Raw genomic sequence first — 116,769 nt, 5'->3', positions numbered from 1 at the left:
TCATTATCTTTTCCCTTTCAGTTATATTTAACCAAGCATCATTGGGAACACTAACTTCTACTAGGGTTGCTTCTTTCTCTTTCTTGTACCATATCACTATGTCAGGTTTTATAGCTCCGTTTTCTAGGTATGTAAGGAATTGCATAGTCATAGTGGATAGTGTATGACTTATTTCCAACTGTAAACATGTTCCCAGGACTTTCTGCTGCATTCGATATTCATCTTTTTCCAGATTGTTTGGTAGAGATATTTACACACTCCATTTTGTCACGTTGTATAGTAGCCATCCCCTAGCAGAACCTTATAGTTGGATGCCAAGTGGTTCACACTCTCTACTTCTGTGTGGCAGAAATTGTACTTGCTGTCATTACTGAGATCACTCATTTTTTAAAAAGATTTTGATAGTTTTGAAATCACCTCTGCTCTCCTGGGTATGGCTTCTTTGCAAGGGTTTCTCGATTGTGAAAAACATTACCATGAGACTACTTTCCTACACATTACAACTTTAAATCCAATATCAACAAGTATTTGCCATGAACTGTCCCATAATTAATTAAATATTAATTTATTGTATTGATCAATTTCTGCTGACAATCGTTCCGTCCTATTAACCTTTATCCTCAAATGATTCTTGGCCTTCATAAGTGTTGACCTTCATAAGTGTTGACCTAACAGCTAAAAAAGGGTGGTAATTCTATTCAGTGTTTATTTTTATTTAGATACATGTGAAATATGGCAATTCAACACAACAGGAAAACTTATGGATATATTACATTTTATCAGTGAAAAATATTAGTGTATACCAAAGATTACAGAAAAATAAATGAGTAGAATTTTAATAAAAAATAAAATTAATTTACTATTTAAAGACAATGCACACTGATTCACAAGACTGTATGGTGTCTTCATATTAGAAGAATGGAGATATTTTCTATGACGTGCTGGTTTGAAGTGAGGCATTTCAGTCTTCTAAAATGGGCACTGTTGATGCTGTTATATATCCAGTGAACTCAGGTACCCACAAGGTACCCCCCCCCAAAGACAGGAACTTTGAAAGGAACTTTCTGATGCTCTTGTCTATTTCTTATTCAAGAGCTTTAAAACTTCTCCACAAACTTTGGTCTTTCAAAGTATATTTTATGTCTCTGTATAATTGTTAATGCACAAATATATTTTGTTCATTTTGCTTTCATTTCCAAAATTTTGTTGCTGAGTTAGAACTTGTTAATTGGTGACCCATTCATAACATTCATGTTTGCACGCATCTTTTTCATTTGTGAATTGAACTACATGCATATTAAGTGCTAGCGTTGTTCTGAGCACTTTTCAAAAATATTACTATTGCCAAAATACACGAACTGTAGCCAGGAGTGGCATTACAACTCTTTTTGATCTCCAGTTTCTGCTCCGCGGACGGGATGATAATGATTAGTAAGATATGGATCCATTTGATTAATGATTATCTTCCTCTCAAATAATTTGAAAGCTCTCCCTCCCGTTTCTTTATGTGAAGAATAAGTTTCTTGTCTCTTTGACCATGTCTAATTATTCAGCAAATTGGACAACAGAAACCGAAAGTTAAAAAAGAACAGACAATCTTAAAAAAGTCTGTTAACTCTGAATGGTCAATTACTTTTATTAAATTTTTTGGTGTAAACTTATGTTTTTCACTGTTAAGTAAGTATATCCAAAAGTTATTCTGTTATCGTATTTTGAACTACCACATTTCGCATGTATCTCAATAAAAATAAGCACCTTCCATTCTAATATTTGGAGTTATCTTTTCTTACTTCAAACATATTTTGCTACATAAATTCATTGTAAACTTGTTCCGCAAGCTAAGCATATGCTCTTAATATAAGCTCTTTTGTGACTTTTAGTATTATATAGAGTGCTAGTTGTTGAGGTAGTTATGTCCCTTGTATATCTCAGAAGTAGAGAAGAGTTATTGCCTTTAGTTTTTATTGATTTTCCTGTAATGGCGTTTCATAAATAAAGCATGCGATGAATCAGCTCTTGTCTTATCCATTCATTATCGCAACCATCTTATCCGATACCACTCCACCCCCATAACATAACGTGGTGTCAGAATTAGGATTATAAAGACACACTTATACCAAAAACGAAACCAATTAGAATAATAAATTAGCCGTGAAATTTGTTTTTCTCTACAAAGATTAAAAAAAAAAAAAACATGTGCATAACCGCTTAAGCGCTAAGGTAAGATAATTATTTTTATACTAAAACAATCTCAAGTTCCTCCACCAATAATAGATTGATCTAACACAATCATTCATAAACCAATAGACAGATTTATTTAGGAAGTTAGGCTCCATTTTGAAGATCCCATGTTCAATGTTGACGATAATGCCAAGTTTAGATATCCTTTGTTATGGACTGGTGATGAGGGACAAGAAACAAGTGACATATTTAATTTTTGGCATGAAGAAGAAAGGGCTATTGGAAGATACATTAAATACTTTAGACAGTATACAAACCCAAGGTCAAATTTTTGTGCGGCAAATCACGAACAGCTGCAGTGCAAAAAACTTCAGACGTACGGGAAACAGTTTCGACAAATAGCCAAATAGTATGAATACTACCAAATGGTGGAAGACACCTTTATAGTCAATTTCTTCATAGTCAGTATTTATCTAAAGTCAGCACAGAAATTCTTAATTAATGATCTGACTATAGCAAAAGTGCTATGCATAGTAGAGAAAGGAGGTGACTTTCAAGCAAGTTGAAGCTATATGCATCCCAAGAGAAAAGAGCAGTATGCGTGTAATTCAGGTTAAGAAGAATAAAAAGCCAACACAGTGTGGATATTGCGGCAATTAACATCTTCAAGGAGAGTGCCCAACAAAAGGAAAATAGTGCATGATATGCAACAACAAAAGAAAATTTATTATTCTTGAGCGAAACTGGCATTGGACTGACTATTTCCCTAGATGAGTTTATAATTAAAGGTGCGTGAGCCTTTCCTAGTCTCACACAATAACATGTTCACATTTCAAGCTATATTACTTGTCATATACATACGCGCACACAAACATACGCGCACACGTCCACACACGTACATATATTCACGTTCGCGTACATACACTCACATTCACATGTATATACACACACGCTAACATGCGCACACGTACGTACACAAGGACGACGTCACTTCCCCTTTCAAAGGAAATCCACACATGCGCAAAAGATCAGCGGAAACACCTATAAAAGAAAGAGCAACAAGCGGCTTCTTCCTTTTTTAGGACCAGCTCTCGGGTTGAGAGGTTCAACAAACCGCCGCCTCCCAAAAGGGAGGCACGTACCTCACACCACTTGCTACTATGTGAGGCAAAAAGCTAACAGACTGAGTAATGGCATAAGTAATGGAGAAATCATGACAGAACCTTCCCTCATCATCTGTCTTGTTTGAGTGGGCTAACTATTCCACATTGTGAACACTGAAGTCTCCATAGAGACTAAAGCTGCCTTTAGGACTAACAGCAACCACTATAAAAGAGTAATAAAGAACACAAGAGAGTTGTATGTTCAGTCCGTCAAGTCCAAAGTAACTGAGCACGGCTTGGTTCCCACCAGTTTTGGCAAATAACAAACAGGGTTCTGAACAGAAGTGTGTGCTCTATTCCAACCATCATCAATTGACCTGAGGTAATCTTATCAGCATCAGACAAAGCCAAACTCTTTGCCAAGGACTTTGCAGCTAATTCTACGCTATGCAATGAAGGCCGTCAACCTCCTGTATTTCCTCCTGTATCAGAAAACACAATATGCAACATACAAATATCTTTGTGTGTTGTTGCCAAGCTAATCAAAAACCTTGATTCCAATAAAGCAAATGGTCCTGACAGCATTCCAATTATGGTGCTGAAGAAGCTTCAACCAGAACTAGTTCCCATACTTACAAAGCTGTTTAAGCATTGTCTTAAGAAGAATTGCTTCCTAACACCCTGGAAAACCTTATCAGTATGCCTCGTATTTAAAAATTCAGGTGATCAGTCATCTCCCTCTCAGTACAGACCAATAAGTCTCCTGTGCGTCATAAGGAAGTTGCTGGAATCTGTGTTAAATAGAGAAGTAGTCAACCACCTCAGCAAAAATAACCTCCTCAGTGACATGTAATATGGCTTCCATTCTGCTAGACTTACAGCAGATGTGCTTACGGTTACATCGCATAGGATTAGTGAATCTTTTGAAGGAGGTTTCCTTTCTAGGGCAATTGCTCTTTACATATCAAAGGCCTTTGATAGAGTATGGCATAAAGGTCTACTGCATAAGATCTCCAGCTTCTCAATTATTAAATCATTTCTCTCTGATAGGTTCATAAGAGTAGTGGTTGATGGGCAGAAATCAGAAGCTCACAATATTAATGCTGAAGTCCCTCAAGGGTCCATCCTGAGCTCAACTCTCTTCCTGATCTACATCAATGATCTCCAAAATCACGTCCTAAGATCATTCATAGACATTCATCTTGATGGCACTACTATCTATGGCAACACTTCAAAGGGCGTAAATGACCAAGTTCTCTCTGATTCTCTCTCCTCTGATCTTGAGCACTTGATGCAACAGGGGAAAGAGGTGGTTGCTTAGTTTTAATGCATCTAAAACCAAGCTTCCATCTTTACATCATCAATGCTCTGATTCTCGTCTGGCATTAATTGAAATGATAGGCTCTCATCTTGGGGAGGCTCCATGTTTTAACAAGCTTCTGGGTCTGACCTTTACTTCTGATCTGAAATGGAACACATACATTAAATCCGTTGCCAAGGTCGCTGGAAAAACGGTGAAATCCTTCTACCGCTCCAGTAGATATCTCACTGCTGATGCAATTTTCTATAAGAGCCAAGTACATCCGAAGATGGAGTACTGTTGCCACACTTGGGCAGGAGCTGCTAGAAGCACCTTATCCTGCCTTGACAGAGTTCAAAATAGACTTTGTAGCCTTGTGAGAGATGCTCTTTTCTCTTCCTTGTAACCTATTTCTCCACAGAAGAGACATTGAAGCCTGTCTCTGCTTTATCGTTATTTTCATGGCAAGTGCTCATCTGAGCTCCAATCTATAGTCCCCCACCGGCTTGACTTTCACAAAAAACACTTGTCTAACTGAAACCATTATCAATAATTTCCCTCACTCTTTATCTGTGCCTTTTTTTTTTTTTTTTTTACATGGCGTTCACCACTTATCAAGGCGCAATGGCCACTCAGGGATAAGGGTTATTGTGTGTACAGTAATCAAAGGGATAGTGTAGCAATAGTATTGGAGAATTGGTAAGGTGTCATTACTTAGGGGGGGCGGTTCATCAGGAATTTGTTTGTGTTGGACTTGAAGACATCCAAGTTGAAGTCGGGAGGGAAACAGGCAAGCGGAACAGAGTTTCACAGGCGTGCAGTTCTAAGAAAGAAGCTTTGTTCATGGTATCTACGTTTTGATTTAGGCACAGATAGGGAATGGGGAAAATTATTGACGGTGGTTTCAGCTAGTCGGGTGTTTTTTGAGAAAGATTGGCGAGGGGGAACCAGAGAATGGAGCGCAGACGAGCACCTGCCATGGAAATAACGATAGAACAATGACAGGCTCGCTACGTCTCTTCTGTGGGAAAGAGGTTGCAGGGTAGAGAAAAGGGCATCCCCCACCAAGCCATGGAGTCTATTTTGTACTCCGTCAAGGGAGGATAGGCTGTTTTTTGCAGCCCCCGCCCAGATGTGGCAGCAGTACTCCATCGTTGGACGTACTTGGCTCTTATATAGATAGAGAATTGCATCATTAGTGAGATATCTTCTGGAGCGGTAGAAGGATCCCACCATTTTCCCAGCGACCTTGGCCACAGGATTGATGTATGTGTTCCATTTAAGATCAGGTGTAAAGGTCAAACCCAGGAGCTTATCAAATCCTGGGACCTCCCTTAGATGAGAGCCATCCATTTCAATTGATGCCAGATGGGGATCAGAGTGTTTATGATGTAGAGATAGGAGCTTGGTCTTAAATGCATTAAAGGTAACCAGCTCCCTCTTTCCCCACTGTACCACACGCTCAAGATCAGAGGAGAGAGAATCAGAGAGAACATCATCATTTACGGCCTTTGATGTGTTGCCATAGATGGTCGTGTCATCAGCAGAGATGTCAAGGAAAGATTTTAGTATGTGTTTTGGGAGATCATTAATGTAGATCAGGAAGAGAGTTGGGCTCAGTATGGACCCCTGAGGGACTCCAGCATTAATACTGTGGGCCTCTGATTTTTGCCCATCAACCACTACTCTTATGAGCCTATCAGATAGAAATGATTTAATGATAGAGAAAACATTTCCAGCTATACCGTAGCTGGAAATCTTGTGTAGTAGGCCTTTATGCCAAACCTTATCGAAGGCCTTTGATATGTCGAGAGCAATTGCCCTAGAAATTAAGCCTTTGTCGAGAGATTCGCTAATCCTATGAGATATAACCGTTAGCACATCTGCTGTAGATCTAGCAGAGCGGAAACCATATTCCATGAACAAAGTTTCTTTCTTAGAACTGCACGCCTGTGGAACTATTTTCTATTTCCCTGCTTTCCAGCTGACTACAATATGATTGTCTTCAAGTCCAACATGAACAAATTCTTGATGATTCGTCCCTTAAGTAATCCAATTTATCAAATTTACACTACTAACGATTACTATGATATTGTCTCATACTGTATTAACCCTTATCCTCGAGTGGCCTCCAGGCCTTGATAAGTGGTGACTTCTTTATATATATATATATAAAAAAAAAATGTTTACCGCCCCCAGATTGAAGATAAAAAACAAGCAAGTAAAAAAAATGACACAGTTACAGAATCCACATAGCAACACAAAATGAAAGTATTATTCCTATTTACAATGTCTCCCCACGGGACAGAGTTAGACACCAGGGTCGTTTTTTAACGTGGAGAAAAGGTACAAAAATAAAAATTGTCTCAGCCGTGAAGGATTTCTCCTTCACCGAAAGAGAACAAGAAATGGAAGTGCAGCAGTAGTATCTGTTCTTCAGATGCTGCAGTGCTGCACTGCAGCACTGCAGCATCTGAAGAACAGATACTACACTTTGATCGTTGTAATGACATAGCATTGAATTAGTAAATCAGAATTAACCTAGATATAACCAGGTTTGGGGAACACATAACGATGTGAATGCCTTTTTAAGGGCTATTTGCCTGAAGCAATTATGAGCAAATCGGATCTTTCGGTTGGGTCGATGGAAATTGAAGACCGCATGGATCAAAAAAAGAGGAGGTTATGTCATTTGATGCTACACCGGTCATCAAATATTACGTGAGCTAAATTTCCCGAAGTTAGAATTTTAGGACCTCTATGGTATACCAGTATCTGAAAAAGTTCGATTATTGTAATTTTGAATTTATTGAGATTAATTTAAGAACAAATAAATAAATAAAAAAATACGAAAGTAAATATATGTTCTTTTTAAAACGGTGTCAGACCCAGGTGGCCTCTGTCAGACTCTGTTATTTCAGCAAAACATTGTTATTTTGAAAGAAATCCCATATGGATACGCCGGGACAACATTCAAACACAACTTTTATTTCAAACTTTAAGCACGACATTTTTACAATTTAAAGACTTCGCGGTCGGAAGGTCAAAGAAAAGTGTTTTGCTGACAATAGTATCCAAGCAAAGACCATTTGATCCTAATCCGTTTAAAAACTACAAACAATAATGATTTAATAATTGAAAAATAATGATCTTTTAGTACTCTGCATTTATATTTGAGTTTAACATGAAAGTACGTGCGGTTTTGTTTTTACTTTCTGAAGAAATGAAAATAACAAATATAACTAAATAATTTTATTCTTTTTAGAGAAAAAAGTGATATTTTGAAAATATAACAATATAAACGTGATAAGTGCGTTAAAATTGAATGCTTAGTTTCTTACAGATCTGGGCATGAAGCACTATTATATAAATATTTGTTTGCGACAAAATAAGATCTGTTGTCTTGCGTTGGACATTTCTAAATTTTAAGCTCGCTCCGTTGTTGAAAAAGTTTACTTTTTTGTTTTGCTTTCAAATAGATATTGTTCTTTAAAAATCTTTCTGGAAAAAAAAAAAAAAGGAAAAGATAGCAAGTTCAATTTTTGTGTATTCTATTCAAAATTTATTGCTTGACTTGGAGTTTCACCTTGGATATCGTTTTAATTAAGAAAAATAAATAAATAAACAGAAAAAGAAAAGAAAAATTTAATTGAAAATAATTATTTCTTACGAGAATTCTCCAAATTCTGGTATGGATTCGCTGAAGCGAGCGCTAGAATATCGAGAAAACTATCTTAAAAAGCGTCGCATTCAGTATGCAGCTGAAAAAATGGCCAAGTTGAGTCAACAAAGCGGAGAACAACTGAAAATGCATCCAGAAAATCATTCGGTTAGTTGTTTTGATTTACGGCACATCGATCTTTGATAGATAAATTAGTATTTATTTATTTATTTTCGTAAAAACTTTAGCGATTGTACACTATACTGAATAAGAAAATAGGAGACACAAAAAACAAAAACAAACAAACAAAAAAAAACACACGCACAAACAATTGGCACTTGTACATTTGAACATTTTTTTTTTTTTTTTTTTTTTACAAAGGCATCACCACATTATCAAGGCCCAGAGGCCACTCAAGGATAAGGGTTAAAGAGTGTACAGTAGAAGTTGGTCAATATAGTAATCATTAGTAATGAAAATTTGGTAAATTTAATAACTTATATGGAACGGCTCATCAAGAACTTATTTACCTTAGACTTGAACACAACCATATTGTAGTCAGCCGGAAAGCAGGAAAACGGAAGACAATTCCACAGGCGTGCAGTTCTAAGAAAGAAGCTTTGTTCATGGAATCTATGTTTAGGTTTAGGCACAGATAAAGAGTGGGGGAAATTATTGATAGTGTTTACAGCTAGACGAGTGTTTCTTGTGAAAGTTTGACGAGGGGGGACCATAGATTGAAGCTCAGTTGAACACTTTCCATGAAAATAACGATACATCAGAGACAAACTCTTTTTTTTTTCCGGTAAATTATTTTCATTTTAGGAGGGTTTCGTCAGCATAAAGGAAGAGACCCCACCCCTATTCCCATGTTAAGAACTGCTTTCTAAATATACCGGAATATGTTAAAACGCACGAGTGCCAAACAATTAGATCGCAAATAACTGTTACCAACCACAGGAAAGTTTACTTTTCTGTAGGCATTACCAAATGAATGTGAAAAAAAAAAAAAAATATGCAGGATTCCATGACGTCAGATTTGTGTTAACTATACGAACTATGGAAAAGCAAAAGCGACTTAATGATTTTTTAAAACCTTTGTTTATTTTCTTCAAACTGCAATTAATAATTAATCTTTGTTATAATTTTGTTAGGTTTTAAGATTTACACAGTTTAATGATTAATATTATAAACATTTGTATATTAAATATCAAATACGGATTTACGAGTGTTTATTTTGGGTTACTATCGGCTTCCATATTTTGTTCGGTAAAAAGAGACAAACAAAATATGAGGGGGTCATACCAAATGCTTAATATTTGTGCAATAATATTTTCCAATCGGTTTTAATTTGGCAATAAAATAGCTGACAAGAGCCATGTTTATATTAAAACTTAATATTTAAAAAAAAATTAAACAATTGTTGTAACGGAACATTTTTTTTTTTTACATGGAGGTCACCATTTATCAAGGCCCAGAAGCCACTCGGGGATAAAGGTTATTGCGTGTACAGTAATCACTGAGATAATATCGTAGTAATCATTAGTATTGGATATTTGATAGGGTGTCTTACTTAGAGAGCGGTTTATCAGGAATTTGTTTATGTTGGACTTGAAGACATCCCAGTTGTAGTCAGGTGGGAAACAGGCAAATGGAAGAGAGTTCCACAGTCGTGCACTTCTAAGAAAGAAGCTCTGCTCATGGAATCTACGTTTGGATTTAAGCACAGATAAAGAGTGGGGAAAATTAAAGACAGTAGTTTCAGCTAGAAGGGTGTTTTTCGTGAAAGATTGGCGAGGGGGGGACCAGAGATTGGAGCTCAGACGAGCACTTGCCATGGAAATAACGATAAAACAAAGACAGGCTCACAACGTCTCTTCTGATGGAGAGAGGCTGCAGGGAAGAGGAAAGGGCATCTCCCACTAAGCCACGAAGTCTATTTTGTACTCTGTCAAGGCAGGATAGGCTGCTTTTAGCAGCTCCTGTTCAGATGTGACAGCAGTACTCCATCCTTGGACATACTTGGCTTTTATACAGATAGTGAATTGCATCAGTAGTAAGATATCTTCTGGAGTGATAGAAGGATCCCACCATTTTCCCAGCGTCCTTGGCAACAGACCTGATGTACGTGTTCCATTTCAGATCAGGAGTAAAGGTCAAACCCAGAAGCTTGTCAAGACAAGAGCCATCCATTTCAATTGATGCCAGACGGGGATCAGAGCATTGATGATGTAAAGATAGAAGCTTGGTTTTGGATGCATTAAAAGTAACATTTTGAAATAATGAAATTTTAATCTTTTAAAATTAATTAATTTTTAGGAAGTTTCTTTTTCTTGGCAATTCAACTGATTATAGTATAGGAATCCGAAAAAACGCTATTTAAAAAAAAGCATAATATTAAATTTATATAATTTTTTTAATTGCAATTTCAAGCTAAGTTTTTGTTCAATACGTGTATTTAATTTTTTTAAAAATAAATGTTTTACTTATTTGAACTCTTATGTTTCATAATAAATAGAAAATTCGATAATATAATAATAAATATATTTTGTCCAAATTTCGAAAAAATAATATGGGGGGGGGGACATGCACTAAAAAATATATTTTCCCTCGTATATTTCATGGAAAATGCATTTTATATGTAATTTCATTCTAAAATAGAAAAGTATTGAAAATTTCACGAAAATCTGACCATTAATTGATTTTTTGCTAGATCTATTAAACACGAGTATGTTTTCACGTTCGAAATGCTTACTACATAAAGCGCCAATTATGTAAACACGATTTTCGTCTCGCAATTTCATTATTATCGTACGATGAAAAAAATGTTTCCAAAATTATTACTAGTTTATTTTGCCCTTCTTTTAAATGGTACAAAAGTTATATTGATAATATTAATTTATAATAAAGTTACATCGTTTTACATAGAGGGGAGGGGGTAATTCTGTGGTGACTTTTGGAGGTGCCCGACTGTAAGATTTATTAACTTTGCGGTGCTTATGCATTTTTGATACCGCACAAAATTCAAGTTTCACGATTTTTTTTATTCAATTATAAAGTGGAAGCACAGAATAGTTACAAAACACCCACCTCTCCACATGTTAAGAATGGCTTTCAAAATAACATTATTTCAGCACAGTACCAAAAATACATAAGTACCATTTATATTTACTCTCTATCGCCCCCATAACAGCGGAGTTACTATCTTTCAAAGCATATCTGAGAAAATTGACCAAGTCCTATCTGCTTATCCTTCAGCTAACATTCACGTATGTGGTGACTTCAATGTTCACAACGTCGAATGGTTGACCCACTCTAACAAGACCGATGATGAGGGGAGGTTCTGTCATGATTTCTCCATTGCCTATGACCTCACTCAGATTGTTCAGGAACCCACTCGTGTGCCTGACAATGACGGCCAGTATGCGAGCCTACTAGACCTTTTTCTCACAACTTGCCCTGAACTATGTTCAGTTTCTGTTCTGTCGCCTCTTGGATCTTCCGACCACTCTGTTGTATGAAATGTAATAAGTCCCCAGACGTTCCTCTCCATCGTACAGTATATCGATACACTAAGGCTGACTGGGATAGCTTCCGTACATTTATATCTGATCTACCTCTGCATTCAATGTTTAAAAAGGATGTGTCCTCTATAGTATTAGACCTGACAGAATGGTTAGTTGTAGGTATTGACCGTTTCATACCCTCGAAAAAGTTTCAGCAAAAACCTAACAGCCAGCCATGGTTCTCTCCAGAATGTGCTGCTGCTATTGCGCACAGAAATCACTTTTTCCACTGTTTCCAACGTAATAGATGTATGAAAACTAAAGCCGCTTTCAGGACTGCCAGCAACCATTGTAAGAAAGTAATAAAGAATGCAAGAGAGTTGTATGCTCAGTCTGTCAAGTCCAAAGTAGCTGAGCAGCGGCTTGGTTCCCACCAGTTCTGGCAAATAGCAAACAGAATCCTGAACAGAAGCGTGTGCTCCATCCCAACTATTATCAATGGACCTGAGGTAATCTCGTCAGCATCAGACAAAGCCAAACTCTTTGTCAAGAACTTTGCAGCTAATTCTACCCTTTGCGATCAAGGCTGCCAACCCCCAATATTTCCTCCTGTATCAGAAAACACGCTATGTGATATGCATATATCTGTACGTGATGTTGCCAAGCTAATCAAAAACCTTGATTCCAGTAAAGCAACTGGCCCTGACGGTATTCCAATTATAGTACTCAAAAAACTTCAACCTGAACTAGCGCCCATTCTTACAAAACTGTTTAAACGTTGTCTTAAGGAGAATAGTTTCCCATCACCCTGGAAAATTTCATCAGTATGCCCTGTATTTAAGAATTAAGGTGATTGCTCATCCCCTTCTCAGTACAGACCAATAAGTCTCCTGTGCATCATGAGTAAGTTGCTGGAATCTGTGTTAAATACAGAAGTAATCAACCATCTCAACAAAAATAACCTTCTTAGTGACACTCAATATGGTTTCCGTTCTGCTAGATCTACAGCAGATGTGCTTACAGTTATATCTCATAGGATTAGCAAATCTCTCGATGGAGGCAACCGTTCTAGGGCAATTGCTCTTGACATATCAAAGGCCTTTGATAGGGTATGGCATAAAGGTTTACTTCATAAGATCTCTAGCTATGGTATTGCTGGAAATGTCTTCTCAATTATTAAATCATTTCTTTCTGATAGGTTCATAAGAGTAGTAGTTGAGGGGCAAAAATCAGAAGCTCACAGTATTAATGCCGGTGTCCCTCAGGGATCCATCCTGGGCCCAACTCTTTTCCTGATCTATATTAATGATCTTCCAAATCAGATCCTTACATCATTTGTAGACATCTATGCTGACGACACTACCATTTATGGTAGCACATCTAAGACAGTAAACGACCAAGTTCTCTCCAATTCTCTCTCCTCTGATCTTGAGCACGTAGTACAATGGGGTAAGGAGTGGCTGGTTACTTTTAATGCATCTAAAACCAAGCTTCTCTCTTTACATCATCAACATTCTGATCCACATCTGGCATCAATTGAAATGAATGGCTCTCGTCTTCAGGAGGCCTCAAGTTTTGACAAGCTTCTTGGCTTCACCATTACTCCTGATCTTAAATGGAACACGTACATCAAATCTGTTGCCAAGGCCGCTGGAAAAATGGTGGGATCTTTCTATCGATCCGGTAGATATCTCACTGCTGATGCTATTCTCTATCTATACAAGAGCCAGGTACGTCCAATGGTTGGAATACTGTTGCCACATCTGGGCAGGAGCTGCTAGAAAGGACTTGGCCTGCCTTGATAGAGTTCAAAATAGACTTCGTAGCCTCGTAGGAGATGTCCTTTTCTCTTCCTTGCAACGTCTATCTCACAGAAGAGATGTTGCGAGTTTGTCTCTGATGTATCGTTATTTTCATGGAAAGTGTTCGACTGAGCTTCAATCTATGGTCCTCCCTCGCCAAACTTTCACAAGAAACACTCGTCTAGCTGTAAACACTATCAATAATTCCCCCCACTCTTTATCTGTGCCTAAACCTAAACGTAGATTCCATGAACAAAGCTTCTTTCTTAGAACTGCACGCCTGTGGAATTGTCTTCCGTTTTCCTGCTTTCCGGCTGACTACAATATGGTTGTGTTCAAGTCTAACGTAAATAAGTTCTTGATGAGCCGTTCCATATAAGTTATCAAATTTACCAAATTTTCATTACTAATGATTACTATATTGTCCAATTTCTACTGTACCCAAAATTTTACTCTTGGCCTTGATAATGTGGTGATGCCTATGTAAAAAAAAAAAAAAAAAAAAAGTACCCAAAATTTTACTTTGTACTGTTCAATCTTTTTAATTTAAGATTATAAAATAAAACGCATTTAATCATTTTAAACTTCATTCTGCATTATTTTTTTTATTTGTTAAATAGTTACAGGCAAAATGAATGCCGATGCTCAAAATGTATAAACATTTTGACCCTTCCCTTTACTTAACAATTCACCAAAAATCAGAAAATTAACCAATTTTAATGAAATTTTCAGTATTTATCAAATAATGATCGCAGAATATAATGAACTAATTATTTTAATTTAAATCTGAATGGAAATGTATTTTGTTTAAACAAAAAATACCTTTACTAAAGTTATGGTTTTCAGTAGTAAATAAAAAAACGCAAGAATTTATTTTTGCTTTTTTTATATAAATAAAGCATCGTAATTTGTAACAATAATAAAAAAAAAATAATAATTTTTACAGGAACATTACGAAAAAGCCCCTAAAATCCGTATTAATGAATTCGATATAACTCGAAGAAAAATGAATTTCTCGAACTACCGATATTACCATTGAATTAAGTATTGCTTATTTAATATTTTCACACAAAAAAATTATGATAGCAAAAATATTTCTACTTTTTTTTTTTAAATTACAGATTTCGCATAATTTTTATATGCAAGATTTTAATGATTTCCTTGCTCGCAAGAGTGTGAAACTTTCAGCGTAACATAATTTTTATATAATCTCAAACAATAATTTAAAAAAATTAATTTAAAAACAGGAACATAAGAAATAATTAGATTAAAAAAATGATAAAAATTGATACAAACGTTCAAAATAGGAATGCATGGATGCACGTCTGAAAAGAAAAAAAACAAAGAAATCTGACACCTCTACCTCCTTTTACTATCATGACTTCATTTTGAAACAGCGTTTCAATTGGATGAAATTTTGGGCTTCCTTGTTTAGAAAATGTTAGTTTGTTGCGTTTTTGGTGAACGGTAAATTACTTGCTTTTTGAGAGCTAATTAAGTTATTTTTGCACAAACAAGGTGTTTTTTTTTTTTATTATTATTCAATTCAATATCTTAGGACTGTACTAAATTATCTTTGAATACCCAGAAAACTGATATTTATCTTTTAAAGGATTTTTACAATGAATTTATTTAACTTCAAAATTTAGCTGAATTGGTTAGCTCGCTGTGAAAACATTTTTCATAACTTTTTTTTTCACGTGTACAAATATTTTTTTCCTTTAGGAAATTAACTTTAGTCTCTAATTTTTCAAATACAATGAAAAAGTAGTCGGAAACCTTAAAAAAAATTATGATAAATCCGCTTTCAAAACTTAGTTCCCCTGTTTTTGCCCACCCATTTTTACCCGTACCTATTAATAATTTAAATTAAATTTTAATCACATCCTTACATTTAAAATTATAGCGTGAGTAAATTTTACCCATTTAAAGTCTGTGAAACATTTCTAATATACTCGTAAACAAACTTCTGTTTACATTAAATCAATATACAGGTGTCGAACGTAAAGAGTCCCTTCTAATGATTACAGGGTTTGAGAGTATTTGTACAACTAAACAGCAAATCTGCCGTCACTTTTACTTAGCCAAACAAGGTTGATTTTCAACATAGCCACCAAATTTGATGGAATTTGATCGCAAATTTCAGGCTTTAAAAGAATGTGTGTGTGTGTGGGATGGGGGTGATAGTGAAACTAAACCCAAATTCGAACGTGATTGTCAATCTGATTAATTTCTTTTTCTAATCCAGATATTCGTGGCTAAGTAAATTTTCAGTGCCTGTTAAGATATGCTCGTGTTATATTGATTAATTGGACTATTATTCTCATCTTGAGTGTTATTAGCACGACGTTTTGATCACTGCAACCTGCGACCTTCCTCGGGTGTTGCGAACATACTTCTCTTCCTACTAAGGAAAAAGAGGATTGGTTCTGCATTACAAGAATTCGAACTGTTTGAGGGCAGGTCCGTGTCGCAGTGACCGAAATGTTGTGCTAATGATACCCAAGATGAGAATAATAGTGCGATTAATCAACATAACGCAAGCATTCACATCTCGTCTAAAAAATCAGAATTGCATTGTTAAAATGTAGCCGATAAAGCGATTTGTTTTAAAATATATTGTTTTTAACAAAAATAATATTACGTATTTAATTATCATGTCGGAAATAGTAATACATCCAAAAATTACGAAAATTAATCAAGTAGAATTGCTATTGTTTTTAGTAAGGAAAAAAAAGGCAAATGTGTATTTCAGAGTCGTAAATTATTTGACAGACAAAAATTTATAAAAATTATTTATTTTTATATGAAACACATTATTAGACCCTAAGGCTGAAATGAAACTCGAAAAAAATGTAATTTTTATTATTTTTTCAACATTTTTATTAGACTAAATATGCAACAATCGAGGCTGCCAACTTGTTTTGAAATTTTGGCCTTTCTAAGGATTGCCAGATTGGCCTATTTGAGGCCAAATTTGGCCTTTTTATGCTCTTTCATGGATCATGGTTTCACGCAAGAGCGTAAAAAAGGCCAAATTATGTCCCCTGCATGTAGACTACTACCATCTACTTTATAACGTCTAACGAAAATGTGATTTTACCCAATATTCCGTAAAAATGACTTAACTATAAATAACTTTTGACTCTATGATTTTTGGTAATTTTGGCATATTATCTTTTAAAGGATTTTTACAATGAATTTATTTAACTTCAAAATTTAGCTGAATTAGTTAACTCGTCGTGAAAACATTTTTCATAACTTTTTTTTTTCATGTGCACAAATATTTTTTTCCTTTAGGAAATTAACTATATTCGGCATGACAATTTAGTACATAATATTGTTTTTGCTTAAAACGACATATTTAAAAAAAAAAGAAAACGATCTGTCGACTGTATCTGAACAAGCATCAAATTGTTCATAGGTTCATGACAATTATTTGTTGTCTAATTATTTTTCGATACATTTTAAACAATAACCACAGGAAAAAACTGTATAGGAACAAGATAAGTGTGAGAAATTAATCTTACAAACTCAATACTCCCTTTCTGAGACAAAAATAATTCTACAATTACAAAACCATACCTTTAAACTCAAATTTTATTCAGTTATAACATCAAAGAAAGGTTATTAGTCCGGGTACAGTCCTCGCAAAATGGTGGGTCGGTTTTGCCTCCCAAATTGGGAGCCAGTAGTTAACTCCTTTTGTTAGAGTTGTAGTGTGGTTTTCCTTTGAAAAGGTCCATGATAATTCATGGTGTTCTCGGCAACAGTTCTGGTGCCTTTAATTAGCAATAAATCGAGTCCCTTGGAACTCTAATTGAATTGAAAAGTTCAAACATTTAGGTGATATAAACATGATGAAAATGTTCAAAAGATGCCATCCTCTAATTGGGATATCTTCGGCACAAAGTAAAGGTGTCTCTGCTTGTAGAGATTTCAAGTCCTTTAAACATGAAGAAATTGTTGCGGCTCCATTCTCGATAAGGCATTCTTCTCGGAGCCGACTTTGATGAGTCTCGCTCTTGCCGGAGGGTTTTGTAGACTGAAAAACGAAATGGATGTTTACAAAAAAGGCGCCAAGTAATTATCTTGGCCCATACAAATTAACAAATCACAGGCTGCCTACAAGAATTGTGCGTAGGCGGCTTAAAACATAACAATGGCATTGTAACTGGAATTTCTCACATAAGTTACTTTTCTATCTAACTGGTTAAGTTCTTTTGTCTTTTAACCTATTTTAAAGTGTTTTTTTTTTTTTTAGTTTAGCATACAGCTAATGTCAAAATGAAAACGAGAAAAAATATGGCTGCTATGAGACAATAACGCGAATCTCGATCATTGCACAAGATACTGGTAATGAAAATATACAATCCTGATGAACATTACATTTTCACATAAGTTATTAGTTGAGTCTTTCAATTTTTGAGTGTTTATTGAGACTCCACTTGATCATCTAATGTCAGCCATGTCTTTTTTTTTTTTTTTTTTTTTTGCATTCTAACTTAAGAGTTTAAACTGTGTATTTACGTAAACACACTTTAAAATAAGCTAAAACACACACACACAAATTATCCATATAAGTAAAAGAATAACTTATCTCACCTTTGGTAGCATTTATACCAATAGATATTTCCCCAAAACATGTGGCCTTGATGGAGAGGAGACTAAAACTTGCTGCTATGGTTGCAAATGATCTGAAATAGCACCAAGGGGAGACTTGATTCCAAATATTTCTCATATGTTATATCTCCCCTCTTTTATAAATACGGTATGATTATGAATATCTCCGTATCAAATAATCCTTACACTGAAATTTATTTTATGTATGAAAACCAAAGAGGGGAGATATAACATATGAGAAATATTTGGAATCAAGTCTCCTATTGCTGTTATTTCAGATCCTTTGAAACCATAGGAGCAAGTTTTAGTCTCCTCTCCATCAAGGCCAGAGGTTTTTGGGGAAATATCAGACATTTTGTAATTCATATGCAAAACTATGAAAACAAATGACTATGATCGAAACATTTTATGACTATAAAAAAGTGCCAAAAATAGGCTCTGGATGATGGCTGATCCCCTTAATATGCAGCCTTAAAGGAAAATGTCACATAGCACACTACACAATTCAGGTCATTACCTTTCGAAATGAGCTTCCATTTGTTAAATTCTGATCAATAGTAGCTGAGATTTCGAACTTATAAAATTGCCAAAAAAGGTTTTGTGTGTGTGTGTGTGTGTATATATATTATATATATATATATATATATATTCGAACGTAGCAAAATTGAACATTGAAATGCTCATATCTTTGGTTCTATGGGACAAAACCATGAAAATTTGTAGGCTTTTGGAAGATTATAATTCTATGATTAAAATTTTATGACAATTGGTAAAAACCTATATTTTCAAATCAATAAAATATGCCCAAATTTGCTTACATTTGTATATATAGTGTACTGGCAGCCAACAGTTTTGCTGTTTTGGTTGTCTCTCCTGTGGCCTTGCTAGGCCAGTAATATATATATATATTTTTTTTACCCTTTTATTGATTTATTAGTCTTTTGTTCGATTTCTAAGTGGTTATCAAAGGCCCTAAAGAAATATTTAAAATTTTAAGGGAAACAAGCAAGTAGTTTGTTTTTATTGAAAACTAGCATTTCAGCCCAGTGTTGCCCAGGTGTTTGGAGGTGTATATTGAGCAAAAAAAAAAAAAAAAAAGCGGTCAATTTTTTTAAATTTGACCCCTATTATGACCCCATAAGATTTATTGTTTTGGGCTCAAATCAAGTTATTAAGTTAGATCCATGTCCAAGGAAGCTATATCTAAAATTTCAAGTTTAGACCAAAAATTGTCGGAGGAGTTTGGTAGAGTTCTTAAAGGTCAAATCGTTGAACTTTGACTCTTTAACAGCCAAATTTCTGGCCGAAAACGGATTACAAAGATTTTCCCAATCTCAGTACCGTGTATATCAAATTTGGAGTTTGTAGACTAAAAATTTACAGTTATTGCGTAGGAAAATGTACACACACACAGACAGACACACAGACACGTTCACTTGTATAGATATACTAGCATGGGTGCCCGTCGTTGCCCGGGTGTTTGAAGGTGTATGCTGGGCAAAAAAAAAAAAAAAACGGTCAATCTTTTTTAACTTTGACCCCTTAACAGTTATTGTTTTGGGCTCAAATCAAGTTATTTAGTTAGATCCATGTCCAAGGAACCTATATCTAAAATTTTAAGTGTTTAGACCCAAAATTGTCGGAGTTTGGTAGAGTTCCTAAAGGTGAACTTTGACCCCTTAACAGCCAAATTTCTGGCCGAAAACAGATTACAAAGATTTTCCCAAATCTCAGTACCCTGTATATCAAATTTCGAGTCTGTAGACTGAGAATTGACAGAGTTATTGCATAGGAAAATGTACACAGACACACACACAGATACATTCACTTTTATATATATAATAGATAGATTTAAAATATTTTCCCAGCTTTCCTAAATTCTAATTGGCTATGTTAGCACAATCTGAGTTAATAAAAGTAATAATAATTATAATTATTATTATTATTTCAGTTGGTTTTTGTCTAAATTTTGGATTAATGATGCTTAGCATTTTAATTTTATATCCTTTTTTTTTTTCTTAGAACAAACACTACTTTTTAACAATATTTCCATATGTCCCTCTCTTCCCCACAAACTTTTTTGGCAGAAATAATAAATTTGAAACATTCTTTTCACACAAAAAAAAAAAAAAAAAAAGTTGGACATTTAGGAAATTGATACCCTACCTCTAAATTCCACAATTTACACTTTTTTTTTTCATGTTAATCTCATCAATTACAAACTTAACTTTCAGATTAAAAAAAAAAAATTTATGACTTTTATTGTCCGAGATCAGTTTTCAATTATAGCTTTTTACTAAATTGGACACATATTTTATGACCATCACCGAGAAAAATATTGCGACTCTCTCTCGCAACCGGCGTTTATTCTTGTCTAAAAAAAGGGGTTAGAAAGGGAACTTTCTTAACCCCCTTCCACCCACCTCTCTTTCATCTACATCGTCTCACTTGAAAGAAATTAAAAGTAAATGTGCCGAGAGACAATGTCGCGCTTTTAAGTTTGTTTTTGTTTTTGTTCACAATGCCAGTGCTACAGTTTTATCTTATTACTTTTTTTTTAGTCTAGACATTTAATTTCTTTACTTCACTAGACGGACGTTTAGAAAATTGACCCCCACCTCTTCAGGTTAATCTCATCGATTACAAACTTAACTTTCAGATTAAAAAAAAATAATTGAAAAAAATAGTTTTCATCGGAGATCAGTTTTCAATTATAACATTCAACTAAATTGAACAAATACTTTACAGTAAAGTTTGATTTGTTGAATTGTCAGATGTTTTTACTCGTAACCCAAAAAAACATGTTTTTTTTGTTTTTTTTATACAATTAAACTTTGTATTCAATTTCGTTTAAATTGAATATTTTTGGAAATTTTTTTCCCAATGCAAAAATAGGACATTACTGTGATATCCATTTAGAGCATACTCCAAAACCTGTAAAAGTTGTCATCAAGTTAGAAAGTAAAAATTTACCTTACCCCCTCATTTTTTTTTTTTTTTTTTTTTTTTTTTTTTTTTTTTAGACGGGGATAAACACCTGTCATGTGAGAATCACAATATTTTTCTTGGTAATAGTCAGAAAGTATGTGGTCAATTTAATAGAATATTATAATTGAAAATTGATTCCTAACGATAAGTCATAAAAAATATTTTTTCAAATTTATTTTTTAATCCGAAAGTTAAGTTTGTAATCAATGAGATTAATGTGAAAAAAGGAAAAAAAAAAGTGTAAATTGTGGAATTTAGAGGTGGGGGTTAATTTTTTAAACGTCTGCCAAAGAAACAACATGTTTTGGTGCTATTTTTGTGATAGTATTTTCATGTTAATTTCAAGTTTTACGGTATCTTGTCTTTACTAAATTGTTAGGTGAAAGTACAGAATAGTTACAAAACATCCTCTCTTTTCCATGTTAAGAACGGGTTTTGTAAATAACGTTATTATTTCAGCATGATACCTTCTTTGCAAAAGTACCAAAATTTTAAGAGAATATAATGAATTTAAAAGGGCGGTTTCCAACAAGAAGTTAAAAACAATTATCATAGTTGAGGCCAAAATTTTGCTTAGTTGTTCAAGTTGGTAGTCATTTTAATTTTTAGATAAGAAAAATAACCCAAGTTGTTTGCTTTTTCGGCACAAGATCTATTGTGACTATAGGTAAAGTTTTATTTTAAGAAATAGGGTGGGGGGATAAATATATTTTTTTAAATGTAAAGTACAAAACTTTTGGGGGGGAACGAGATTAAAAACCGATGCACAGAACCAAAACTATATCTCAGTCAGTAGGGGAAAAAGCCATCTCAACAATGGCCTAAATCAGAGATTGGCAACTCATTCAACCCTGCTGGCCAGTTTGCAGGTAGGACGAAGGTCATTAATGAAAAATAGGGAAAATTTCATATGCAGACCTCTGTCAACCTAAATGTTTAAAACCATGATTAAAATAAACATTGAGTAATCAGAAAAATAAAAGAAAATCTAAAATTAAAAGATGCTTAACAAAAACTAGTTTTCCTCAATGAACGTCAAAATATTTAAAAATGAAAAACACTCAACCAAAGTGAAATGGATGAAATTATGATGTGTATGTTTGAAAGTGTTATTGAAAATTGTACCACAAACAAAACGAAACACATCTACACATAGATATGAGTAGAAATAGCTGCAAGCATATACACTTACAGACGTACACAAGCGGTAACATCCACACATTAATGAGGCATAAAATAGAAAGCTGAAATTGTCCTTGCCTAATGTCTGTCACTGCTTAGTCAGTTAAATTGGCTCTCAGTTTGTGTTTTATATTTATTTTTGTATATTTTATGCATAAATGGACTTGATTGAGTTTTAAAGGTCATAGTATTAAAATTTTGCTGGTTGGATCAGAGAAATATAGGCTTTCTGTCGAATTTCAAAGCCTTATCTTGGAAATCAGGCTCATTGGCCAGTCAAAATGTCTTCGCAGGCTGTAGTTGTTGACCCTTCGTCTAGACACTGGTGATTTTGGTGGGGCTTTAAATAATTGACTTTCAAACTAAAATATCTGGCTAAACTTTTATTTATCCCTTTTTCTCTCATCCTTACCACTTTCCCATGTTTTTCTTGGCCTTTCCTTTCCCACCTGGCTATATCAACTGTTCTACAGCTACTAACACAAGCACTCTCATCCATTCTTTCGATTTGGGTAAACCAACAAAGTCTCCTGTACTGTTCAGGTTTAATCTTCCTCTGAGGTCATCAGATCTAAGCTTGTCTTTGAGACTCGCATTACATATCCATTGTAAGATTCTTGTATCATTTTTCTCCATGCAAAACATATCCTCCACTCTCACTGGCCAGATTTCACTTCCATACATCATCACAATGTATACACATGACTGATAGACTTACCCTTTTTTTATATGTACTAACGAGTCATCGCTTATCAAGGCCCATAGATCACTTAAGGATAATGGTTAATGAATGTAAGGAGGATGATGAAACAGTGTGATGATTGATAACAATGGCTGAAACTGGTCCAAATCTTTCTCTCTCTCTCTCTCTCTATATATATATATATATATATATATATGTATCTATAAAAGTGAACGTGTCTGTGTGCGTGTGTACATTTCCCTACGCAATAATTCTGTCAATTTTCAGTCTACAGACTCGAAATTTGATATACAGGGTACTGAGATTTTGGAAAATCTTTGTAATCCGTTTACGGCCAGAAATTTGGCTGTTAAGGGGTCAAAGTTCAACGATTTGACCTTTGAGAACTCTACCAAACTCCTCCAACAATTTTAGGTCTAAACACTTGAAATTTTAGATATAGGTTCCTTGGACATGGATCTAACTTAATAACTTGATTTGAGCCCCAAACAATAAATGTTAAGAGGTCATAATAGGAGTCAAAGTTAAAAAAAATTTGACCTCTGCAGTCTCTACCAAATTACTCAGACAATTTCTGGTCTAAGTATTTGAAATTTCACATAAAGGGTATTCAGAGATAGGTCAAGCTTTTTCATCGATTTGGGTCGAAAATTTTTAGTTACCAATATATAAATGTATGTATGTTTGCATGTCTGCCTAAAACTTTCGACTGAGGCGACGCATTTTTACAAGATCAGTATCATTTTGAAGTTCGACCTTTCAGACGACAAATATCGAAAAATTGGGTAAAATCATTAATATCTTCACCTTCAACTGGGACCTTTTCTACAGTGGAAGAGTGGGGGGTCATTTTTTCCGATATTTTCGAAAGTCATCCTCTCCTTTTGATTGTCTAGCCTTAATTTAAACCTTTGTCACTTCCGGTTTGGGAGTGGTTGTAACAACAAAAACATCAGATTTTTTTCCGTTCTTTTCCTCCTTTGCGGTGCGGGTTGTAGCCTGCCTTTTTCATATCATTTTTTTTTTCTTTTTTTGCTCAACATACACCTCCAAATATCCGGGCAACGCCGGGCTGAAATGCTAGTATCTATATATCTATAAAAGTGAACGTGTCTGTGTATATATCTGTGTACATTTCCCTATGCAATAACTCTGTCAATTTTAAGTCTACAGACTCAAAATTCGATATACAGGGTACTGAAAATTGGGAAAATCTTTGTAACCCGTTTTCAGCCAGAAATTTGGCTGTTAACTGATCAAAGTTCAACGATTTGACCTTTGAGAACTCTACCAAACTCCTCCAACAATTTTGGGTCTAAACACTTGAAATTTTAGATATAGGTTCCTTGGACATGGATCTAACTTAATAACTTGATTTGATCCCAAAACAATAACTGTTAAGAGGTCATAATAGGGGTCAACGTTAAAAAAGCCTATCCTGCCTTGACAGAGTACAAAATAGACTTTGTGGCTTAGTGGGGGATGTCCTTTTCTCTTCCCTGCAACCTCTCTCCCACAGAAGAGACGTTGTGAGCCTATCTTTGTTTTATCGTTATTTCCATGGCAGGTGCACGTCTGAGCTCCAATCTCTGGTCCCTCCTCGCCAATCTTTTACGAAATCTAGCTGAAACCACTGTCAAAAACTTTCTCTACTCTTTATCTATGCCTAAATCAAAACGTAGATTCCATGAACAAAGCTTCTTTCTTAGAACTGCACGCCTGTGGAACTATTCTCCATCTGCCTGCTTTCCACCTGACTTCAACGTAAACAAATTCCTGATGAACCGCCCTCTTAAGCAGACACTTTATTAAATCTCCACACTAACACTAACGTACTGTACATGCAATAGCCCTTATCCCTGAGTGGCTTACTGGCCTTGATAAGTGGTGACCACTTTGTAAAAAAAAAAAAAAAAAAAAAAAAAAAAAAAATTCCTGTTTTTTTTTTTTGTTTTTTTTTGCTCAATATACACCTCCAAACACCTGGGCAACGCCAGGCTGTAATGCTAGTATATATAAAGTGACATTGTGTATGCAGAATGGTCTCTACCAAACTACTCTGTCAATTTTTGGTCTACAGACTTGAAACTTGATTTATTAGGGATTCAGACTTATGGAACAAATTCAATTTGATTTTTAGCCAGTAAAAATAGCTACTAAAGGGTCAAAATTGAAAAATTGAAACTTGACAGATATGAGTCAACTTAAAGTGCTCCTCTATGCATGCACAAATATACATTTAGTCAGTTCATTTGTAAAGTTTAGTTCAGATAGTAGCGAGTAATGCTGGAGTGCTAAACATTCTAGGTTTGATTCTAGCTGGTATCACAAAAATCGCTTTTTTAAGCTTTTGAAATCACTACTATATATTGGGTACAATATAATAATCAATAGAGAATTGGCTCTACAATAATAAATACGAAATTTGCATAAATTAACATATCATAGTTAAGTGTATTTTACAACTGGGCAATGCTGGTTGGCATACTAGTTATATAAGAGGATAGCTCAACAAGGATTTGTTAACATTATACTTGAAAACAGCCATGTTATAGCTAGCTGGGAAGCATTCCCATGATATTGTGTTCCACAAATGGATAGTTCTTAGAAAGAAACTCCACTTATGGAAGCTTCGTTTAGTTTTAGGTGCACAGAGGAAGGAAGGAAATTTATTTACAGTTGTTGTAGCTAGACAAGTTTTTGTTGTAAATATTTTACAGGGGGAAAGCATAGACTGGAGCTCAGTCAAGCATCTACCATAAAAATAACAATAGAGTAGAGAAAGACTAGCAACCTCTCTTCTGTGAGAAAGATACTGAAGTGTATGTGACTTACTAGATTTTGTAGTTGGTTATTGTATCCTGTCAAAGCTGGGAAGGGTGCTCGGAGCACCTTCCCTTTTGTGACAATAATACTTCATTCATTTAGGACGTATTTGTCTCTTATACATGTAGAGAATTGTGTCAGGAGTGAGATATCTTCTGTGGCAGTAGAATGATCCAACTCTTTTTCCGCAACCTTAACAAGAAATTGGACGCAAGTTTGGCGTGAAGGTCTGTCCCAGGAGTTTATCAAAGCAGGGCCTCCTTCAAGGAGAGAGAACCATTCATTTCTATTGAGGCAAAATGGAGATGTGAACATTAGTGATGAAAAGAGAGTTTATTTGGTTTTAGATGTATTGAAAGTAACCAACCACCTATTTCTCCATTGTACAATATGCTCTAGGTCGGGAGAGAGAGAGAGATCTTGATTTTTTTTTTTATTTCATTTTACTTCTATTGAAGTTCTCAGCAATCAATGAGCCCTCTTCTAGAGGAAAACACTTGATCTCCATATGAGAAACATAGAAATTCGAATATTCCATCATTAAAATTACCCTTTACCTATCAAACATCGAGTTAGTAAAGAAGTTGAGAACATAGTTTTCCTATCCTCAATTGACCATTTAAATATATTATAGCATGTCTTTCTTGTGGTCTCTTCGTATTACTGGATTCCAGGACAAGAATTCATCTAGTCTGGTGGAGTATCCAACTTCATGCTGTTACTTTAGGTAGCATAATTTTGAGAAGGTGCCTTATTCCTTGAAAAAGCCAGTGTTGGCTAGCTATACTGAGGCAATCTTATTTGGGCCGCGACTACTCTGTAATTTTGAATATTTAGTCAGGTTTTACTTGTTGGGAAAAGTATGATTATGCTACGTTGTCCTAGCAAACCCTTGTACAGAGAGACCTTAAACACTTAAGGATAGTGTCTAGTAGGTATTAATGTGCTTTGAAGTGTTCTCATAGGTGTTTGTGTTATCCGCATAAATGTCAATGAATGAATTTGGAATGTATGAGAAATCATTGATCAGGAAGAAGGTTGGGCTTAGAATATATCCCTGAGGTACGCTGGCATATTCATATTATATGCTTCTGATTTCTGCCCATCAAAAATTATTACTTTTATAAACTTATCACAGAGAAATGATTTGATGGTTGATTTTTTTTTTTTCTTTTCAATCTTTTTTCTTACGAATAATTTATTAAAATTAAATCTTAATTTTAATTTTCCTAGGATAGCATTAGGTCTGTTTTGAAGTTCAGTTTTGTTAATGAAAATTTGTTGAGCATAGTGCATTGGAAAAGTTGATTTATGGTGGAAATGCTCTTCTGATTGAGAATATATACATATATATATATGTGTGTGTGAGAAATATATTTAATCAATAAATATATTTTGATAAAGCTGATATTTTTCTGGATAGCGCAAAAAATTATTTTTTTGAACAGAAAAACCGCTAACACACAGCAAATATGAGTTCATTAACATTTTTATGAAAATAAAATCTATTATATTTAAATAGAGAACTAATTCAAATGAAATAAATTGATAAGTACTAATAAATACCTGGAAAGTAATATTGTGCTACATAGTTCAATACAAATAATAAAATCACATTGTAAGAGACAATCATGAATTTATATTCCTTCAGTATAATGGTTTAATTGTGTTCTAAACAGAAAAACATTAATTTCAAACACACTCCTGTCTTATCAAAGAACCTACTGTTGATTTTATATGTCGGGCTCTTATGCTTGTGTGGTGATAAAACTTCTCAAATGTACTTGGGCTGTATAACGCTGTTAACTTTGGTCAAAATCAGACTGTTCCTTCTTTAATCAGATTTTTTGGATTACCGATTTTCAATACTTATCAGAGACATTCCAATACAAAGCCTATCTAAAAACACTTGTAACATGGCCATTACATTTTAACCACGTCGTTACATATCAAACCTCTTGGACCCGCACGTTTTCTGGTATAAGCAAAAAATAAAAGAAATAAAAATCTGACTCAGTATTTTTTTTAAGTGCAAATGAAATGCATTTCTTGTGGTTCTTCCAAAATAACGCATTTCATTATCTTTCAAAAGTCTTTTTGCACACGTTTCACAATGCTCTGCTGTATAATGTGTGTTTTTTTTAAAAGTCTCCTTCCTCGCCATCTCACACCGGCACTCACCCTTGACTTCACATGTCCATCTTTTCTGGCACGCAACTTGCTTTTTCTGATCAACCACATGCTGTCCTTTTTTCTTTTTCTTTCCTTCCCATGATGTGAGCATGTACACACTTGCTTAATTTGCATATGTGTTAAAACAGCTGCTGCTGTTAATATTTTTTACTAGTCAGCTATCCTACTGCTGCTGCTGATTTTTTTTTTTTTTTTTCACAAGCGCGCCATATATGCTATGTTACACACTCCCAGACACATAGCATACATTTATGTGAAATTTTCAAAAAAATTGGCCCTGTCATTTTGAAGTCTATAGGGAATAAATTTGCACAGGCAAAGTGTCTTTTGTATATGAGTAATTATGGAGATTTAGTTAGGTGAAAGCCTATTGAAAATCCTTTGTTTCTATTGATCATAAACTTTGTACTAATGTCATTACTGTATTTTAAAAGATAGCTGAACAATTTTTTTTCTTTTTTCAAGGAAAATGCTGAAACTAAAAAAGTTCTTGTTATTGCTAACCATCGACAAGTACTCACGAATAACTTGTCCTCTCTCTGGAAGAAGAAACAGTTATGTGATGCAGGCATCAGCAATGGGTTAGCAACTGTCAAGGTAACTTGTTTTATTTTCTGATGGAGACATTTATATAATGACCTTCACAAACTTTGCCACCTTAGGCGACCAGATTTAGAGTTGATCCTCCCTGAAAACAACATTTAGAGTAGCAATACCACACCATTTTTTTCTTTAGATTGAATAAACTCAAATGAAGCTTTATTGAAATGAGCATAAAAAAAAACAAATCAATAATATCTCTAGTTTTTTAAAATTGGCCCATTAGAACTGGAGTTATGACCATTCAAAGTATCAAAAAATGTATGGTTCATTGAACATTTTGCCTAAAGTCAGTCCTATTCAAATGCATATAAGCTTGTGGCTGAAAATGGTAGGAAATTTGCACAATTTACAGACTAACCCATCTTTAAAAAGCTGTATCTTCAGATCTTTTAAAGATATTATGATGAAATTTTAAACATATAATACCATGAAGGTTCAGTTGGCGTTATTTACGACCATCTCACTTGGCAACTTACAGACTAATTAGCATACTCATTAGTATATTTCAGCTTCATTTTAACAGCTTTAAGTAGAAACATCATAAAAACAGCTAAGAAAAATGGTGAGTAAGGCTTTATCATCATAGGAAGTATTATTCTCATGGACATTATCATTTTCTAATATAACATCATGAAAAATCCAAGATGGCAACCGGGAAATTCAAGATGCCACCATGACATGATTCAAAGAAATTATTAAAATTTTTTACAGATCAGAATTATGTTTTTAAGTACATTAAACTAATTAGCATAATTAAGTTTCATTTTAATGGCTTCCAGTAGAAATATCATAAAAAAAAAACAGTTTAAAAAGTGGGAGGTAAGACTTTATCATCATGCGAAATGTTATTCTGATGGGCATTATCATTTGTCATTATTACACTGAAAAATCCAAGATGGCAAACAGGAAATCCAAGATGACCACTACGACACAATTCAAAGAAATTATTATTAGCTTGTAGCATATCAAATGGAAGGAAATTTTGTACAAATTACAATTATAATGTTTTTAAGTTTATTAAACTAATTAGGATAATTAAATTTCATTTTTAACAGCTTCAAGTTACCGTGACAATTATCGGGTGAGTTTCTATCACTATTTTGTATAATTTTTTATTTTTAAGTTGTTGTCGAGACATCGCAGCCATTTTTTTCTTGTTTTCATGTAATGCTCAACACTACTTGTTTTTTGAATAGAATAAACATTTACAACACCAAAAATTTATTGAGGTAGGTAGAAGATTACTTGCCTTTGGTAACATTCATTTGTTATATATTTGTTTTTTGGACACTTTCTCAAACCTCTGTGGATTGTAAAATAAACCCAATAAAAGTTATTCTTTTACTTAACTGGATAAGTAGTTTGTACGTTTGAACTCATTTAAAAGCTTAGTCATTGTCGATCATTCTTTTTCAAATAATTTATTTTTTAAAAATATTCTTTTGCTTTCCATAATTAAAAACTTATGTTTTCTAAATAATAAAAATAAAATGAATACTTTGTTCGTAAGTTAGTTGACGAATGCGTGTTTATAGATTTGTGTGCATGACGATGCACGAAAATTCTCATGTTTATAAGCGCTTGTCAGTATTATTAACGACTATAGCATAAAAAGTTTTTATCCCATTCTTTTCAAATTTTAGGACAAAATAAATTAACATTTTTGCTATTAAATAACGTTTGAACACAGTTTCTATCTTTATTTATCTTTGTACTACAAAGCGTCAACTTTGAGATATTCTAACTTTTGACTGGAAAGACGTACGTGTTGTGTTCAAATTCTGTAGCAAAGACAATTCTTTTCTCTAATTAACTAAAACAACTAGAAACGTCGTTGACGGGTACAACCTCCACTATAAATATTTATGTGAACACACCCCGACTGCTTATTTGCAAAAAGTCATCTACCACCAGCGGGCATGCTATGCTGACAAGTTTCATCGTTAATGGTCGGATTTAAATAGTGATTTCTTCGAATATACAAATCACAACAAAAATATTAAAGCACCATTTTAAAGTAAATTTTATTGTGAATCCAGTTATATAAGTTTTATTTTGATGGAGGTAGGAGAAATGTACTTATTTCTGATTTAAAGACTATGAGTGTCAAATTAAGTAGCAGTGTGCACTTTGTCCAGTGCTGAACGTTATGGTGTCTGGTATTGCTATTTAGATTTGATCCCTGTAAATAAAATTTAAAATAGGTTTCTGAAAACAACATTAAATATTGCTTTCAGGGATCAATTTTAAATGTAAATTGAACACTGAAAACAACTTTTAGAATTGATCCCTGGTATTTAGAATAAATTCCTTGTAAACAACATTCACAGTTTATCCATGAAAACAAAATGTAGAATTGATTTCTTCAAACAGCATAGTTGATTTTCAAAAAACAACATTTAGACTAGATCACTTAAAAAGCACCTAGAGTTGATTTTCTGGAAAAATAAACATTGAGAATTGATTTTCAAGAACAAACATTTAGTTGTTGAATTTTTAAAAAATACTATTTAAAGTTTATTTCCTGAAAACAATATTTACTTGTTAAATTTCTGAGATGATTTAAAATTGATCCCTAGAAACAACATTTAGAATTGACTCTTAAAACAACATTCAGAGATGATTTTATTTCTGAAAACAACATTTAGATATGACTAATAATGAGACCTGATGATGCTCGAGATTGAAGGAGGATCAACAAATGCTCCATAACATAATTTTATTATCATCGAAATCAAATTGATTGATTGACTGCTCTAGTTATGGACCCACTGTGGCGCACCAGGAGAAAACTTCACGTGCCTTCCCGCAGTGACTTAGTCCATAATACATTGTAGTTTTCATTGCACTGTAGAGAATCTACTGTTGATTTTATAAAATTATTTTATATAATGGCTTGGATTAAAGTTTAAAATGCAAAAGTCAAGTATCATGGTTCAATTGTGCCCTAAACAGAAACATTCATTTTGAATGTGCCCCTGAGTTATCAAATAACTTGCTGTTGATTTTATATGCTAGGCTTTTCTGCTTGACTGGTGATAAAACTTCTTGAATGCTATTGGTGATAATGTTAGGCTTTATGAAGTTAACTTTGTTAAAAATTGATCTGTTCCTACTTGAATCAGATTTTTAGATTAATGATTTTAAATACTTAACAGATGCATTCCAATACAAAAATGTATTTATGAACACTACCAGACAAATAATGTATATTTGTGTGAAATTTCATAAAAGTCGGCACAGCCATTTCAGAGTCCATAGGGAACAAACTCTCACACACAAAGTGCCATTTATATATAAGTGGAAATTTTCTTAAAACAACATTCAGAGATGATTTTCTGCTAACAACATTCAGAGATGATTTTCTGCTAACAACATTTAGAGATGATTTTCTGCTAACAACAAGAAATGATTTTCTTAAAATACCATCTAGAGATTGCAAAAAATCATTTCTAAGCGTTGTATAAAGAAAATCATTGTTAAATGTTGTTTGCAAAAAATAAACAACATCTTGAGATGATTTTTTACAATTAACATTTCAAAATTGTTTTCTCCAAACATTTAGCAATGATTTTCTGAAAAACATTTAATAATTTTCTTTTCAATGCTTAAAAATGATTTTCTGCAAACAACATTTAAGAAAAGATTTTCTTAAAACAAAATTTAGAAATTATTTTTTGTAAACAACATTAAGAAATGACTTTTTGCAAACATTTAGAAATAATTTTCTTTAAACACCATTTAGAAATGACTTTCTGCAAGAAATGTTTTTTTATAACAGCATTTAGAAATTCTTTACTGAAACTAACATTCAGAAATGATTTTCTGCAAAAACTGTTTAGAAATGATTTTCATAAAACATTTAGCAAAAATGATTTTCTGCATCCAACATTTAAAAATTATTCTTTGCAAACAACATTTATATATGACTTTCTTTAAAAGACATTTAGAAAGATCTTTTGCAACCAACATTTAGAAATGGTTTTCTGCAAGCAACATTTAGAAATGATTTTCTGCAAACAACATTTAGAAATAATATTTTGCAAACAACATTTAAAGATGACTTTTTGCAAACAACATTTAGAGATGACTTTTTGCAAACAACATTTAAAGATGGCTTTTTGCAAACAACATTGAGAGATGACTTTTTGCAAACAACATTTTGAGAAGACTTTTTGCAAACAACATTTTGAGAAGACTTTTTGCAAACAACATTTAGAGAAGACTTTTTGCAAACAACATTGAGAGATGACTTTTTGCAAACAACATTTTGAGAAGACTTTTTGCAAACAACATTTAGACATGACTTTTTGCAAACAACATTTAGAGATGACTTTTTGCAAACAACATTTAGAGATGACTTTTTGCAAACAACATTTAGAGAAGACTTTTTGCAAACAACATTTAGAGAAGACTTTCTGCAAACAACATTTAGAGAAGACTTTCTGCAAACAACATTTAGAGAAGACTTTTTGCAAACAACATTTAAAGACTTTTTGCAAACAACATTTAGAGAAGACTTTTCACAAACAACATTTAAAGACTTTTTGCAAACAACATTTAAAGACTTTTTGCAAACAACATTTAGAGATGACTTTTTGCAAACAACATTTAGAGATGACTTTTTGCAAACAACATTTAGAGATGACTTTTTGCAAACAACATTTAGAGAAGACTTTTTGCAAACAACATTTAGAGAAGACTTTTTGCAAACAACATTTAGAGAAGACTTTTTGCAAACAACATTTAGAGAAGACTTTTTGCAAACAACATTTAGAGAAGACTTTTTGCAAACAACATTTAGAGAAGACTTTTTGCAAACAACATTTAGAGATGACTTTTTGCAAACAACATTTAAAGATAGCTTTTTGCAAACAACATTGAGAGATGACTTTTTGCAAACAACATTTTGAGAAGACTTTTTGCAAACAACATTTTGAGAAGACTTTTTGCAAACAACATTTAGAGAAGACTTTTTGCAAACAACATTGAGAGATGACTTTTTGCAAACAACATTTTGAGAAGACTTTTTGCAAACAACATTTAGACATGACTTTTTGCAAACAACATTTAGAGATGACTTTTTGCAAACAACATTTAGAGATGACTTTTTGCAAACAACATTTAGAGAAGACTTTTTGCAAACAACATTTAGAGAAGACTTTCTGCAAACAACATTTAGAGAAGACTTTCTGCAAACAACATTTAGAGAAGACTTTTTGCAAACAACATTTAAAGACTTTTTGCAAACAACATTTAGAGAAGACTTTTCACAAACAACATTTAAAGACTTTTTGCAAACAACATTTAAAGACTTTTTGCAAACAACATTTAGAGATGACTTTTTGCAAACAACATTTAGAGATGACTTTTTGCAAACAACATTTAGAGATGACTTTTTGCAAACAACATTTAGAGAAGACTTTTTGCAAACAACATTTAGAGAAGACTTTTTGCAAACAACATTTAGAGAAGACTTTTTGCAAACAACATTTAGAGAAGACTTTTTGCAAACAACATTTAGAGAAGACTTTTTGCAAACAACATTTAGAGAAGACTTTTTGCAAACAACATTTAGAGATGACTTTTTGCAAACAACATTTAGAGATGACTTTTTGCAAACAACATTTAGAGATGACTTTTTGCAAACAACATTTAGAGATGACTTTTTGCAAACAACATTTAGAGATGACTTTTTGCAAACAACATTTAGAGATGACTTTTTGCAAACAACATTTAGAGATGACTTTTTGCAAACAACATATAAGGATGATTTTCTTAAAACAACATTTGAAAATTATTTTCTTAAAACAACATTCAGAGATAATTTTTTCAAAACAACATTCAGAGATAATTTTTTCAAAACAACATTCAGAGATGACTTTCTGCAAACAACATTTCGGAATGATTTTTTACACACAACATTTAGAAATTATTTTCTGTAAACAACATTTAAAAATGATTTTTTTATACTACATTTAGAAAATTATTTTTTACAAACAACATTTAAAAATGATTTCTTACTAAGAACATTTAGAAATGACTTTTTAAAACAACATTTTGAAATGATTCTCTTGAAACAACATTTTGAAATGATTCTCTTGAAACAACATTTTGAAATGATTCTCTTGAAACAACATTTTGAAATAATTTTCTTGAAACAACATTTTGAAATAATTTTCTTGAAACAACATTTTGAAATGATTTTCTTGAAACAACATTTTGAAATGATTTTCTTGAAACAACATTTTGAAATGATTTTCTTCAAACAATATTTAGAAATGATTTTCTGCAAATTTAGAATTGATTTTCTAAAAACAGCATTTAGTTAGAGATATTCCAAAAAAAATTTGGATCATAGTCCTTGAAAATAACATTTAGATGTTATCTTGTAAAATAACATTTGGAATTGATTTTCTGAGAACAACATTAAGAATTGATCTCTAGAAGAACATTTAGAGTTAATTTTCTGAAAACATTTAATATTACTCCCGAAGATTTGGATGAATTAATTATTGTTTTGGCCATGATGAAAATTATGTTTTAGAATTCATTTATTTTTAAAATCTAAACTTTTTTTTCTTCTCATTGCTTCTTCACATCAGATGTTACTCACATTATTTATCATAAACAAACTTTGTTTCAGTGCTTATTTAATATTTCTGGTGCTTGTTTTTAAGAGTATTTTCAAGTTTTACGATATCTTCTTTTTAATTATTATTAAATTGTTAGGTGAAAGTACAGAATAGTTACAAAACAACCTCTTCCCCACATTAAGAATGACTTTCTGAATAATAACGTTATTTTAGCACGGTACAATAAATATCATATTTTTTAACAATCCAGAAAAATATATATTTTTTTTTCCACCTGTTTTATTTCAGATTCACAAAGTTGTCCTTTCTGCCGTTTGCCCAACACTGATTTCCAAGTTTGGTGTAGATGCTTTATCACAGGATTATATACAGATAAATTTCCCCGAGGAAGTCAGCATACAAGCCTTGAATGCATTTGCTGAGTACATGTATAATGGAGTTTTGGATTTGAATTGCAACATTTTGAAGCAGTTGAAGATAATTGCCAACAAGTTAAACATGAAGGAATTTGAAGAATTATGTAATAGTCGTCTTCTCAAGCAATCTGCCAATGTTGCTAAGCAACCCTTGATTCAAACTGTCCAGTCAATTCCTGTGATTCCATTACTTAATGCTGTTCAATCTCCAGTCTCCATGGACTCCACTCCTTCTGTCACAACTCCGGTTGTTGATACGAATCAAGAAAGCATACAACATGAACTGGGGAGAGTAAAGATGGAAACGGATGGCATGTTTGGTCAAGAATTCAAAGTAGCATCTCTGGCTTCAAATACGTCTGGAAATTCTGCAGATGTTGTTAGTTGTGCCAATATAAAAACTGAACCAGTTGAACCAAAGGACAGTAAATATGACCATTTAAACAGCAGCAGTCATCAAGTTTCCACAACAACCACCTCCCCATCTTCGTCAGCATCTACATCAGTATCATCTCTTGTGTCAGACGAATCACCTGTCTCGTGCATTGGTGAGCCAGTTTGTTCCCAATCCAGTCTTACGAATGAAGATTCTTCAAAGCAATTAAATAGACAGTCTATACCAACACCTCTTCAACTCCCGCCAACATCGACTAATAATCAAGACCTGTATTCTGGGGCATCTTCTACAGCATCAGCAAACAACCAGGGGTTCACAAATGTTGGAACAGACATCCCTCACTCCCAACCCACTGCTATGAAGGGATACTCTTCTAAACCATTAAATAAACAGTCTATGCCAACACCATCTATTCAACATTCATCAACATCAAATAATAACGAAGGAAATCATTCTGGGGGGCATTTTGCAACATCTGGAGACAACCAGAGCCTTACATGTTCCACAAATGTTGGAGCTGATGCTCCTCACTCTCAATCAAACAAATCATTAAATAGGCAGTCTGTATCAACCACTTCTGTTGAACCCCCATCGACATCGAGAGAAAATGCAGGAGTTTATCCTGTGGCACTCTTTAAGCATGGTGGAGACTGTGTATCAATGTTAACACCAAATTCAAAATCTATTGTGTACAAACCAGAATTGATTTGATTTTTAAAGAATTTATTTTTAAAAAAACTGAGATAAAATCTCTCTCTCTCTCTCTCTATCTATCTATATATATATATATATATATAGCAGTATTCAAATTTGGTGCTTATTTAGAATTTCACTTATTAAAAAAAAAAAAAAATATAGAAAAATCTTTATGATGTACACGCTCATCACGGAACTGACGTATTCTAAAGATCATGTAAATTGATGAAATACTTTTTTTTTTAACTAAGACGTAATCTTTTTATCAACCATAAGTAAGGTGACAACTCAATTTGAATTATTGAAATCAAAGTCAGCTTAAAAATAGTAAATTTGGAGGGTTTTTTTTTTTTTAGTTAAAAAAAAATACTTGATCAAATTACATGATTTTTCGAGTATGACGTCTTTGTTCTGTAATTAATACATACATCATGAATATTTTTCTGTTTTTAAGTGTAATTCTGAATAAGCACCTGGATTTTTTTTTCTTTTGTATATTTTCCCTAGAACATCCACATCACGTGAATCAAAACGTGTGAAACTCAAATTAAACTGGCATTTTCTTCTGAAAATGCTCAATTGTGTTAATAAGAAAAGAGATTAGAATAAACGTGCATTAAAAATTACAAGTATGTTATATTTATTGCAAACTGTATAAACTTTAGAAAATGTGTTTATGTTTTGCATATAATTTTCCTTTATCTCTTATGATGCATTGCATTGAAAATTATTAGACAAAAAGATTTGATTAATTTATTTTAAATGTATAAAAAATTCGGTAAATGTTTACTTTAACTACAACAGAACACCGACCAATAAAATTTGTTTTTTTATAAGTTTTCGGGGTCACTGAAAACGAATCTGATATTCAAACCCGTTGCAAATTTAACATTTGCATGGTATTAACCCTAGAACCCTTGCACTATTTTGTGCCAATTCACCGCCATCGTTTATGCTATTCTTACATGATGCGTCCGCGCATGGATGCGCGTAGTAAGGTGACTTGTCACATCGCGGAAGAATTTTTAAGCAAACATTTAAAATAACAAGAATGTTTTCAAAAACAAAATGTGGTTCATTTTTCTATGTTACGTAGTTTTTGATGCTTTTTTAATTGATCAAAAACAAATTAAGTTTTCATGAGCGATTTACAAAACATTTTTATTTTTCGGTTTTTTATTTTATTTTTTTTATTTTTTTGCAGGGGGTGTATTCAATTAAAGAACTTGTACAACATTTAAGAGGTGCTTGTGCAGTTTAATTTACCGTTTTTCCGCCCCCCCCCCTCCCCACTGTTTTACCGTAAGTAACGCGCCGACATATACCGAGCAGAAGAACTATTTAATTTTTCACAAAAATTCTGTTTACATTGGAGGGTAGGGCGGTGAGGGGCAGGGGTAAGGGGGGGGTGGATACCTGTAGAATAGCCAGATGTGAGGATACCCCTCTTGTTGCTGATGGACCTGTAGATCTCATCAGGTTATCCATTTAAGAGAAAGAAAACTGATGTTAAACCTGTGCTACTGACCTCGTACATCATGGCACTAAACAAACAGGGGAGGGAGGCCTCCTTAGTCCTGATCAACAACCTTCCTAGAGCTGATGAAACAAGTTATCAGTTTTCAAACCTAAACTACCTACAGAGTAGGTAGACTCTGCCTATTGCCCAGCTTTCATACTCCTTTGTCTATTAGGTAGGCACAGAAGCCTGATCATAGAGACACTAAGTGCTTGGCCTTGTTTCCTGACTAGGACAGTGGGTGCCATCCCCCACTTCTGTCATTCTCTTACCTTAAAACTGGGCATCTTGGGGGTGCTTAATTGCCACATATGTTCATGCGATTAGCCTGGACCACTCTTCTCTGACAGATTTGAGGGTACTAGTTTGAGAGTTTGTCTGGCGACTGTATTCCAACTGAAATCACAGAAGCCCTAACTTTTAGGGAACACTCAGAGTGGCTGTCCTATCACCAGTTGTACAATATTGAAATGGTTGTAGTAGTGATGGAACAATTTCCATATTTTTCACAATTTTGATACCATTACTGATTCCGTACTAAATTTCCGATTCCAATACTATTATTGATTCTGATTCTTTATATCAGGTTGACAAGAAAGTTCTTGCAATTTTTAACTTGTAAATTCAGATGAACATATCTTGGCTAAAACAAAATTTTATTGATTAAAATAAGCACCATCAGAATCAACACACTTTTGCCAATACGAAACAAGTGTATTTATGCGAGTAACGTAAAAATCTTGCATTCTGGTGGTGATGAAGGCGTTTTTGATATTGCTTAGGGTTTTTAAGCATTTGTCATGCAGAAAGTTGTTGAAATGTTTGAAAAAGTGGTAGTCAGTAGGTAAGAGGCCTGGAGAGTATGGCGGACTTGTATTCTTCAAAAGATCCAGACATGTCTTCATTTTCACTCATTATCTTTGTAAGCTGGAGAACGTGTTCCTCTCAAAGTCTTGATTTTCGCCAAAAGAGACAAAAAAAAAAAATAAATAAATAACAAATTTTTTTCTAAATGCTTGAATTTTTTGCCACATATCCTAAATAGATTTATTTCTACCTTGTAATTAAATGTTTAACTCATTTTGTTTAGCCGTCACACAAAAAACGCAACATCTCTGGAAAAGTTACAATCTGCTAAATCAGTTTGTTGTTTACTTTGAAAAAGTTAATTATTTGATTTCTTAAAGATACAATTTTGGCCAATACTTTCCCTTGTGACAAACAGCATACTTTTGGAAGTGTAAGGCAAATCTACACTAATTGTTTCATCATCCATCATCAGCATTCTTCTAAATTGTCGATGCTTCATAGCATTTGCTTGAATATAGTTTATGATGCTTATAACCTTTACAATGCTTATAAACTTTTGCAGTGTCGTTTAAAATGGCAGATTTTGCACAAAGGTTTTGCTGATATAAGATACAACACAAAAAAAAAAATCAGTTCACTTGGATCTTTGGTTTATTTAAGATGTGAAATAAATCCTTCATTCTTAGCCATCATAGCTGGAGCACCATCTGTGCACACACTTATCAAATTAGTAATATTAAGTCCTACATTGTGACGTTTCTCTATAAAGTCGTTATAAATATCAATTCTTTGCGTCTTAGGGATGGCCAAAGCAAGCATCATGAGTTATAGCACGAATAAAATACAATACTTGTGCTGAATCAATGCAATTTGTCGATACATCCAAAGCTACTGAATAAAATATGTTTTCTTTTTGGATTATGTTTTTCAGCTGCTCTTTTACATCACATGCCAATTCAGGTTGTCGATCTGTATTAGTCCTCCTTGAAAGAAGCACTTCATTATACTTGTTTACTTCATCTGGTTCTATACTTTTTACCACTTTTAAAATACATTCCTTTATGAGTTCTGCATCACTGAATGACTTACTTTTTGTCCCCAGCAAATAAGCAGCTTTATAGCTAGCTTCTATCGTCCCATTCCTTTGATGCAACACAGAATGGAAAATGTCTTTGCTTTTGTTTTTATCTTTCAGTTTCTGCAGTTCAATAAGTATTTGTTGAGATTAGATTTGAAGACGACCATGTTGTGGTGTGCAGGGAAGCAGTCCTGTAGTAAAGAGTTTCACAAATTGGAAGATTTGGGAATTCCGTTTAGTGTTAGGTACACAGAAAAAAAAGGTCTGTTTTTGTTTTTTTTTGTTTGCAGTTGTGGTAGAAGATGTGTTCTTGCTGTAAATTTTTACGAAGTGGAACCAGAGATTAAAACTTAGTCGAGAACCATCCATGAAATAAAGATAGAATAGAGAAAGACTAGCAATGTATGTTCTGTGAGAAAAACCTGCAGAGAACAGGATAGATCATCCCCCATTAGATTGAGAGGTCAATTTTGTATTCTAAGCAAAAAAGAGTGGCACCCCCACCCTACCAAGATGTGGCATCACTACTGCAACTGAGGAAATATCTGACTCTTGTATAGGTAGAGGATTGCATCAAGAGTTATGTACTTTTTGTATCAGTAGAATGATCAAACCATTTTTCCAGTGACCTTACAACAAATTGGATGTTAGTCTTCCAATTTAGATCTGGAGAGAAAGCCAGCTCTAGGAGCTTATCAAAGCAAGGCGCTAAGTCAAGGAGAGAGAGAGAGAGAGAAAGATTTGTTTCAAATGGGGCAAGAGAAGGATCTCAGTAACAAGTCAGTTTTTCCCCATTGCAGAATATGCTCCAGATCAGAAAGAGAATCAGCAAATCTTGATTACCAATGGTCTTAGAAGTGCTGCCATAAACAGTCGTCTTCTTTTTGTAATATAGCAATATACAGGGTGGAACAATAAATTTGTCACCCTAAAAAAAATAACCTTACAGCTTTATTTTAAAACTTTTATTGAAAAAATCAATTCAGGTAAATTGATTATGTAGGAGAACTGACATCTATTCAATGTAGCCACCTTCAGCCTCAATCACCACCTCGATACGATTCCGGAATTGGGAGTATGCGTTTTTCACAAGTGCCAGCAGATAGCGGTGATCAGGCTCGCTTTGGTATTGTGGGAGGTCATGTTGGTGATGTTCTTGATGTATGACCAAATGAAATAGTCCAGCGGGTTTAGGTCGGGGAAGGATGCACAGGCCAGTGAAATGATTAAATCGCTGAATATAATAAATTATTAAATAAATAAATTTGTTTATTTCTGCATTATTTTATTAAGTTTATAGCAAGTTTTTCATTGTTTACAAACAAATGCTTTTATTGCACTGTGCTAATCTTATATCAAGTCTCGTCATTACAGCAGTACCCAATACCTGAGATTTGCTGTATTTATTTAGGTGTCTCATTTGCATATGATGCTACACCTCCCTGAACCTGCAAGGTTTGATGTCCTGATTTGACCTCTCACTTCTTCTGATTAATGTGAAAAGTCTGTTCTGTTCTCACGTTTGCTCATCTTCATCCTTTTTAATGGAAATCTTTATCTATCTTCATCCTCTACATGTTTTCTTGCTTTCCTTCATGTTTTGTTTCAGTTTCATGTTCCTCTTCGTTTTAACCTAATGCATCTACATCCGGAATGGCATTTCTATTAGCATACATGATGTTACTCTGGATAGGAGCAACTAGGCTCATGTAAAAGAATTTAAAAAACTACCTGGCAAATATACCCGATGAACCAAGTGCAAGTGAGATTCAAACAATTGCCCTTAATAGGGACAGTCAGAATCTTAAAAAGATCTCTCAGTTGTAATATCTGAGTTAGCAGGTAAATGTTTTGGCACCTGGTAGGATGCCCCATCTCCCCAACTTGAACAAACTGATAAGAAAATTAAAAAGAAAAGAAAAGGAAAAAAAAGAACTTTTTCTTTGGATTGAATAAGAATTCTGGGAACTTTTACTCTGATTTTAAAAAACTTTTTGCCTGACAAAAAATTCTGTGCTCTCTTCATATTCTAAATTATAGTGAATGCTTCCTTTTCTATGTTAGAATAATTTCATTCTGCTAATAAGAGGTTTCGGTACAGGTGCATGATTGGATGTCCTTCTGTAGACACGACACCTTCTATTGCACGTTCGCTTACATCTGATGTTAAAGTAATCTCTTCTTTTTATGTTGAAAATTTTTATTACTGGTTTCCTTGTGAAAAATTTTTTAAATTCTTTAAAAACCTTATTCTATTTCTGCATACATGTAAATCCAATGTTCTTTGTTTTTTTTTGTTTTTTGTTTGTTTTTTTTTTTTTTCATGCATTTCAGCAAATGCTTCAATTAGTTCACTATATCTAGAAAGATATTTGCAGTAGAAATTAATTAACTCCAGGAAGGCTTCTAATTCTTTATTCTTTGTTAATTTTCACAATTTTGTTGGTTAGCTTTCCATTAAGAACACTTTCCTTCTTTAGATATTTGATATCCCAGATAAGATATTTTATACAGTCTAATATTTTATTATTCCTGTTTGTTTTAATCTTCATAAGACTTGTTCTGGTTTAGTCCTTAATTCATTTCTGGTACTTGCTCCTACAGACATATGTCATCTTGATATATTATTGTGTTGTCCACATTTCCTCATAAGATTTTCTCAATGGCTCTTTGAAACATATAGCTTTCAATTTTAATACTGAACAGCACACAAGGCCATCTCAATAATCGCTTAAGTATGTTCAGTGTTATAATTTCTTTAAATTCGTTGTCTATTTTGATTTGAGTGTAGGCCTACTTTAAATCAATTTTCACAAAGTGTTTTATTCATGAGTGGCAGTTTTGAAATAAAATCCAAACATATTTGGTGATTGACACCAATTTTGTAATTACCACATATTCTAATATCCTATCGAGCTTTTAATGGTAATTATCAAGTTAACAAGAAAGTTCTTGCAGTTTTTAACTTTTAAATTCAGATGAACATATCTCGGCTCAAACAAAAATTTATTGATCGAAATAAGCACCATCAGAATCAATACACTTTTGTCAATGCAAAACAAATGTATTTATGATAGTAACGTAACAATCTTGCATTCTTGTGGCAACGAAGTCGCTGAAAGCATCTTTGATATTGCTTAGGTTTTTTAAGCATATCTCATGCAGAAAGTTGTCGAGATGCTTGAAAAAGTAGTAGCCAGTAGGTGAGAGGTTTGGAGAGTATGGCAGATGAGACAGAGCTTCATAGCTCAATGTTTTCAACTTCTGCCAGGTCGTTTTAGCAACATATGGTAGGTAATGGAGGAGAATTGGGCCTTTTTTGTTGACTAATGCTGGGTGTTGTTGTCGAAGTTTCTGATGCATTTCATCCATTTGTTGACAATACTTTTCTGTCGTAATAGTTTTACCTGCATTCAAAAAACTGTAATGGATGAGACCAGTTGCAGACTACCAAACAGTCAGCATGACTTTCTTTTGGAGCAACTCAGGCTTCGGGAAGTGTCGTGGAGCTTTGTTGGTGTTTAACAGCGCAGGTTGTCATAAAGAACCCATTTTTCATCGCAAGTCATAACTCAGTCAAGAAATGGGTCATTTCTATTGCATAAAAGAAGGGAAGATGACACTTCATAACAGCGTTTATTTTAGTTGTTGTTCAATTTGAGTTTTTTTTTTTTATCTTTCCAATATCTCTCAAATGATTGGAAATTGTTATATACATTACGTCTAATTCAGAAGCAAGTTTTCGAATAGTTGTGTGTAGACTGACTTCGACTAAGGTTCTTAATTGATTGTTGTCAACATCTGATGGCCGACCACTATGCTCATTATCTTCAAGACTCGTCACCACCATGAAATTTCTTAAATCAACATTGTGTTGTGCGTTCAGTAATAGTTCCTGAGCCAAATGCTTCGTTGATATCATGAGCTGTTTCAGCAGTTTTTCTGCCTAGCTTGAATTGAAAATATATATGGCACAATCACATTGACACACTGGTTCTTGCCAGATCACCAAAGTTGAGCAATGATCAGCTAGATCATTACCAGATGGGTGACCATTTGGGAAGGCTATGCACTGTATGTACTGTGCCGTCGAAGAAATTTCTATGTTGGCATCTAGGAGCACGTTTAACCCACTGAGGGAGATGCACCTCTGAATGGAAAGCAACGGGAAACTACCGTCTTTACTTGTCTTCTCGAGATAACCAAGGAAAACAAATGACTATGATTGAAGCATTTTATGACTGTAAAAAAGTATCAAAAATAGGCTCTGGATGATGAATGATTCCCTTAATGTACGACCTTACAGGTAAATGTCACATAGTCTACTACACAATTCAGGTCATTACCTTTCCAACGAGTCTTCATTTGTTAAATTCTGATTAATAGTCGCTGAGATTTTGAACTTATAAAATTGCCAATAAATGTGATATTTATATATATTAGTGGCCTCGCAAGGCCACATGGGAGTAAACCAATCAAAATTCATCCCTAAGCAGCTAAACTAAAATTGGCTTGCCAAGACACTATATATATACAAATGTAGGCAAATTTGGGCATATTTTATTAGTTGGAAAATATAGGGTTTTTTTTACCAATTGTCATAAAATTTTTAGCATAGAATAGGATTATAATTTTCAAAACGCCAGCAAATTTTCATGTAATTTCTTCTGATAGAACCAAAGATATCAGCATTTTAATAGTCAATTTGGCTACCAGTATAAATATATCCATATATATATATATATAAATATATATATATATATATATATATATATATATATATATATATACATATATATATATATACATATATATATATGGAGAAAACAACCTTAACTATTTCGTGCCAGGCACTCTCTCCTGATCATTAAAACACACTGATTTTTTAAGAAAATCATATAGATTACTACTAAATTCTTTTTGTCACTGCATCATAGCACAGAAAAAAATAAATAAATAAAGGTATGAATAAGGTATTCCAATTATAGTACTCAAAAAACTTCAACCTGAACTAGCGCCCATACTTACAAAACTGTTTAAACGTTGTCTAAAGGAGAATAGTTTCCCGTCTCCCTGGAAAATTTCATCAGTATGCCCTGTATTTAAGAATTCAGGTGATCACTCATCCCCCTCTCAGTACAGGCTGATAAGTCTCCTGTGCGTCATGAGTAAGTTGCTGGAATCTGTGTTAAATACAGAAGTAATCAACCATCTCAACAAAAATAACCTTCTTAGTGACACTCAATATGGTTTCCGTTCTGCTAGATCTACAGCAGATGTGCTTACAGTTATATCTCATAGGATTAGCAAATCTCTCGACGGAAGCAACCTTTCTAGGGCAATTGCTCTTGACATATCAAAGGCCTTTGATAGAGTATGGCATAAAGGTTTACTTCATAAGATCTCTAGCTATGGTATAGCTGGAAATGTCTTCTCAATTATTAAATCATTTCTTTCTGATAGGTTCATAAGAGTAGTAGTTGAGGGGCAAAAATCAGAAGCTCACAGTATTAATGCCGGTGTCCCTCAGGGGTCCATCCTGGGCCCAACTCTTTTGCTGATCTACATTAATGATCTTCCAAATCACATCCTTACATCATTTGTAGACATTTATGCTGACGACACTACCATTTATGGTAGCACATCTAAGACAGTAAACGACCAAGTTCTCTCCGATTCTCTCTCCTCTGATCTTGAGCACATAGTACAATGGGGAAAGGAGTAGCTGGTTAATTTTAATGCATCTAAAACCAAGCTTCTCTCTTTACATCATCAACATTCTGATCCACATCTGGCATCAATTGAAATGAATGGCTCTCGTCTTCAGGAGGCCTCAAGTTTTGACAAGCTTCTGGGCTTGCCCATTACTCCTGATCTTAAATGGAACACGTACATCAAATCTGTTGCCAAGGCCGCTGGAAAAATGGTGGGATCTTTCTATCGATCCGGTAGATATCTCACTGCTGATGAAATTCTCTATCTATATAAGAGCCAGGTACGTCCAAGGATGGAATACTGTTGCCACATCTGGGCAGGAGCTGCTAGAAAGGACTTGTCCTGCCTTGATAGAGTTCAAAATAGACTTCGTAGCCTCGTAGGAGATGTCCTTTTCTCTTCCCTGCAGCCTCTATCTCACAGAAGAGATGTTGCGAGTTTGTCTCTGATGTATTGTTATTTTCATGGAAAGTGTTCGACTGAGCTTCAGTCTATGATCCCCCCTCGCCTAACTTTCACAAGAAACACTCGTCTAGCTTAAAACACTATCAATAATTCCCCCCACTCTTTATCTGTGCCTAAACCTAAACGTAGATTCCATGAACAAAGCTTCTTTCTTAGAACTGCACGCCTGTGGAATTGTCTTCCGTTTTCCTGCTTTCCGGCTGACTACAATATGGTTGTGTTCAAGTCTAACGTAAATAAGTTCTTGATGAGCCGTTCCATATAAGTTATCAAATTTACCGAATTTTCATTACTAATGATTACTATATTGTCCAATTTCTACTGTACACTCTTTAACCCTTATCCTTGAGTGGCCTCTTGGTCTTGATAATGTGGTGATGCCTACGTAAAAAAAAAGACATATAATGCTAAAATATTGATTTCAAACAAATAAATGTTTGTGTATTTTACAAAATCTTTGTATTGAATTCTGTCTTATAAATGTATATGTATTTAATTTTCAAATTTAAACAACACTTCCATCACAGAGAAAACAATTTTAATTACTTTACACCATTGCACAATATTACTGTTGAAGAAATATGTATATGTATTAGTGATGGGACGATTTTTTTCCAGATTCCAATAGAATTACCAATTCTGTTCTAAATTCCTGAGTGTTGATTCTGATTTTTAAAAAATTTCTTAATAATTTTATTTCTTAAGAAGGGACATGTGTTTTGTAATTCAAAGTCTACTTAATGCGTTAAGGTATTCACAGTTAATAACTCTTTCCTATCAGATATTCAATAATTTTTCCCTATCTTTAAATCTAATTATCTTAAGTCTCTCATTCAGGCACAAAAACACAGCAAGTTAAATGATCCACAGATTTTAGCCTCCTTAATTATCTCCCATTTTATTATTGGTGTCTTTTTATCCTTGATTAATTTCTAGTAATGCAGCAATAGTGAGATGTCCTTATATTTTCATTTACATTTCATCATCGTTAATGTCATTTCAAAATTACATAAAAGATTGAAAAGAATCAATAACAACAACAACAACAATAATAATAATGAAATATTGACATTTTTGCTCAATTGTTGACATTTATTTGATGTGTTTCTACCAGCGTTTTTTTAATTTTCAATTTTCAGCGGTTATCGTGGATCCTTGTGAAGGGCTTATGGACAACCATTTTTTATTCGAACTCAACAGAGTGGGTATTAAGTTATTTTTTTAACTAAAAATATGCTTTAAAATAAGTTTAAACACAAACAAACTTATTCAGGTAGGTAGAAGAGTCTTCCATGGGTAACATTTATTTGTTGGATATTTGTTTTTCATCTCTTTTTTTGCCCGAATCTCATTCTTCTTTGGGGGATACTCTAAATTTAAATGTAGATATAATTTCCTTTTTAATTCAGAAAATGATTTTGATAAGCTCATAGAGCAATTCTTATCTATATTTTTCACTTGTGTCAAAAGCAAGAAGTAGCGTAAATATTAATTATTTCAGACTAAGCCGATGACAGACACTGACAGTGTCCAGACGACATCAGCGAAATTGAAAAACCTTGTCCAGAGCGTTTAAATTTTGTTTAATACCAAATGTGAACTCCTTGAAGTGAATATGTGTGAAAAAGGTTTACAATAGGGTGGACGTGAGTGTTGTGGTGATATGTAAATAAAAAAATAAACTAGACTCTGAGTATCAATGTTAAATCTGGGAGTGGAATTTATGACTCATTCCATGGCCATAGTCTTATGTTGCAAATGAACAACTTTTAATAAATAAATTTGTTTTTGTTTCATTTTCTTATTGTCAAAAAAAAAAAAATGTTTTGTAATCAGAAGTTAGGCTCACATTTTTCCGATTCCCTAAAAAGTTTTGAATTTTTTTCAATTTCCAATTAATTATCCCAACAATGATATATATATATATATATATATATATATATATATATATATGACCAGCCTGGGTCCCCAGGTGTTTGGAATTGTGTGTTGAGCAAACAAAAAAAAGTGGTAGTAGGCAGGGAGGCTTGAACCTGCAGAAAAGCGAAGGCGGAAAAGAAAGTGGAAGAAAATCTGACGTCTTACCGCTACTCCATGACGCGACCGAAAATTCAAAACATTAAAATTAGGCAAAGTCAATCCAACCGATACGATAACTTGTAAAATTGGCTCATAAAAAATCCACCTCTTCTTGTAGAAAACTTCCCAGTTGAGGGCGAGAAATTAATGTTTTTGGCCAATTTTTTTTATATTTGTCATCCGAGACGTTGAGCTTCAAAATGATACTGATCTCGTGAAAATCCGTTGCCTCTGTCGAAAGTTTTAGGAAGACATACAAACATACATTCATACATACATTTAAACAGACAGGTGAGATTTATATTATAGACTAGCGGGGGTACCTGGTGTTGCCCGGGTATTTCGAGGTGTGTGTGCTCTTAAATAAAAAAGAAACCGGGGGGGGGGGGAGTTTTGGTAAGTTGGTAGGATCGAACCCGAAGCCCTGAGGCGAAGTTTGAAAATAAAATGTGAAAAAAACATGAACCGTTCGGCGAGCCAGAATGAGTTACTGAAAGATGTTTGAATTTATTTAAGTAAGAACAAAATTGACAGGTGCCAGCACGGAAGTTGTAGAGTTAAGATTTTGTGCGAGCGTTACGACGATGACAACGACGAAATAAGCAATAGCTATTCAGCAGTTGTTTTTAATGAGATCAATGACTAGGTTTGTTTGTTATAAGCGAAGTAAAAAAAGAAAACAAAAACAAACGTTAAAACTTATCTGAAAATTAAAACATTGAAAAAAAAAAAAAAAAAACTAACGTAAGGCAAACGAATGATGTTAAATGTAAAAATCGAAAAAAGAAAACAGAAAAATGAACGTTAAAACAAAAAATATGTGAAAAATGGCTTAAATAAGCCTGTTTCGATATTAAAATTAAAAAAATCGGTGGGTACCCAGGTGCTTTTGGGTGTGTGGTCGGGGGTGGGGGTGTTAATGAAAACCTAAGAATAAGCGAAGTAAATAAAAAAAAAACATAAAACGAACGTTACGTGAAAAATGGCTTAAATAACACTGGTTCAATATTTAAATTTAAAAAATCAAAAAAAAAAAAAAAAGACATCTCACACCACAATTCGAACCCAAAACGTTTAGACAACGACCCAACGTGCTAACCAACTGAGCTAACACGACGTACATGAAATTTAGTCAGTTCTTTAACTATTTAAAGTAAATCAGGTCATGACGTCATCTGACGCATGCGTAGAACCGGTCGTCATCACAAGAGGATGGTTTTTGTTGACTCCCCCCCTGTCAAAAATTGTCGATTTCGGGGTGAAAAAATTAACATTTTTGGCCAATTTTTCGATATTTTTCGAGCGAAGGATGGAGCTTCAATATGATACCAAGTTTATGAATTTTTGTTGTGTCTGTCGAAAGTTTTTAGCGGACACACAAACACACATACATACACACATTTTCACTTTTATATATATAGACTAGCAAGGGGTACCCGGCATTGCCCGGGTGTTTTTCGGTGTATGTGAAAAAAAACAGGTGCCTGTGAAAAAAACGAAGACTTCAGGACGCACAGTTGGAAAATAGTAAAGTGTTAAAAAAAAAACAGGTGCGCGTTTTTGATTAATGTGACAGCGATAGGTATTCAGCAGTAAGCATTTTGTGTGGAACAGTTTTGAATGAGGTGAATAAATCGGTTTGTTTGTTTTTAAAAACCCGCTCCCTGTTTATTAGGAGGAGCGAAATGAAAGCTACAGTCTGATATGACGAAGTCGACATTGAACAAACGTTACTTAGCTCTTTTGAGACAACTGGCTTTCGGCCAGTGGGTATTTATTTGCTCCCCCACCGAGCAAATTAGGCATAAGGCCAATTTTTAATGTGAGGAGTGAAGGGAGGGGGAAGGGAAAAAGGGGACCAGCTCCCGAGAGGTGGGAAATGGGAGCTGGTTAAAGGTCAGGCATGTGGGGTTGCCCCCACATCTGGTCTTTGCTTGCAGTATCTGTCGGAACAGATACTACACTTTGATCTTGTCGCCCAGGCCCCGGAGGGCGCGCGGGCCAGTGGCTTTCAGCCAGTTATTAGTCGAGTTTCGCTTTTTTTTATACCGAAAACCGAATGTAACGCGTGCCGATGCGGGAAATGTCGAATAATTAACGTTTGAAAGTCAATAAAATTAAATAGACAGGCGAGCTCCGTGGGTAACTCTGAGATATTACAATTTATAGACGATATAAAAAGTTTTAAGAAGTTGTGAACCGAGCAAGCGCTTCTCTGAAAGAAGCCTTTTGTGGACATCGAGGAAAAGCGTACATACATACATACATTTTCACTTTTATATATATATAGATGATTGCAGCATATCTGCAAATGATTGCCATCTCAAGTTTCATGTTCTGCGTTAAATAGCCTCTGATGTATCCTCAGGTGGCTATGAAGGCCAGCAAAGTCGAGAGATAACTACGACAAATATAGTAGGGTGATAGTGTCTTCTTGATGAGAAGAAATGAGTCTGGATAACGCATTTACTTGTCCAATTTTGCTGCCTGGTTGGTAGTTTATGGAAAAATCAAAATCTAAAAGCATAGTTGCCCAAGCAGTTTGCTATAGAGATTGGAATTCCTTTCATGAGTACAACTGGATAGTAAGTTATAAAAATATATATGGCAATTAAGCTATACATAACTTTTTGCATTTCATCCTCATAAGGATTTGTCAGGCTAATGCATGGGTGTGCTTAGATACGTTTTCTTATTTTTAGTTTATATTTTAGATGTTATATTAGTTTAGTTTTGAGGACAACTCATGAGACACCCATGGGAGGGCATATGGGTATCTAAAAGACACACGGCTGGAGGCCAGGAATCCATAGAGACATGGTGAAGTACTGTAAAACTTGCCACATGTTAAATCAGCAAATCTCGAATGCTCCCTTCCATCTCATTTCGGCAGTTGAGGAGCTTTTCAACCGGATCCTCATCAGTTGTGTTGGTCCACTTCCAAAGACAATGTATGATAGATGACACACTAGCAATTAAGCGTGCATCAACCTGATTCCTTGAAGCAATACTCTTCAAGAATAAATCATCTGGAAAAATATCACCTTGTCCCTCTCATAGTAAGACGTGATGAAATTTATGTGGCACATCTATGTGACCTTGTGACAGTCTAAAGTATTTTTTTTTTTACAAGTTGGTCACCACTTATCAAGGCCCGGAAGCCACTCAGGGATAAGGGTTATTGTAAGTACAGTACGTTAGTGTGAAGATTTAATAAAGTGTCTACTTAAGGGGGCGGTTCATCAGGAATTTGAAGACATCCAGGATGTAGACAGGTGGGAATCAGGCAGACGGAAAAGAGCTCCATAGGCATGCAGTTCTAAAAAAGAAGCTTTGTACGTTTTGATTTAGGCATAGATAAAGAGTGGGGAAAGTTTTTGACAGTGGATTCAGCTAGGTGGGTGTTTTTCGTAAAAGATTGGCGAGGGGGGACCAGAGATTGGAGTTTAGACGAGCATCTGCCATGACAATAACGATAAAACAAAGATAGGCTTGCAACGTCTCTTCTGTGGGAGAGAGGTTGCAGGGAAGAGAAAAGGGTATCCCCCACTAAGCCACGAAGTCTATTTTGTACTCTGTCAAGGCAGGATAGGCTGTTTTTAGCAGCTCCGCCCAGATATGGCAGCAGTATTCCATCCTTGGACGTATTTGGCTTTTATATAGATAGAGAATTGCATCAGTAGTGAGATATCTTCTGGAGCAGTAGAAGGATCCCACCATCTTTTCAGCGATCTTGGCAACAGACTTGATGTACATGTTCCATTTCAGATCAGGAGTGAAGGTCAAACCCAGAAGCTTGTCAAAACAGTTATACCATAGCTGGAAATCTTGTGAAGTAGGCCTTTATGCCATACCTTGTCGAAGGCCTTTGATATGTCAAGAGCAATTGCCCTAGAAAGGAAGCCTTTGTCAAGAGATTCACTAATCCTATGAGATATAACCGTTAGCACATCTGCAATAGATCTTGCAGAACGGAAACCATATTGCATGTCACTAAGAAGGTTATTTCTGCTGAGGTGGTTGACTATTTCTCTATTTAATATGGATTCCAGCAACTTACTCATGACACACAGAAGACTTATTGGTCTGTACTGAGTGGGAGATGATATCACCTGAGTTCTTAAATACAGGGCATACTGATGAGGTTTTCCAGGGTGTTGGAAAGCACTTCTCCTTAAGGCAACGCTTAAACAGTTTCGTAAGTATGGGAGCAAGTTCTGGTTGAAGCTTTTTTAACACTATAATTGTATTTACAGTGTAACTGAGGTCACTGGCTTTTTGTGCAATAAGATCATGTCTCTACCTTCAAAGATTTGAGGGATGGTATTCCGATCACACTGCCTCTTCATTTTGCCTAGGATGGATTTGAGCTTTTGCTGTACTATCTTGCTTCTCTTCTGCAATCATGTCCGGAATCAAGTAAAGATTTATTCTTACAACCCTTCTATGTCTTCAGAAGATTCCTGTTAACATTACCACCTGAGTTTGAAATGATAAAACCTTGTAACTCATAGATTTTAAATATCAGTATGTAGTATCTTATTAATGAGCAACATATTATTAAACGATTAAACTATGACTATTGATTTAAAGTTCTAAGTGCAGCTACATTTAAAATATAATTGAACCAAAATATAAAATCTTAAAAGATATTGGAGAAAAGGGATCAGGGCCATATTTATTTTTATTTCTTAAGAAGGGACATGTGTTTTGCAATTCAAAGTCTACTTAATGCGTTGAGGTATTCACAGTTAATAACTGTTTCCTGTCAGTTATTCAATAATTTTTCCCTATCTTTAAATCTAATCATCTTAAGTCTCTCAAAAACACAGCAAGTTAAATGATCCACAGATTTTAGCCTCCTTAATTATCTCCCATTTTATTATTGGTGTCTTTTTATCCTTGATTAATTTCTAGTAATGCAGCAATAGTGAGGTGTCCTTATATTTTTATGATTGAATGATATTGTCCATAAAATTTTCCTTTAAAAGTCATCGAGGTGCTTCCTATGTAGAATTTTTCTATTTTGTTTATTTTTTCATGGTATATCACTAAGGAAGTGAGGTAATTTTTCTGCAATGGGTATTGCTTTGATTTTTGGGAATTACGGTAACTATATTTTTTATTATTAATAGCCATGACTGTCCTATTATTATTCAGTATTTTATCGTTGCGTTTCTTAATGATTCTTTCCAAGTTATCAGTGCAGCTCTATCTTAATTTCAAAGTTTTAAAAATTTTATGTATTATATTACCTAATGGAAAGTGTTTATTGATGAGATGTAGAAATTTATTTTCTATCCTGGTTTTTAACATTAGGTTAAAGAGGTGTGTGAACCAAGTAATCTTCCTATCCCGGTTCCTGAGCCTATTGGTGCTGGTCCTTATATTTTTCTATTCTATATCAACATTCATGTATCCACTATTCCTTAGTTCTATATTACAACATTACTTCATCTGAGGAGTTGTCGCTAATCCTACTTTCTTTAGATTTAAGGAGGATAGATGGTTTGATTATGGGTATGCATATATAGGGTGGGCATTTTCCTTCATAAAAGGTTTATATTTGTTTGTTTAATGTTATTAATAATTTCAACTTTAAGTCCAATCTTTTTCATCTCTTGCTTTTGAATTGCTTTTCTGATTTTATCATATTTAGCCCTGGCAGAGTTCCTATCATGAAACCATCATCCCCATATAAATTTATGCCATGCATCTTAATATCATTATTAATTTGAAGCTCCAGCCAAATCCAATGACCCATGGGCACATCGCATTTGCCTATTTTTGTCCATTGTTCACTGTTACTAATAAGGATAATCATACAACAGTGAATAATAATCTTAATTTCTTTCTCTGAAATTCTTGTGGAAGTCTTGCCAGATTTTATTTCTTTTGTAATTGATGGGTAATACTTCATAATGCCAAATTGAATTAAAACAAATCCCTTTTTAGCAGTAAGTCTAATAAACCACTTAATAGGATCCATAGTGTTAATCCACTAGTTTAAGTTATATTTCTCTTTAATTCATAGATTAATCCTTTCCAATATATTTTTTATTAATCCTTCCAATTTCTAGTCTTGTAGGGCTTATTAATCTTGTGGCTGGTTTTGTGATAAAGTCCGATTTGTGATCCTTAAAGCAAAATGTAAGCTTCATTTTCCTGAAGTTTTTTGATTCTTTCACTAATTTGGCAATGTTGTACTTACTTTCTCTATTTATAATCTTTATCAAGTTATTGTTATTTGTTTTAGGTAGTTCGTCATTAGATTCTTGTTTATTAGGTTTCTGTATTCTTGTTTACTTAGTTTTTAAAAGTTCCTTGTTTTATCTAATTTGAGTAGAATACTGTCAGCTTTTTCTATCTCTCTGGATATACCACCCAGTTTTCTTTAGAATATGCTATTGTTTTTGTGGAACTTTATATTCCTTATCAGGTTCTGTAGATCCTTTTTAAACTGTATTAGTTGTATGATCACTGACGCAGGCTTTATACTTTTGAATCGTAGTTGTCTCTTGTCCTAGTATCCTCACTGTTTTGTAGAAAGAAAAAGATGTTTTCCATTTCATTCACTTTCAAAGTTCTTCAATCTTCATGATTAGTCTCAGAAACTAATCTTTTTTGTTGTAAGAATGTTCTTGTTTAATAAGATACATTGTAAAGTGCTCAACAGTTTTGGAGCGTTATATAATGATTGTACTGCTATAGTTTCAAAAATGTAACTCCAATGAAACTTGTGTAGTTATCAAAAAGTGATCACTGACAAGCAGATTATTATTATATAATTTTTTATTTTGTATAAAAAGAATTACTGTTTAAAATCTGGTTTCATTGTAAGATCTGGCCTGATGATGTTGGATTTCTAAAGAAATCATAACTGAAACATGTATGCACATATGTAACAAATAATGTTTGTATGAATAAAAAAAATATATTATTTATTAATAAATTATTGTATTTCATAGAAATCAAGTCAAATCTGTTTCATACTCTTTAACATATTTACACTTGTCATTAATGGGGGAAGGTATTTTCCTACCTGCTTTGTAAAGTCCAACAGGATAAATGCTTTCAGTATTAGTAGGAGTTGATAGGAATTGAAGAGAAGATGTTGACACTGACTGTCTATTTAACTGCTTTGAAGAATCTTCATTTATAGGATTAGATTGGGAACAAACTGGCTCACCAATGCATGAGACAGGTGATAAGTCTGACACAAGACGGGTTTTGTAAGAGTGCATTGGTTTTAATTTCGTAGATTTACCATCTGTTAATTGTGAAAAGGGAATGGAACATTCTGTGGATGATGTTTGAACTGATGCTATTGATGCAGAGGCTGGCATTGCTGTTGTTGATAGTATTAATGGGGAAGTGGTTGATGTGAAAACTGGATTACTGTTCCTGCTGCTTCTTAAATACCCATACTTATCGTTTCCTGTTTCAACTGGTTCTGTTTTTATCTTCAGGCAATTGACAATGTCAGCAGAATTCCCAGGCTTGTTTGGAGCTAGAAATGCTACTTCAGATTCGTGACTAAACATGTGATTTGTTTCCATTTTTATTTGCTCCAGTTCAGTTTCTGTGATTTCTTTATTGACATAGGGAACCTGAGTGGTGACAGAATGAGTAGAATCCTTGAAGCTGGGAGAATTATATGAGGCAAGCGATGAAGTCATAGCAGGAACAGAGCTAACCATTTTAGTCAAGGGCAGTTTAGCAGCATTGGTAAATTGGGGAAAATCCTTTGGAAGACGACTATCACATAACTGTCCAAATTCCTTCATCTCTAACCTGTTGGCAATAATTTTCAATTGTTTCAAAATGTCCCAGTTCAAATCTAAAACTCCGTTATACATGTATTCAGCAAATGCGTTTAATGCTTCAGTGCTGACTTCTTGTGGGAAATTCACTTGTAGAAATTCTTGTGATGAAAGATGTGTACCGATTGCAGAAAGAAGTTTTGGGCAAATAGCAGAAAGGACAACCTTGTGAACCTGAAATAATACAAAAAGAAAGGGTCAACTTTAACATTTGAGGATTTTATTTTTTTTTTAAATTAACGAGTCACCATTTATTAAGGTTATAACCACTCAAGGATAACGGCTAATAAGATGGATAGATTGAAGGTTGAATTAGGATGAATACTATGTGGGGATTGAAAATTGCAACATACCACTTGACAAAAAAAAAAAAAACATAAAATAGAAATTCTTCCATCTTTGTCAGAAACATTATTCATGGAATATGCGAATCAAAGGACAAAACAAAAAGGGGGGGATGTATGAAACTACTATAAGTAAAACCATGGCCCACTTTCTACTCTCCATAATCCTAAAAAAAATGTTGTTCAACACTATTTCAAAACACTGTATTATTGTATAAATTTATTTTGAAAAAAAAAATATTTTATATACAGGGGACATTTCAAAAGTAGTGCCTCCTATTTTTTTTAACTTGACTGGATCAGAGGGGATTATAAATTGCATTGTTATGATGACTGAACTTATGCATTCATGACCTAAAAGTTTCATCTCTCTGTTGCAGATATTGACGGTGGAAGATTCTAAGAAACAACCCCTGTCATGGACATGTAGCAGAAGCAGAGATTGTATCATTGAAAGAAAACTTAGATTCACTCATTTGTTGAGAAATAATTTGTTAAGTTTTGAGACATTGTGTTGAACAAAGATGGCGGCGTAGTTCAGATCAGTAACCAAGATGGCAGCCAAGAATCAAATGCGGTTCATGGCATAGTTAACCTGTTAAGTTCTGAGATATTGTGTTGAACAAAGATGGCGGCATAGTTCAGATCAGTAACCAAGATGGCGGCCAAGAATTAAATGCAGTCCGTGACATAGTAAACGGGGAACTGATTGAATCCAAAATTCGACAATTTTTATAATAATTTTGAAATCTTTTGGTTGTTTAGCACAGCCGTTGGTTATAAAAATGATTGGCGAATCCATTCGTCTCATACCCCCATTAGGAGTGAAAAACATTTTACATAATTAAAACAACATTACGTAAACAAAGACTAAAAAGAGAAATCTTACTCGATGAGAAAGCATTTTCAGGATTTAAATTGGATGTGAATATAAAGTAAGAAGAAAAAATAGTTTAGATTTTAAACATTAATTCTAAAAATGAATTTCTTTTGCATAATCTGTATTTGTATGGTTTTGATAAAAAAAAAAGTAGAAGCAAATTAACTCATTTGAAGCCTTTCCAAGTTTTCAGGGATAGACTTTAAATGTTGTTTCAAAGGTCAACACTAAATGTTAGGTTTCAGAATTTTTGAGATGAGGATTTATAATTTGGATTATTTGGACTACTATTCTCATCTTGGATGTAATTTTCACAGTGTTTAGCAATGTAACCACCGACCTTCTTTGGATGCATTTTTGTCTTTTCAAATGCAGAAATCTTTATGTAGAATAGATTTATGTAAAATTTTGAATCAAACCCTTTAATATCTATGGAGATAAACTGGTCTTATTTCATCACAGAGTAGAAGTATTAAGTCATTTTTTGAATTTTATTCTTTTTTATTGTCTCACTACAAGCAATAACAACTAACAATCTATATGTTAGTATGATAGCATATGTATTATTTTGTGTGTTACGATTACATCTTTTTTCTTCTGAGTGACTGTCATTTAATTGTTATGGCTTTCCATTTCTTGTAATAAATAATTTTACCAAGAATTCTTCAGAAGTTTTGGTTTCGGTTTTTGCTGAAGGAACTCAAGTTATATATATATATATATATATATATACATACTTTTTCTTCTTCATAAGTTTTGGTTTCAGTTCAAGCTGATGCACCTAAAGTCATATCGATATATTTTTCATTGTTGAAATCACAACTTTATTATATATAAGAATCAATAGAAAATTGACTCTATAGTAATATATATGAAATCTGCATAAATTAAAATATCATATTTAAGCATGTTTTATGACCAGGCTATGCCGAGTGTCCCTGCTAGTTTAGATAAATACTTTTGCAGTTTTAACAAAAGAGCTACAATAATATCAGGAAGTCTCTGTTTATGCTAAACATCTACAGAATGCCAACATCAATATATTACATATGAAAGAGTCCGCTGTGAAATTTCCACAGGTCCCACTAGTAAATTATTATTATTGCATCTAGATTCCCAAGTTTCACACAAAGATTCCCAAAATAAATTCTGAAAAAAAAAATCTTTTTTGTATATATAACATTGTAGACGGATGTGGAATTGTAGATAGGTGCACTAGTATGAATTGTGGCACAGGAAACTCGGTGCAGGTCATTATGACCACCTATGGACGAACTAAACAACTTTCCTCCGAAGAGTCACAAACAAATCTGACACATACGAATCAACTACACAAGCGGTCAAAAGGTGACAGACTCAAAGCAATGTAAAAAGATATCTGGATATGAAGTGATGAACTGTAGCACTAACAAAGAACCAAAGAATTAAAAAAAATGTGCCATGTGGAAATTTTGCAGAAAACTTATAATAGGATGTGACATTAATTAAGAAAAACTTGAAAAGGGCTGAGATATCTGTCTGTCCATTTATGTCTATCTACCTATCTATCTATCTAGCTAAATAAGTGTTATGATGTGATGTTGATCTACCTTATTTTGGGAGTAGATGGACTCTTTCAGTTTGCCCATACATGGAATACTGTTGTCACATCTGGGCTGGTGCATCTGCTACTAGTCTCTCACTCCTAGATATAGGTAGGGTTCAAAAAAGAGTCACCAACCTAAGAGGTCCTGCACTGTTGGCCAAACTTGACCTCTGACCCATCACCGAAATGTGGCATTCCTGTGCATGGACGAACTCCAAGCACTAATAACTCCTCAATATAAATACTCCCGACAAACCAGACAAGCTACAAAATCCCACCCCTACACTGTATCCTTAGATGCCGTAAAGCCTTCTACTATAATAGCTTATTCTTCAAACTGCTAGACTTTGGAATTCGCTGGCAGGCCCCTGCTGACTGTACTGACATGCAGAAGTTCAAGTGTAATGTGAACAGACATCTCACTGCTAATTTGGTCCCAAATAATAGCTCCTAGTACTTAGTGGCACTGTGTCTTCTTTGTAAAAAAATAAAAAATGTAAAAATAGTAAAAAAAAAAAAGCATCATAGCAGTCATAGTGGTAGTCATTGCCACAGTATCAGATGCAAACTTTTTTGCAGCATACTATTCTATACTTCTGTAAATGCATTCTTGTAAATATACCGCCGTGTTGTCTTAATTATTATCAGCTCTTCAGGGTCACAACATTGGCGATAAGGATTCGAATGTGTGTCATATAATGCTGCCAACAAGTAATTCAAACTTATTCAGACACAAAAATAACCCAGACAACAATGGCAATGCAAACTTGGATTTATGTTGAAAAAAACAAAACAAAACATAATCATCATTACAGCTGGAATGTTGGATTTTCAAAAAAAAGCTTTGGTTGTATGGTTATATTGCACATCTCTCCAGATCTACATACAAAAAATGTAATAGCAATACTAACAAACACAGAATAAGCAGGAGCAGAGATAGTTACAGCAATGGTGGTGCTGGAAATGAGACCTGTTCGTCGACATAAATCAGTCGGACATACTTAACTCATACAAGGGCATCAAAGACTGTTTTTTCTATGTTCACGTTATCAGTATAATTCACAATTCATTTTAGTAAGAAAAATACCAGAAAGGATTATCCAGCTTAAAAACAGTCAAGTCTGAAGCATGAACAATCCAGAGGTCTTCCAGGACATAATTTATTCAAAGGACACCATGGGAGTATTATTTTTACTTGAATATATCTACAAATTTATCAACGGACAAGTAAACATGTCCCCTAAATAGATAACTCCTTACTGTAAATCAAGACATAGAAAGTAGCACAACCTGAGATAAAAAAAAAAAATTCCCTACCACCCAAGGCTCTCTGTCTTAAACTATGTTTGCACGTGAAGTATAAATTCAACCTGGTAGCAGCAGCAGCAGTAGTGTCTGCCCAGGCTTTGAGGAACGTGGTCATCATCGTCAACATCTCCACAACAATCAGCAGCAGCGGGATCACGACCGTCACTATCCTTTCAACAGTCAAGCAGCAGCACCGACATCATCTTTCAGCAATCAGCAGCACAGCCACCATCGCCATCTCCCCAACAATCAAGCAGAAATGCCACCGTCATTGCCAGTAATCAACAGTATGATCAACAGCTCTGGCAACAAGGACTGCTATTTACATTAAACTGGCTACCTTGCTTGACTCAGTAGATAGTGGTACATCCTGAAAAGTAACAGAGGACAATACTAATCCTACTAACCCGTCCGAAATAAAAGTTTTAATTTAAATTTTGTCTGTCCTTCTTGCTTCCATACGCTCATTTATTTACAATAACTCATACCAGGGGTTGAGATACAATGACTTGTAACATAATACTCTAGATAATTGTTAATTATAACAATAGAGAAGTTGAAATCATACAATTTAACAAGTGTGTCGAATCTAAAAAAAAAACCCAAAAAAAACTCCAGCATCAGGGAGTAGGATTGACAGAAAAATTATCATTTCTGAATAGTTTTTAAATCAAGGTTTGGCTTGAATAAATGAAAACCATGAAGGGAAAAGGGGAAAAGTCCCGACAAAAAGGTCTGGTGATTTTTTAGGAGAGAAATCAGAAACATGAAAACAAGTTTTAACAAGCTTTTTTTTCTACTTTTTTCTCCTTCTGATCCTAAAAATGGACTGTGGGCGCTAATGGGTTAATATAATCAACAAACACAGAAATGAGTGATTATAATACAAATTATATAAGTATTTGTGATATTTCTGCAGTTTATGTAACATGCTGAAATAATAACATTATTATTTAGAAATCCATTCTTAATATAGGGAGGGAGCTTTGTTAACAATTTCGTAATTTCACCTAACAACTTAAAAAATAAAAAAATACCATAAATACTGAATTTAACTTGAAAAGCCTATCTACAAAATGGCACAGTCTGTATTCTGCCAAAGTAAACATCTTAATTGAAGTCGCAATTCTTTCAGCAATCCAACCATATTTGGTACAAATAAACTTCAGTCTATGCATGACTTGTCCACCAACTTTGAGTCATAAATGTTCAACAGTCTTTACTTTATCACCATTCGATTTGGGGACATATTGATGATTGTCTTATCAGTAGGTGGTGTGATCCTGAGTGGGTTTCACACTCACTTGACTATAACAAATTCCCTAAATTGTTATCAGTGGGGGTTATTTCAAAAATATAATGTCCATCAAAACAATCCTCAGACGATTCCTCAACTGAAGAGGGTCATCACAGCCAAAATAAGACTGAACCAAGAAAGGAGTGCGTTAGAATTGACAATTTTTCACATCTTATCCAGATGCGTTTATCATTTAACAGTGATAAGACAAGAACTGTTGGACATCCATGATTAAAACTTGGTGGACAAGTCAGGAGTAGAGTGAAGTTTATGCGTACCAAATTACAGAAAGGAATGTAAATTTTATTAACAATTTGATGAGTGGCATTTTAGGAGAAGACAAAGGTTCACTTTATATGTAAATATTTGGTTGAAAAGATAATCCATTGACCTATGAACATTATTGGGTTCTGTTTCGGTCAAACATAAATCTTAACATAAGTTTTAAAATTCTACGCAGATTTCCAAAAAGTTTCAGCTTACAAATTTGAGTAAAAAATCATTAAAAAAAAAAAAGCTGAAATCAAGAAGAATTTCCACATCGAGTGTGATGGGTGATTCTGGTGATTTAATCAGAAATTTGTTTTGTCTGGATTTTTGTTTTTTAATGATAAATCACTCGAGACAAGGTATGAAGCCACTTGATGTAAGAAGCAGAAAAAAAAAAAAAAAGTTACTTCAAGGTCAAAAACTAGGCAACAATAAGCATTAGGTGGATATATTCAGATCCAGAAAATGGCAATTCTTCCATCCATTGTCAGAAATATTGCTTATGAAATGTGATGACTAAAAAAATAAAATAAAGGGAGCGGGAGTTGAAAAAATAAAAGTGGAATTCTGCTAAAAAGCAGAGAAGTCACACACACACACACACACACATATATATATACTAGACTACCTGTGACCCGTTGGGTCAGTATGTTATATTAGCTATGGAATTAATTAATGTATGAGTGTGACACTTGTGACGTAAAGAAAATAGATTTTTGTGACATAACAGAAATATTTCTATGAAAGTATATTAAAATGAAAAAGAATATAGATAGATTTCTATGAGTTGTTCTGTTTATTATAATTGATTATTTTTGAAAAAAAAAACAAAAAACTTACAGCCATTGAATTATAAGTGGTTTGCCAGGTAAATGTGCACTGAACAGATACCATAATACTTAAAGTTAAATTCAAATTTTGATATATCTTTTAATTTAAATTTAAAAAAAAAAAAACAATTGGGACACTGAAAACGTACACAGTAAAATAATACATTTTATTGTTGTGTTGATTATTTATTTGTAACGCAAATTAAAAAAAATATTTCCGGGTTATTTATTTATGTTGGTAGTGTAGAAGTAAGAAAGGTATATTAAAACTGGAGAATAAATTAAAAAAGGAAGGTGGTGGGTAAATCGCTGTTGTAAAATGATCTTATGATTGTCAACAGGTTAAAGTAGATTTATTTGTAAGAAAATTGCAATAAAATAACTTACACATAATACGGAAATAAAAGATATGAAAAAAAAAAAAGCAGAAAGTATTAACAATTGTTTATTTGGATAATGTAAATATGAAAAAAAAAAATTGGGATGCCGAAAATGTACACAATAAAACAATACATTTTATTGTTGTGTTGATTATTTATTTGTGACACAAATTAAAAAAAAACATATTTTGGGTTATTTATGTTGGTAGTGTAGAAGAAAATGTATGAATGATTTTAAGAAAAGTATATTAAAAAATGGAGAATAAATTTTTAAAAAAAGGAAGGTGGTGGGGAAATCGCCGTTGTAAATTGTTCTTATGGTTGTCAATGGGTCAAAGTTGATTTATTTGTAAAAAAATTGCGAAAGTATAGTTGTAATACAAAAAAGTTGCAAAACATCCCCACCCTTCCCATGTTAAATAATAATTTCTAAATAATAACGTTAATATTTCAATGCGTAGGTCAAATTCTGCAAACGTAGTGATTTATGTTTATTTGTTTACGCTGCTATGGGTTTATGTTTATGTACGCATGCGCAACCGGAAGTCGTAAACCGGATGTTGGGTTACAACACCTATTACAAGGTCATCTGAGTTTTATAATTATATATTAGCAGTCATCTGGGTTGGATTAAGTAAATTTTTTAAATAAAAATAAATAATAACTATGTTATTATATTGCCAATAACATAGCAGAATAAAAGCAAATGAAAGTTGGTTAGTTAGAAGTTTGATTTGTCAACTTAAATGCTATTTAGGTTTGACTTTGCACAATAACGAATTGAGAAAGAAGGACAGAAAGTCAATGCATTATGCATGCTTCACTCTTCTCATATTTTCATCTGTCGTAGATGTACGAGGGGCGTGCAATAAGTAATGCCCCTCACCCACTTCCCATAGCAGTAGAGCAACAAAACTTGGCACAGTTATTAGTCTTTCTCTACATAGGAACCACCCAGAGTTATGCATTTCTCCCATCGTTTGATGGAGCTCTGGAGACCGTTTTTGTAGAACACTCCAGGTTGGTCCTCCAACCACGACATGACTTCAGAAATCAAGGCTGCATCATCTAGGAAACGCTTTCCTTTCAAAAACAACTTCATGGCTGGGAAGAGGTGAAAGTCACAGGGTGCAAGGTCAGGAGAGTAGGGAGGATGGGGAAGGATTTCATAACCACACGTCCGTGCTTCTGATCTGGCGACATGCGAGTTGTGGACCGGAGCGTTGTCCTGCAGCTGGAGGGTACCTTTGCTGATCTTGCCCCGCCTCTTGATTTTGATAGCTTCCCTTAATTTCCTCAAAAAAGCATAATAGGCTCCTGTAATTGTGGTACCCTTTGCCAGGAAATCTGTTATCACTACTCCGTCCTGGTCCCAGAAGACTGTGAGCATGACCTTGCCTTCCACTGCATCGACTGGGCTTTGGTCTCTGGATCATAGTGATGGACCCAGGTTTCATCCTGTGTAATCAGTCTTTTGAAAAACTTTGACTCATCTTCTTGGCAAATCTCCAAATTCACCCTCGAGCACTCGACGCATTCTCGCTTCTGGAATGATGCAAGCAACCTGGGAATCCATCTGGCAGACACCTTATGCATATGTAAATGGTAATGAATAATTGTTTCTACGGACCCTGTACTAATCTTGACATCTTGGGCTATTTTGGCGAATAGTAATGCGCCGATCTTCCAAAATGGCAGCCTCAACTTAACGGACAGATGCCTCATCAATGGCAGGTCTGGGAGCTGTTTCCTCAGACTTCCAGCCATGTTTAAATTCATGATGCCAGCATTTTACAAGATCATACGATGGGGCATTATCACCATAAGTTTCTTTCATTTCATCAAAAGTCTCCTGTGGTGTGCGTCCTTTCAAATACAAAAACCGGATCACTGCTTGACATTTAACAGACTCCATTTCACACCTGACTCAGTTCAAACACCTGCAAAACAGAAACCACAATTAGTTCAGAGCTGTAATTTGCCACATAACCTGTAGAGATATAAATCATTGCACATGCAAAATTTCAGCTAGATCAGACAACTGGAAGTAGGTCAGAGGCATTACTTATTGCACGCCCCTCGTACCAGAACGTGCTTGTGCAATTTTCATATTTTTATGCAGAGCACTTAAGTTTAACTTCCACTTAACTTCTACTGATTCAAACATTTTATTATTTTATCTTTTTTTATTACATTTTCACCCCAAACAAGGCACGTTGCCACTTTGGTGTAGGGGGCTACTATCAGGGGCAGCAACTGCTGGGGCACTATGTTGGGATTTGGGCAGCAAGATGTCGGTTCACGTTACACTTGAACTTCTGCATGCCAGTACAGTTAGGGAAGCAGGGACCTGGAATTGAATTCCAGAGTCTAGCGGTTCTGGGGAAGAAACTACTGGAGTAAAAAGATCTTTTACATCTAGGGATCTCTATTGTGTGGGGGTGGGATTTAGTTGCCTGTCGGGTTTGTCGAGGGTGTCTACGTCGTGGGGGCACAAGTGTCTGCAGTTCGTCAGAGCATTCACCATTAAAATACTTGTAGAACAGGCAGAGGGATGCAACGTTTCATCGATGGGACAGAGGCTGAAGCTTAGATGCCAGTTCAGGGCCTATCAGATTGGCGACTCTCTTTTGAACCTTGTCTAGGAGCGAGAGACTAGCAGCAGATGCACCAGCCCAAATGTGACAACAATACTCCATACATGGGCGAATGGTGGCCTTATAGAGGTACAGGATACTTTCGGGTGTTAGTAGTTTTCTAGCACGGTAGAGAGAGCCTACCTTTTTCGCAGCGGCCCTGGCAATGTTTTCAATATAATTGTTCAAACTCATGTTTCCTGTGAACATTAGGCCAAGCAGTTTGAAAGATGTACTCTCAGACAAGGAGTTACTGGCCATTGCTATTAGTGGCAGAGAAGGTTTCTTGTAATTATTGAAGGAAACCAGTTTAGTCTTGGCAGCATTGAATGTGACCATCCATTTATGTCCCCATTCCACTACAGATTGGAGGTTATCCTCTAGTGTTTTTGCCATTTCTTTAGTTCATTTGTTTTCCTGCCATGCCTGTTATAGAGTGTGGTATCATCAGCATATATACTCATCTCAGAGGTAGTTTTGTCGGGGAGGTCATTAATAAATATTAGGAACAATAGAGGCCCAAGGATAGACCCCTGAGGCACTCCCGCATTTATATCACACTGTTTATACGACCGTCGAGGACAACCTGGATTTTTCTCTTATCTAAGAAGGATTTAATTATGTTAAGTATTCTACCAGTGATACCGTATGATTTAATTTTCCTGAGGAGACCCTCATGCCATACCCCCGCTTTGTCCAGTGAATGGTATATACGTTCAGAGATTACAGTGAGGATGTCTGCTGTGGAACGGGCTTGTCTAAATCCATATTGTTTGTCAGTCAGAAGTTTAGCATCTGTAAGGTGCCGGACTAGAGCATGGTTAATTATGGTCTCAAATATTTTGGCGAAAAGTGGGAGGAGGCTAATGGGGCGATAATTTGATGGGTCAGTTCTTTCGCCAGAATTCTTGAATACTGGTATCACAGAAGCAGTTTTCTAACAGCCCGGAAAGCATGATTCGTTAAGGCATTTGTTGTAGAGTTTGGAGAGAACTGGAGCTACTTCGGCTGAGCACTTTTTTAATAGCACAGCTGGGATGAGATCAGGTCCACATGCTTTTGAAGTGTCAAGGTTTTTTATGATAGTGTGTACCTGAGCAGGGGTGATTTTTAGATCGTCTAGCGTGGTGTCTGTCCGCAAAGGAAAGTCAGGCAGGGGGTGGTTGGAAAGGTCCAGTGTGGAGTTTGAGGCAAACCGGCTGGCAAGCATATTAGCCTTGTCGGTTGCTGAGCAAGCAACCTCGTGATTGTTGGTTAGTGGGGGAATTGTTGATTGCCCATTATTTACTACACTGTTGTAGATTTTCCAGAAGTCACGATTTCCTAATTTTTGTGCTTCGATGCGTTTTTTAGTGGTTTCAGTAAATTCTCTCTTAGCTGTTGCTATTTCTTTCTTAACGTTACTTCTAGCTTCTATATACTTCTGTTTGTTTGAACTGGACTTATGTCGGTTAAATCTGCGGTATGCATGCTGCCTTTGAGCAATGGCAGTTGCGCAAGTCAAATTAAACCATTGGGGAGAGTGGGGCTTGCTATAAAATTTCCGCATGGGAACATGTGCTTCAATTGCTGTTTTGAACCATTCAGTGGTCTCATTTGCGCACTGTTCAGCAGGAAGAGAAAATATATTTCCCCATGGGGCATCTCTGATAAGATCTCTGATGGCTTCCCAGTCAGCCTTTTTATAATATCTTGTTGTTTTGAGCACTGGCTCTTCAGTTTTCGGTCTAGAATTTAGGGCGATTTCTACCATTATTACTGCATGGTCAGCGTTCCCGAGTGGGCTGTCAGCATTTGTTATACAATCCTCGGGAACTGTGGTCAGAAACAGATCTAGAAGTGATGCGTGTTGTTCTTGCTGGTCAGGGAAACGGGTTGGAAACGTAACCATTTGTGATAGGGAGTGAGATATAGCGAAACTATGTGTTGAGCTGCCCGCTGCATCTGTGTGAGTAGAGAATCCAAGCCAGTTTTTGTGGTGAACATTAAAGTCACCAAATACATGTACTTGTGCGCTAGTGTCGAGGGAGAGTGCTGTGTCTATGCTGTCAGAGACTTTGTTTATTATGGTGCAGTCCTGGGTCGAGGGAGAGCAGTAGAGAAAATAAAAGTAGCTAATGTTATGTTGTATGTTTAGTCTAAAGCACATAAAGGCTTGATTGTCCGTTTCTAGGTTTGTTTCTCTAGTCAGGGGAGGATGTTACGAATATAGACTCCAAGTCCGTGCATATGTCTGTCAGAGTCCTTTCGGAAGAGTGGGACATAGCCAGGCATGTTAAAGTAGTTAGAGGGGACGGAGGAGTGTAGGTTAGTCTCGCTTAGTGCTAAGATATCCGGGGTATTTGTTAGGAGAAATGCTTCAGCATCAGCTAAATTAGTTCTAAGCCCATGGATGTTAGTGAATGCAAGCCTCAAGGAAGGAGGCAAGTTGGATTTGTTTATCCCTAGGCCTGGTTTAAGCTTATTATTTTTATTGTACTGTCATCATGTTTTTAAAGAGTTTCAGTTAGGTGAGGGGGAGCTGAACAAGAGGTTATGCAGGGTATCAGACATTCAATGCAAGTAGACCATTAGCTGACCTTTCTTCAACTAGGACTGTGGCCTCAGGAAAGCCCATTGGGGATGAGTGCAGGGTCCCTTTCCATGCGCGACATGGCACTACAAATATCCCGATATTATACAACTGTTGATGGAGCAGCCGCTCTAAGCGCTACCAAAGAGTTAGAGCTCCTGTACTACCAGTCGGAAACAGCAGCCAGGAACTGTTAATCCGGTACCCTCAGCCCATCAGAAGACGATCACCCCAATCTAATTGCACAGGCATGTGTGGTACTCAAGCACTCCCAAGTGACCAGTTTTGAGGGGTGGGATGTGTCGGGAGTGGGGAATGGCATTCATTGCCCTAGACAAGAAACAAGATCTGCCACTAAATGTTTTGTCGATTCACTTGTGATAGTGTCTCTGCGCCTAACTAATAGGCAAAGAAGGAGTATGGAAGCCGGCGATAGACAGAGCCTATCTACTCCTTTAGCAATTTAGGTTTGCAGACCGGTAATTTGTTTGAGTCACCAGCTCTAGGAAGGTTGTCATCCAAGACTGGAGAGGCCTCCCTCCCCTTTGGTTTGGTTTATCTATTTTTTTATTTTTTTGTTTCCTTTTATCATTATGTGTTACAATTTGAAAATCCAACAAGGTAACTTTATATGCTAAATTCCTTGAGTGGCAGTTTTTTTGCTTGTTTTTGGAGGAGAAGGAATCCTGTGCTTGTATTTCTATGGAATCAGCTTCCCATTCTCACAAAACAGATGACAAAATAAAAATACAAAAATAATAATTGTCAGAGAAAATTTCCAGGAATCAATTCTAAATGTCCTTGCAGAGTTTGTGATAAGTAATCAATTGAGCTCCATCCCAAAATAAAAGAAATAATTTACCTTGACAGTGGATGTCCCATTGCTGATGCCTGCGTCACATAACTTTCTATTCTTCCAGAGAAAGGAAAGATTTGACATGACTAAATTTTGATGATTGACAATACGAAGCACTTTTTTCAATTGAGACGGATGATTTTGAACAGGCTTTGGATCAGATTTCTGGCCTAAGGGTGCCGAAACTGGTATATGCCTTGATGTAGGTGGCTCACCTATCTGGGCTGGTTCTGATGCAAATGCTTGTCTTAAAAGAAAGCAAGAAAAAAAAAAAAAGAAAAAAAGAAATACAATCATCATTTTTTTTTCTTCCAATCTACAATCATGATATTTCAGTGAGTATTTATATTGAGATACATGTGAAATATGGCAGTTCAAAATGAAATTACATGGAAACTACGGATATACTTATTATTATTATTATTAGTAGTAGTAGTAGTATTATGCACATGCATGTATGCATTCATTACATTGTGATGTTTCCCCTCATTGTGCCAGTCCAAAATTATTGTCCAATCCAGTCAATTCTGCAACAAAGGAATCCTCCCTCCAAACATAATAGATTTTTTAATTTTTTGGAGATTACAAGCAGTGATGGGACGATTCCAATATTTTTTCCCCGATTCCGATACAATTACTGATTCCGTTCTAAATTATTGATTCTGATTCTTTGTAAATCTCTAAATATTTAACTACAGAGTTGTTATTTTTCCAATTACCATAAAAGCACAGGATAAATGTGCACATATTTTCTCAAATGTAAAAACAAACTTGTTGGTGGTGAGGGGTCTATGAACTTTAGTTTTACTGATAGTTTAAAATCAATAAATATTTATTATTTTATTAATTCTATCAGCAGTGGAAGATTTTGCTTTAAACAAAATCAAATAAAAAAGATATTTAAAAGAACCATTGTTGGCATCGGAAAATAGAGACAAATTTTTCCGATTCCGATACCCTCCTCCCAAGTTCCAATTCCTGATTCCGATTAATCATCTCAGCGCTAGTTACAAGTCACACTCGTTTTCCTAAGTTGAACATCAGATTTACAAAATGAGTTTTGTGTGACCAATTAACACAGTTCTTTAACTAAGAGTTAAAAGAATCCAAGGCACATCAGTCCAACTGACCGTCTCCAGAAAAAACAAACTGCCTGTTTCACATATCCTCCTCTTCCTCCTCCTCTGAAGGGCCGGCTCTGACCACCTTCTCTTTCTATCTGAAATCTTTTCACTCCTAACTGATTCTGACCTTTATTAGTGATCACCATTCACCAGAAGTTGATTACTTGAGATATTTACTGGTGATAATGGCTAGATAGCCTCTATTCAAAGGGGATTATCTGGAGACCATCTAGGAAACTTAGGTCGGTTTCAACATAATTTTCCCATTCAACACAATGCTTATTTTCTTTCAAAGAAAATATGTCTCAGGTGATCTGACTCCAGCCAGAGATATTTTCAGTTCTCTGTGCCCTCATCAACCCCTCTTTCTTTGGGCAAGCATTTATCACAACGTCTGTCATTCGTATACACCAGCAAAACATGCTGCAGAGCAGTGTACATCAAAAACTACAGACAGTCATTGAACAAAATTTTAGTCATAAATAAAATTCATTTCTTGTTTATATTTTTTTAGTATACATTGAAACTGGCATCAATTGAAATGAATGACTCTCATCTTAGGGAGGCTCCATGTTTTGACAAGCTCCTTGACCATTACAACCACCTTTTGACCATTACTCTTGATCTGAAATGGAACACGTGCATTAAATCTGTTGCCAAGGTCGCTGGGGAAATGGTGGGATCCTTCTATCGATCCAGTAGATATCTCACTGTTGATGCATTATGTGCATTTAAGTAAGCACAGCGTAGATTATGTTCCTTCTTCTAATATGAAAACACCATGCAATCTTGTGGCCCAGATTTTGTTGACTCTAAATAGTACTTTAATTTCATTTTTTATTAAAATTCTACTCAATGATTTTCTGTGAGTTTTGGTGTACACTAATATTTTCAACTGATAAGTTTTCCTGTTATTTTATTTTGAACTGCTATATTTCACATGTACATTAATGTAAATAAGCACCAATATTTAAATAAGCACCAATATTTGAAAGTTAATGGTTAATAACAGGTTTAGACTTTTACCATGACTGAGGCTTTAATAACGGCTCTAACCTAGTTTTATATATATATATATATATATATATATATATATTATATATATATATACCACTATCTATACTTATCTAATATTGCCTGGAAGGCTAATAAGTCATTGTAATTTTTTATTTTTATTTGTTTTTTTTAACTTATACAGCAAAAGAAATAAAATTTTAGTTATAAGGGAGACGACTCTTTTCATAGTCTTCAATTAAAATTATGAGTTATTCTTCTTCATTGCTTTCATTATTTTTATTTAGTCATTTTAATTAGAGAGCATATCTCTTATAAAAATTGTTATAAGATTTTATTTTTCTTTAGAAAAATGAATAAAATATTTACTTTATAATAATAGCATACATAATAAATAATTATTAATTTTATAATAATAAAATAAATAATAATTAATAACATAATTAATACCATATACTTTGGGATATAAGATGACCCTTAAAGTTAAAAAAATCATCTTTAAAAACCAATATTTTATAAAATACCGGGTGTTGCAATCTCTAGCCTAGGCTAAACAAACATGGTTTCATGATTTAGCAGTCGTCTTATACAACCAATATATGATAAATTTATTAAAATTTGCTCCAATTTTGTAGCTCACCTTATCTGATGGTTGCCTTATACGCCAAAATATATGGTAATTAATAAATATTTAATAATGAATAATAAAATTAAATAAAAAATATATAAATGTTTTTTAATTAATTTTAAGAACATTTTAGAAAGACTTTCAAGAGAACACAAAAGAGTTCTTTTTTCAACCTAATAAGAACAATCTAGAATAATAAAAAAAATTCCGTATAAAAGGATGCGCCACTCACAATCGAGCCAGTTTTCATAAACAGTTGTTATCCTGTGAGCTAACGACTCATTTGAACTCTGGCAACATTTCTAGAATGTTGTTCCAGCCGAAATGAATTTAAAAAGGCTACTTCTAGCATCAACTAAAGAATTGAATTTTGGGTAAATACAAAGATTTCTTTATAATTTCTCAGTCTTATATTTTCAAACTCATCTGATTCATTTATAAGCATGTGATTTCAAGTTAATAAAAGAGTTGTTCCCCTTGCACCTTAAGACATTATGGACTTAATTTTAGCGTTCAAGTCTTGCTATATCAGTACAAAAAAAATGTATACTTAATATTTTTTACAAAGGAGTTACCACTTATCAAGGCCCACATAAGGATAAGGATTAATAAGTGTACAGTGGTCAATGGGTCAATGTTGTAGTAATTGTTAGTGGAAATTTGATAAATTGGATTACTTAAGGGGAACGGCTCAAGAACTTGTTTACGTTGGACTTGAAGACGACCATATTATAGTCAGTCAGAAAGCAAGCAAATGGAAGAGAGTTCCACAGGTGTGCAGTTCTAAGAAAGAAGCTTTGTTCATGGAATCTACATTTAGGTTTAGGCACAGATAAAGAGTGGGGGGAATTATTGATAGTGTTTTCAACTAGACGAGTGTTTCTTGTGTAAGTTTGGCGAAGGGGGGGGGCATAGATTGGAGCTCAGAAGAGCACTTGCCATGAAAATAACGAGGCTCGCAATGTCTCTTCTGTGAGAAAGAGGTTGCAGGGAAGAGAAAAGGGCATCCCCCACTAGGTTACGAAGTCTATTTTGAACTCTGTCAAGGCAGGATAAGTCCTTTCTAGCAGCTCCTGCCCAGATGAGGCAACAGTACTCCATCCTCGGACATACCTGGCTATTATAAAGGTAGAGAATTGCATCAGCAGTGAGATATCTACTGGATCAATAGAAGGATCCCACCATTTTCCTAGCGACCTTGGCAACAGATTTGATGCACGTGTTCCATTTCAGATCAGGAGTAATGGTCAAAAGGTGGTTGTAATGGTCAAGGAGCTTTCAAAACATGGCGCCTCCCCAAGATGAGAGTCATTCATTTCAATTGATGCCAGATGAGGATCAGAGCATTGATGATGTAAAGACAGAAGCTTGGTTTTAGATGCATTAAAAGTAACCAGCCACCTCTTTCCTCATTGTACCACATGCTCAAGATCAGAGGAGAGAGAATCAGAGAGAACTTGGTCATTTACAGTCTTTCATGACCTGCCATAGATGGTAGTGGTGTCAGCATAAATGCCTACAAATGATCTAAGGATGTGATTTGGAAGATCATTGATGTAGATTAGGAAGAAAGTTGGGCCCAGGATAGACCCCTGAGGAACTCCAGCATTTATACTGTGAGCTTCTGGTTTTTGCCCATCAACCACTACTCTTCTGAACCTATTAGAGAGAAATGATTTAATAATTGAAAAGACATTTCCAGCAATACCGTAACTGGAGAGCTTGTGAAGTAGACCATTATGCTATACTCTATCAAAGGCCTTTGATATGTAAAGAGCAACTGCCCTAGAAAGGAAACCTCTTTCAAGAGATTCTCTACTCCTATGAGATATAATCGTAAGTACATCTGCTGTAGATCTAGCAGAATGGAAACCATATTGTATCTCACTAAGAATTTTATTTTTGCTGAGGTGGTTGACTACTTCTCTATTTAACACAGATTCACACATGATGCACATGAGACTAATTGGTTTCTACTGAGAGGGAGATAACCGATCATCTGAATTCTTAAATACAGGGCATACTGATGAGATTTACCAGGGTGTTGGGAAGCAATTTTCTGTAAAACAATGCTTAAACAGCTTTGTAAATATGGGAGCTAGTTCTGGTTGAAGCATTTTTAGCACTATAATAGGATGCCGTCAGGGTCAGTTGCTTTACTGGAATCATGGTTTTTGATTAGCTTGGCAACATCATGCACAAATATTTGTATATCACATAGAGTGTTTTCTGATACAGGGGGTTGGCAGCTTTGATCACATAGGGTAGAATTCGCTGCAAAGTTCTTGGTTCATTGATGATGTTTGGGATAGCGCACACGCTTCTGTTCAGGATCCTCTTCGCTATTTGCCAAAACTGGTGGGAACCAAACCACTGCTCAGCTACTTTGGATTTGATGGACTGATTATTTTTTATTACTCTTTTACAGTGATTGCTGGCAGTCCTGAAAATGGCTTTAGTCTCAATACATCTATTACGTTGGAAGCAATGGAAAAAGCGTTTTCTGTGTGCAATGGCAGCAGTACATTCTGGAGAGAACCACAGTTGGCTATTGGGTTTTTGCTGGAATTTTTTCGAAGGAATGAAACGGTCTATACCTACAAATAACCATTCTGTCAGATCTGATACTGTAGAGAACACATCCTTTTTAAACATGGAATGCAGAGGTAGATCTGATATAAATGTACGGAAGCTATCCTAGCAGTGTATCAATATACCGTACGATGGAGTGGTACGTCTGAGGACTTATTACATTTTGTTTTTATCTTAACTGATACAACCAAGTGGTCGAAAGATCTCAGTGGAGACAAAACAGAAGATAAACATAGCTTAGGATAAGTTGTGAGAAAAAGGTCTAGCATCATGTCATGTCATCTGGTCATCCATGTAGGGCACACGGGTTCGTGAACAATCTGAGTGAGGTAATAAGCAAGGAAGAAATCATGACAGAACCTTCCCTCATCATCTGTCTTGTTTGAGTGGGTTAACCATTCCACATTATGAACATTGAAGTCTCCACAAGTGTGAATGTTAGCCGAAGGATGAGCAGACAGTATGTGGTCAATTTTCTCAGATATGCTTTTAAAGATAGTAACTCCGCTGTTGTGGGGGTGATAGAGAACAAATATAAACGCAAGTGCAACCTGGAAGCACATATAGGGTAATTTGGGATCTTCTCTGAAGATGTCCCTACCACATCTTTAATGTAGGCACATATTCCATGCCCATGGCGATCTTGGGAGTAAGATTTGGAAGTTAAGTTAGAGTATCATTAAACTACAAACTCATCTAGGGAAATAGTTGGTCCAATGACAGTTTCACTTAGGAATAATAGGTCTGGTTTAATCTCCTGTAATTGGGTTCCAACTTCTGGAAGGTTAGAACGTAAACCCCTGATGTTAGAAAAGGAGACATGGTAGTGAGGGTCTATGTTGGATATTGGAGATCCAGGTTTAATTGTGTATTTTTTCTGGAAACTTTTCATGATGGTGTTTTGGGATTTGTGGAATAGGTCAACAGACTTGCTTAGAGCAGGGCAGAGAGGGAAAGTAAGAGAGGAAAAGAAATGAAAAAGAAAAAAAATTTTTTTTTTATAGACCATGATAAGGTAAAGCCATAACAATTACTAATATGGCATTGAAAAGCCCCACCAGAAGGTATTGCATGGTCCAGAATCCATTCACCGAATGGCAATACAGCAACCCCAGTACTTTGCACCTGTTGATAGGACAGCCTCCTTAGTGGTTAATCCAAGGCTCGGGTCCCTAACTATCAGGCGAATAACGTAACCCAGATAAAACGTTTACTTCCAGCACCTTTACTAGTGACATGACCACAAAGATAGACCTAAAAACAGAAAATTTCTGACAACTCTGGGGACTGTTTGCGCAAAATACTGCCAACCTAGAATACAGCTTTTTCTTCTCTCTTTGTCAGAAAAGTCGCTTATTAAAAATATGGACTGAGGGACAAATTAGGAGAAGCGACAGTAATGGGAGCTGCCAATAACACATCCACAATGCATTGTCTACTCTCCATTAAAAAGAAAAATGATAATATTAAGTATTATATTAACATAAGTCCAATTAACATGTTTAAGGGAAAGTATGGTGATAGATTCCCCTCTCTTTAATTGAAAATAAATAGAATTGTCAAATCTATTTATGCTGTAATTCAATTCCACTGGTTACATATCAGTACATGCGTGGATGAGAAAATCTATTATTAAATAAAACAAATAATAAATAGAGCAACAAACGTAACTGCCAAAGTCTTTCATCTTCAATGCAGCTATTTGTGTGTTATTTGTAAATGTTAGTTAAATGTTTTTGTAAAAATAAATATTTCTTTTTTTTTATAACTAAGAATTGATTGATTTTATTTATTCTTTTGGGTTGCTGCTTGTTCATAACCCTAGACAAACACCTAACAGTCATAGGTGAAAAATTTGGACTGCTGTTCACATCTTGAGTTTTAGTCACACAATTTTTCAATCAATGTAACCTCCGATCTTTCAGGTGTATCTTGTCAAACTCGGGAATTTTTCTGTCAAACCCAAGACTCTGCACAGTATTTTGAACAGAACCCTTTATTTAATCCATGGGGATAGCATGTTCTTATTTTATCAGTCATGGCTGGATAGAAGTCCTAAATAATTTACAATCATATTTTAAGAGTCGGTTGCACTAAAGATTGAGCCTTCAACCGCCAGAAGAGCATAATTTAAACAAAGAGCATACTACTCTTGTGAATTAAATAAAGGGTTCCATTTAAAATTCTGTGCAGATTCCCATGTTTAACAAGATACACCTGAAGAAAGTCGGAGGCTACATTGACCAAAACGTTGTGCAAATAACACTCAAGATGAGAACAGTAGTTCGAATGATCTCAAAAATTCTAAACATGAGTGAAAATTGTTTCCATATTATAAGTTTCCGGGGCAGGACTACATCATTAAAAAATAAATAAAAACTTTAGCAAAGTATGTTATTATAGTATCAATGACATGGTTCAGTAATAACAGATGAAAATTGTCTAGTTGGCATCAAAGTTTGCTATGTCAGCTTAAATACTATTTTGATCCAACTTTTAAAATTTTACAGGATAATTTTATATGTTAGAAGATAGAATTGGGATTTTCCTATTGTTTGCAGCAGAAATTTGCATATTTTGAAATTGTTTTGGTGAAGAGAGCTGTAAAAGTGGAAGAGTTACCTAGATTGGTTCACTTGCAAGTGTTCACCTTGAAAGAAAAAACAAAAAGGAAAATTGCAATAATCATTCCTTTTATTTCCTTTTCTTTTAAAATCTCAAAAGTGGTGCATACAAGAAAATAGAAGGGGGGTGGGGGCAGAGACTTGAAAATATTCCTGAATCTGGCCACCCAAGAGAAGGGGATCATACTGGGACTGACCAATTAAATCTGCAGATAAACCTCTTTGAATGGAGACTGTTTAGTCATTATCTCCAGTGAACTTTTAGTCAACTTCTGGGCAGTCGAATTGTGACCACTAACAAAGACCAGAATCAGTCAGGAGTGAAAAGATTTAAGGAGATGGGAAGGAAAGCAGGTTTTTTGAGGGCGAGGCAAATAGTTGGACATTTGAGGCAGGCAGTTGGTTTTCCTGAGGACTGCCAGACATTTAGAATGGCAGAGGTTAGATCCTTGAGGCTCTTGGTTGAAGGACTGTGTAAATGGGACATGTCTTTTAATTTGGTCAAGCAAGTCTCATTCTGCTAGTCTGCCATTCAACCTAAGGAAACGAGTGCCAATTATAACCCCCCACTCTCGAATAAACATCTATTATTTGTTTATAAAATGGACTTGTGGGTTTGATTGGGATAAGAGTTTTTGTTGCAGCACTGACTGGACCAGACAACAACTTTGGGCCAGCACAATGAGTGGAACGATTACATCCTACATAGTGAACACACAGATGCATGTTCATATGAGGGTCATTCCAAAAGTAAAGTCTTATTTATTTTTCCGCATAGTCATCACTCAATGCATTTTTGCCAGTAATGAATGATGGCTGTGCATGAGCGTCCGGGGTGTGCTTTGCCATCCGAAGGTCATTCCAAAATTAAACCACCTATTTCTAACTCAAAAAGTTGAAGAGCTATGAAGATGGGAGTGGTATCATTAAAACGAGCGACGTTTTGTGCTCCAGAATTTATTTTCTACATAGTTACCACCATTCTCAATGAACTTTTGCCACTGAATTCAATGATGCATCTCTGCTTTTGAGGCACGCCCATGCACGGACCGATGTGACTCTCTCTCTCCTGATTTCCCTGTCTTCAATCAGCAGCCTCAGGTCTTCAGGATCACAGTTGGCATTATGTGTAACTTGCTGAATGTATGTGTGATAAAGTTCTCTCTGATTCTCTCTCCTCTGATCTCAAGCGTGTGGTTCAGTGGGGGAAGATGTGGCTGGTTACCTTTAATGCATTCAAAACCAAACTCCTATCCTTACATCATCAACGCTCTGATCCCCATCTGGCATCAATTGTGATGGATGGCTCTCGTCTGGGTGAGGCCCCATGTTTTGACAAGCTTCTGGGTTTGACCTTTACTCCTGATCTGAAATGGAACACGTACATCAAGTCTGTTGCCAAGGTCGCTGGAAAGATGGTGGGATCCTTCTACCGCCCCAGAAGATATCTCACTACTGATGCAATTCTCTATCTATATAAAAGCCAAGTACGTCCAAGGATGGAATACTGTTGCCATATCTGGGCAGGAGCTGCTAAAAACAGCCTATCCTGCCTTGACAGAGTACAAAATAGACTTCGTGGCTTAGTGGGGGATGCCCTTTTCTCTACCCTGCAACCTCTCTCCCACAGAAGAGATGTTGCGAGCCTATCCTTGTTTTATCATTATTTCCATCGCAGGTGCTCGTCTGAACTCCAATCTCTGGTCCCCCCTCGCCAATCTTTCACGAAAAACACCCGTCTAGCTGAATCCACTGTGAAAAATTCCCCCCACTCTATATCTGTGCCTAAATCAAAACGCGGATTCCATGAACAAAGCTTCTTTCTTAGAACTGCACGCCTGTGGAACTCTGTTCCGTCTGCCTGCTTCCCACCGGACTACAACTTGGATGTGTTCAAGTCCAACGTTAACAAATTCCTAATGAACCACCCCTTTAAGTAAACACTTCATCAAATCTCCACACTAATCTAATGTACTTGCAATAACCCTTATCCCTGAGTGGCTTCCGGGCCTTGACAAGTGGTGATCACTGTGTAAAAAAAAAATCTAGGTTGTTCTATGCTTGTGTGCATTCATGCTGCGGAGTCCACAGCAATACATTTCTCACCAGCTCTTGTTTGCTCCTCTGGTAATGACCGGCAAATCATAGACATCACTCCCTGATAATAGTAGATATGGCAGGTAAGTTGCCATAAAGCTACTACTTCGTGGGATGATCTTGCCAAGATATATTTAGCACTGTTCATAGCATACGGGTGTACATGCTGTCTAGCTTTCTTTCCAATCTTTTGGTGAGTATCTCGGTTGTAGCACCGTAAACAAGGACTGACTATTTTTGTTATTCACTTATATGATCTAAAATTTGTCTACCTGAAACATGGACATCTTTAAAATTTAAAATTCACTCTCTCTCTCAAGCACACACATATATTAACCCATCGAGAGAAATAACAACTAATCTGATTGATTAGTTAGCAACAGAAACAATAATACTTCTCAAATTGTATAGTTAAGCTGTATAAGCATGTTAACTTTGTTCAAAATTGGACTTTAATCAGATTTTTAAATAATTTATTAACAAATTTCGATACTTATCAGAGGCATTAAAATTTATCTAACAACATTTTGAAACACATAAAGCAGATTATTGTGAAATTTCATAAAAATTGGCCCAGCCGTTTCGGAATCTATAGTGAACAAACTCACACACAAACACAAAGACAAAGTTTCTTTTATATAGAGAGATAATGATTTTGGCCTAATGAAAAAAAAGCACTGCCGAGACATGTATGCACATACGTAGCCAATGATGTTTGTATAAAAACAAACATACTATGTGTGTATATATATATATATATATATATATATATATATATATATACACTAGCTGTACCCTGCCACGCATTGCTGTGGCTCAAATTGGCGCAATGGAAAAAGTTCCAAAATGAGAAAAAGCATGTTTCTCATAGGTTTAATTTCCCATTTCGTATGGGTACATAGTTTTTGTTGTTCCATTTTCTTAGCTGATGTAGAGATTTTCTGGTTTGGTGACTCTTGAATGCATAACATAAATTGTCCATGTGAAAAAACAGTCAGTGTGAAACTGTAAGCCACACAATTGTAAAGATTATTCCCTGTGCTTTGTTGATGGTTATTGCAAACAATAAAATTAGAAAGTGCAATTTCCTAAAGTGTAATGATTTATCCGGTGGAATCATAGGAATGCATGGAATGAAGATATATTCATCTGTAAAAAGTCCTGTTATGATTGTTGTTTCTGATATTGTTTGTTAATTTTTTTTTACTGCAAGCCATGTGCCTTTGCAAAGCTTGGATTGGTTTATATTTCACAACATGATGATTAGTACGCTAAATTTAATTTGCAATATATGCAGTGGCATCCCTGGCAAATATAGCTGTTGGATAATTAACCACTTTATTTGCTTTCACAACAGTGTCGATGGATTTGTATTTGACTACCTCACTTGGAATGTTACATTAAATAATAGCGTGGGCGTCTTTGTATTGACCTGAAAGAATAGCTTGTTCACTCAGTCAAGTGGAATTCTTATAATTTGAATATCTGCAGAAACCTTTTAAACTAACTCTTCTTTTGATGTAATAAAATTACAAAAGTTAAAAGTCAAAGAATTTTGCCCTTATCTCTGATCAGCTGGCACTTTTCCGTACCCAATTTCCCACAAGTGATGCAAAAATTTATGTGCGAATTGAACAGTCTGCAACTGGACATTCATATTTTGAGTTAAGTTTGATGTCTTCACATGGGACAAAAAAGTAGAGTATTTGAGGCAAGCACTTATTTCATCTGCTGGTGTTGATTGAAGAATAACAGGTAACGTTTGTCTGAAATTTCCTGTAAACAATATTATTGCATTCCTAAATGGTCTGGCATTGCCACGCAAATTTTGCAAGGATTGACCAAGAGCCTCAAGTGATTTTTTGTGTACCATTGTGCATTCATCCTAAACAATAAGTTTGCATTTCTGCAATATTTTCCCCCATATTGGATGTTTTGGAGATGTCGGACATGAGATTTTTGAAAAATTGAATGTTTTAAAGTAGAATAAATAATTCTTCTACTTGGCAGCAAGGTCGAAGGTATTCCTCATGCAGCAAGGGCTAAGGCTATGTCATTTTGTTACCGAATGGCTGCCAAAATCAATTTAATTAGAAAGGTTTTACCAGTTACTTCTGGTGCTGTTCAAGATAGCAGCAATTTCCAAATAACTTTTATTCTCACAGTCAGTAAATTAGGTGATTAAAATAGGATTTATCCATGTTTTGACAATGCCTTATTCACTGTAATTAATTTAGGAGACTAAAATAGGATGAGGGATTAGAGATGGACAGATGGAGAGGAAGATATATAGATAGAAAAGAGAAAGTGAGAGGAAAATAGAGAATGAGAAGGAGATAGAGAGAAATGAAGGGATTGATAGATAGAGAGAGGGGGAGAGTTAGAAACAGAGAGGGTGAGAGAGAGATAGAGGGAGTTAGAGAGAGAAAGGAGTTCAAAGAGAGATGGAGAGGGTGATATAGAGAGAAAGATAGATTGTGAGAGGGAAAGGGAGAGATGGATAGAGAGAGATATTAAGGAAGGAAGAGAGAGGGGGAAGAGAAACAGAAGGTGAACTACACTTCACCGTTTTTTTTTCCTCGTTCAATAGAGAAGAAATCTTTCGAGACTGAGGCAATTTTAATTTTTTGTTACTATCCAGCGTACCCTTTTTTTTTTTTTTTTTCGGGAGCTAGATTTTCCACACATTAAAAACCGACCAGGTTATATGTACTCTCACCTAACAAATTAATAAAAGAAAAAGATATTGTAAAATTTGAATTTAGTGTGAAAATACTATTTTAAAAAATAGCATTATAACATAAGTGCATAAGTGCCACTTTAGGTACTCCTTGGGCGTTGAGTTCCATGGCGACCAGCATAATTATTTAATGGTCGCTCCCTTAGCCCCCCCCCCCTAGTAAAGGCTAATGCATGCACATGTAACATTTTTTTATTTACTGACGTTGACTTAGTAACTAAACGATTTATTGATAATTTCGTAACCCTTAAACGCATGCCGGAAGATTTAAATTGGTTCATTATTGTTGTAATGAAAAAAAAAAAAAAAGTTTCATTCAACACAAAACCAAAAACACATATTAATGATAAATGATTTATTATTCTATTCATTGAAATTTACTAATTTTTAAATAAAAAAGTAAAAAAAATTAATAAAAAAATAGTTACTTATGTGCGCATGTAAAAATGTTGGTTAAAAGTGAGAAATTATTTTAATCATTTAAAAAACTTGGTATTTTTTTTTTTTAGATTAGGTCCACCTTATTTATAATCACCCCCAACCTCCTTATCTTAAGAACAACACCATTTTTGGAAGAGGGGGGCGAAAAAATATTTGCAAAATTTAACTGATATTTGTTGTCAGCATACCCACCCGAAAATACTATTTTAAAAAAAAAAAAGGAGGGATTCAGTGCCCGTTGCAGAGAAGTAGATTTATTTATCAATAAAAGTCGTCATTTAAAAAAGAAAATTGTGGAGGTGGACCTAAATGTAAATATTTACCCAAAAAATTATCCACTCATGTAAATTAAAAATGTCTGTAAAAGTGAGAAATTATCAATACATGGTTTAGTTATTTTTTTTTTTTTAATATTCATGAAAAGAGTTAAGACAACGTAAGTAAATACATGAATTACAAATGTTTGCAAAAGTGAAAAATTATTAATAAATGTTTAGTAACTTATTTTTCTTTTAATATTCGTAAAGAGTAAAACTTTTTTTCCAATATTCATGAAAAGAGTTAAGCCAACGTAAATAAATAAATGTTTGTAAAAGTGACAAATTCATGTTTAGTTACTTTTTTATTCATGAAAAGAGTTAAGCCAACGTAAATAAATAACGTTTGTAAAAGTGCGAAAGCAACGTAAGTAAATAAATGATAAATGTTACGTGCGCATGCGTTAAGGGGGGGGGCTAAGGGAGCGACCATTAAATAATTCTGATGGTCACCATAGAACTCAACGCCCAAGGAGTACCCCACTTTATTTTAAATACTTATTTTCCAAAGGACTGTTTGAATAAATCAACAATGAATAAAATGGTGCTTCTACTCTTTATTGTCGAAATTGTAGACGCCATTTTTTTTCACGCACTTGCTATCCAAATCTAGGGGAGACATCATTATATAGCTGAATGATTGCTTCCGGAAAGGGAAAGAATAAATTTACCAAAATTAACATTTATTACTTCCGGAAACGTTAAATTAAACTAAAATTATCATTTATTACTTCCAAAAACTTGGTAAACCGATATTACTGGAGAAAATGAATCTTGACAATTCAAAAGAATGTTTAAAATTATTTATTTGTTCGAAAAAAACAAAAAAATTAAACTTCCGGAAAGAACTATGAAAAACAGTAAATAAAGAAAGTGAAAAAGACCATATATCCATAATTGTTTAATTGGAAATGTTTCGATTTAATTAATGAGAACAGGAAAGTTTTTCATAGAACATTTTTTTTAATTAAAAACAGAAAATTGAAATGACATATTCATAATAGTTTAAACTGAGCAAGTGTCATTTGAAAACCAAAACAAAACCAAAACATTTATTAGGGTTTTTTTTTGTTTGTTTATTTTATCGTTTGTGTGTGTGTGTGTGTGTGTGTGTGTGTGTGTGTGTGTGTATTTCTTTTTTTTTTTCGAACAAATAAATAATTTTATACATTTTTTAAAATTAAAGCAACTTTGAAAGGCCAACAACAAATTAATTTAAATTATTTTTTTTTTAACAGAGAAGTGGGTTGTTTTTTATTTTTTTATTTTTTTTTTTTTACTGGGAATCGAAATATAATTGTAAAAACATTGATTGAAATGTTTGCGTAAAAAATATAATTTTAAGAAAACAATTCTGAAATGAAAGCAACATTGGACTTTTATAAAATAGTTTGTTTGTTTTGGTTTTTTTTTCGAACAAATAAATAATTTTAAACATTCTTTTGAATTGTCAAGACTTTTTTGTCAAATAAATAAATTTCAAGGAATTTTTGCAATAAATAATAAATAGCAACTTCGTTAATTTTACGACTCGCCCCAGCATAATATAAACACCCTAACCTCACCATGTTAAAACGGCTTTTGGAATGAACACCCCCAACCTCCCCATGTTAAGAACGGCTTTCGAGGTTTGTGGAAGGGCATGTTTTATTTGAAAGCCGTTTTTAACATGGGGAGGTTAGAATGTTTATAATATGCTGAGGCATGTCGTAAAAATGAAACAGTTTAGAAAAGTTAAAACAAACTTTTTTATGTAAACAATGCCGTGAAAGAAACTAAACAATTAAAATGTAATGTTTTATGAGTGAAAAGCCTTAAGATAAACAAAGGATTTTAAAATTTGAAAAATTGGTAAGTTGCATAAATGTATTTAAATTTAAAAATAGGAGATTTTTTTTTGTCCTAATGCAAAGAGTGATCCGCGCTATTTTTTAAATCGTATTTCCAAGTTTAATTAAAGTTTTTTTATGTTCTTTTATTCAATTGTAAGGTTCAAGTACAGAATAGGTACAAAACACCCTCCCCTCCCCATATTAAGAATGGCTTTTTAAATAATAACGCTATTATTTCAGCACGGATCACTCTCTGCATGAGTACTTTTTTTCTACTTATCTTGTAATTCGAGAGTAGTTGAAACGGAAGTTACCGGAAATAAAACCGGGCAGTCTCACAGAAACGACTTACGAAAAATATTTTTATTTTAATTATTATTTTTATAATTCGCAATGTTAAATTATTTTAATAACATGCAAACATTCCTGGACTTTACAGATATATTTTCTGAAAATTTCAATTAAATTGGTAAAGTAGAAATATGGTTCTATCGATTTTGAATGAACCAAGAATTACATTTTTATATATATATATATATAAAAAGAATAATTATTATTGAATTATAATTATGAAGCCCCTTTAAGAATACGTAAGGATGGACACTGTTTGCGGAATTATAACTAAGGCAGTCAACTAGCATCTATGCAATGTTTATGACTTCCGCTCATGCGAACATTCTAGATTGTCATAATGTGTTCACCTGAATTTGGCGTTAAATAGTTCTTCATTCCCTTCATTCTTGCGGCAACTGTTTGGTGACCCTGAAGTAGAAACTTAGCAAATGGAGCAAAAAGTGACTTTGTAACTGGGTTCGAATCTCATGACTGGCAGGAATTGTTACCCCTACACTGATGATTGCATAAGCATGAAACACTAGTGTCTGCAGGTATAAATGAATAATTATTGTTTAATTTTATATATATACTAGCAAAAGTACCCGTCGTTGACTGGGTTCAAAAACAGCCTACAGAAAATGGACTCTGATTTATGAAAGTATGATAGGTTATGAAAAGGAAGGGGCGTAAATTTGGGTTGAATTTGGGGGTATCAAAACCAAAGCAAAATATGATGAAAGTAAAAATAAAATAGATAAACCTCATAATTTATTATACCATACCTGTTCACACTGAAACACTTATCACAATATTCTGTGGATCTATATTAAAAAACCTTGTTAAACTTTGTGACATATTTCCATTCTATGGAGGTCAGGTGCGAACGAATACCCCATAATTTTATTATACCATATTTCTTCAAACTGAAACATAATTATCAAAGTATACTTACGCAGATAGATATGAAAAGTCTTTATTAAAGTTTGTGCCTATTTCCATTCTATGGAGGCCAGGTGCGAATGCAGACCCCACAATTTTATTATACCATCCCTATTTAAGTTAAAACATTGATAAGTGGTGGACCCCCATGTACAAAAAAAAAAAAAAATTACGTTTGTGAGAGTATATTCAAAACATGATAATTCGATTAGATATTGATTGATGCAGGTAATTTCAATAGGTGTTAGAAATCCGGCCTGTTGGGCTAGAAAGTAATCTACAACTTCCTTTAACAAGTGAGTTATTTCATCATTAGCCTTGCTCACTGAAGATGGAGATATATCATCATCATTGGTTTAATGTCGATTTTTACATGCTGGCATGTGTATGACAGTTTTATTCATACCTCTTTTTCTCCAGTTCACTTTTATCTCTTCCTCCCATCTTTCCCTTAACCTTACCTTGTGAACTGGACCTGTTACCTTAACTGTTCTACATCTACTCATCTAAGAACTCTACTCTATACTTTCAATGTGGCCATACCATCAAAGTCTCCTGTTCTGCATGCATCTCCTTATATTGTTAAGGTTTTTCATCGTTTTAAGACTCACATTACACATCCATCATATAATTTTCATATCATTTCTCTCCATGCAACAGATGTCTTCATCCCCAAGTGGCCAGGTTTCACTTTCATACAACAACAACATCATACTGTGTACATATGCCTGATCTTGGTACACAGTGATAACTCTCTGTTGGTTAGTAATGGCAGAAGTTCCCTTCAAACTCTTGCAAATACACTAGCACTGGCTTCACCCTGTCCTCCTATCGCATCAGAATTTGGGGGAAATTTTTTTTTAAACTTTAAAAATTTATAAAAAATTTTCTATTGATTCAATTTTTACGATATTTTCAGAGTCAGTGTGAAATTTTATACTCTTTCCAATAAACTGAATGTATTTTAGACAAACTTTTTTTTTTTTTTAAATTCACGCCCCCCCCCATTTTGAAATGTATATTAAACAGTAAATAATTAATTTACTCACCAAACTTTTATATATCACAAATTGAAGATAAAAGATCAATAAATAATATATTCAAATTTAAAACAAAAAAAAGAAATGTTTTTTAGAAATTTACCTGTAAAGTTTAAAAGCTTTTTTTTTTAACCACACTGTTTTTTTTTGTTTTGTTTTTTTATAAGAAACCTTGGTCCTTGCTCTTTTAATTGAAAATAAAATTAGGGCTTGAATTACATTTTTCGAGTAGTTATAAGCTTGGAAATACAGGGGGTCGAATTATTCAATATTTTTTTCACGCATTCGTAAGGTCAGTTTCTGACACACCTATCGTATTAGTAAGGTTAGAAAATTTCCTGACAACCTCAACAGCTTTGCTATCTGTTATCCAAATATACTTAGTCGACATCTGATATCTCATCCAGCTCCATTGTTTTACACTTCTTGCACTTGACTCTGTTCCATTGGAGACAACATTTTCTTTTTACTTTACTCACCATCACACAAGGAATATTGCCGCTTGCTATTATTTGGAACCATATTTCCAGGAATTCTAGGTAGGGAGTTGAGTAGCCAGATATCTGTTCATATTACATTTAAATTTCTGCATATTAAAAGGGTTATCCTCTCTCAACCTACCAGGACGTCCACTGCACTTATTGCTTACAACTACCAGAAAAGATTGACTTGCATCCAACTCCCTTTCCACAAACCGAGCAGGAAAACTTTCCTCTTTTTGCTTTCCAGCACTGTAATCAAGGACAGGTGTTACACTATTTAGTATTTCAATAAATCACTGGTCCCTATCACCTCACTGGTTAGATGCCAGGAAGGGTATCTGGACTATAAAAATCCCATTATAAATAAGGAAATGACTTCCAAAGAAAATCTGTTAAATTTCAGGCTATGTAATTTAAATATTGGAAGCTTGCACGGAAGATCTGGCGAGATTGTCAAGTTACTTAATGCATTGACCTTTGCCCAAATTTGCTAAACTGAGTGTGGGAAAGAATGTAAGTTATAAGTTGTATTGGTTCTAAGTAGTGTTGGTATTTTTATTGCAGAGAGGTGGGTAGATAAAGTGATTGAGGTTAATTGTGTAAGTGAGTGAATCACACTGATGAAATAGATGGTGAGAAAATATTCATTTACAATAACTTTGGAATGTTATCAAACAGAAGAATTTTAGCTGACAATTTAGGAATTTCTAGATAAACATTATAGATTATTTAAAAACAGCAGGTGATCTTTAACGCTACGTGTATTAATGACATATTTAAAGGAAAATAGATTTTGAGACATATACAGTTTTAGTTAGAGTTTGGTCGTCGTTGGAAACAGACAGTCGAGCTAACTAATCATAACAGCTCTGGAAACCCTGGGAAGTTGTGAGTCTAATGCCTATCACATGTAAGGAATGTAGGACCAGCATGCAACTGCCAATAGGGAAACATCTGAAATAAAGTTGCTGAAACACAACCCGAGATTTGTTGGTTCCTTGGGATGAATCTTCTTTGCAGTTTTCCGTCAAAAAATAGACCAAAGACCTGGTATGTTTCTCTGATTGGCCAAATGTTAAATCTCCTGAGAACTATTATCCGTTCCTTTTGTTGGAAGCTTGCATGGAAGGTCTAGTGATATTGTCAAGTTTCTTGATGCATTGACCTGTGTTGTGGCCAAAAGATTTGGGAAAGAATGTAAGCTATAAGCTGTATTGATTCCAAGTAGTGTAATTAATTGATTCTAAGTAGTGTGATTAAGCTGTATTGATTCTAAGTAGTGTCAATATTTTTATTGCAGAGAAATGTGTAGATAAAGTGATTGAAGTTAATTGCGTGAGTGAATCACACTGATGAAATTGATGATGAGAAATTTTTCACAGCTATGTTATGGCTTGAGTGATGATAAAAAAGATGAATTTTGAAACACAACTGTCAGGTATAACAACTCATAATGTAGGCTATAATTAGTTTGATTTTGTTTTATGCATGAAAATTCAGTTAACTCCAATTCTTGTGAAAATTTAACTTTAGGCATTATACATCAATTAATAAATATTACCCAAATTTTAGTTTCTTTGAAGTATTTAAAAAGGAATTCTAGGGGGCATAATGTAGGAAGAACTTACCTTTTGAAAATTCAAATATTTCAGATTTGGATTGAATTTGATCCATAGTCATTAGAAATTAATTAAGGAATATTCTCTGAAATTCAGTTTCTTCTTCAGATCTCTTAAGCTTAAGCTTTAAATTCTAGAAAATTTATAGAATCACTCATGTAATAGATTTTGATCAAAATTGGAATAAATATTCTAGGCATAAGGTTTAGTATTATTATAACATTATTTTAAAAAGGACATTCAAATAGTGCAAGACTGTTCTATTTGGGGAATTAATTTTAAAATAGTTTAACTTGGTGGAAATGTACTATCGTGGGCATTTAATACTGGAAGTATAACAGATGAAGAGTTGCCTCCCCTTAAATTGGTGAAAATTATACTTGTCCTTACAGTGAAGTAAATATAATCAACTTGAGAGCAAGGCAACTTACCACGCCTCCCAAATAGCGTTTTTTTTTCTTTGTTTTTGTTTTTCATAGGAGAGGGTGCCTGGACAAGCATCAAAATATAAAATAAATGAATAAATACTGACCTTTTTTTAGTATCTGCGTCTTTAAGTTGATTTTTCTGCAGCAACTTTGTTTCATGGAGCTGTTCTGTTTGCAATTCATGGGGAACAGTCAGCTGCTGATAATTGTCATTTGAGAATGATACAATGGGTGTGTCCAGATGCTCTCTGGTTTCTCGTTTAGGCAAGTTGAATTGAGGCTGTCAAAAACAAAAATAAATAGATATTCTTAAAATGAATCCATTCAATTTGCATGTTTTGCAAGAAAAATGCTATTTCAAACATACACATGACAAACTTGAGTGATCTATCCATTGCTTCACTCATGCATGGTGTATTATTGTCACATTTGAGCTGGTACATTTCTTTCTCTCTCTCAAAAAAAATCTCTAACCTAATAGGTACCACACTAGCAAACAAGCTCCGCCCCTGTCCCATCGATTCCAATGGCGAGGAAAAATCTAGTAGGACTGGAAATAATACCAAGATAAGCAGAAAGTACATGCAGCACCTGATATTCCCAAATTGTCACCTAACCAGGCTTAATGTTGTTTAACCGTGGTGATCTAATGGAAATATAATGGTAATACAAATAAAGATAATTAATTAGTTTGAAAATTAAAATAAAGTGGATGGTTAATTAAAATAAAGTAGATGGTTTTTTTTTTGTTTTTTTTTATTCAATTTTCACCCCAAACAAGGCACAGTGCCACTTTGAAGCAGGGGGCTACTATCAGGGACTTAATTAGCGGGGTCATTATGAAGGGAGATGAGTAGAAAGATGTTTGTTGACATTACACTTGAACTTCTGCATATCGTTGCAGTTGGGAAAGCAGAATCCCGGAAGGGAGTTCCAAAGACCCACAGTTCTGGGGAAGAAACTATTGGAGTAAAAGGCTTTCTTGCACCTAGGGATCTCTACTGTAAAGGGATGAGACTTAGTAGCTTGTCGGGTTTGTCGGGTTTGTCGGGGGTAGTTACGTCGGGGAGGTACAAGTGTTTGCAGTTCGTCAGAGCATTCACCATTGAAGTATTTGTAGAACAGGCAGAGGGATGCAACATCTCGTCGATGGGACAGAGGCTGAAGCCTAGATGACAGTTCAGGACCTATCAGGTTGGCGACTCTCTTTTGAACCCTGTCCAGGAGCGAGAGACAAGAAGCAGATGCACCAGCCCAGATGTGACAACAGTACTCCATACATGGGCGAATGGTTGCCTTATAGAGGTATAGGATACTGTCAGGCGTAAGTAGTTTTCTAGCACGGTAGAGGGAGCCAACCTTCCTTGCAGCAGCCTTGGCAATGCTCTCAATGTATCTATTCCAGTTCATATTCCCTGTAAACGTTAGGCCGAAGTACTTTCAGGTAATGTGTTCTTAGCCATTGCTATTGGTGGTAGAGAAGGTTTCTTGTAGTTATTGAAGGAAACAAGCTTAGTCTTAGCAGCATTGAATGTGACCAACCATTTTTGTCCCCATTCCACTACGGATTGGAGGTCATCCTCTAGTGTTTCTGCCATTTCCTTGGATATGTGTTCATTTGTTTTCCCCTCATATCTGTTATAGAGAGTGGTGTCATCGGCAAATATACCCATCTCCGAAACAATTTTATCAGGGAGGTCGTTTATGAATATCAGGAATAATAGAGGTCCAAGGATAGACCCCTGAGGTACTCCCGGTTAATTAAAATAAAGTAGATGGTTAATTAAAATAAAGTAGATGGTTAATTAAAATAAAGTAGATGGTGATTCCAGTCGGTCAAAAGGTGAAGAGATATGTTGATCGAATGAACACAGTCTTTTGAGATCTGGCTCTGAGAAACTGTCTTCGTTATTTTTCAATTTTGTAACCACCGTCAAATGTAATACAGTCATTTTCTTTAGCCCCCCCCCAAAGTGCCAACGAGGTAAGGGGCTAAAACTTTCTATGAATATTTAATAATTGATTAGTGTAAAATTTACTAGTTTCATTCAGAATATTACAATAATACTAAGATTAGCAGGATCCATAGAAATTCCATGGCGGGGATTTCCAAACTATGGCCCCCGGGCCAGATCTGGCACACTAAAGTCTTTAATCTGGCTCACGGAACTCTTATAGAAAATGTATAAATATTTAGGAAAAATTTTAAAAATGGAAACGTGTGAAAATAGTGTTATGGTTTTTATTGTTTTGTTCAGAAAAAGATGAAAAAATGAGGTTTTAGAGAACCAATTTCATTAAAAATTAAAACACGTTTATGTCATTTTTATTTTTTTCTTATTTTTATTTTTATTTTTTATTTATTTTTTATTTTCATTTTTATTTATTTTATTTTCATTTTTATTTATTTTTTATTTTCATTTTTATTTATTTTTTATTTTCATTTTTATTTTTATTTTAGCCCATATAATTCTAAAAATTCAGCAATATGCCCTCCCCACCTCTTAGAAAACTTTGGCGATCCCTGTTCCATGGAATGAGAAATATATTGAATCAATAAATATGTTTTGATGATGCTGATATTTTTCTGGATAGCGCAAAAAATTAGTTTTTTCAACAGAACAAAACAATAGCACACAGTAAATAAGAGTTTATTAACCTTTCTATGAAAATAGTTCCCACTATATTTTAAATATAGAACTGGCCCAAATGAGATACATTAATAACTTCAAATAAATAATCAGAAAAAAATATTGTGCTACATAGTTCAATACAAATAATAAAAACATAGTAAGAGATAATCCTTAATTTACTCCTTCAGTCCAGCATGTCTTGGAAGACAATGGTTCTTCTTTTTTTGCTCTGTTTCTTTCGAATGTTCCCTTTTTAACAGTGAAGACGTGCTGCACAGTGAAGTTACTACAAGTTCTTTTCTCACACCATTACAACAATGATCATATATTATTATGATAATCGAAAACAAGACTACATCAAATGGAGTTCATTCTCATATTCTTACTCAAGGTTGCCAGATTGGCATTTTTAAAGCTAAATTTCACGAATTTAGCCTTTTTAAAATAATTTTGCCCTTCACAAATTGTATTTGGCCTTTTTCAGAATATTATATAGATTCTCACTTCTAATGTAAATTCTGATTTCTCATAGATAAATAATAACGTGCTTTTGAAGCATAAAACTTGTCCCTTATTTTACAGAAAAATGTATTTTTTATGATTTTTATGGGATTAGAAAATTTTATTATCGCAATTATGAAGGACGCATTTTTTTTTATTATGTACTAGCAGAGATACCCGCACTTTATGCGGGACTTTGCTGTATGCTTTGTGGGTATCCAAGCATAGAGCAAAATCTTGACCTTAACATTTGACCTTGACCTTGAAAAATAGTGTGCACCATCTCTAGGTCTGAGACCATCATCATGTCAGGTTTGGTCATGATCGGTTCAGTAGTGTGGGCTGTAGGAGAGTATATAAACATAGGCTATAACCTTGACCTTTGACCGTAGTCTTGGAAAATGGTGTGCACTCTCCCTCTCATGCCAGGTTTGGTCATGATCGGTCTAGTGGTGTAGGCTGTATGAGCATATATATATATATATGTTTATATATATACACACACATATATATATATATATATATATATATATATATATATATATATATGCATAGGCTATGACCTTAACTTTTGACCTTAACCTTAAAAAGTGGTGTGTATCATCCCTAGATGGGGGACTATCCTCATGCTAAGTTTGGTCATGATCGGTTCAGTGGTTTGGGCTGTAGGAGAGTTGTACACACAGACACACACACAGGAACACTACTACTTTATATATGTAGACTAGGAGGACCCGTTAACTGGCGTTGCCCAGTGGAAGCATGCCCCCCCCTTTGTAAAAAATTAAACTAGGGTTGTTGTTGTTGGTGGCCAACCCCCAACCTCCTAATGTTAAGAATGGCTTTCGGAATAGACATCCCAGCCTCCCCATGTTAAGAACGGCTTTCAGAATAGACATCCCAACCTTCTCATGTTAAGAACAGCTTTTGGAATAGACATCCCATTTCTTGAGGGAGGATGTTGTCAAAATATTTGCCCTAATTTAACCCTGATATTCGTTGTTAGCATATCCACCCGCAAATACTATAAAAAAAAAATTGGGGGGTGGCAGTGGCAGTGTCGGTTGGAGAGAAGTAGATTTGTTTATTGTGTGTGTGTAAAAATCTGGTGGCCACTGAATTACAGTGCGTAATACAGGTCTTTATATCTCGAAAACAACATTTCTCTGCAAATTGAAATGAGATTGTCTTATTCAGCATAATCAAAAACCTATAAAAGTCGTTATTTTAAAATAAATTGCGGTGGAGCTAAGTTAAAATTTACCTAAAAAACAGTGTCGATAATGAGTCTGGAAAAGAGAATTAAACAAAATTCTCCACAGAAGGTTTAATTGGTCAAAAACCAAATACATAACAAATAAATGTTTCCGTCGGCAATGTAATTTAGTTTAAAACCTATCTGCATAAAATATTGGGGTGTTAAATTATTTGTAAGCGGTTGACATGATAAGTAACATGATTGAAGCGTAGGTAATTGGTGGCAAATATATAAGTAATTAAAATCGTCCACAGTAATAGTAAATGTAAAAAAAAATAAGAAAAATCTAATAAAAAACGCCCCCCATAAAAAACAAACTAAAACAAAACAAAAAAATAGCATAGTGTAAAGGTTGAAAAGCTGCTCCAAAATCGAAAAATAAATAAGGGTACCCATAAATGTTGTTTTCTTTTTTTTTTTTTTCAGGGCTTTTTTGGAGGGAAGAGGATAGTGGCATGTAGGCATTTTGTGCATAGATAAGTGTAAGATTGATTAATTTTCTGTTTATGAGCGATTATTATGTTTGTATTTATTTTTTTTAGCACGATTGCTTTATGTAGAAAGTGATGCTATATTAGAAAATTTCTGGAGCATTCGTTTATGTATGGAGAAGTGAATTCTGGAATAATAGAATTGTCAGGTCTTAGCCGATCAGAATGGGCAGATTTTGAGAAGAGAGAATTTATTACTTTTGAATCGGGAAATGGAAAAATTATGCTATGTGTATGTAGCTAATAACCAGTTACTATGAGTGCAATGAAAGTACCGTATGAAAATGTAGAATTGGTCCCAGTGTCAACTGGTAGCAATGGGAGGACTAAATATTTATAGAGAAAAACAGGGTCTCCTTCCTCTTTAGATGTAGGGATCGTGATGGTGTTGCTCCGAGGATGCAATGTAGCATTTTATTATAATGACTTAATGTGTCTAAAATTGTGTTTGAAAATTACATAAGAAAGTGGCTAATAACCTAAACATAATGAATTAGTATGTGGCATCTGTTATTGCAAACCTACGATACCAGAGGGGAATTTCTGCAGTCAAAATATTATATAGGAAATGATTAAAGGTAAAAAAGTGAAGAAAAAAAAAGTCAGCCAACCAGTTTTGCCTTTAAGAGCTGTATTGAGGGACCTTTATAGGGGAAACAAAAAAAAAAGGAAAAAAAGAAAAACAATAACGAAGGAATTATGTATATTTAAAATAAAAACATTATGTTATATATACAATGAAGGAATACCTTGTAAACTAAGCACATCTAAACTTAAAAAACACTTCCCCTGTCAACAAAGAGAGGGTTGTTTTAAACGAGTGTCAATAGTCTCCAAGATCTTCAAATGATATTTTGAGTGAGCATGACTCAAGATGGAAAATGAGCCTATGTTAAAATTTGTTGTCCATGACGAGTTTTTAAGCAAATGGTCCGTTATAGAGGAACCATAAGTATTGCTTAGAATATCTGTTGGTCAGTAGGTTCCATTCCTGATTTTACTAGGTATGTGTTGTTGAATTCGACTGTCCAATCTCAACATTGTCCTACCCATGTAGTTGGCATTTCAACCACATTTAAATTGATAAATCACATTATTGTTATAGCAGGAGAGGAGAGTAGAACGTTTTTTGAGAGGATTCCGATAACGGTTTTGTAGAGAACACAATATGTACATTTGAAACAAAATAGCAATGTTCAACAGTTGAGCTGAATTGTTTGGTGAATTTCTCACTTATTGTCCCAAACCAAGGCAAACAAATGTAAATCAGACATTTAATCACCATACTAATCTAATATGCCATGTACTGTCAACAACTGATTAAGGGTTTAAGTAGTTTTGTGGGAGGTATTTGCCACTTGGACGTAAGGCTAGTGGTAGGGTAAGTAATTATTATTTTTTACTAACTTTGCAGCAGAATCGTCCCTCACTAACTCTCTCTCTCCCAAATATGCACAGAATTTATTTCCTATAACTTTCTTTTGTTAACTGCCTTTAAAAGCTAGAATGGCCTAAAAATGGGAGATCATTCTATATTAAATTTATGCTGATTATATTGAGAAATCGGGGCAGTGGACGGGGGGGGGGTAAGCTTGAAAATAGGAAAGAAGTCATACATCCCTGATTAGGAAATGGGGGGGGATTCTCGGTTAGTGAATTTGTCTTGATTTCAGACTATTATATCCTTATACAAAACAAAACATACTCTATTTGGTCATTGTGTCCTAGAGCACCAAATGAAGACTTACTTTTGAAAAGTTGATTCAGATATTGTATACATGAATATCACAGTTAAATTTGTCCCCAGCAAGTTAATTTTTATCATATTAAGACCTTCAGATTTCCACGTTTTATCTAATACTTTAAAGCGTTCGCCATTTTTCTTTTGTTACATAAGATATTTGACGCATGCTTCAAGCAATACAACACCCATCTCCCCATGTTAAGAATGGCGACCAGTGAAAACAATAGGGAATAAATTGGATAATGAAGGTTTTAATATCATAAGAACTACTTGCCAGCAACAAATTTGCGATATTCATTCATACCAGACCTGAATACTCCTAGAAATCAACTTTTTAGTGGTGATGTGGCGAACACTACATACGGCCGGAACAAATCTTCTTAGTAATCACTGTTTCAATGCCTACAGGTATCAAAATGTGCAAAGACACAATGTAGTGATTTGGCCACCCGCACACATATTAATTCAGGAATAATGTTACATTTCGCACGTAGTGATACAGTGTATAAGGATTCAACCGCCAAAATTCAAATAGTCCAGGATGCAGCTCTACAAATAGACATCACCGCTGCCCATGATCATCACATACGCCAGACTCCATCTATTCAGACGCAAAACAACTTTGTTGAGAATGCTATGAAAATGAAATCAATTTGGTTTTGTTCCAGCTTTCTCTTGTTTTCCCCGAGACTAGATCTGAAAACAACTCTGCCCTTGGAAGGTGTTAAAATTCCCAGTCTTGAATGTTTGCGCTAAGCACATGAACCTTAAATTCTCAACATGAAAAATGAAAATTTAGATCTTTTTTAACAATATTATTATGACCTACTGTTTTCTTATGTGATGCATACATGCATTTCGCTTACATGGTTTAATGACTGTTTTCCTCTAAGAAAATAACCACATTGAAGCCACGTGTTACACTCTGTTCATAAAAATCGGTAATCTTAAGTTTCATGCTGTTCTCACAAAATCCTTATTTAGCTAAGCTTGCATAATGAAAATTCATTGCAAGAAAACACTTACACTGGAATGCTTTGAATTAATATTTTTCTAACACCTAGATAAATTTTGTTATTTTATATTCATACAGCGATTTCGAGTTCTTTGTCAAGTGTCGTCATTTTCTGGAGTTATTCATATTTTTATTTTATGTATGTGAGGATGCGATTTGGTGAAAACCTTCTGTTAATCGGAGATCTCGTTAAATTTACCTTTAATGGTCCTGCAGATATTCTACTACTTTCGACTTCTAGAAATTCCTGCAGCTGCAACCTCGGTTTTAAAAATTGATAGATACTGATTATGAATTGGTGGACGCCGACTCACACTCTTACAAGTTAGTGACTACCCTAGTTAGTCCTATAGTGAGTCTCCATTTGGTCCTCTAGGTCACATTAACTCCCTATCTTAATACTACCACCTACTCTAAATCGGGGGGCGAGGGGGTGGGTAATAAATTAATATTTATTTCAAAAATAATCTGTAACAATTAGAAAACAAATTAGATTTTTGCAAAATAAAAATAAAATACTACTACTACTACTACTACTAAGAAGAAAGCTTCAAAAATCAAACAAATTAATACGGTGGATTAATTTTCCCTGTAATCATTTGAAAAATTAGACAAACTAGTCGATAAAATTTGGCAGACATTTTGGGTGTTAACCACTTCAGTATAATCTAAGATTATTTGGCAATATTCTGTATTGAATAAGCTATTATTATGATTTCTTTTAAATTTATAATATATTTTAAATCAGTTTATAAATACTGTTTGATTTTTTTTTCTGACAAAACAAATGATACTCTCCATTAACTCTACCACTAACCTCAAGTTGAAGTGGCAACGCACTCCTAAAATAAAACCCACTAAACAAATTCGAAAAATAAAGTCGTTACCAAAAAATAATAAATAGATAAATAATAATTGCAAAATAAAATTTAAGAAAAAAATCTGTAAAAACCACAAAACAAATTGATGCTTGTGCACCTATGTTACCATGCTATTTTATTAGTATTTTCACATTAAATTCAATTTTTATGATATTTTTGTTTGGTAAATATCCAGATCCGCTACTACAGAACACCGACCGCTCTAATTTGTTTTCTATAGGTAATTGAGGTCGCTGACAACGAATCTGATAGTCAAACTTGGGGCAAATTTACCGTTTGCATGGTATTCACCCTTGAACCCACGAACTACTTTCCACCATTTTGCAGCTTCCGTTTACGCTACGCGCATGCACGCTGTAGCATAAACGACGGCTTCACCAAGCAAACTACGTTGGCGGAGGGGATTTTTTTTTTTCCAGGACATAGAATTTTCTAATTTTCGAAAATATATTATAGCACTTTTTGGGTGGAAAATTTAAAATTAGCTGAAAAAGAAATAAAACAAGAAAAGGAAAGCACTCCAAGTTGGAGTAGGGGGGGGGTTAATTTATCTGTTTTTATTTTTTTTTTTTTACCTGGCACATAGAATTTTCAAATTTTCAAAAAGTAACGCACCGACATTTACCAATTAGAACACCATTTAACATTTTCCGAAGATTTTACTGTTTACATTGGGGCGCGAGCGGGGGGGGGGGTGATGTTGGCGCGAGTATAGAATAGTTACAAAACAGCCTTCCCTCTCAATGTTAAGAATGGGTTTCTAAATAATAATGTTATTATTTTACCACGGTAACATAGATGCACAAGTACCAACAAATTAATATTCGCACAAATTTGCACTAATTTTGGTCTGTCATCGCTCTGCGACGCTGCGAAAAGCAGACACAACTAGTTGCTAAAATATGGCAGCTAAAATATGATAAAGGGAGCTAACCGTTTCAACATATCCGTTGTGCTAAACAAGAGATTAAGACGTTCTATTGTGTCAAGACATGAAATGTCGACTTACCTCGCTGGAGTGGACACAAGGCGAAGTTTTGCAATCGCAGTCTTTTATAAAATTAATCGGTAAGACATCTTGGAAGCGTTTTCTTTCGATGTTGTGTTGTTGCGGTGTTTTCGGCAAAAGACACGTTCTTCTCCGTCTCACTTTTCCGAAATGGGCATCCACAGTAGGAATAGGATGTAAAGACCAATTCAATTTGTTTCGTTTCCCTTTTAAAATGAATTTATCCTCGAAATGTTTACTGCAGAGAACGGAATTGTTTGAAGGAGTCCAGTTGGCACGATTAACGAAGTCTAGCCATTTTTGTAGGAGTTTTGGTTTACTACGAGGAAATAAAAACGCCGATACCTTTTCCCTGCTACTTCCATATCCAGTATTACAACCCAACGCAACACACTTGTTTACCATTTTTAGTTTTAATGTTTATCAGAATATTTAATCGATTAATCTTTAAATAATGGTTAAAAGAAAACAAGCATCAAAAAGGCTTAAAAGGCCAATCAGGAAGAGCAGATAACTCTTTCTGTTATCTTTGGGTTAAAAATTGCGAAATAAATCGACAAAATATTAATTTTTGCGTTGAACTTGAGATACTATCCATTAATTCCATCTACATCTCTCGCATGTGAATTCAGTCAAAGAAAACTGATTTGAATTATATACACTTTAGATTTATTATTTTCTTAAGCGGCCCGCCATACAGTTATTTCCCTTGTTTATATAAATCGGCCTGCCTGTTAGAAATCAGTTCAGTTGTTTTACAGTAGTAAACAACTTCTTTGCTCGGTGCTCAGTCATAAGCTCCGACGCTCCGTTAATATAGTAGTAATTGACATTGTTTGGCTTTGTATGTTAAATAAATATGCAAAGAAAATTGTTTTCAAATTCTTCACACTCAAAATAATAAATGATTCTTTTTTTTTTTTTTTTTTTTCACTTTTCAAAATAGAAAGTTATTTCGGCGAAATATCGGAAATCGTAATACTGAATTTCACATGTAAACAATGGTATCTACGTATTCCTCATATTTTAAAGATGATTTTTCCCCCAAATTACGAAAACTGATAAGATAGAAAATTATTTATTAAAGAAAAAAAAATAGAATTTGCTGAAAACGATCGTAAGATACAGGACAGTTCAAAAGCGAGGTAATTTTCCGTTTCGATTTAAACAAGATGGCAGCAATTTTTGTTTTGTTTAATAATTCAGTAATATTCAGGTAATTTCTACTGCATAATTTGGAAGCTACCATCGTAACTTATTAGAATTGACAAAAAAAATCAGTTGAAATCATTGTTTTTTATCTGAAAACTTAATTTATCGACTACAAAATCTTGTCCCAATTCTGTAGACGCGCCGTTATTTCTGTTGTTATTTTGTTAAGAGTGTTGTGTGTATTGAAGTTTAAAATAAAAACAAACATGAATGTTCCCAATAAATTTTTAAGAGGAGAAAAAGGAGTTAACTTTTTCTCTTTTTTTTAAATACTTATTTTTTATTTATTTATTTTTTTAACACATAACGCCGAAGCAAAGCACGACCATCGTAAATAGAAGGAAGCCTAGTCACTAAAAATCATGTGACCTGACCTGCTAACGTCAAAGAATAAAGTACAACATCTACAGTACTGACTATTACGAAGGGTAGTCATTTTCTGTTTCAATTCTAAAAGAAATTGCCGAGAGATTCATAAAACTGATCCAAAAGTGACCATATTTTTTTTTTTTTTTTTTGAAAGATGAGTTATTTTCATTTGGACACGTGCAATTAAAAGGGAGAATTTGTTGCCATGAAAATACTGTAAAGTTTTATATTTTATCTTTTGAAAAGGTATATTTAATTCACACGTCACTTTCAAAATGAAAATGACGTGCGAATTAAATACACTAAAAAAATTATTACAGGTTAAAAATGTACCAATTTTCAAATAATTTGTCAATGAGATTTTTTACGATCCTTTTTCTTGATGATACAGCAAACATTATGTTGAATTATTTTTTCTTTTAACTGTATATTTTCTTATATTGATGTAAAAAAAAAAAAGTGAATTTTTGGTCACAAAGTTGAAAATTTATTGTTTTTATAGTTCTTAAACCTGCTAAACAAATAATTTTACGTCAGATATTTTTCAGTCTGTTCTCTTCATAATAAAGTTTTCCACGGTATTATTTATATATTTTGGAGATATCTTTGGTTTTCTGTATCGAGAGTTAACAAACAGCAAAAGTTTAGACTGAATCATGACTCCACGATCAGAGTTTTAACTTAATTTCTTTCTTTTAAATTCATTAAATTCCTTTAAAACTTCTTTGTATAAAAAGAATGTCCCAAGTATATTATTTTTGTCAGAGTTTTTTTTCTTTTTGTATAATAATATTTTTAAAAAGTAATATTTATCCTCGTTCAACAGTATAAGGCAAGAAACACAAACATATTTCTATTAAAAAAGTGCAAACTAAAACTGCTTAGATTTTTAATTTTTTTATATCAAACAAGTTTTATAAAACTTTTACAAAATTCATTAATTAATCAGTTTTTAATACTTATGCAAAATAAGGACGCTGTTGAAATAATAGCGTTATTATTTAGAAACCTATTTGTTGCAGCCGACACCCGCTACATACAGGCAGAATCTCTTCTCACGACATCGAGATTTGAGATCCATTTCCTCCTGGCTTGTCTGTTGCGGACCAGGATATAAAATACCCTAACTCGCCACAAGAAAAAATAATGAAACGAATTGAATGAAGAAAACAAAGAACTCAAATGCTGGAATAAAATAAACATATTGTTTATTTTCTGTTGGGAAATGAAAGTCTTCGGTGTACACGTGTTCATTCAGCCATTGACGACTACGCGCGTAGAAGGAAAGGGGGAATGCAATAGAGAAACGCGAAGTGGCAAGCTGTCTGTAGAAAGAAAGGGTTAAGCTCAGTAGAACGTTGCGCACATGTCTGTGTCGATGGGCCAAAGCGAAGGGGAGATAGAGTGAGAAAAGTGAATCCAGTTCATGGAGAGAGAAAGCGTATAAAGTGTGCGTGCGCTTGCTCCACATCACAGTAGCAGGGAAAGTGACGTTAGAGTGTGTGGTTGGTTCGTCGACTAAGCAGCTCGAATGCTGGTCCAGACGAAAAAGGGAAGTTAACAGGTTTTGTTGACTTTTATACTGGAGTTAGTGTTCTGGGTGCGCATGTCTGGTTTTCACTTAAAAGGAAGTGACGTCACAACTAGGGTGTGTGTATGCACATGAATGTGAGTGTGTGTATGAGGCTGTGTATATGCGTGCATGTGTGTGTGCATATGTGCGTGTGTACGTGTGGGTGTGTATATTTGTGGGAAAACATGTTCGAACAAGACTCCCCCTCCTGGGGAGAAAAAATATATATATATATACAAGAGAAACGTATTTCGTTTTTGTTTTTTATGTATTTTTTTTTTTTTTTAATAAGTTATATATTGTTTGAAATGTTTTGGCCAATGAACTTTTCGATCAGTTTTTGTTGTTGTTTGTGGTGTGTTGTTTTTTGTAATTTCTTTGTCCGTTTCTGAGTGTGTATGTTCTTCTATTGGAGTAGGAGAAATGTGTAATTGTTTGTCTATGAATGCAGGTTTAAGTCTGTCTATTGCTATAGTGTCTTTTTTTCTCTTTTTAATATCGTAAAATACTTTTTACTCCTATCAAGAACTAAATAAGGTCCGGAATAATTTGGACATAGTGGTTTTTTTACTGCGTCGTTCCTGATAAAAATGTATTTACATGTGTGAATATTGCTTGGAATGAAAATGTTCCTGTCTGGTTTTTTGGTTGGAGCAAATTTTAATTGTGACATTTTGTGTTTTAAGTCCGTCACAAAAGTTGTCGTTGGGGAAATGTCTGTATTGTTTTCGCAGAATTGTCCTGGTAAAATCAGTGTTAATCCGAAAACTAATTCTGCAGGTGTGCTCTGCAAATCTTCCTTCACAGTGTTGCGAATTGCTAAGAGAATGAGTGGCAAATTGTCTGACCAGTCCGATTTGTTTTCGTTCATAGCCAAAGATGCTTTTAATTGTCTATGCAATCGTTCCACCATACCGTTTGCACAAGGATGATAGGCAGTAGTCTTAATGTGCCTTGTTCCCAACAAATGGTTGAATTCAGTGAAAAGTGTTGATTGGAACTGTGAGCCCCTGTCTGTTGTGATTACGGAGGGCACTCCGAAAATCGATATCCAATCTTGTAAAATCGCTCTGGCTATTGTTGCGGCAGATGTGTCTTTCACTGGTATTGCTGTCAACCATCTGCTGAATCTATCGACTATAGTAAGGATGTGGGTATGTCCTTTTGAAGTGGGAAAGGGTCCAACCAAGTCGATATGCACATGAGTAAACCTAGCGTCTGGTACACTGAAAGTTCCTGAAGGTGATTTTGTGTGTCTGTGAACTTTGTTTTTTTGGCGAGGAATGCAAGTTTTGGTCCAACTACGGATGTCATTCCACTATTAATTTCACGGTGGCACGTTTTCCTGGGTGGGACAAATTGTGGAAGTGCTGGAAAACTTGTCATCTGAGGCTGGGTGAAATATAAGGGCGAGGGTGTTTTTGTGAAACATCGCAATAGAAAGTTGTTGTTCCGAATGGTATCAGCATTTCTTTCAGCTTCAGTGAAGTTTTGTCCATTATAGCTGGGAGCGTGGTATCGGTTAATTGCTCTTGTGCTATTAATTCCATATTTAGTGGAGTGGAATTTACAGAAGCAATTGTTGCGCAAGATAAAGCATCAGCTACAATGTTTTCCTGTCCTTTTACGTACAGTATACCAGTGGAATATTGGGCTATAAAGTCCAGGTGTCGAATTTCTCGTGGACCATATTTGTCAACATGTGTGTGTAGAGCAAATGTTAGAGGTTTATGATCCGTATAGATGGAAAATTTTCTGCCTTTGAGGAGATGTTTAAAGTACTTAATTGCAAGGTAAATTGCAAGTAACTCTCTCGAGAAAGTACTATATTTAGTCTGCGCTTTGTTTAACTTGGCAGAGAAGAATGAAATAGGGGTCATTTTGTTGTCAGAAATTTGGTGAATCACAGCTCCTACTGCTATTTCCGATGCGTCTGTCGTAAGCGTAAGCTCCGTTGTATCGCTATCTTGGATATAAGTGAGTTTGGTGAAGTTTGCCAAAGCAGTTTTCGATTGTTCGAAGGCCTGTAGTGCAGGTCCTTCCAAAACTAACTGTTGGTTTTTGGTTCGTTTTTTTTAACAAGTCCGTTAAAGGTGCGAGTAACGTGGAACAGTTAGGCAAAAAACGTTAGTAATAGTTAATTATGCCTACAAAACGGCGTACTTGTCTGACAGATTTCTGTAGAGGGAAATTCGAAATAGCACTTACTTTTTCAGGCAAAGGGGAAATTCCATCCTTGTCAATTAAATGACCGAGAAATTGAACTTCCTGGTGGCCAAAAACACATTTGTCGGTGTTTAGTTTAAGACCGAAATGTGACAGTCTTTCAAAAGTTTGTTCCAGGTGTAGCCGGTGTTCTTCGAGGTTTCTGCTGGTGATTAAAACGTCGTCCACATATGTGAATATGAACGGCAGACCTCTGAAAACTTCATCAATCAAACGCTGGAAAGTTTGACAGGCGTTTCTCAACCCGAAAGGCATCCTTAGGAACTCATAACGGCTAAATGGTGAGGTTAGTGCGGTTTTATGAATGTCTTCTTCCGCGACTGGAATTTGAAAATATGCCTTAACGAGGTCCAGTTTGGAGAAAATTGTAGCGCCTTGGAGTCCATTGGCGAAGTCATGGATATGGGGAATAGGATATCTATCTGGAACAGTTTTTGCGTTTAAGCGTTTAAAATCTCCGCACGGTCGCCAGATGGTGTTGTCAGCTTTCTGTACCATGTGGAGTGGTGATGACCAGTGGCGTATCTAGGGTATGGCAGGCATGGCCCGTGCCATGGGCACCACTCTGACATGGGCGCAAAAATTGCTTGACAAAAATTAAAATTAGTAGTTAGGTATATCTAAGGTATAAATTATTAAGAAGGGGCGCACATTCAAACTTTGCCATGGGCGCCATTTTACATAGGTACGCCACTGGTGATGACCAAGCACTTTTCGAGGGCCATATTATTCCCATGTAGAGTAGGTTTTGAAACTCGGATTTTGCCAATTTGTATTTATCCAGTTTCAAGCGTCTGGGGATTGAATAGACGGGCGGTCCTGTTGTCTTAATATAGTGCTTAGCGCTGTGTTTGATGGGGTCCGTGTTTTTAAATGGCTGGGAAGGTTGAGGAAATTTTCGGAGTAACCGGCGGACGTGTAAATCTTCAGGTAGGGCGGTGCTGATTCCGGTGGTTAAAAATTTCGACATAATTCCTCTCACCGAAATCTTCGTTTTGTTGTCTGTCAATGTGTGATGAGTCATGTCGACAGACAGGTTGAAATGGGCTAAAAAATCCGCCCCCAAAATTGGAGTGGTCGCGCTGGCTATGGTGAAATTCCATAAAAAGTTCCTCCGCATTCCAAAAGAAAAATATTCCTCCGCATTTGCCAAAAGTGGGTATTTTGGTACCATTGGCGGCTTGTAAGTTGAAAAATTGGGTTCCTGCTGGATGGGCATGCGGTGTTGATATGACGGTGATTTCCGCTCCGGTGTCTATTAAAAAGTTATATCCATGAATTTTATCTCGGATATAAAATAGACAACCTTTTTGTGTGCTCCAGCTACAGTCGTCGTCGTTACTGGCTGGAAGGTTCATTTCCCTGTGCCGGTTTTTTGAACGCACAGGGTTTAGTGCATCTTCTCGCATCGACACCGAATCTCTTATGGTAGAAACACACATCTTGTCTATCTTGTGACGTGGACCGGTTCCTGCTTGAACTTCTTCACCTGTAATTTTGCCGTGTGTCGTCGTGGTTTCTGTGAGAATGTTGACGCATTTGAAGTGCATCGGCTAGCTGCTTTGAAAGCTTCTCAACTGCCGACTTTAATTCTGCTAATTCCTCGTCTCAGTTTTGGTCAGGTTGTCGTTGGTGGGCGTATACTTGTCGGCTCCGGGAACTTTCGTGAATTCTGTCGGCTATGTCGGCGAGCTTTTCTGTTGCCGTCTCCTCCGACATCGGAGCGAGGATTTGTTTGGTAGTTGGGGGTAATTTACCCAACCATAGACTCTTCATAATGCTGTCTGACATTTTGTTATCTCCCAGCAAGGCTTTCATGTGGCGAAGTAGTTGAGAAGGCGTACGGTCTCCTAACTCAACTTGTGTGAACAAGTTACGAAGCATGGCTTCGTTAGAAACACCGGTTTGTTGCAGGATTGCTTGCTTCAACGTGTCGTACAGTCTTTCTTCCGGTACATTTTCGAGGAAATCCGTGACTTCCTCTACCACCTCCAACGGCAGTTTTTCCACTAGATAACAGTAACATGCTCGTTGTGACGTTACCCGTTTAGCATCAAATATGATTTGTAGTTGGATGAACCATATTTTTGTATTTGTCGGGTTGAAGGATGGAATATTTAATGCCATGGTTTCGTTGTAGGAGTCCATCTGTTGAAGTTCCATTTTGTTTTGTTTTTTGTTTTTTGTGTTGAAATTTTAATATTTCAATTTCTTGTGCACGGTTTGAAAATGTTCCTCCTCATGGTCGACAAGTTTTTTTGTTTGTTAGAGAAAAATTATTTCTCGTGCGTGCCGTGAATTTGTGTGGAAGGGTTTAGCTTACACTGCGTGTTTCGTTCACTCTCATTCATTTCATTTTTAAAATAAAAGAGTCACCATTTCATGTTGCGGACCAGAATATAAAATACCCTAACTCGCCACAAGAAAAAATAATGAAACGAATTGAATGAAGAAAACAAAGAACTCAAATGCTGGAATAAAATAAACATATTGTTTATTTTCTGTTGAGAAATGAAAGTCTTTGGTGTACACGTGTTCATTCAGCCATTGACGACTATGTGCGTAGAAGGAAAGGGGGAATGCAATAGAGAAACGTGAAGTGGCAAGCCATCTGTAGAAAGAAAGGGTTAAGCTCAGTAGAACGTCGCGCACATGTCTGTGTCGATGGGCCAAAGCGAAGGGGAGATAGAGTGAGAAAAGTGAATTCAGTTCATGGAGAGAGAAAGCGTATAAAGTGTGCTTGCAATTGCCCCACATCATAGTAGCAGGGAAAGTGGCGTTAGAGTGTGTGGTCGGTTCGTCGACTAAGCAGCTCGAACGCTGGTCCAGATGAAAAAGGGAAGTTGACAGGTTTTGTTGACTTTTATACTGGAGTTAGTGTTCTGGGTGCTCATGTCTGATTTTCACTTAAAAGGAAGTGACGCCACAGCTCGGGTGTGTGTATGCGCATGAATGTGAGTGTGTGTATGAGGCTGTGTATATGCATGCGTGTGTGTGTGTGTGCGTACATGCGTGCGTACATGTGGGTGTGTATATGTGTGGGAAAACATGTTCGAACATGTCCAATCACAAGCCAGCTCTCTATCACGTGACCGAGTATATAAAAGACGAAATCACTAACCCTCCTTCTCTTTTTTTGGCTGCTTTGCCCAGAAGCAGATATCGCCTGGCAGAACGTGAGTACTACAAACTAACAATGGCTCTCTTCAAACTACCATTTATTTCCACGTGCTGTACCCAAACGAACATTCTTTGTCATGCTAAAGACTTTACACTGACACACACACACACACCTACTCTTTCTTACCACGAGACACTAACCTTTTGCCCTGTCTCTACCATCGGATGCACGCTCATACAAACGTAAACACACTGAAGTCTTTGCCCTTTCTTTCTCTTTTAACCAACTTCCTTCGTACCGATAGCTACTGCCTATAAGCATGTGTGGACTGAACTATTCTCTCCTCAACAAACCGGCATGATATTAAATCTATCTTAAAACACATCGAACACTTTTCTCTCTTTTCCAACGTACTCTTTTCACGACTACTATAATACAAGCGAGCACGAATACTGAACTCTCTTACTAATACGTTTCTCTCTTCTACTAATGCTACTAACGAAAATGAGAAATAAAGTTTGTTTATTAATATAGAACGAAACTCCATTGCATTGTTGTCATTTCTATACATTCTTTACTAATTTATTCAACATATTTTTTCTATAAGTTTGATTTCAAAAGAAAAAATTTCTGCATTAGTAACTTTATATTTAAATTTCTTTGAATTTAAGTAGTTTTCATTTTTCAAATTATTTTATATTTGTATTTCTTGTTTTGATCGGATTATTGTTCTCATCTCGAGTGATATTTGTGCAATGTTTGGCCTGTCTGAAAAAAAATTATATCAGAACGATATTTAAAAATGACTCACCTCTCAAAAACACCTAATACGAGATAAGCCCTCGACCAAAAGTCTCATGACAAAAAACTGCATATATGAGATTTGATGCGGAAAACTATACAAAGGTGAGACCGGTCAAAAGAACACTGTAAAGCCATGACACAGGAGGAGGTTGAAAAGTCGAGATTAACTGATCACATATGGACAGAAAATGAACACACTTCCCTTTATGGAACGAGGTCAAAATAATTGACAGAGATGCAAGATGGAGAATTAAACAACTTTAAAGAAGCATCACATATGCTAAAAAAAGAAAAATTACTAAAAAGACCGAGCATAGATATCAGCAGTATTTAGGAACCTCTGATTATAAAGAAAAACAAAAATTATACAACTCCTCCTTAAAATTTCAACAGTTAAAGGGAGATAATCCCGTCAGACTTTATTAGAGTTACCTTCCCTTTATCATCCAAATTTTTCTTCACACATACGAAGCCACGGCGAAGAAAAACAATTCCAAGAATACAAAACAATCTACGGAGCCAGTGACTTTTCTCCTGTCTTTTTTAAGGTGCCTGACGAAGGTCGAAGGCTACACTGACCGAAACATTGCACAAATAACAGTCCAATCAAAACAAATAAGTAATACAAATAGTGTACAATAGTATCTCATATGTATTAAAAGCAAGCATTGAAAAATATGTCTTATCTATTTCTAGTTTTATCAAGTTAGATATGCATATGCGTTTATATTTGGCTATGTGTCAGATTCTAGGGTTAACTCCTAAGCAAATTAACTGATCATTATGAATTTCTGAAAGCACTTTCTCGAGAGTGGGTAATGTAAGCTATCATATGGCAATATGTTTTAAAGATATTTACTAAACTCAATACCTACATCTGAATTAAACAACTTAAAGAAGCGACACATATGCTAAAAAAGAAAAATTACTAAGAAGACCAAACATAGATATCAGCGATATATGGGAACCTCTAATTATTATTACATGTGTGATAAAAGGTGGGGATTTAAGCAACAAATAAACATAGGCCTATGATAAGAAATTTCCGAGAAGGATGAAAATTGTTTATCTTTGTAACACGTTGCCCAAAAGGGGGGGGGTATAAGGGAATTTACGGGAAAGCAAAAACCCAAGTATTTTCTCTTTATCGCATATGTGACACAGCAAAAATAAAATAGTAAAGCAAGTAGATGGAAACGCAAGGATGTACACAAATAAAAATGCGAGAAAATAACGAGATAACAAACACTTTTCCAAACGATACAAAAATAGATTTATTAAAAAAAAAAAAAAGAAGACTTTAACGAAAGAAAAAGAAATGTATTCAAAGTTATGAAATCTGAAGTATATCTACGCGTATTGAACTGAGCGAAAGTCCTGCACTAGCCCATCTTGTGAGAATTATGTTCTATTTTACCTTGGTGACAAAATATAAAAAACAAGAATGATATATCTCGTCAGCCTAAAATTAAGTATTTAATTTTTGATTTAAATACATAGTCCAATTTAAAGATCATGTCACATCATCCCACCAGAAAAAAATGAAAAAGTGTAATATGCAGCGCTTTTTCATAAAACTTAGGACAAATGGCCCAGGCAGTTATCACCATCCTTGTGGTTTGCATCGCCTTACAAAACACTAACTTGAGTGGGAGTGCCTCCAAGTATTCATCTGACGAATGGCCTTTATACCAATTTTTCTATCGACGTAAATTATCTCGCTTAGCTTTATTCTTATAACTGTCACCGTCTTCATTATTTTCGTCGCTTGGTATACTTTATTAACATCACGTACATAGTTGCCATCATTATTCTCTTCCCTGTCATCCTCACTATCATCGTATACTACATCTTCGTTTCTCATCTTGTCTACATGATTATCACCGTCTTTGTTAAACTCATCATCGTCGTAATCATTATTGCTGTCGCTTTCACCGTCAACATTATCGTCGTCGTCCTCGCTACTACTATCGTCATTTACGTGGATTTCACCAACCTTCTTTCCAACACAGGAAAGTTTAGTCTCACTGGCTTCCTCAATTAATTTCTCCCACTCAGATATTCTTTTACTACCACCATCCTCATAATCAGTATCATCTAGCTTATAACTGTCGTCCTCCTTGAATTTTGATATATTATCGTGGTCCTTATCATCTTTATCGTCTAATTTCTCCTTACTGTCGTTTTTAGCTTTTTCTTTCAAATTATTCCCACTAATATCACCGTCTTTGTAGTTTATTTTATTTATTCTGTCCTCACTATTATTTAATTTATTTGGACAATTGTCATTCTTCATTTCGGTAACAATGTCTGGATAAGCTTCCATAGCCCTTTCACTCATCATTGCATCTACGTTAGGCTCGGTATTACATTCGTGGGTTTCCTGACTTTTAGATGACGTTAAAATAGTACTCGTTGTCCTTAATTTAACGTGGTTGGGAGAAACTAATTGGAGTGGAAAGTTTGTAGAGCTATTTGCAAACATGGCTATTGCACTAATATGCTCGTCTACTATCTTGCTTATTTCTTTGATACTCATCGCTTGTCTTATTTTAATATTAGTCTTTTCAGTCTCTGTATGAATCTTTTCATCTGCAGACGGAACTAATTTTAACGTGGCTTCATCGAATACTTTATTTTCCACTAAGTATATTGTTACTATTCTTTCCAATTGCGTCTTCCGCATACTGGGTACGACAACTAAGTCATAACGTTTTCCAATTAATATAATGTAATCTTTCTTTAAACTACATAGTCCTTCGAATGTGGGAGATTCTATGAAGCTATCTACTCCTGTCATAATGTTTTTATTTCAGCTTTTAAGATACTCCTCCACTATGGGAATTAATTGTGGTCTACGAAGAGCAGGTCTAACATTTAGTCCATAATGTCTTCCTATTGTAACGATATCATCCTTGGGTAATTTTTGAAGGCATTTGCATGAAGGTGACTTTAAAAATACTTCTACATTAGTCATTTTTCTATCCCCTAATCTTATCAACTTCGCCATTTCTCGCTTGTGTTCGTCTGTCTGTCCTGCGTGTCTCACCCACAAACAAATTATATTGCTCGTAGCCCCAGCGATTTAACTCACAACTAGATTCAAATTCCGGATGAGTACCCCATTTGTAACACATGTGTGATAAAAGGTGGGGATTTAAGCAACAAATAAACGTAGGGTTTTGATAAGAAATTTCCGAGAAGGATGAAAATTATTTATCTTTGTAACACGTTGCCCAAAAAGGGGGGGGGGGTACACGGGAATTTACAGGAAAGCAAAAACCCAAGTATTTTCTCTTTATCGCATATGTGATACAGCAAAAATAAAATAATAAAGCAAGTAGATGGAAACGCAAGGACGTACACAAATAAAAATGCAAGAAAATAAGGAAATAACAAACACTTTTCCAAACGATACAAAAATAGATTTATTAAAAAAAAAAACCGAAGAGTTTAACAAGGAAAAAGAAATGCATTCAAAGTTATGAAATCTGAAGTATATCTATGCGTATTGAACTGAGCAGAAAGTCCTTCGGGGGGGGGGGGGGTAATCAAAGTCTTTGCACTTACAGGTTTCTTTGGTTTTTCTTTTTTTTTTTGTTTCTTTTGCTGGTGTGTTTCACAACTCGACGACGACGCAGTTAATCCAAGATATTTCCTTCGATGTGGAAAAAGTTCACATAGCCATCTCACGTGTTTTCTTTTCTTGCTCGCGCGTTATATATCTGTCTCTTTCGTGAGGGATAAGATATCACATCGTGCATTCGGCACTGCATATCTCTTTTGCATGATGGGAAAAAGCCATTGTCTCTTTCGTGAGGAAGTAAATTCATCGCATTCTCTCGCATGACTGGAGAAGGTCACGTTGTCCACGTCTCGTGTATCGGCATCTGTTCCCCTCCTCCTCTCACGAGGAGAGCGACATCTTAACAGGTTAGCGGTCCAAACCGAAAAGAACGATTTCCACCGGTGTCCAGTTAGGAAGGGGAAGCGATAACTCTTCCAGTTCCCCCCTAATCCTCTCTGCTTCATAATCCGGTCTAAAAATAGACATGACGAAATCTCTAGCCGGTAAAGTCTCTGCAAGTTTGAAAGGGGTAGGGGGTACATTAGTAGACTCACTCAATTCCAAAACGACTGCTGCACTAGCCTATCTTGTGAGAATCATGTTTTCTTTTACCTCAGTGACAAAATATAAAAAACAAGAACGATATATCTCGTCAGCCTAAAATTAAGTATTTAAATATTGATTTAAATACATAGTCCAATTTAAAGACCATGTCACATTATAAAGAAAAACAAATATTGTAACCCCCACCTTTAAAATTTCAACAGTAAAAGAGAGATAATCCCCTCTCAAACTTTATTAGAGTTGCTTCCCTTTGCCAACCAAATTTTTTCACACATACAAAAACCATAGCGACAAAATCAAAAACAACTCCAAGAATACGAAACCATCTACGGAGCCAGTAATTTTTCTTGTTTCTTTTCCAAGATGACGACCAACATGTCTGATGAAGATTGAAGGCTACATCGACCGAAATGTTGCATAAATAAAACTCAAGATGAGAAAAATAGTCTGATCAAAACAATGCAAACAATCAATCCTCATCTTAAAAATTCAACAATAAAAATATTTTAACTTTTTTGTTTAATTATTGTGTTTATTCTTTAAATTTATAATTCAGTTTTTGCAGTATTTGTCTCCTGCTTCAAACATATATAATTTTACATACATAAGTTTTGTTTTTGTTTTTTATTTTATCTATAATATTAATCTCACCTGTCTGCTTAAATGTATGTATGTATGTATGTATATATGTATGTATGTATGTATGTATGTATGTATGTTTGTATGTCTGCATAAAACTTTCAACAGAGGCGACGGATTTTCACAAGATTGGTATAATTTTGGAGTTCAACGTTTCTGACGACAAATATAAAAAAATTGGCCAAAAACATTTTTTCACCCTCAACTGAGCAGTTTTCTACAAGGAGAGGTCGCTTTTTTTGCTGATATTTTCAAAAGTCATCCTCTCTTTTCGATCGACTAGCCTTAATTTAAACCTTCACCACTTCCAGTTTGGTGATTGACGCAACGGCAACGACGTCACGTCTTGTTTTTGTTTCGTGTTCTTTTCCTCCTTTGCGGTACGGATTCGAGCATGCCTGCTTATTATCACTTTTTTTTTTTTTTTGCTCGACACACACCTACATACACCCGGGCAACGCCGAGAACTCAGACTAGTATTTAATAAAGTTCAATTTCAGTACGAATTGAATCGTGTTCCTTTCTTTTCTTATTTAAAATGCAATTTTCAAGTAAATAAACAAATTTTAGTCTTTAAAATCCATGAAACGACAAAATGTTTATTTGCAGATTGCTGTTTTGCAGAAACAACAGACAACTTTCACTTTTTAATTAATTCTAGTTTTTCCCTTTTTTTTTTAATTTAATAAAATAAGTTCCAGTATAAATCATGTTGCTTATTTTTCTCTTTTTCAATGCAATTTTTGAAAGTTTTGTAATGTTTTTTTGTAAAACGCTCTTATTCATTATCCACAGTCCGACTGTTTGATAGATTTTGCTTGCTTGTACCTCAGGCATGATGTCATTTTTCAATGGCTAGACCTCTCTCTATTTACGATGACCAAACACACTTTACTTTAAGCTGTGATTAATGCAAAAAAAAAAAAAAAAAAAAAAAAGGAAGAAGAAATTATAATATAAATATAGATAATTAAAATATTAGAATTGTTTAAAAAATCAGAAAGTGTGGAGTAACTTTAATTCAATATTCATGTTTTTATCTATTTTTACTCAAACATTTAAATATTTTTAAACTGAAAATGACTTTCAACACGGTATGTCAACATGAAAGCCCCCCCTCCACTTTCCTCATATTCAAACTGGATTTCTATTTAAAAAGCCATTCTTAACATGGAGAATGGGAGATGGTGTACTTTTAGTTTTGTCTATGCAGAACAGGTAAAAAAAAAAAAAACGAATGAAATCAAACTTGCGTGAAAATATTTTAAATTTTTTCACACAAAAAAAATATTAAAACGTGTATATTTTTTATACTTTATATAAATAGGGTGTTTTTTTTTTCTTTTTAGAAACGGCAACTTTTAAATTAAAATAAATCTCAGAAAAATATTTTTATTATACAAATGTAATTTTGAGCAAATGTCCTTTCGGCTTACACATATATGGCATAATCTAGAGGTTCAATTTTCACAAACTTTACACATGAAATTTACTGCATTTCAGCAATAACACGTCGAATGTTGTCTACCAAGTAGTCTCTTGTGTCTGGTTTATCAGTGTAGACATGGGACTTTACATGTCCTCAAAGAAAATAATCTAGTGGGGTTAAATCACATGAATGAAGTCGTCAGTTGACAAGTTCATTTTGTGAAATTACTAGCAGTTCAGCCCGGCTTTGCTCAGGCCCGATGTACTGTTCATACTTTGCGCTATGTGTGAATACATTTTATGTAAGATTTCAAATGTTTAGACCAAAATTTGTCTGTTCGTAAAGACAGCAGAGGTAAATTTTTTTAAAACTTTGTCCCCAATTTTGATCCCTTAACATTTATTTTTTGGGCTCAAATCAGATTATAAAGTTTGACTCCTGTCCAAGTAACCTACATTTAAAATTTCAAGTGTTTAGACTCAAAATTGGCGGGGGAGTTTGGTAGAGTTTTCAAAGGTCAAATCATGTAACTTTGACTCCTTGACAGCCAAATTTCTGTCCGAACACCAATTACAAAGATTTTCCTAAATCTCAATACACCTTATGTCAAATCTCGAGTCTGTAGACTGAAAATTGACAGAGTTATTTGGTAGGGAAATACACACACACACACACACACAGAGACATTTTCACTTTTATAAATATTTGTCCATTAAACGTTTCTCTTAGTAAATTGATTGTATCATTTGCAATTTGAAGCACTGCTAGGGTGTCAGCCTCTTCATAATAAATTGCCAAACCAAGCTGAACTCTAAATAACTGATAGTTGCCAAATCTTCAATTAAAGAAAATAGAGTTAAATTTAAAGTTCGCTGCCTTTAAAAAAACGCTCTCTCTCTCTCACTCTCTCTCTCTCTCTCTCTCTCTCTCTCTCTCTCTCTCTCTCTCTCTCTCTATATATATATATATATATATATATATATATATATATATATATATATATTTATATACATGAGCAAAAGAAAATAGGCCAAACAAATTTTATACATCTTATTGCACTAAAAGCTATATTAAACAAAGAATAATTCAACAAGGAAACTTAAACGAGACTAATCACATAGAACAAGACATTTACTTTAATAAATGCTTAGGATGGAATCGCATTCCGTTTTGATTTCTTTAAAAGATCAATCGTTTTAGACATGCTCTCAACCAAAGTGGAACACTGTGAAAAGGAGATGCTATTCAATTCGCTTTGCACAGCTTCCCACAGTTTGTCATTGTTCGAAAAAGTTTTCCGGCCAATGCACGAGATATTATGGACCAAATATTCTTAATTGGGTTTAAATCGGGGCTTTCACCTGGCCAAAATATCACATCAATTGAATTATCAGAAAACCATTTTTTTGTGACTTTAGCAGTGTGTGTCATGTTGAAAAATAATGTTCTGGGATATTCCCAGCTTCTGGATACTTGGTAACAGTCCTGTTTTTAATATTCAAATGTATTCTCACATCTCACATCTAGGAAGTTCCCCAACTCCTGCTGCAATAAAAGTTCCCCATACCATTATCCCTCCATTCCTGTATTTAATTGTCATTTTTATGCCACTTGTCGAAAATCTTTCTCCAGTTCTTTGATTGCACCATTCGGGAGCATCACTAACAAGACAAAATCTTGATTCATCCAACCAGAAAACATTCCTGAACCAGTCTGTATCTTTCTTGCCATAACCCAAGAAAAATCTCTGTCTATGATTGATGTTCTTCTTAGATAAAAATGGCTTCTTTGCACACCTTTTAGAAGAAAATCCCATTTCTTTCATTCATCTAGATATTGTACATCTAGAAAGAGAATTTCCAGCCCCTGTTTTGAATTCTTTGCTATGGTTAACATAAGTTTTCTTTTGATCCTTCAAAACAGTTAATTTAAGCATGTGGTCATCCTTCAAAGTGGATGCTCTAGGGCGACCAGATCCAGATTTCCCTTTTATCAAGCGTTCAACTTCGAACCTTTAATCAATTCGCTTCACTACAGAAAGAGATGTTTTCACACTTTCTTTTCTTAAAATATCAAAAATCTGCTTGTAAGTCATTTTGAACTGCCTTAATCATGCAATTCGGTTTTTTATATCCTCGCCAAAGATGCGGTCTTAACATTTTTAGGATTAATTTTTTCACTTATTATTATATGCTATAATAATAATGATCTGCAAAATAGAAATTTTTAGATAAATTAACAAAAATTCATGGAAAA

At 34.7% G+C, this 116,769-nt stretch overlaps 2 protein-coding genes across 3 annotated transcripts; one reads left to right on the top strand and one right to left on the bottom strand.

The window, feature by feature from the left end:
- Positions 1-7,230: 7,230 nt before the first annotated feature.
- Positions 7,231-36,938, top strand: LOC145303498 (uncharacterized). 2 transcript variants are annotated; one of them, XM_080144929.1, is made up of 3 exons: positions 7,231-7,305; positions 28,534-28,665; positions 35,556-36,938. In XM_080144929.1, the coding sequence occupies exons 1-3, from the start codon at positions 7,270-7,272 to the stop codon at positions 36,789-36,791; spliced, it is 1,404 nt and encodes a 467-aa protein (XP_080001055.1). In that variant the 5' UTR covers positions 7,231-7,269; the 3' UTR covers positions 36,792-36,938. The 2 variants fall into 2 exon arrangements, with proteins under 2 accessions (XP_080001055.1, XP_080001054.1); XM_080144928.1 differs by lacking the exon at positions 7,231-7,305 and adding an exon at positions 8,149-8,413 and having other exon boundaries at positions 35,556-36,937.
- Positions 36,939-55,273: 18,335 nt separating this feature from the next.
- On the bottom strand, positions 55,274-99,548 carry LOC145303497 (uncharacterized). Its single transcript, XM_080144927.1, has 4 exons — positions 99,009-99,548; positions 89,581-89,756; positions 69,230-69,470; positions 55,274-56,439 (listed from the first exon to the last, which is right to left on the bottom strand). Exons 1-4 carry the CDS (start codon positions 99,411-99,413, stop codon positions 55,414-55,416), a joined length of 1,848 nt encoding a protein of 615 aa, XP_080001053.1. The 5' UTR covers positions 99,414-99,548; the 3' UTR covers positions 55,274-55,413.
- Positions 99,549-116,769: the final 17,221 nt, after the last annotated feature.

The sequence above is a fragment of the Euprymna scolopes genome, chromosome 19, assembly GCF_053919585.1.
Source record: "Euprymna scolopes isolate OS-2025 chromosome 19, ASM5391958v1, whole genome shotgun sequence".
In the NCBI taxonomy this organism is placed as follows: domain Eukaryota; kingdom Metazoa; phylum Mollusca; class Cephalopoda; order Sepiida; family Sepiolidae; genus Euprymna; species Euprymna scolopes.
Note: the sequence above shows the minus strand (reverse complement) of the source record. Positions and strands in the feature narration are given on the sequence as shown.

Bases quoted from the DNA above. Each gene is read 5' to 3' on its own strand.
- LOC145303498 (XM_080144928.1), top strand. From the start codon at position 8,276: ATGGATTCGCTGAAGCGAGCGCTAGAATATCGAGAAAACTATCTTAAA. The intron at 8,414-28,533 runs GTTAGTTGTTTT...TCTTTTTTCAAG, and splicing joins TGCATCCAGAAAATCATTCG to GAAAATGCTGAAACTAAAAA. The intron at 28,666-35,555 runs GTAACTTGTTTT...GTTTTATTTCAG, and splicing joins ATGGGTTAGCAACTGTCAAG to ATTCACAAAGTTGTCCTTTC.
- LOC145303497 (XM_080144927.1), bottom strand. From the start codon at position 99,413: ATGGTAAACAAGTGTGTTGCGTTGGGTTGTAATACTGGATATGGAAGT. The intron at 89,757-99,008 runs GTAAGTCGACAT...TGTTTTTGACAG, and splicing joins CTTGTGTCCACTCCAGCGAG to CCTCAATTCAACTTGCCTAA. The intron at 69,471-89,580 runs GTCAGTATTTAT...CTTTCTTTTAAG, and splicing joins GACGCAGATACTAAAAAAAG to ACAAGCATTTGCATCAGAAC.